General features: G+C 35.7%; 2 protein-coding genes and 2 non-coding genes across 4 annotated transcripts; 1 reads left to right on the top strand and 3 right to left on the bottom strand.

Annotated features, from left to right (window-relative positions):
* The first annotated feature begins 22,592 nt into the window (after positions 1 to 22,592).
* LOC126026700 (U6 spliceosomal RNA) lies at positions 22,593 to 22,699 on the top strand. The gene has a single exon (XR_007501928.1). It is a non-coding gene; the product is annotated as a U6 spliceosomal RNA (small nuclear RNA).
* Positions 22,700 to 53,702: 31,003 nt separating this feature from the next.
* ANKRD7 (ankyrin repeat domain 7) lies at positions 53,703 to 78,623 on the bottom strand. Its single transcript, XM_049779054.1, has 6 exons — positions 78,439 to 78,623; positions 73,855 to 73,969; positions 73,528 to 73,692; positions 63,800 to 63,906; positions 63,012 to 63,130; positions 53,703 to 53,992 (listed from the first exon to the last, which is right to left on the bottom strand). The coding sequence occupies exons 1-6, from the start codon at positions 78,621 to 78,623 to the stop codon at positions 53,703 to 53,705; spliced, it is 981 nt and encodes a 326-aa protein (XP_049635011.1).
* A 14,649-nt stretch (positions 78,624 to 93,272) lies between these two features.
* LSM8 (LSM8 homolog, U6 small nuclear RNA associated) lies at positions 93,273 to 99,482 on the bottom strand. The gene is made up of 4 exons (XM_049771044.1): positions 99,364 to 99,482; positions 98,234 to 98,274; positions 96,092 to 96,219; positions 93,273 to 93,963 (listed from the first exon to the last, which is right to left on the bottom strand). Exons 1-4 carry the CDS (start codon positions 99,392 to 99,394, stop codon positions 93,873 to 93,875), a joined length of 291 nt encoding a protein of 96 aa, XP_049627001.1. The 5' UTR covers positions 99,395 to 99,482; the 3' UTR covers positions 93,273 to 93,872.
* LOC126030607 (small nucleolar RNA SNORA5) lies at positions 95,178 to 95,311 on the bottom strand. Its single transcript, XR_007503145.1, has one exon. It is a non-coding gene; the product is annotated as a small nucleolar RNA SNORA5 (small nucleolar RNA).
* Positions 99,483 to 144,179: the final 44,697 nt, after the last annotated feature.

Below are 144,179 nucleotides of genomic sequence, written 5' to 3'. Positions count from 1 at the left end.
TTTTGAAAGACAGAAACAGGTGAATAAAAAGTCTTTGAGATCTAGAATTCAGGATGCATATTAACTTTTTACACTTAAGGAGACTCCAACACTGTAACAAAGAGCAGGAGTATCAAAGTAACCATCAAGAGTTCCAAGCTCTCTCCTCCAAAGCACCTTAGCAATAGAATTGGGGAGAGGGCAATTGAGTGGGGAGTTAGAAATTGTGTATAATTTAAAAAGATAGAGGCATGCATTTTTCCCATTTTGAGGGTCCTTTGTATCTTATAATTCTTTTCCTTTACTTTATGACATTCTCAATACATACATACATTCTCTTGGGAATTTACCCACGGCTCCACTTGGGATGTGTGTTTGGCATTCTCCTTATTCTAGAGTAGCTAGTATATTCTTCTGTGTGTGTAACTCTCTTTCCCCTAATGATTTCCAAATAAAGGCATTTTACCTCACTATGTATTTCATTTTTGGAATTCTGTTCTGCAGGGATAGGCAACAGATTCAAGAAAGAAAATGCATCCTCACTCCAGCCTGAGCCTGAATCCCAGAAATATCCTCTGGTGTTGTGGATTAATTCCCACTCCTTGAAAGTCTAATAGGAGAGAACTGGGTAAAGAAAAGCAGGGTATTCTTCATTTCTTATATGTCATCTGTACCATCAACTTATATTCATATTTACTTTCTGTTTTTAATTTAAGACCTTAGAATAAATCTACACTCATGATATATGGTTTAGGAAGTATCCTATGCACTTTCTTCTCAATTATGTGTACATATTATATCCATTTAGTTTTTGGTTCACAGCATATGTGCTATAATTTGTTTTTAAATTCAAGTGTATATTATTCATTTAAAATGTATATATATATGAGAAGTCAATTACTCAGTATATTTACTTCTAGTGAAATTTTTATTGTGTACATACAAATTTTACATTTCTGTCCAAAGAGTAACTTTTATGTCATACTTTATCCTACTAAATATAACCTTTATTGTGAACAAAAGAAAATGTGTCAACTTTATTTTTTAATGGAGGATTTTATGATGTTTAGAAGTAAAAGGGAAAGAAAGAGAAGAATGTCTGCCATAAAAGCTTGCAGGAGGGAAGAAACTTGAGGACACTGGTGGTGGGGAATGTACACTTGTGATGGATGGATGCATGTTAGACATTATACGACTTAAGCTCAGTCACAAACAACTTTGTAACTGCATTTTATAGTTATTCAAATAAAATTTTATTAAAAAAAGAAAGTGTAGAAAGTAAAAAATTAAGAAAAAGGAGGATTTTATTCTGCCATTAAAAACCCATTAAACTTGCCATCTGTGACAATGTGAATGAACATTAAAGATCTACCTGTGGGAAACAAAATAAATCAAAGTAAATATAATATGTTTTCACTTATCTTAAATATTTAAAAATTTAGCTCACAAATATAGAATACAAGTTGGTGATTGTCAAGTATGGGGATAGAGAGAAAGAGAAATGGATAAGTGTGGTTAAAAGTACAAACTTCTAGTAATAAAATGAATATAAAGTATGTTTAATTTATTTAATAGTGTATTCCATAATTAAAAGTTGCTGAGAAGGGCTGGAGCGATAGCACAGCCATAGGGCATTTGCCTTGCATGTGGCTGACCCAGGATGAACCTGGGTTCGATCTCTGGCATCCCATGTGGTTCCCTGAGATGGGTCAGAGATTATTACAACACTGATGAGCACCAACAGCAGAAATTCTTTAATTATAAAATTAAAACACTGGCACATTCTCAAATATGGAGAATCCTGAAAATGTAAATCTAAATGAATGAAATTAGACTCAAAAGATGATATGCTCTAAGATTTTATTTATATAAAATTCCCAGGAAAATAAATCTATAGAAATAGAAAATTAATTAAAAGTCATTAGGAGTTAAGGGAAGGTAAGAACTGGCAGTGATGCCCATCATGTAGGGCTTTGCTGGGATGATTTGATATCTAAAATTAGTGAAGATAATTATATAATAACTAAATTAAAGTCAATGAATTGTATTTTAACATAAATTAAATCGATACAATTAAATTTTAATACAATAGAGTTTTAATACAATGTATTATATTTACTACACTCACCACTCTTTGTGGTTAGCACCATATCATGAGTCGGTCCTCTAGCCCTCATCTCTATTGTCTCTGGGTATTATTACAATAATGTCTCCTATTTTTCTTAAATCCCACAGATGAGTAAGACTATTCTGTGTCTATCACTCTCCCTCTGACTTATTTCACTCAGCATAATAGTTTCCATGTCCATCCATGTATAGGAAAATTTTATAACTTCATTTTCCTGACAGCTGCATAAGTCTCATTTTTGATAGATTCTTAGAAGTGGAACTTTTGATCATATGGTATTTATATTTTTAATACTTTTAACAATCTTCATTCTTTTTATACAAAGAAAATGGGCAAGTATATACATCATTACCATTGAATGAGAGTTTGTTTTCCTCTACGAACACTTGATATTTCTGGCCTTTTTTACATAACTAAGTTTAGGAGTTATATCATATAAGGTCTTTTTTTTTTTTTTTTGGTTTTTGGGCCACACCCGTTTGACGCTCAGGGGTTACTCCTGGCTATGTGCTCAGAAATCGCCCCTGGCTTGGGGGGACCATATGGGACGCCGGGGGATCGAACCGCGGTCCTTCCTTGGCTAGCGCTTGCAAGGCAGACACCTTACCTCCAGCGCCACCTACCCGGCCCCAAAAGTTATATCATATAAGGTCTTATAATAAGTAATTTTATAGCTATGTTTTATGATGCATGTTAACAACACATTAACAGTAATTTCACAATGTATGCAAAAATGAGTTTTTATGTTGCATACTTGAGGCTATTATTTCAATTTTAATCATTATAAAGAGGAAACATAAAGAAATATATTTATTTATGAAGACATTCATTTGGAGCTATATTCTATCTTTATCAAAATTCTGTTGGAAAACTTAGCAACTTTTTATTTCTATATATTTGCCAAAGCTTCAGAGATAACTTGTGCAAATTCCCCAGTATTGAAAGAGATATTTTTTTCTACTAGAGACTCTGATTTTGAAGATGTGAGGCTTTATTTCCAGAATGGTTTCACATCCTATAGTACCTTATATAATCAAATGTGGCACACCCTGGCAAATCACAATCATATGCTATTACAAATTTACAAAATTTTACAAATTTTACAAATTTACAAAATTTATTTTATTTTATTTATTTATTACAAATTTATTACAAAACTATTTATTACAAATTTACAAAAATTAGGCAGAATATTTTTATTTCTAAATATGTGCTGTTCCATATAAAATTTTTCTTAAGAATTTTGAAAATTAGGAAGTAGTTTTGATAGGGTAATGGGGGGCAGAAGGGAAAAATGATCAATATACTTTTATTTTAATATTTTATTTAAAAAGCATGCATTAATGAGGACGAGGGTGGGCAGATATCTGACTTCTGGTTTCCTCTTTGATTCTGGAGGCCAGCACTTGCCAGCTATGGGCTTTGGGGCGGCCCATGCCAGAGGCCTTCTCCCTAGCCTGAAGAGTGTTGGGAGGCTTGGCAGGCCCCAGCCATCCCCTTTTTTCTCCCCTGGACTCCAGGCTTTCCCTGGGTGCCGATCCAGGTGGACTCTATAGGGGTCATCAGGTTTCCCCCTACCTCTCCCTACACTAATGAAATGTGCTTTGAGAGGAGGGTGGGCCATTGCAGCACTGGTTTATGTTGGGACAGTCACTGGAAATTTTTTCTCCTTGGTCTCCATTTCAAAAGCCACGCAGGGGCTAGTGCCCCCACGCATACAATATATTTTGATAGTATTATATGCATATAGTTTATATATACATAATATCCATTTTGTATTGTGACCTTGATACTGCCCTACAAGCTCGTTTCTAATCTTGTGCTGCCTCAGTCTCAACCATTATTTCCCCCCATTTACCCATGTAGGTGCAGCTCATGATATGAAGCTCACCACATAGAGTGATGAGTGCAGTTAGAGAAATAATTACACTGAAAACTATCATAACAATGTGAATGAATGAGAGAAATAGAAAGCCTGTCTCGAGTACAGGTGTGGGTGGGGTGGGAAAGAGGGAGATCTGGGAAATTGGTGATAGGAATCTTGCACTGGTGAAGGGGGGGTGTTCTTTACATGACTGTAATCATACAACTACAATCATATTTGTAATCATGGTGTTTAAATAAAGATAATTATTTTTAAAAAGCATGCATAAATAGTTGACATAATTACCTGTAATACATTTTATTTCCATATCTGTGAGAACAAATTATCTTTTAAAGAATAGAAAAGAATGGGGAGGGGCTGGGCAGATACCTGGCTTCTGGTTCCTTAATTCTGGAGGCCAGCTCTTCTCAGGTATGGGGTTAAGGGACACCCCATACCGAAGGCCTACTCCCTAGATTGGGGGGTGCTGGGAGGCTTGGCAGGCTGCCAGCTGTTCCCCTATTTTTCCTCTTTATTCCAGGCCTTCCCTGGTTGCAGGCTCAGGTGGACTCTATAGTGGTCCTCAGTCTTTCCCTCTTTCTCTCCCTACACTAAGGGGGAGACGCATGGGGTGGAGGGTGAGCCGATGCAGCACTGGTGTATGTCGTGACATTCACTGGTATTTTTTTTTCTCATTGGTCTCCATTTTAAAAACCATGGGAGGGCTAGCCCCCCACCCCCCGCGTAACATATATATTCAAAATAAAAATGGAAGAATGGAGTCTCAGGCTGGGAAGAGACCAGTTCACGTGGGGTACCATATATATTCAAAATAAAAATGAGAGAATGGACTCTCAGGCTGGGAAGAGGCCAGTATTCTTTTCCTACTTGTTTACTCTCAGGGGCCTCTTGGCCTCTTCCTTTCTTCATTGTGTAACTCTTGTTGCTACCATACTAGGTTTCTGATTAGTTCCCACAAACGGTGACAATTGAATCCACTGTCTTAAGTTAGATAGTTTATTTTCCCCACTTTTTATCCCTTTGTTATCTGTTAAATAAGGAAGTTTGTAGAAGTGTCCCTCCATTTTACGTTTATATAAGATCCAAGTCAATTGGATTGTTGGACTTGTTCTAGCATCTCCATAGACACCAATCTCGCCATGTGATACTGTTCTTCCTTTGCATAGGCACATTAAAATGGTAAATTATATACAAACATGCTCTCATCTTATAGAGATGGGAACACACAATTTTGTAATGCAGTAGGACCTTACACCCTGAACATTGTCATAAAGACCTGGCTCATGTCTTGAAAGAATGGCATTGCCCATTTACCCCTGAACCAGGGATGCCATCTACAAAACAACCATGGTTGTGTACTACATCACCTAAATGCAATCCTCTACCAGGGAAGACCCTACCACTGCTCTGGTATAGACCTATTCAACAGAAACTTCCCTTTAACACCCAGAGAACTTAACAACAATAACAACCTGCTTTAAAGACTGAGCTCTCTGCATCACCCTTTAATTGTGAGTGAAACTAAAGGGTGCTCCACATCATCCTGACTCTTATATAGGATATGGACATATTCCGAGATCCTTGGCTACAGAAACCTGACACCAACAACAGTGACTGTGTGAAAAATAAAAGTGTATTGGCATACAGACAATGACTTGGGTTGGGCAATCTAATATGCCTGAAGCCTAGAGTTGATCTAATGCCAGAAAACTTCAGGGGTAAGGTCTTCTTGTATTTAGGCCAAGGCTTTTTCTTTCCATATCCCCTATATTTTGCTGGGCCTATACAAACAATTTCCACACTAACACAAGTCTTTGCTGTGCTCCTTTGACTCATTCTTAATGAATTATTGTATTATGATCAATTGTGTCAACAATACTACAGCTTTTAATGTTAAGGGAGTTGCATAATTTGTTGGCTTTGGATTGCTTTGTGTAAGAAATATTTTAATGTACTACAATCTGGGGGCTCGAGGGACAAAGTAAATGTACATGTTTAAATAAATTTTAAAAAAAAGAATAGAAAAGAAAAAATGAGAAGAAAGAAAATTTTTTAAAAAATGTACAGCAACAAGCAAATTTGTGAAATTATTTTATCTGATGAGATCATTAATACATTAGATCTCTAAGATAGAGAATTCTCCACTTGCCTTTAAACCTTCTTTTAAGTAGTGTCCATTTGGGAATTTCTCTGCAGCTGGGACTTATTAAGAGAGTCTTAGATTCTTTCATCTTTTTTTTTCTTTCATCTTTTTCTATATTTGCCATATTTTACCTCTGACTTATCATTCTCTTTAAAATGCTCCTTTTCTAAGAGAATTTATCCTTGTTGCGGTCATATCTGAATATTTGAATCTGATTGTTGCCTTCAGACCCAGGGCTATTTCAAGGCTGGTAACTTGGCAACTTTTTAAAATAACATTTTAGCTTTATTATTAAAAAAAATCATTTCTAATTATTTGTATCAGAAAATGAGACTCTTAGTAACAGGGCCCTAGGTAAGCAAACACAAAGAATCTCAAGATCTTGGAAATCACTATTGTCCTATTTAAAGGTCTTTATCAGTTTCTATTGAAAATAGCCAGAGAGGACATTCTAAAGATGGCAAACTTTATCTAGATCTAGGAATACAAATGAACAATGCATGTGCATATATGTTACTCTGACATTAAATAGAAATATGTCAGTAATTCCAGAGTTTCATGTGGTGATGAAATGCTTCATGGATAAAGGATACCTGACCAGGTTCTGTAAAGACTTTAACAACCTCCTGCACTTGGGTCACCTTTAAAATAATAGTGTTTTTGTTCTATTAATTACTTGATGTTTCAAATTTTCTTTTTTAGGCTACTTCTGATTTAATTTGTTTTGATTACCCCTATAGATATTAAATAGTTTTTGTTCTATGTCTCTTATAGCATGTAGGCAAATGTATCTAGTTCTATTATGTTTATATTACCATACTATTTGGTCTATATTTAACATATAAGTATATAAGTTAACATAACGTCTATATTTAACATATAAATTAAATATGTTGATATTTTTAGAGTTCCCAAACAAAGTTTCTTTTTCTTTTATGTTCCCTTGACTCAAGAGCACCAACATTACCTATTAGGAGTAAAAGAACTGCTGTTTGCAATTAGTCTACCACCTACAAGAATCAATTTCTTTTTTTTTTTTTTTTTTTTTTTTTTTTGGTGTTTGGGCCACACCCGGCGGTGCTCAGGGGTTACTCCTGGCTGTCTGCTCAGAAATAGCTCCTGGCAGGCACGGGGGACCATATGGGACACCGGGATTCGAACCAACCACCTTTGGTCCTGGATCGGCTGCTTGCAAGGCAAACACCGCTGTGCTATCTCTCCGGGCCCAAGTTTCTTTTGATTGGGATCTTCGCTCAAGGAATAATCTTTTGACTTGTAGAGAACCATTGACTTCTTGACCAATAGATCATTTCATCAACTGAAATTCTTTCAATATGACCTATCTGAAACTTGATCAGCAGTGTAGAGCTATACTGAGAGAACAAAACAGTTATTTATTCCTACTGTAACTAAAAAAAAACTATGGCAGAGGGGGTTAGATGTAAGAAAAGAGAGACTTCTTTGGCCTCTGCTCAGGCATAAGTATGCTCCTGTCCCTTTAAGGGTAAGATGTCCATTATGAAATGCCCCAGAGAGCAATTGGGACTGGAGTAAATATAAGGCCAGAGTAAAAGTGTTGAGTGCTGCCACCTGCCAGATTGCTCCTGCCTATCAGGTGGTTGCTACCTGATTGCCTGAAAAACTGCTTGCCAGATTCCCTGATCCTGCTGCTTCTACTCTTTCTCTTTCTCTCTCTGACTTCTTGCTCTGGTTCTAACATTGGCCTTATCTCTCTCTTCTCTCCTTCTCCCTCTGCCTGTCCTTCTTCCTCTCTCTCTTCTTCTCCCTCTCCACTCTCTCCCTCTCCCTTCCCTTTTCCTCCCTTTCCCTCATCCTCTCCCTTTCTCTCTCTCCATTCCTTCTCCCTCTCCTCTCTCTCCCTCCACCAAAAGGCTTACCTTAAGGCCCCTGGCATCCCTACTTTACCTCTCCCTTATTTAAACCCAGTTTCTAACCCTCTCTCATTAGGGGTTTAATTGATCCCAACAGGGACTGGAAAATAAAATGATAAATGACATTGACAGTTCACAGAACACAAACATATACAAACAGTTTTCTCTGAGTTCCAAATCTTTATCTTTAGATAAGTGTTTTCCAAATGTAGTGGGAGTAGGAACCCTTTAATAAACTGCCTCTGAACAAGAATGTCTCAATTATGTGAATGTTTCAAGTGAAGAATGGATAGCATATCTTCTAACCTAAGTTTTATGTTATAGGTGCAGAAAATGATAAAATTTTAAGATGGTAAGATCAATTGAAATCAAAAGTTCTTTAGTGATACTATACACTGTTCACTAAAGCATTATTTACAAAAGCAAAAATCTAGAAACAATTCAAATGTCCAATAATTGATGACTGGGTAAGAAATTACAGTACATATACACAATGAAATATTACTGAGCTTTGAGGAAAGATAAAACCTTGCATTTCTTTTCAATTTGACTAGATTTGTAAAGCATGCTAAATAAAGTGAATAAAAAGGATCAAAACAAAAACTGGATGATTTTTCTCATTTTTGGAGAATAAAGCAAAAAAGCAAACAACTAAATTGTCAATGGAAATAAACCCTGAAATATTGTCAATTTAATGGAGACTGCCAATATATGTATGTGTATTCATGTAGAAAGTGCACACTGTTAAGAGGAAAATTTGAAACGATTGTGGAGGAATACAGCGTGAGTTAGTATTGTACAGTAGCACTGTAAGCATAAACAATATTGCTCTGATACCTTCACTTAGAAACTTAATTGTTAATAAAAGAGTGGTACTACACATACCAAAGAAGAAGAATATCATTGGCAATTTTTCAAGAAACAGTATATGATACATTGCTAGACTCTTCAGTTATTTTATTTAACTTCCAACAACAAAGAAATTGACATTTTACTCTTATTTCAGAGATGAGAAAATTGAGTATTATATCACTGAGAATATATAACTTCCCAAAGAGGTGAAATATGTCATCAAACACAAATATGTGATCAAACACAATGTTATAAAAAATTGTTGATCATTGTGTCTTTATACTACAGCATCTTTAAGAATATTTTTTCATTATGTTTAAATAACTAATTTACAAAGCACTTAGTTCCATAACAGTATATAATATATGATTATTAAATGTCAGCATCTTATACTATTGCATAGTTTGATATTATTTATTTAATATCACCACTGCCACACACGTTTTAGGATGGAAATTCAATTATCTTTAGAAGTTCTACTGAACATTTTAGCTTCCAAGAGTAGCGTAATTTCAGAAAACATTTAGAAAAGAATATAATAACCAACATTAAATTTCAATGACAGTTTATTTTGGAAAAAAAAGTAAGATTTTTTATTTCTAAATGCACAGCAGCTTCTGTTCTTGAAGTATATATCTTTGTCCTTAGGAGAACATACAGAGGGGGACTAATTATCTAGGAACACCCACTGTCACAATCTGCTGCTTATGCATTTTTCTTTTTTACCACTGTGTTGTTCTTTCATTCCACTGCTTTCATAAATGCCTCTCACTCACTGTCCTCTCAACAGATCCATGCATGCTGCTTTCTCATAGCCCTTAAAATCATCTTCCCAGAAAAGCTCTGGATGATTTATAATTTAATTCTACTCAAATTTATATTCCATTCTCTGGTCTCTATTGATAATTTAGTCTTAAGACAACCAGGAAGTCATGTGTCCCTCCTTCCCACATATTATATGAATAATGGCATTTTGGTGATCACTTCTCTGACCTAGCTTCTCAATATAAAGCTCTCCAAATGCCAGGGCTCATGCTCAGATGCTCTCATATTTTAAATTTAGGAAGCATTCCTATAAATGAAATGGCCTATTCATTTTCCTGTTAAATTTTAGCATTGAACATTTTACTACTCTTTAAATATAAATGTAACAAATCTATCCTTCAACATTTAGACATCTTTCCAGTTTCATGTTATTTATATACTGTTATAGCTACAGTATAAATTCATATTATTGTTTTATTTAAAAACAAAATATACCTCAGTTAACTACATTATCATTCAATTTCTCTAACATTATTTACATTGTCTCAGGGAAAATCTTTCCTACTCTAATTCACAAATCAAATTTATATAGTCTGGATATAATGTGATCTCCAAATAAATTTTTCCAATTCTTTAATTCTCTTATTCTTTTCAGAATATTTTAAATATCAACATAAATATGAAAGTTTATAGCCTCACTATTTTAATTTCTTCAGAATTAGAAATGACTTAAAAAATTTCACTGGATTACTGAACAATCAAACTGCGGTACATCCATACAAGAGAATTCAATCCATCAAAAATGAATAGAATAGCAATATCCATGAAAACTTACAGCCAAAAAGGTATTTTGATGAATTAAACAAGTTGCACATTTACATGCTATGACTGCCTTTTTAGATTATCTTGATGGTGAAAAAAGTGGCACTGGTCTTTCACTGGGAAACAATCAACCAAGCAAACAACTTCCTTAGAAAGTCTGAAGGTGGTTGGTTCGAATTCCGGTGTCCCATATGGTCCCCGTGCCTGCCAGGAGCTATTTCTGAGCAGACAGCCAGGACTAAAACCCCTGAGCACTGCCGTGTGTGGCCCAAAAACAAACAAACAAAAAAAAAAGTCTGAAGTTAACATATTAATATCAAATGACACAGATTTTAGACTTAAAAATTTTATAAGACAGATAGACATTTTGTAATAATCAAGGGATATGTACAACAGGAGGAAATCACACTCCTAAACATGAATGCACCCAATAAGAGAAAAGCATAATATTTAAAATAATAGTAGACAAACCTGAAAGAAAACATCAACAACAACACAAGAGATCTCCACACTGCTTCTATCACCTTGATAGGTGAACCAGGCTGAAATTTAACAAAAAAAAAATACTAGCTCTGGAAGGAGAAATAGAAGAAAGTGCCATAGTTAATATATAGAGAGTTCTACATCCCCAGAAAACTAGATACATATTCTTCTCCAATGTATATGGCTAATGTTCATATGCATTGGGGCCCTTAAAGCATAACTCTATATAAAGACAGACCCTCGGGTAAGTGGAATAGGCTTGAGCACTCAGTGAAAGTTCCCCAGATATACAATCATCTAATTTTTGATAAAGGAGCAAGAAATCCTAAAAGGAGCAAGGATCTGATCTCCTGAAGCTCTCCTCAGAGGGCTAGGAAACCCCCCAACCCCCCAAAAAAAACCTGTCTCCTGGAGACCCCAGAAGATATCAGATCCTTCACAACATGACATGAAGCTCACGACGAAGAGTGATTAGTGCAGTTAGAGAAATAACTACATAGAGAACTACGTGCTCAGAAATAGCTCCTGGCTTGGGGGACCATTTGGGAGGCCGGGGGATCAAACTGCGTTCTGTCCTGAGTCAGCAGCGTGCAAGGCAAATGCCCTATTGCTGCGCCATTGCTCCGGCCCTATTTTCAGTTTTTGAAACTTACCTGGTACAGTATGGGGCGGGGTGTTCAATTCAGTGATCGTGGAAGACCAGGTGGCATTGAAAATCAAACCTACTACTTCCGTATGCAAAACACACACTTTAGCTTTCTATGCCATCTTCCTGGCTAACGGAAGGATATTTTTAAAGAGAGAAAAATTTTTGGAGGGAGGGAGGGAGGGGTATTGGTAAGTAGCCGCTGTTTAGGAAAACGTGGTACTGGTGATTAAATCCAAATTTTCTGCATGGAAAACATGTACTCCAGCCCTTTGAGGTATGTCCCTGCTCCAAGTACAACTATTAAATAGAAACACATACAAATATAGCCCTTTTTTATTTTATGTGAACAGCTTCCATTTAGGTTTATCATATTATATATTAAAAACAAAAATTCAAAAAAAAAAGAGTATGCCTTCATTTAAATAGAGCCAGAGAGTGATATTTTAGTTTTTCCATACCAAGAAAAGTAGTAAAATTGAAAATGTCAGCATTTTGAAATAGTTTTAAATGCAAAATTCCTTTAAAAGTACTATTTTAAAAGATATACCCAAACAGAATCTTACCGTATTTTAGGACAGTAAACTTTATATTCAATACGTTTAATTTGCTAATTAAAGCTATTTGTCTGAAGAAATTTCTAAAGGCATACTATAAAAAGTGTTCAGCTATTTCCTCAACGGCTTCATCCTAAAAGATAAGCAAGCTCACATTTAAACCTTCTTTATGACTTTGTTAAGTACATCTATTACATTGCCTTTTTTTTTTTTTTTGCTATAAAATTTCTTCTGATAGAGTGGCAAAAATTAAATCTGTGTTTTGCATACCAAATATTCAGTGTTTCCCAGCTGTGTTGGCATTTCAAGGCAGTCTATTTCACTTTGGAGTCAATGTAATGAGCTATAATTGATGGCAGATATGATGATGATGAAACATGAAGTGAACATCACTTGTAATTCATTCAAGTCTTGTGCAAGCACTTCTGTATCAGAGTATTATAAGCTTTTTTGGGGAGCATTTTAAGTTTTTATGAGTAAACTTAATAATAATAAAACCTCCTTTTTAATTTTTTTTTGCTGGTCCATAAAGATCAAAGTGTCTTTCATCTTATAAAGGCTAAAACACATATTCCTTTTCCAGAGCTTGAGTCTTCACTACTTTTATAAAAGATTATTCTTAAACATAATTATGATAGTGTAAACAGTTATAAAAATAAAGCTTATAAATTATGTATAAAATTAGAAAGAAAACTTTCTTTACTCTCTGAAGCCTCTGTAATTTGACTGTGAACTTTAAGAATAATATGTCACATGTACATTTTTAGTAAAGTTGAAAGAGTACGTAGCACTAAGTTTGACTATATCCAGATGAATAACTAGTTCATATAGGAAATAAATGTCAGTATCTTTTATAAAATATTTTTAAAATTATCTTAAGGAAACAGTCATTTTTCTAAACATGAAGTCTTTGAAAGGGATTATTTAAGATCCTTGAGTCTGACTATTCTAATTCACTTTTTTTTTTTCTGGAACCATTGTGAGAATACTTAGAGCTATTTGATTAGGAACTTTAAGGCATGATAGATTGAAGTTACATGAAAATCTCTGCTCCCTAATAGGTACTAATCAATACACAGCATTTTATGTCTGAGTATCTTTAAATAATAGAAAGCAGTAACTATTAAATTTTATTATTTAAAAAGTGTATTTATTTATTTATACAGTGCAGTTCTGGGAGGTCTGGGGTCATTCTCTATGTTGCTTAGCTTAGCAGTCTGGGTCAGACATTTCTAGTTCAGTGCTCCAATTGTTGAGATAAGTCTAGGGTAGGTGGTTCTAAGGTCATGTAGGCAAGTGATTTAGGTTCTTTCATATAAGGCATACACTCTAGTTTTGCGTTATATATCTTGTCTCTAATTTTTGTTTACTTTTGTATATTATGACACATAATAAATTATAATTTTATGCCAGCTAGTCTTTATAAGGTAAATTATTTTAGTGTTACATACCCATGTACTATCACTAAATCAACAAATATACTATTTTCACCACCTCATTACCTCCATTTTTCCCACTATTCCCAGTGTTAACTCATTGAAGGTAATATATTTAATTTCTGTTACCATATATTAATTTTTTCTGATTTGAAATTCAGATAAATTAATTACATAATATTTAATTCTATATACTTAACTTTTAATTTTCCTCATGCCTTATGAATAATTACTGTTACACTGAAAATTTTAGTTTTTCTTCTTATCCTCAAGCTTGTATTACATCTGAAATTAAATATTGAATATATTGAACTATGGTTCAATATTAGTATTTTATCAAATTAATTACAATGTGGAACTATTTCTTATTTTATTTTTGTTCTTTGATCTATATAAATTTATCTTTATACTGCTTCTATATTGATGTTATATATATATATCTGATAGCTTAGAGCTTCCAAATTTATTTTTAAAATAGTTCCTCCCTTTTCTTAGCCCTATTTACAAATAAATTATTAAAGAACTTATATTAAATATTATGTATAGCTGTGATTTTGTCTGTTAGTTTTTGCTACATATATTTTGCAGCCCACTTATAGGAAAAATATAATTTAGCATTTTCAGCTCTTCCTTTTAAATTCAGTTTTTCATACATTTATTAAAATTTATAAAAATTTAACATTATTTTGAAATTCTAGAAAGCTATCATTTATCATAAAAGTTCTGGGGAATTAAATATTATTCTCTCAAGATATTCACATTCTAGGAAAGTTAAGACATACATATAGCCATATAAATGAGTTTCTTTGATATTGACCAAATACTGGCACAAAAATCTAAATATCTTGCAAGAACTAATGTCTACAAATATTAGGAAAAATTCTTCTAATTTTTCAAAGTAGTAAAAACAAGCCAAGTCAAGCCAAGACCCCACCCCCCAAAAAAAACCCTACTGAACACATGTAGAGATTTCTTAGAAAAGTAATAATAAAGCTATTATGTGACCTACTATGTGGCAATCCCACTTCTTGATATCTCCCCCTCAAATCACAAAAGCATTTATTCAAAAGGTCATATGATATGCATCCTTATTCATTGCAGCAGTTAGTATAATACCTTGGATACAAAATCAACCCAAAAATACAATAGAGATAGTAGATAAGGAAGAGTGGTAAATATACAAAATGAAATACTCTACAACTGAAAGGAATCATAAAATCATGCAATTTAATGTAACCTGAATGGAATTGGAGGATATAAACACTATATGCAGTAAGTTAGAAGAAAGATCTTACTTTATTGAGGTGTATAAAATAATAGACAAGGGATACAGTATTTATTATTTTATCAATTGCTAAATACGTGATTAATTCAATAAAGACTTGACAAAATGTATTGTCTATAAATGATAACTGATTCATTCTCTTTGTTAATTTATAGTGATGTTTTGCAGTTGAAAAAAATCTTTAAATTAGAAGGTATCAGAAATGTTCTTTTTTTTTCAAATTTTTATTTTAAGCATAATGAGTTATGAAACTATTGATGTAAGGTCTCATGCATAAAATATCCCAGTACCATATATTCATCACAGTGTAAACTTTTTTCCACTACTTTCCCAGTATCTATCCCCATGCCTTCCTTGCCCTGTTGTAAGATTCCTACTGAAGAATAGTTCTTAGTTTATGTTGCTTTGGACATTTGTTATTGTCTTTTTGTTGATGGGCTTTGTTTTTTGTTTTTGATTTTTGGTTTTGGTTTTTGGGCCACAACCAGTGATGCTCAGGGGTTACTCCTGGGTATGCACTCAGAAATCGCTCCTGACTTGGAGAGAAACCATATGGGACTCCAGGGAATTGAACCACAGTCTATCCTAGGCTAATGCAGGCAAGGCAAAACGCCTTACGACTTGCTCCTTCGCTCCAGCCCCTGTCTTATTGTTTTTATATGCTGATTATGAGATAGATCATTCTGTGTTTGTCTTTCTGAACAATTTTAGTCATCACTCTCTCCAAATCTATTTATGTCACAGCAAATTTTATAATTTCATCATTTCTTAATATCAAATACTATTTCATTTTGTAAATTTGCCATAATTTTTAATCTAGTCATCTGCTCTGGGACACAAGTTGTTTCCAAGTTATACTGTTATAATGTTATATTTCAAGTTTTAATTTTATAATGAATATATGAGTGCAAATGTATTTTATGATAAAAGTTTTGGGCCTTTAGGCAATGCCAAGAAGTAAAATTATTGGATTGATAAAAATTCAATGCTTATATATATTTTATTTAAATATTTTATTTAAAAAATTTCTATATATAGTGATTCAGAGCCATTCTTACTCCAGTGTTAACCTCCCTCCAACAATGATCCCAGAGTGCACCCTATACTGTCATGCTCATACATGTCATAATATACATTATATATAATATAATCATTTATTTATTTAAACACCATGGATACAAATATGTTCATAGTTGGGTTTCAGTCATAAAATATAAACCCTCTTCATTAGTGCAACCTTCCTGCCACCAATGAAACTCATTTCTCTCACCCTTGTGCCTGTATTCAAGACAGGCTTTCTATTTCTCTCACTCACTATTATTGTCATGATAACAGTTAGTGTAGTTATTCCTCTAATTTCACTCACCACCTTTTTGCTAAGTTTTTTATTGTGAGATGCTCCTTCCAGCATTTATCTCTATTGTTCTCTGCATTATTACAATACTGTCTTTTATTTTTCTTAAATACCTCAGATAGTGAGACTATTCTGTCTATCTCTCTTCTGACTTATTTCACTCAGCATAATCGTCTCCATGTTTATCCATGTATAGACAAATTTCATAACTTTGTTTTTCTGAACTGCTATGTGAGTATTCCATTATGTATATGTACCAGTCTCCTTAGCCATTTATTCACCTGTGCTCTTTTCAGATTCTGGTTATTGTAAATAGACAGAAATGAATATAGGAGTGCAGAGGGCATTTTATATTGTGCTTTTGTGATCCTAGGGTATGTTCCTAGGAGTGGTATTGCTTGATTATATGAGAATTCAATTTCTATTTTTTAAAGAATTATCCATATTATTTTCCAGAAAGGCCATACCAGCAGATATTTACACCATCAATGAATAAGGGTTTCTTTCTCCCCACACCCCTGCACACACTGATTGTTCTTGTTTTTTGTGTATGTGTGTGTGTGTGATGTGTGCCAGTCTCTGTGATATGAGATGATACCTAATTGTTCTTTTAATTTGCATCTCTATGATGTGATGTGGAGCATTTTTTCATGTGCCTTTGGGCCATCTCTATTTTTTTCTTTGAAAAAGTGTCTGTTCATTTATTTTCCCCATTTATTGATGGGATTAGATGGTTTTCCTTGTTCAGTTTGTCAGTACCTTATATATCTTAGACGTTAGCCCTTTATCAGATGGGTATTGGGTAAATAGATTTGTCCATTCTATAGGTAGCCTTTGTGTCCTCATCACTGTTTCCTTTGGAGTGTAGAAGATTCTCAGTTTATTGTAGTTTCATTTGTTTATCTCTGTGTCCACTTGCTTGGGCAGCAGTCTTTCCTCCTTGAAGGTGTCTTTAGTCTCAAAGTCACAGAGTATTTTGCCTATATTTCCCTCTATGTATCTTATCATTTTAGGTGTGATATTAAAATTGTTAATTCATTTTGATCTGATCTTTGTGTATGGTGAAGGGAGGTCTGAATTTACTATTTTGTATGTAATTGCATGTAATTTACAAACAACACAGTTGAACAGGCTTCCCTTGCTCCAATTTGCTTTGTTGCCCCTTTATAAAAGAATAATTTGATTGTATATCTGGGGAACATTTTTTAAATACTCAAGTCTATTCTATTGATCTTTTTTAATAACTATTAAAACTTTATTCCAGTACCATGCTGTTTTAATGACTATTGCTTTGCAATGCAATTTAAAGTTGGGGAAAGTGATGCCTCTTACCTTGTTCATAAGAGTTACTTTCACTATTCCTGGGCGTTTATTGTTCCAAATGAATTTAAGGGGTGTTTGATCCACTTCTTTGAAGAGTCATGGGTATCATTACAGAGATTAAATTAATATGCACAATGCTTTGACAGAATATTGCCATTTTATTGATGTTAATTATTCCAATCAATGAGCAGTATATGTTTCTCCATTTTCTGTGTCCTCTTTTATTTCTTGAAGCAGTGTTTTGTAGTTTTCTTTGACCTTCATCTCTTTAGTTAAGTTGCCTCAAAAGTATTTGAGTTTCTGTGGACATATTATGAATGGGATATTTTTAAATGTCTATTTCTTTTCCATCATTATTTGTTTATAATAAGTCCATTGGTTTTGCATGTTAATTTTGTAGCCTGCCACTTTGCTACACTTTGCTATATGTATATATTGTTTCTAAAGGCTTTTTGGTAGAATATGTAGGGGTTCAGAACTATAGTATCATGTCATCTGCAAACAGTGAGAGCTTGACTTCTTCCTTTTTATTTGGATGCCCTTTATACATTTTCTTGGCTAATTTTGATGTCAAGTACTTCCAGTAGTATGTTAAATATAAAGGGTATAAGAGGGCAGCCTAGGATTTTGCCAAATTTTAGAAAAACACTTTCAGTTTATTTTAATTGAGTATAATATTTACCTTGGACATGTCATAAATTATCTTGGCTATATTGAGAAAAGCTTCTTCCAATCTCATCTCATCTTGTTGAAAGTTTTGAACATAAATGGGCATTGGACCTTATCAAATCCTTTTTCCTCATATTGATGTAATCATATAGTTTTTCTTTTTTCTTCTTTTGATATGATGTATTACATTGATTGACTTGCATATGTTAAACCAGTTTTGCATGTCTCTGATGAACCCTACTTGGTGATGGTGTATGACATTCTTGACAAGCCATAGGATCCAATTTACTAGAATTTTGTTGAGGATCTTTGCATCTGTGTTCATTGGGGATATTGTTCTGTAGTTATCTTCTTTTGTGGCATCTCTGTCTGCATTTGGTTACAGGGTGATGTTAGCTTAGTGAAAACTATTTGGGAAAGATTCTTGTTCTTCAATTTCCTGGAGGAGCCTGAAAAGGATTGGTAGTAGATTCTCTTGAAAGGTTTGAAATAATTTGTTAGTAAATCCATCTGGGTTTGGAGTTTTGTTTTTGAGAAAAAAGTATAAATATTTTAATTTCCTCAATAGTGATGGGGGTGTTCAGATATGCTACATCCTCCTTATTCAACTGTGGAAGGTTATAAGAGTTCAAGAATTTATCCATTTTTTCCAGGTTCTTTTGTTTAGTGACATAGAGTTTCTCAAAGTAGACTCTGATTATGCTTTGAATTTCTGTAATAGTTCTAGTAAAGGGAATATCCCTTTTCATTTCTAATTCAGTTTATTAAGTTTTTCTCTATTTCTTTGTGAATTTTGCTAGTGGTTTATCTTGTTTATTTTCTCAAAAAAAAAACTAACTCTTACTTTCATAGAGCTTTCAGCTTTTCAGTTTTTTTCCAATTCAATAATTTCTGCTCTAAGCTTTTTATTCCCTTCTGTCTTTATTTTTGGTTCATTTTTGTGATCATTTTCTAATTTGTAAGCTGTGTCAGTAAGTTATTTGTATAGGCCCTTATTTCATAAGTGCTTGGAAAGCTATATATTTTCCTCTTAGTATTGATTTTGCTTCATCTCACAAATTCTGATAATTTGTGTCTGCATTCTCATTTGTTCCAAGAATATTAGATTTCCTCTTTTATTTTGTTTCTGGCCCACTGATTTTTCAGTAATGAGCTGTTTAATTTCCAGGAGTTTCAGTTCTTCCACTGTGTATGTCTGTTTTTAAATTCTAATTTCAGTGCATTATGATCTGAGAAATTATTTAAATATAATTTATATCTTCTTAATTTTATGGAGTTATATTTTTATTTTATTTTTGTTCTTTTATTTTTTATTTTATTGTTAATTAAATTATCTTTATTTAAACACCGTGATTACAAATATGATTGTAGTTGTATCATTACAGTCATGTAAAGAACACCCCCCTTCACCAGTGCAAGATTCCCACCACCAATTTCCCAGATCTCCCTCCTCCCCACCCCACCCACACCTGTACTCTAGACAGACTTTCTATTTCCCTCACTCATTCACATTATTATAATAATTCTCAGTGTAGTTATTTATCTAACTGCACTCATCATTCTATGTGGTAAATTTTATGTCATGAGCTGTACCTACCAGCCTTATCTCTCTTGTCTTTGAGATACTGCTAAAAATGTCTTTCATTTTTCTTAAAACCCATAGATGAGTGAAACAATTCTTCATCTTTCTCTCTCTTTCTCTGACTTATTTTACTCAGCATAATAGATTCCATGTACATCCATTTATAGGAAAATTTCATGATTTCATCTCTCCTGATGGCTGCATAGTATTCCATTGTGTATATGTACCACAGTTTCTTTAGCCACTTCTTTAGCCACTTCAGTTTCCAGATTTTGGAGGAATCTCCATATTGCTTTCCATAAAGGTTGACTAGACAGCATTCCCACCAGCAGTGAAAAAGAGTTCCTTTCTCTCTGCATACATGCCAGCACTGCTTGTTTTCCTTCTTTGTTATGTGTGTCAATCTCAGTGGTGTGAGGTGGTACTTCATAGTTGTTTTGATTTGCATCTCCCTGATAATTAGTGATGTTGAGCATCTTTGCATGTGCCTTTTGGCCATTTGCATTTATTCTTTTAAAAACTGTTCATTTCTTCTCCCCATATTTGATGGGGTTAGATGTTTTTTTCTTGTATTCTGTAAATACTTTGTATATATTTTGAATATTATATATTATATAATATATATTTTATATATATTTGGATATTAATCATTTATCTGATGGGTATTAGGTGAATAATTTCTCCCACTCAGTGAGTGACTTTTGTATTCTGGGCACTATCATTGTTTAAACACCTTGATTACAAATATTATTGTAGTTGTGTTTCAGTCATGTAAAGAACACCCCCCTTCACCAGTGCAACATTCCCATCACCGATGTCCTAAATCTCCCTCCTCCCCACACCAACCCCACCTGTACTCTATTTAGGCTTTCTACTGCCCTCATTCATTCACATTGTAAGGATAGTTCTCAATGTAGTAATTTATCTAAGAGCATTCATCACTCTTTGTGGTGAGCTTCATGGTGTGAGTGGACCTTCCAGCCCTCATCTCTTTTGTCTCTGAGAATTATTGCAGAAATGTCTTTCATTTTTATTAAAACCCATATATGAGTGAGACTATTCTGTATCTATCTCTCTCCCTTTGACTTATTTTACTCTGCATAATAGATTCCATATACATTCATGTATAAAAAATTTCATGACTTCATCTCTTCTGATGGCTGCATAATATTCCATTGTGTATATGTACCACAGTTTCTTTAGCCATTCATCTGTTGAAGGGCATCTTGATTGTTTCCAGAGTCTGGCTATTGTAAATAGTGCTGCACTGAATAAAGGTGTGAGGAAGGGGTTTTTGTACTGTATTTTTGTGTTCCTAGGGAGTGGTATAGCTGGATCATATGGGAGCTCAATTTCCAGATTTTGGAGGAATTTCCATATCACTTTCCATAAAGGTTGGACTAGACAGCATTCCCACCAGCAGTGAAAAAGAGTTCCTTTCTAATACATGCCAGCACTGCTTGTGCTCATTCTTTGTGGTATGCATCAATCTCTGTAGCATGAGATAGTATGACATAGTTGTTTTAATTTGCATCTCCCTGATGATTAGTGATGTGGAGCATTTTTTCATGTGCCTTTTGGCCATTTGTATTTCTTCTTTGGCAAAGTGTCTGTTATTTCATCTCCCCATTTTTTGATGGGATTAGATATTTTTTTCTTGTAAATTCCATCAGTCTTGTATATTTTAGATATTAGTCCCTTATCTGATGGGTATTAGGTTAATAGTTTCTCCCATTTAGTGAGTGGCTTGTGTTGCTGGCACTATTTCCTTTGAAGTGCAGAAGCTTCTCAGCTTAATATAGTCCTATCTGTTTATCTCTGATTCCACTTGTATGGCGAGTGCTCTTTCCTCTTTAAAGATGCCTTTAGTCTCAATGTCATGGTGTGTTTTACCTACATGTTGTTTTATATACCTTAGGTTTCAGGTCTAATATTAAGGTCTTTAATCCATTTGGATTTTACCTTTGTACATGGTGTTAGCAGAGGGGCTGAATTCACTTTTTTGCAGCTGGCTAACTAGCCAGTTGTGTCAGCACCACTTGTTGAAGAGGCTTTTCTTGCTCTATTTAGGATTTCTTGATCCTTTAGCAAAAATTAAGTGAGTGTATATCTGGGGAACTTTCTCTGAGTACTCAAGCCTATTCCACTTATCTGAGGATTTATCTTTATTCAAATGTCATGCTGTATTAATAAGTATTGCTTTGTAATACAGTTTAAAATTGGGGAACATAATGCCTTCCATATTCCCTTTCCAAAGATTGCTTTAGCTATTGAAGGGTGTTTATTGTTCCAAGTGAATTTCAGAAGTGTTTGATCCACTTCTTTGAAGAATGTCATGGGTACCTTTAGAGAAATTGCATTAAATCTGTACAATACTTTGGGAAGTATTGCCATTTTAATGATATTAATCCTGCCAATCCATGAGCAGGATATCTGTTTTTAATTCCACCTGTCCTCTCTTATTTCTTGGAGTAGGGTTTTATAGTTTTGTTTTGTTTTGTTTTGTTTTTGTATGGCTCCTTCACATCTTTAGTCAAGTTGACTCCAAGATATTTGAGTTTGTGTGACACTAATGTGAATGCGGTTGTTTTCTTAATGTGAGTCTATTGTTTCTAGAAGCTTTTGGTAGAATCTTTAGGGTTTTCTAAATAGAGTATCATGTCATCTGCAAACAGTGAGAGCTTGATTTCTTCCTTTCCTATCTAGATTACCTTGTCTTTGTCTTGCCTAATTGCTATAGCAAGTACATTCAGTTCTATATTGAATAGGATTGATAAGATAGAACAGCCTTGTGCTCGCTTCAGCAGCACATATACTAAAAGTAGAACGATACAGAGAAGATTAACATGGCCCCTGCACAAGGATGACTCACAAATTCGTGAAGCGTTCCATATTTAAAAGAGAGAGAGAGAGAACAGCTTTGTCTTATACCAGAATTTAGAGGAAAGGCGTTTTTTTTTTCTTCATTGAGGATAATATTTGTCATTGGCTTGTGGTAGATGACCACAAAGTAACTATATTAAGAAAGGTTCTTTTTATTCCCATTTTGCTGAGAGTTAGTATCAAGAATGGGTGTTGGACCTTATAAAATGCTTTCTCTGCATCTATTGATATGATCATGTGATTTTTATTTTTCTTGTTGTTGATGTTGTGTATTATGTTGATAGATTTATGGATATTAAACCATCCTTGCATTCCTGGGATGAAACCTACTTGATCATAGTGAATGATCTTGTTGAATCATTGGATCCTGTTTGCCCAGATTTTGTTGAGTATCTTTGCATCTGGGTTCATCAGGGATATTGGTGTGTAATTTTCTTTTTTGGCAGCATTTCTGTATGTTTTTGGTATCAAGGTGATGTTGGCTTCATAAAAGCTGTTTGGAAGTGTTCCCTTTTTTTTTTTTTTTCCAATTTCATGAAAGAGCCTGGCAAGGATTAGTAGTAGTTCCTCTTGAAAGGTTTGAAAAATTTATTAGTGAATTTATCTGGGCCTAGGCTTTTGTTTTTGGGAAGACATTTGATTACTGTTTTAATTTTCTCAATAGTGATGGGGGTGTTTAGATATGCTACATCCTCCTTATTCAACCATGGAAGGCTGTAGAATTCCAAAACTTTATCTATTTCTTCCAGGTTCTCATGTTTAGTGGTATAGAGTTTCTCTAAGTAGTCTCTGATTACCCTTTGAATTTCTGCAATATCTGTAATGATCTCTTCCTTTTCATTTCTAAAACGGGTTATCAGGTTTCTCTCTCTTTCTTTTTGAGTTTTCCCAGTCTATCAATCTTGTTTATTTTTTCAAAGAACCAACTTGTGCTTTTGTTGATCTTTCAGATTGTTTTTTGGGTTTCCACTTTATTGATTTGTGCTCTAAGCTTTGTTATTTCCTTTTGTCTCCCTATTTTTGGTCCCTTTTGTTGATCATGTTCTAGTTTTTTAAGCTGTATCAGTAAGCTATTAAGTATGTCCCTTTTCCCTTCCTGATGTGGCTTTGCAAAACTACAAAGTTTTTCTCTCAGTACTGCTTGTGCTGTGTCCCATAGATTCTGATAGTTTGTGTCTTGTCATTTGTTTCCAGGAAATTTTGATTTCCTCGTTGATTTCATCTTGGACCCCTCGTTGTTTAGTAGTAGGCTGTTCAATTTTCAGTTGTTAAAGGTTTTTTCTGTGTCCCTTTGTAGTTCAAATTTAATTTCAAAGCCTTGTGGTCAGTGACAGTAGCCTGCAAAATTTCTATCTTCTTGATTTTATGGAGGTAAGTTTTATGTACCAGCATATGGTCTTTCCTGGAGAATGACCTACATTGGAGAAGATTGTGTATCCCAGTTTCTGGAAATATATTGTCATATATATATGTGTGTGTGTGTGTGTGTGTGTGTGTGTGTGTGTGTGTGTGTGTGTGTGTATACATATACATCTACCAGGCCTCTTTCTTCCATTTCTATTTTCAGGGCTAGTATATTTTTGTTGGGTTCCAGTCTGGTTGACCTATCAAGTGTTGACAGGGCCTTGTTGAGGTCTTCCACAATTATTGTGTTATTATTGATGTTTTCTTTCAAATTTGTCAATAATTGTATTAGATAATTTGCTGGTATCTCATTGGGTGCCCATATGTTTATAGTGTGATTTCTTTCTGTTGCACATATCCCTTCATTAGTATAAAGTGTCCATCTTTGTCCCTTACTGCTTTTTTGAGTCTAAAATTTGTGTTGTCTGATATTAATATGGCCACCCCAGATTTTTAAGGGTTTTTTTTTTTTTTGCTTGGATGATTTTCCTCCAGCCTTGGATTTGAGTCTATGTTTGTACTGACTATTCAGGTGTGTTTCTTGTAGGCAGCAGAAGATTGAATTCATCTTTTTGATACATTTAGCTACTCCATTTCTCTTAACTGGTACATTTAGTCCATTGACATTGAGGGAGATAATTGTCATGGGATTTAATGTCATCTTTGTGTATAAGTTTGGTTTGTCTGTTGGTATGTCTTGTCTTAAAGTAGACCTTTCAGTTTTTCCTTTAAGGCTGGTTTTGTATCTGTGAAGTTTCTGAAGCTATGTATTTTTCCTTCAAACCTGAATGTGAGTAGGGCTGGGTGCAGTATTCTAGGTGATGCATCCATTTCATTCAGTCTTGTCACAATATCCCACCATGGTCTTCTGGCCTTGAGAGTTTCTTGTGACATGTCTGCTATAAATCTTAAGGATGTTCCTTTGAATGCAATTTCCCTTTTTGATCTTGTTGCTTTCAGTATTCTATCTCTATCTGTTGGATTAGTCATAGTGACTAAGATGTGTCTTGGGGTGTTTTTCTTCAGGACTCTTTTAACTGGTACTCTTCAGGCATGCAGGATTTAATTGCATGCAGTCTTTAGCTCTGGGAGTTTCTCTGTGATGATGTCTTTGACTGTTGATTCTTCGTGGAGATCTCCTTCCTGGGCCTCTGGTACTCCAGTGATTCTTATGTTGTTTCTGTTGTTTATCAAAGACTTTTATTTTTATCTGTTCACATTCTTTGAGTACTTTTTCCATTGTATGATTGTTTGCCAATGTCTTTTCCAATCTCTTGCTGTATAGAGTTGTTCTGCATTTTATCTTCCAGTTCACTAATTCTGTCCTCGGCTGCTATTATCCTCTTGGAGAGGCTTTCCATTGAGGTTTTCCGTTCAGCTACAGTGTTTTACAGATCTATTATTTCAGTTTGTAGTTTTCTGATTTCTGTCTTTGTGTTCTGTTTATTTAATGTCCGTGAGGATCCTCCATATTTCTATTCTAAATTCCTTATCTGAGAGATTAAACAGATATTTGGTACTTTTTGCGTCATCAGAGCTATCATCTTCATTCTCTGTGCATGGCGTTTCCCTGAAAGGTTTCCCCCATATTCACGGCTATAGTGTGATTTTTTTTCCTGCCTGTTATGGTGGGGTTTATTAATTAGAAAGAGGGCCCGGAGAGATAGCACAGCGGTGTTTGCCTTGTGAGTAGCCGAACCAGGACCATAGGTGGTTGGTTCGAATCCCGGTGTCCCATATGGTCCCCCGTGCCTGCCAGGAGCTATTTCTGAGCAGACAGCCAGGAGAAACCCCTGAGTGCCACCGGGTGTGGCCCAAAAAAACCCAAAAAAACAAACAAACAAAAAAAGAGCTAATGGCCATGAAACAAAGTGGAGTGGCCATACTCTTCTAGAGCCTTTAGGAGACAGTTTTTACTGGGCCATTACTGGGCCTCTCAGGAGCACTTCAGGAGATGGAAGAAAAGAGAAACACACAAAGCCAACAGGTCCCCTCAGACTGTCCCAGTTGAGCATCTCACAGCTGGGACAGACCCTCCCACATTTAGAGATAAAGGAGTTACCTCACTGATGGGCACTTCTGATAGCCAGTTTTCATTCACTCAGTCTTTCTTTGCCTTTCAGCCTGGGCGCCTCTCTAGGAGACAGTTTTTGCTGGGCCCTTCCTGGCCCTTTCAGTAGCTCTTCAGGAGATGGAAGAGAAGAGTAAACCACATATCTATATAATTTAAATATGAAAATCTAGAACAGTGTTTCTCAACCTATTTATGACTGTGTTCCTTCTGACCTTCTTTCATGTGAGGTCATCATGAAACATAATGGGAAGTCACAGGGGATATATAGACCCTCACTGAAAAACACTGTTCTAGAGTGCTAATATTCTAGAGGTGATTTTGCACTCCTAAGTAACATTTGACGCGATCCAGAAATATTTTGGGAAAGGGTATAATTGCTAGCATATGGTTGGGGCCAAGGATGCTACTAGACATAGTAATGTGCTCATAATAATTTACATAACAAAGAACAATCCATCTTAAAGTGTCAACAGGGCACTGTTGAGGAATATCCCAGAGAAAGAAAATAAGTTAAATCCCAAGCCATATACTTAAAAATTTAGACAAAATTAAATCATTGGTAAATTTAGACAAAATTAAATCATATGCTAACACAGATTTCAACACACAGCTTCAAACTTTGTTGGTAGAAGGCTTTAATAAACCTGCACAATAGCCTTTCAAGATGCAGCTTCCTAGATTAACATAACAAGCTATCAAGTGATGTTAATTGTAGAATTGTAGCTCCCTTCCTTCTGATGAAAATAAAACTGTATTTTTCTTAGCTTCTTTTATTTTTCTTTTTGGTTTGAGGCTATATGCAGTAGTACTTAGGGCTTACTCCCAACTATGTGTTCAGAAATCACTCTGGAAGTCTCGGGGGACCATATGGGATACTAGGAATCAAATCTTGAGTTGGTCATGTACAAGGCAAATGCTTAAGCACTGTACTATCTCTCATGTCTTATTTCCCTTATAATTTTTGTTTACTTTTTGCCCATACCCAATATTTCTTAGGGAATACTCCTGGTTCTATGCTCAGGAATCACTCATAGTAGAGAAAAAGGAACCAAATGAGATACTGGTAACTTAACATGGGTTTGCTGAATGCAAAACAAATACCGTACCTGTTGTTCTATCACTCTGGCACTCTTCATTTTATTTTTAATCAGGCAACTGTGATTTAATTTCCTCAATAATAGATTTTTTCAATAAAATTTTCCTATATCACACCCATCACCAGTGTCACAAACCTATTAATGCTTCAATGTTTCCTTCCCCTTAACAAACTGGTTTCTCTACGTAAATCTGTTACCACTGGCAATGTATGTACTATATTTTTTTATATTTTGGAAGTTACCAGATTAACAAACAAACAAAAATAAATACTAATTTTCCATATCATTATATCTAATTTATAATATAGCATTTTGGGGATGTATCTCAGGAGTAGAATACATGTTTTACATAATACAGCATTCAACACAATACTACTCAGACCATTTTCATTCCACTATCACCTCATTATAATATATTACAATATATTACACATATAGTCTATATTTGTCCATATCCCTCTTGACTGAATTCATTTCATAAGATACCCTCTAGTTCCATCCACATAGGCAAAGAATTACATTATTTCATATTATCTTATAGCTGAATAATTTTCAGTCGGTATATATACACATTGTTACTTTTTAACACTCATCTGTAAAACTACATCTTATGAAAACAATATCATAATTCATAGGAAAATGAGGGTTATTATTGATTACCATAAATTTTTCTCTCAAAGAATGCAAAAAACATGGCTGCTTCAAAAAACTTGTAGAATTTGAATGCAAATACATCTGGTTGTGGGTGAACATGGGGACAAAGCAATGGAGATGTTCCACTTAGAGATACAACCAAAGTCACCCAGTGACCTGAATTCCCCAAGAAGAAGTCTTTTTTAAATCCATCTTTTTGCTGATTCCATACAGGTTACCAATGGTCACAATGATTATACCAATTAATATAATAAACACAAAAATTAGTAAGGAAGAACAAAGAAACCTGGACAGTACTCAAGAAGAAAATGGAAAAAACTTTCCCTGTGTTTACAAACCATCCCAGTATTAAATATAGATCTCAAATGCTAGGAGAAAATAATGAGGTGATAGTGGAATAAAAGTGGTCTGAATAGTATTGAGTTGAATGTTGTATTACACAAAAAACATGTACTCTACCACTGAGCTAAATCCCCAATATGCTATATTATGAATCAGGAATAATGGTATGGAAAATTGGCATTTATGTTTTGTTTGTTTATCAATCTGGTAACTCCCAAATGGCCACATGTAAATCACAGGTATCTGATCCTTTCCAGAATCTCTGTGTATCAACAGCGTTAACACTCTAGCATTTTCTCTTCTAAAGACAGTATTTTTGTCAGAATAGAGAATAATTCCATCCCTTCAGGTTTTGTTTTCAGTAGTCTACTTAAACAGGAGAGACAGAAAAACAATAGTTATAATGCATTTTAATTATTATTTAATAAATTACCTTTGTATATATTTTCCATAGCTTCAATATATAAACTACTATTTTGGTATGCGAGCTACAGAAGATAATAAATGCAGACAGATGTAGTCACATCAATTTTCAAATACCAGGATCCAATTATCAATCTGCTAGGTTCTGGAAGTTCAGTCCTGACTTGTCGTAGAATCCCAATCATGTGTGCACCTGTGTTAGCAAATTAGAATTGATTTCACATTCCTGTAATAGTTTAACTGAGTTGCAGAGTAGAGCCTGCAATTCTACTATCTTTTAGCTATATCACTAAAAAAATTATTGCCATGCTATATTCAAGTTGACAAAATTAGCTCTATCTTACAGACCTCTATGACTAAACAGTAAGAAATAAAATTAATGTTAATGGTGTTAAGAAGTAAAATCTGTGTTACATTCAACAGATTTTAAGAAGGTCTCCTAATGCATGAGATGTGAAATATTCTGGTGACAGGTGAAACTTTTGCTCACTAGTCACCATAGCAAGCCAGGCTTGATTTTTAAAGCTCAGTATAGGACAATCATATGGCAAAGTACTATACCTGCACCATAAACCGATTCCAGCACCACCACCACCATCAAAGTATCATTTCAGTAATTATTCCAAATAATGAAACATTAGCTAAATTGCTGCCAACTATTATTCATAGAAAACCTATACTTCCCTGCCAACTCAGGATATAATTGAGATGCCCCAATTTCACTGTCATTTTTCTAAGCAAACTAGGATTTACAGGTGCCCATTTTATCAAAATCTCTGAATATCACTGATGCAAATATGTCAGGACTTTCTTGAGAGGTTATATATCCTGTATGTACATTAGGAGATAGATAGTTTCACTTGTAAAACATATGCCTAACTTGTGTAAGGACCTGATGGTATGCTGTAGGGTGTTGACTGAATCATCATCATCATCATGAATTCAGCCCCCACCACCACATTGAGTGGCCCTGATGTCTTTTCTAATCATACCAGTCCAAGTAGCTCTCAAAGCTAGACCCTAAGCACTAAGCATTAAGGAGCAAGCATCATCAGGAAATGACCCTACTCCCTCTGGGTTTGGCTATTATTTATAAAATAAAAATAAATCCTCATTACTTAAGTTAGTAGTTTAACTACAAAATAATTTAAGAAAAATTGTAACTAATAAAATGTTTTAAATAATGTACCTTTAGTTAAATTTTACTCAAAATAAATATTTGTTAAAACAGAATGCCTTACAAACAAAGCTGCAGAAGCCCAGAGGATAGCTCACTGGCTTAAAATTGTGACTTGCAAGCATAAAGTGACAAGTTCAATCCCCAAAGCTGCATTTTCTGTCAACGTTATTACTAGCTAGCCCCTCTGACTATCAAATGATCCTTAGAATCACTCTGGCTAGTAATACAACTAAATGAGCAAGAACCATAGCCAGGCATATATGCAAACTCCATGTACCAGGTCAACCCAACAATAACAAAGGGAAGGATCATACAAATTATTTTAAATGGTGCTTTAAAAGTTTAAGAATGCAAGTTATCGCCCAATGTAGCATCCAAATTAAAAAAGATATAAATTATTTTATCTATGGTAGCAGAATAATTGAACTTTAATGATGAACTATAGTGGTGTGAGAAGCTTGTTACCCTGAAAGTTCATAAATATTCATTCCTTATAAATGAATAAAAAATAAAATTTACAAGACTATTTTGTAAGTCTATTTTTGCCAGAGTTTTATTATTAACCTTTTACCACTTCCCTTCCCAGATTCATTTTCAGCTTTTTGTGCCCACTATATTCCAAATTGCTATACTCAGAAGACAGTATTTTGTCAACTAACTTCCACTTGTATTCAACCAATTGGAGCCAAAATCAAAACAGAGCATTCAAAGTGAAAAGTTGCTGTACTATCCAACTACTACTTCTGTGTTTCTTGTCAGTGTTTTGTATTCCTCTACTAGAGTACTGACTATGGACTCCAGCTCTCAGTCATCTATTTATCATCAGTCTACACTTCTAAATTTACTTTGTTTTCTTAATCCAGCCATAATAACAAAATACTTTATTTTTATCTTTTATTGATGTTTCTTTTTTTTCTTTTTAATTTTTATTTTTACTGAAGTGGATTACAAATCTTTCACAGTAATATTTTAGGTAAATAGTGGCATTGAATCAGGGGCATTCCCACCACCAATGTTGTCCTCCCTCCACCCCTGTTCACAGCATGCATCCCATATTCCCCTCATTTACCCCCCAGGTTGCTAGTATAAGTGATTCCCTCTGTGTTTAGCTTAAGTCTGATAATTTTTTTTTATTTCTACTTAATGTTCATACAACTGTCTGGTCTTGGAACCCTCCATTATTTCCCCCTCAATTTGTGAGGTGAAACAAGATGGTTCAAATTATGTGGTTCTGTTTGAAGGAAAGAAAAATAAATAAATAAAATGGGGCAAAAATCAAACAAGCAAAAAATGGTAAGAGTCCTTCTAGAGGCTATAAATATCAATTTAAGAGAAGAAAGGGAAAAATTAGAAACATAACAATACTAAAAAATTTTTTTTAAAAAATCAATCAAAAAACTCGAAAAGCACCACAATAAAGACAACAAGCATACAATAACCACAGTCCTGGAAAAAAAATCAAAGCACAAAAAAAGAAAACCTACAGTAAAAAAAAACAAGCAACAAACAACAACAATAACAAGAATTTAAAAAAAAGTTAATTTGTGCTTTTTTTTCCTTTTTTTTTCTTGCATAGGCACAGTAAATATTGGGGAAATTAGAAAGTGAATTCCCTTGGCCTAAGAGATACAGGGTTTCTCCGCCCTTGCAGTATACTGTCATGGGAATAACTACAGGCTGCATACATGTTCTTTTACTCTCCCCTTGGATTTTTGGTGGTATCTGGAAACTTTTCACTCCATCGTGGATGAGAAAATCCTGCCTCTGTAGCTAGAAATCTTGGTATTTGCACAGGTCAAAGAATTGAGCCTAGATTGAGTCTTTCTTTGTAGTTCTAGGAATTCTGTTCCATCATTGTTGTTTCAGTCAGTCTTCTGTAGTTGGTGGTCTTGGTTTTTGCCCCAATCCTAGGATAAAACATAGGATAGAGTCTTCCTTATGTTTCCAGAAGATCTGCTCAGTTGCAGTGTCTCAGTCAGACTTCTGGAGTTAGAGATCTTGGTTGTTGTACAAATCATAGGCAAGGGCCTAGACTAGAGTCTCTTTTTATCTGTCCCAGGATAAGTTCTGCCCAGTCATAGTTATCAAAGTCAGTCTTCTGTAGATATTGAAGTTGGCTTTTGTACCAAAGAATGACATGTCTTCTGAATTCATCTTATCATTAGGAGGTGAGGTAATACAACCTGCTGTTAGACCAAGTTGTTGCCATTTCCTCATTTTGAGGATGTCATATCAAAACTGGCTCATATTGGTGTCAGAGTAGTATTAAGAATGTCCCAGAGAAAGGGGCCGGCAAGGTGGCGCTAGAGGTAAGGTGTCTGCCTTGCAAGCGCTAGCCAAGGAAGGACCGTGGTTCGATCCCCCGGCGTCCCATATGGTCCCCCCAATCGGGAGTTTTTGAGCGCTTAGCCAGGAGTAACCCCTGAGCATCAAACGGGTTTGGCTCGAAAATTCAAATAAATAAATAAATAAATAGATAAATAAATAAATAAATAAAAAGAATGTCCCAGAGAAAGTTTGGTTCCTGACGCTGTTGCAGAGAACTGTGTCAGTTCTATGTCTGAGATCTAGGGTTCAGGGTTGGATGACCGGTCACTCTCTACTCACATGACGTCTAAATTAGGACCACATGACATATGTTCAAGGTGGGAGGTGCCCCTGTATTGTAAAGTTCCTATTCCTAGTAGATAAAATCTTGTTTCTATACGATTCTCTGGTTTATGGCCTCTATTAGGACCTAAAGCATGTGACCATCCAGATCACTGAAACAATCAACTGAGAACCACAGACCTATATTACAGGGCCTCCTACTCATCGAATATGTTTGAGCAAATTAACATTTCTTTTCTCTCTCCTTTCTTCTCTCTTCTCACTACTTTCTCCCCTTTCTTCTTCTACCTCTTCTTCTTCATCATCATCTTGATTTATTAATTTTTAACCTTATTTTTACATATTTACCCATTTTCTGTTCTCTTATCTTTTACTCTTCCTTCCTCTTTTTCTTAAGCTATACCTAAGCCAATTATTTATCTTTATTCAAGCAGTTCTTAAGAGCTCTGACCCAACATATTAGGGTCAGACCTCTAACAACAGCTTAAGAACAGATCACTATTGTTAAGTTTTATGTGGGCATGAGTACCTAGAAAGAGGACCCCTCTATGAGAGCCAAACCTAAATTGTAAACAATCCATGCCTATAATTTAGACAGCCTCTCTTATATTCTATCCCTCCTTCCCACCTTCAGAAATCCTAATATCCTTTCACCCCACATTTCCAATCCGATATCCAATCCAATAACGCTCTTTACCCTCAGTTCTTAACTAACCTATTATGTATCAAGACAGACCTTCTGCCCCAATAAGCCATCACCCAGCTCCCATGCGAATGAACAACAACTCAGCCCCACATCTTGTCCCCCAGCAACCAACACCCCTGCTGACTCATGCTCTGTGGCCCTCCTTCTCAAACCCCCCCCCCCAAATGTGTACTGTTGTTTGATACCGAATTCAGCTCCAGAAGGTTACCTAGTGCAAGAACTCTACCCGAGCCCTTTCTGCTGCAAATCGTTTCTCAATCTCAACAAAACCAGGGTGTGTGATGAAAATGTGCTCTGGATTCCACCCCCCACAAGAAAATATCAAAAGACAATGAGGAAGCCTATATTTCCTTTATAAGTTTAAGACCTATATAATACTACATCTTAATTTGTTTATCCCCAAATGTAAGGTAGTCTCTTGCATCGGTTTGTTCCCTTAATATTTTTTAAACTTATTTTTATTTATTTTTCTTTATATATATATGAGTATATTCATATATACATATACATATTGTCTTGTTTCTGTTTTCTCTTCCTTAACTCCACCTTCTTGGGTTTTGCTTGATACAAAACTCTACAAGAAAAAAATCTTGCCAAGGATAATAGCTCAGGTCAAAACCAGGGCACAGAGATGATGGAGCCTGACACTCTCACCCCTAAATGCACCAGCAATATAATATACCACCATTTCTTTTGCAAAGGTTTACTAAAAAGATGGAAATTCTACATAATAACAAAATTCTACATTCATTAGTGTTGTATATAGTCTGTTTTGATTTTATTTCTGGGGCTGTAATTTGTCACATTGTGTATTCCACACATTACATGCATTTTTAATCATTCCACTCTTATTATAATTTAGTCTTCTTAAGTCATGATAACAAATTAAATTATTTATAAACAGTATTTATAAGGACTAATCTTGGCACTACCTCATGCCATTCACAACAAAAAACAATACTTAGAATGTTAGTTTCATATTAATAAAATTAATAGGCAATGAGAATACAAAACTTCCTTATTATCTCTTGCAATGTAGAATGTTCTCTAGTGTCAATAAAATTTAAAATAACCTTAGTTCTCAATAATTTTATTAAAAGTCATTCCCACTGCTGATTTTTCTGTCATAGCCCTATGTTATTTTCAATATATAGTAGGACTAAAAATTTATTAGACAGAATACCAACAGATTATGCTTAGTTCATCAGTATTGTCAAGTATAGAGAAATATTATCTGAGGACAGTATTTGTTCTATAAAGAATATCTAAGCATATTTCCCCTTTGTTTAAATTTGCTCTGTGAAAACTATTTTCTACTGATAAGTCATGAGCAAAGGCTTTGCAATGTGCATTCTTATCCAAAGCAGACAACACGGGAGTCATTTTTTCCATAAATTAAAAGCAACAGACCATGCCATGGTCCTCTTCTTTATTCCTCTCCCTCCTGAATGTATGTGAGGTAGAGTAAGGTAATGCTTTTCTCTATACAGAGGAAGTAGATATTAAAGTGATTTGGTGACAGTTTGTAGATTAATTGTTTCAGCACAGAACACAAAGGTCATGTTCAGTAAATTTGGAAGTTTTAATTTGATTTTGCCATTTAATTATAAATATAGTGCTTGTAAAAGTAAATCAACAGGAAAAAAGAATCACAGTATAGGGAATCCATATATTATTTAATTTTTAACTCTATTTTTCCCAATGCAGAATTTATTATAGGTTTAGTACACCATGACAGTTAAACAACTCCTTTGGTATTAAATCCAAAGTTAAAATAACATATTTTTTTAAAAACATAGACATATTACTAATTTCTAAAAACTCTTTAATAACTTATAAAGAATTATGAATAAAAGGAGAAAAGTTGCTTAAAGATGATTCTATGACACCAAAAACTTATCATTTTTATTCTGCATATTAAATTCATAATAAATTCTGAAACTGTTCAAATAAAATATTTTTTATTTTACTGTTCCATTGCCACCTCAATCAGGTCTTGTTGATTTGTTTTTAACTGATATTTAAATAGTATTCAGTGTCTTGGGCTAACATTTATTTCTGTAACTAAAATACGCATCTACAAATTAATTTTACTTACTTTAGTTTTGGCTTTGAAACCACACCCAGAGATTCTCAGGATTTATTCCTTACTCTGTGTTCAGGAATGAGTCCTGGGAGTCCTTGGGGGATTGTATGTGTTATGTAGTATTTAAAACAGGATCTACCACATGCAATGCAAACACTTTAAACTTGATAATATTTCTTCAACTTGTGCAAATTTCTTTCTTTTATGAGGCCACATCTGGCACTAATCAGGAGTACTTCTGTCTCTACATTCAGAAAGTATGCCTGGCAGGCTGAGAGGATTATATTGGGTGCCAGGTATTGAACCCAGGTCAACCACATGCAAGGCAAACATTCTATCTACTGTACTATCATTCTGGCCCCATACAAATATATTTTACATACAGTAATTATTTCCATAGAAAATATAAGTAGGGACCTCAATGTTTTTTTCAATCACTATATATTAAATTTATAGAAAATTAATTATTCTTAATTAGTGATTTAGCATCAGCGAATATTTTAAATTATAAACATGAAAACTTAACAGTTTCCATGTTTGCACCCAGCCAGCTCTATGGACTCACTCTGTTCTCAAAAGAGACATAAACCAAGCCATGAAAAATCATGGGTACAATGATCTAAAATGTCTGAAAGCTGACAATTTTGTGATAGAGGACAAGCCAATTCCCCAACCACACTGGATAAGTCATCCCTGCTGCATCCTTCACTCATAATCACCTTTGTGATTATGAGGCCTATGGCCCTGCTTCAGCACTTCTCTATAACTCCCTACAGAGACACCATTCTGATCAAAACTCAAGTATGTCAGTATTTGGCTTTTTTGGAGAAAGTGCAGGCCTCCTCTCCCCCACTTCGTGTACTTTCAGAAGACCTGGCAGTTGAAAATATGCTTCACAAAGGCCAACGTATCAGCAATGGTGCTTGGAATTCTTGGACAACTTCATTCTTTTTTAATATTATCATTCCATAGGAACATACCAATTTAAAAACCACTGTGTAGCTGTATTCACTTAATGTTCAGAAACAAATGAAGTTACAGAATGATCATTAGCAATGTGATCTTACTAAACCTTCTAATAATGACTTAATAACACCATTGAAGATACAATAATTTTCACAAATTTGCTTGTTGATATAATTCTTTTTATTTCTTTTCTCTTATTTTTCTTTCTTCTTTTTCATAATTTTGCTCTCACCTATCAGGAAACATGTATTACGATCAACTATGTCAAGTATGTGATAAATGCTCTTTAAATAAATTAATATTTTTAAATAAGTAAAAACTGAAATATATTTTAACCAAAGTTTAAAATATAGATGTATAATTTAACAATTTATTTTAAAAATGGATTTATTAGGTATTATATATTGTTGCAAGTCAGCCCCCGAAGAGGTTGACTGATGGAGGGATGGAGGATGAGGTCTTTCCCCTCCAGCTCGGAGCACGCTTCTGCCACCCTGTTCAGCCGATGGTTCTGAGGTGAAGCGGCAGGTAAACAGCTCGCAGACAGTCAGGCTTGTGGAAATATTAGCTTTATTCGGTAGACAAGACTGAAGTCCAAAACCTCAGCATCAGTTCCAGCCAAAAGCCCCTCACCTTCCACAGACCTTGTTTTTATCCCCCAGAATCAGGTACCACCCAATGGTGAGATCAGATACCACCCAATGGTGGAAGCAGAATCAGGTACCACGCTAGGGTGGGGGCAGAATGCCCTTGTCACACCCTAGGGTAGGGCACAATCATAGATCAGGATAGGGTCAGTAACATAATAATCCCATAAAATGTTTACATACACAACAATATATTATATAAACATATTCTATATTTTCATGCCTAACAATCTGGAAACAAAATTTAAAGCACTACAATTCAAATTTTTTCTGGATATATTTCAACAAATAATTAAACATCTACTAGTAGAGATAATACAATAGAATATTAATGTAAGAGGATTCTTACTTTACGTTTTTTAACCAAGCATTCAGATTTTTAATTGGTTCTTCACATTCCTTATTCTCAGCACACTTTGGATGCCAAAGCACTTATGGTTCTCATTTCTCCTGAGTTTTTTTTTTAATGATAATTTTTATTTTGACAAAAGTTGATTACAAATCATTCACATAAAATTTTAGGTATATAGTGACATTGAATCAGGTGCATTCCCACCACCAATGTTGTCCTCTCTCTCTACCCATTCCCAGCATGCATCCCATATCCTCCTCCTTTGCTCCCCGGGCTGTTAGTATAAGTGGTCCCCTCTTGTCTAGCTTGTTGTAAATTGGGTATTAATCCTGTTGTCATTGGCTTTTATGTTCACTTTCTCTAGAAAAAATAAGTCCTCTTTTTAACAGCTTTTGGTTTCTCAAACACCCAGCTAAATATATATAGTAAAATTTTATGAACAGGAATCCAATAACAGTACAGAACATTTTTATCTTGATCCCTAACTTTTAAATTAGAAAATGGAATAATTTTCTTTCTTGTTTTTGTACCTTTTATTTTCTTTCTTCCTTTTTTATTTCTTTTTCTTTTTTTTTGGGGAGGGGGTTGTTTCAAGAAATCCTGGCTTCTTTACAAATGCTTAAGTTTATAAACAGAATTTCTATTTAAAGTTTTATCTCCTAATAAACATGGAAAAGTGAATAAGATTCCTATTGTAGAATACATTATATATACATATATATGTGTGTATATGTGTGTGCATGAGCATGTTATTTCATTAAAGTCACTATCGTAACACATCATACTGTAGATAAAACTGATTCTCTCGGGCCAGAACAGTAGCGCAGCAGTAGGGCATTTGCCTTGCATGCAGCTGACCCAGTATGGACCTCAGTTCAGTCCCCGACATCCCATATGGTCCCCAAGCTAGGAGCGATTTCTGAGCACATAGCCAGGAGTAACCCTCAAGGTGAGAGGACAGTGTGGAAAGGATTGCTGTAGCCTATAAAGACTTAATATTAAAAAATGATTAATTTGTCTCACCCACAGTAGTTAATCAAACTTAAAATATGCAGAAATAAGTAAGCTTTGGATCCCTTGGGATTTAGTATCTAAGATATAAAAGAGTAGTCAACATTCATTGAATTAGAAGACTTGTAGTTGTAAATGATATAAATTGTATTAAAAATAAATTTCATACCTTGAAACTTATATTAACATTTTCTATAGCTAAATAAAATTTGAAATAAAATATGTAATTATATTATAGGAAACAAAATTATAAATGTTATCCTTACATTTATTCCAAAAAGCTGAAAATTTCCCATGTTAAGTTCAGAAAGAATGTATTTGTCAACTAATAAGTGCTTATATTCAAAACTCTGATGTGTTACATAAGTTAAATTTCCAATTAAGAATGTACAGTAAAAATTATATTTCTTGAATGAATCCATTCTATTTGTGAAACTCACATGCCACCTATTGTTTATAAACATAAATACATCATATATTTTAGAATTTTATATATTTACTAAGAACTTGCATGTCTTGTGAGAAATATAAGTACCTCAGACATAAGTAGGGAGTCTGGTTCCTCAAAATATAAAATAATTATAGACTTAAATGACATAAATACATAACATAAAGCTCTCTAAAATTTATATTTAGTTAGAAATAAGCTATCCTTTTTTATCCTATCTTAGATGTGCATTTTTCTCAACAATTTTATGTTTATATGACTAAACTATTACAGTGAAATTTAAATTTAAAGTGAAATTTATATTCAATTCTATGAATTAAAAATATCATTTATTGGGGCCAAAGCGATGGCACAGTGGTAGGGATTTGCCTTGCACCTGGCTGACCCAGGATAGACCTCGGTTCAACTCCCTGGCATCCCATATAGTCCCCCAAGCCAGGAGCGATTTCTGAGTGCATAGCCAGGAGTAACCCCTGAGTGTCACTGGGTGTGGCCCAACATCAAAAATATGTATCATGTATCACTTAATCTCATTTTACCCTCACAAAACTGATATTTACAATGATGAGATCAAAATTAAATATTCTTATAATCTCAAAGATACCTTGTATAAACACCCACTTCAGTTTAACATGAACCCATCTCGTTAGCTCCTTGAAATCACTAATCAGTTCCACTTAAATACGTTTACATTTTTCATGGTTTATGAATGGAATCACACTGTTTGTAAACTTGTAGAGACTGTCTCAACTATACTTCGGTAATTCACCTATATTTCAGTTTCAATAATATAGAATAACTCAGATATATGGGTATAATATATCCATGGTCCACGGTTTGAATATCAGAGTTTCTTTAACCATCCATTCCTTGAAGATAATCCAGGTTGTCTTCAGTTTGGCCTATTACTAAGGCTCCTATGAATATTTTTGTACGTAAGTTTTTGCATGAGAGTAAGTTTTTATTTCTCTGTGATAAATGCCGGGAGTAAAAGTGTTGGTTTGCATGGTTCTGATATAGTTATTATCTTGACTCTAATTTTTCCTAAAATAATAATATTCTTTTACCATTTCATTTGTAATGCATAATTAATCTAATTTCTTTATATCCTAACCAGCATTTGAGATTGATTTTATTTTTAATTTTAGCCATTCTTCTTAGATTGTTGTGTTATCTTGTAGTTTTAATTTGTGTTTCCTTAATGATAATGAAATTTTTTTCATATGACTGTTTACCATCTGTGTATTCATTTTGGTAGAATGTATCTTGCATGTTTTGTCATTTTTCTAACTAGATTGCTCTTTATTTCAATCTTGACTTTTAAAAGTTCTGTATACACTTTAGATACTAGTATTTTGTCAGAAATGCAAATATTCAATATGTATTTTATTTTTTATACTCGAGCTTAAAATGATCTTACAAGGGTGAGTGAGAGAGAAACTGGAGACATTGGTGGTGGAAAATGTGCACTGTACTGCAAATCAAAGTGTCTAAAAGGAAAAAAAGAGGAGTAGGGAGAAAGAAAGGAAGAACAAGAGAAAGAGAGAAGAAATATGTATACTCCAGAGACAGGAATGGGAAAGGGCATTGGGGAAGGGGAGAGGGAAACTGGAAACATAGGTTGTGGAAATGTGCACTAATGAAAATCACTGTACATTATATGAATGTAACTCAATCATGAACAAGTATCTGTTGGAAAATTGTATTATAAACAACATTGTAACCATGGTGTTTAAACTAAAATGAATAAATAATTAAAACAGGGTCTTTATATAAGTTCAAGACCCATACTGAGTTTATTTGCACATAGTTTGAAAATTAGGCCAAAGTACTTTGTTTCCTACATATATCTAATTGATCCAGCAACATCTTTTGAAAAGAATCTTTCCTTTTTTTAAATCGCTTTATCTGGGGACAGGAGTGATAACACAGATGTAGGGCACTTGCCTTGCACGCATCCAACCCGGGACAGGCCCGGGTTTGATCCCTAGAATCCCATATGGCCCCCAGAGACTGCCAGGAGCGATTTCTGAGCCTAGAGCCAGGATTAACCCCTGAAAGCTTCTGGGTATGGCCCAAAAAAATAAAAATAAAAACAAATAAATTGCTTTATCTTATTTATTTATTTTTACATCTTTATCAAAATATATTTACATCTAAGTGAGACTACTTTTGTGTTCTCTTTTCTATTCCTTTGAACTCTCCACCAGTAACAGTCTTGGCTATTGTCATCATATAATAAGTATTTAATTACAGATAAAATGTTCTTAAATCAAGTATGATTCTTTCCATGCTATATTTTTTAAATTATTGTAGCTTTTAATGCCCTTTATTTTCTAAATAAAATTTAGAATTGTGTTATCTAGAAAAATATTGCTGAAATATTGAAATTATATTAAATCTGTATTCTATTCAGAAAAATAATTTTAGTATATTGTTTATAACCAAAAACATCTCCTTTTTATAGTATATACATATTTTATATATGAACTTTTAAATTTTAAAATCTATATGTTCATTAATTATATATAGTTTTAAATAAATTTTGTACTTTGTCTTGTTTCTAAAAATTTGTGATATCATTGTTTCTATTAGAAACCTATTTTCAGTAGGTTTTTTTGGGATTTTTGTGTGTAGATAGTCATATCATCTACAAATGAACAATTTTATTTTTTCCTTTTTAATCTACATTTTTTCTTGCTTTTTAAAAGATGACTAGATTTTTTAGTACTGTGTTGAATAAGTAAAGCTATATTAATTTAGATTTTTGATTTGTGGGAAATTTGTATTTATATAAAATTAAGAAACAGTTGTGATTTGTACCTTTATTTTTTAATGGGGCCATATTTAGTGGTGCTCGAGACTTATTCACTCAGGAAACACTCTTAGATATCATGGGGGACCATATCAAATTCCAGAGATCACATGCAAAGTAAGTGGTCTAGCCACTGTACATCTCTCTGGATATCTTTTATACTTCTTAAATAATTAACAGTTTGTCTTCTGAATAATTTATACATTTCATCTGTGCAGTTAAATAAATGTATTAAAAGAGTCATAGAGATAGTACAATGAGGAAGGAACAGCCATTGTGCATTCTATCTTCAACAACCCAGATGGTCTTTTGAGCATTTCTATGAGTGATATTCTCTGAGTACAATGAAGTAAGCCCTCTCACAAGAAAAACAAGTAAAACAATATATATTGGAACAGAACTGTCAAAGACAGAACCTGTAATGATGGTTCTTCATTAATTGTTAAATATGGCTTATGTAGAAGTATGTTGTTCTTTAATTTCCATATATTTAATGTCTTTCCAAAAATATATTTTATTTCATACTAGTTTGTTGTTATAGAACATACTTGCAATGATTTTTTTGGAATATGCAATGTTTTAATCTTTGCAAACCTGTTCAGATTTGATTTATGATCCAGAATATTATCTTTTTTTTTTTTTTTTTGGTTTTTGGGCCACACCCGGTGACGCTCAGGGGTTACTCCTGGCTATGCGCTCAGAAGTCACTCCTGGCTTGGGGGACCATATGGGACGCCGGGGGTCGAACCACAATCCGTCCTAGGCTAGCACTGGCAAGGCAGACACCTTACTTCTAGCGCCACCACACCGCCCCCCAGATATTATCTTAATAAATGTTCTATATACACTTAAAATGTGTCCTATCCTATCTTGTGTTCCAGAAGCATTTGTTTTATGTAATTATAAATAGTTGAAACTATTTATATAGCTTTACTGATAGATTTTTTACTTGTTATTTGAATTACTAAATACTGGAATTCAAAATTATTAAGTGTTGAATTATTGTTAAAACTATAGTTAACTATTCTTGTCCTTTATATGCATTTGCTTTATGTATTGTGAAGATATGTTAATACATGTTATACTCACTTAGGGTTAGATATTTCTTCTTTAAATAAATTTTGTGATTTATTCAGCATCCTTCTTAATACTAGTAATAGTTCTTGCCCTACATCTTACTTCATCTAATATTAATACAGCTTTTCTATTTTCAATTTATTAATGCTTACATGGCTTACTTTTTCAAATATTAAATTCTTCTTTGACTTATTCTAAAACTAGTATCTTATACAGTAAAAATTAATTATTTTACTTATTTAATACTGAAATTACATGCTCTTTTATTTGGATAAATGTTTTATATTTAGTTAATATTTATATATTTAAATGTAAATATGTCATGTATACATGTTCTTTGTCTTCTATTTATCTTCTCTTTTTCATTATTTTCATACGTTCTTTGGGAATAATTGTATATTTTTAGTTATTCTAGTTCATCTCTACTCTTGACATATTGGTTATATCATTTTTAGGGTCCTGTTTGCTCTTACATTTAACACATACCAAATCATACTTTATGCCTAATGATATAGTATTTCTATGTAGCATCAAAATATTGGTTTGTATTATCTCTTCCTTGTTATTATGCATACTACTCCTCTACATTTATGCATTTCATATTTCTAAAACAAATAAACATTATATAATCTTCTAATTCCATTACCAGCCTTTTTTCCTGCACTTCTATCTGTTGATACTATGATAGTCCTTTGCTAAAGAACTTTCCATAACAATTTTTCCATAATTTTAAGAGCTTTTTTAAGACCTTTCTGGTCTTCTGTATTATATGGCTTCTGAAATAAAATCTGTTGTTATTTTTCTTTGCTTCTTTCTAAGTGTCGCTCCCATCTCACTACCTAGCCAAGTTGCATTCTGTTATATAGACTACATTCAAAATATATGGAAGAGTGGAGTGATAATAAACATATTAAAGTGCAGAATTCACATGTGGGTGACTCTAGATTGATTTTAGACATGATATGATCCTTAATATTGCTGGGTATCACTAAGGAAGTTCCAAAGTACATAAATATAAATAAATAGATAATTTGGGGTCAGCAAAATAGCTCAAAGTGTTGGAGCACAAGTTGTGTTTGCATATGCCTTGACAAGTGACTCTTGAACATATTTAAGATAGCCATCATCCCCCATGTTCCCCTGAGCCTGTCAAGAAGAATTCATGAGTGCAGAGTCAGGAGTAAGCCCCGAGTACTGCTGAGTGTGACCCCTTCTTTCCCAACTGCAAAGAGAAAGAAGAAAGGGAGAGTAATAATTTACCACATTGAACCCTTATAAAGATTCAGTGGGAGAAAATGTTTCCACATGATTTATTCGGGTTGTCATTATAGTCATAATCCACTTAACATAAAGCATAAGGTCACAATAAAATTTTAGAAATATTTTAAATTGAATACTAAAAATGATTTTAAGAGCTAAAGATGACCAATGACTGGTAAATAATTATATTTGATCATATTAAATAGAGTTCAAAAGCATGATCATCTAGTTCATATGTTTGTATTTACCATACTTCAAAACAAAACATTCTTGAGCCAAACTGCTAGAGCAAAGAGCAGAACACATGCTTTCCATGCAGAAAGCCAGATTTTATCCTTGGAACCAATATGGTCTACTAAGCACACCCAGAGTAATTTCCAAACACAGAGCTCTGAGTAGCTATGGAAGACTGCAAGGTATGACCTAAGGTATGCCTTAAACCCTCTTCCCATCCAACATCGCCCCCAAAAAAACTTAAAATTTTGTGTATTGGTTAAATTTACATTCACTAAAACTACTTACTAGATATATGCATATGTCACATTGATTCAATATTACAATTTCAACATTGAAGTTAGCCAAAATAATTCGTCTCTATTAATTATAATGAAAATTATGAAGAAATGTTTGGTTTGAATTTCAGAAATATTGCAAATGCATTAATAATCCTCAACTGGTAGTTTTGCTTTATTTGAATTTTAAGTCAATGTGTAATAATTTTCTACTGCTTCTCTAACAAATTTTTTTCAAACTTTGTGACTTAAAGAAATAGCTCTCAGTTCACTCATGTAAGAAATCCAGAAGCAAGATGCCTAATACTTAATAGGCCTCATGATTTTAGCCTTTTATCTTCAAAACAAAATTCCTTTCTCTTCAAATTCCTCTTTTATTAATTTAATCACCATGCTTACAAAAATTTTCATACTGGGATTTCAGTCATAGAATGTACACCACCCTTCACCAGTATGATCTTCCCACAACCAATGTCCCCCATTTCCCTCCCCCAACCCTAATCCCCTGCCTGTCTCTCAGATAGGCATTCTCTCTCCCTCACATTCTCTCATTATCATTTTTATGGTAGTTCTCATTGGGTGTAATACTCTAGCTGCACTCACCACTCTTTGTGGCAAGTTTCATGTCATAAGCTGGTCCTCCTGTTATTCAGCACTCTTGTCCCTGAATATTATTATCTTTCATTATTATTGTCTTTTACTTTTCTAATATCCTGTAGATGAGTGAGACTATTATATGTCTATTCCTCTCCCTCTGGGTCATTCCACTCAGCCTAATAATCTTTATGTCCATCCATGTTTAGGCAAATTTTATGGCTTCATTTTTCCTAATAGCTGCATAGTAGTCTGTTTTGTAAATGTACCACATTTGGCCACTCATCTGTTGTTGGGCACCTAGGTTGTTTCTTGATTCTGGCTATTGTATATAGAGCTGTGGTAAACATAGGGGCACAGTGGGCACTTGTGTATTGTGTTTTTGTGTTTCTCCAATTCTGTAGGTGACCATTGTACTTTAGTCACTGTTTCCTTTGAGGTGCAGAAACTTCTCAATTTAATTTAGAACTATTTGTTTATATCTGCTTCCATTTGTTTGGACAGTAGGTTTCCTTTTTAAAGATGCCTTTAGCCTCAATGTCATGGAATTTTTTGCCTATGATTTCTTCTAGATACTTTATAGTTTAAGGTATAATATCAAGATCATTAATCCATTTTGATTTGTCCTTGGTGCATGGTGTTAGAGGTCTGAGTTTACTTTTTTTACATGTGGTTGACCAGTTTTCCCACACCACTTATTAAAGAGGCTTTCTTTGTTCCATTTTGCATTTTTGCCTCTTTACCAAAGATTAATTGATTGGGATTGATTAAATAATTGGGGAGAAACATTCTCTGAATACTCAAATCAATAAAATTGATTTGAAATGAGTCTGATGAAATGAAATGAGTCTGTCCCTGTTCCAATACCATGCAAACTATTGCTCTGTAATACAATTTAAAGTTGGGAAAAGTGATGTCGCCCATATTCTTTTTCCAAAGCTTTATCTTAGTAATTTATGGGCATTTGTTCATCCAAATGAATTCCAGGAGTGTTTTATCCACTTATTTGTCATGGGTATCTTTCTCTCATATCCTAGATCTCTGACTGCTGTGACTAAGCTCTAGGCCTAACTATGAATGTCAGGCCCAAAGAAGATAACCTCTCCTTTGCCATTTAAAGTTACATAATAACAGGGATATATATTTATAAGTACCACCCTTGCCCAAGTAAATGAACCACTGCCAGATATTACAATTCTTTCTGAAACACAAAGCATGGAGACAAATATATTAACAATAAATTTCTTTTAAAAAGTAATTTCTTAAAGGAAGAAAAGACCTTTTCCATCTGTAACCTCTTCAGTTAGGTAAAAATAAACTTACTAAATTTTATTTATTTTGTATTTTCATAATTAATGCATGCCTGATGTGTAATAAGAATTAAGTAAGTATTTAAACATCTGTTGAAGAGCACACTTAACTTTCCTTTGTGAATAGCCAACTTCTGCAATAGAATGCATCAAATTTGCTTTATTCTACAGCACATTCATTGACTTCATTGCTCAGGGCAATTAGTGCTCTAATTTCCACTTGAAGGTTCCTGATTGTTTGAATATTCCATTACATCCAAGATAAATAATAGTAATAAAAGAAAATTAAGTCCATTCACTGTTTTCCTATAATTAATCTTTAAAATGCAAAATAAGCAAATAAGTCAATAAACATGCAAGTCTAGTGGTCTCATTTATAAATTGGACATCAGTAACCAGGAAGTAGATGTATAAAGCGCATGCTTTAAGTCTCGCATACTTAAGTCTTGCAAGACTTAAAATTTTGCGGACAAAAATCACACACATAATGCATCTAGACAGCTAATACATGATGCAAAATAAGGAAATATTAATGACATCTGAATTCATTTTTAATTATTTCCATTTGAACACAATTTCAAAGTCCCCTTTCATCTTCAGTTTTGTGTACTTGTCTATTTGTCATCCAAGTTTTCTATTTTTCCTTTTTCATTATGCAGGTATTCTCTTAATTCTGAGATTATCAAAGTCTCTCTCCTCCTTTCTCCCTCCCTGTCTTTTTCTCACCTAAACATATACATACACAGATACATATAATAAACATATATGATAAATAAAAAGGGAAGGAGGAATGAGGAGAGAGATATGAGTGAGAATTTCAGATAGCAGAATACCTAAGAATATACATATGAGAAATAGAAGAAGGAAAGAAGAGGAGTGTAAATAAATAAAATCTCCTCTTCTCTTACTTATCTCATTATTATTATTATTGATATTATCATCAAATTATCTCTTGTTATAATTTTAATTTTAATTAATTTAATTTTAATCTAATTTTGATTTCTCTTACCTATCTATCATTATTATTATTGATATTATTATCAAATTATCTCCTGTGTAATTTTTGTCCAATCTACTACCCATCTTATATCCCAAACTAGTATTAAGTCACTTAAACAATAGTTGGTTATTTTTACATTAATTGATCTTTCATCCTTGTCTATATTAACATTATACTTTAACAGTCTAAAGGTAAAACAAAATCAAGATTAAATATTTTATTTCAATTCATTCTGAAATGGTTCACACTAAAGGAAAATAGTTGTTGCCGCAAAATATCTAATCAGTTTTGATCTGCAAATATAAATATATATATTTATCTGCAAATATAAATATAAATATAAATATAAATATCTGCAAGTATAAATATATGTGTTATCTATATAATTCTACTTTATAAAGCAATACTTCGATTTAACACTAGATGGCAAACATTCACAAGAGAATCACAATCTAAACTGTTACAGAATTGGAGACTTTTACAAAAGGAAATAAGTACCAAATAAAATATTATATAGCAATTTATACTTTGGACTGAAGAAATAGCTCAATAGACAAGTACTCATGCTTTGATTCAGAAACCTCAAATTCAATTATGGCACCACATGTCTTCTACATATTTCCAGAAGTAACTCTGAGCACAAATCCAAGGATTAAATAAAATGAACACATAGCTTTATCAGGGAAAAAAAAAAAAAGCCTTACAAAACCCTATGACTTAATAATAATGAATCAGAAACAAAGCTAAAAATTCAAAGTTAAAATATAGGTAGAAGAACTAAATTAGCTACAGGGAATAAACAAAATATTCATGAGTATTTTTGATCAAAATAAAATAACTAAAATTTACTATAGTCAACCTTGTGAATGAAAGAAGTCTAGATTAATAAATATTGTAATTACTTTTACGTAATAATTATGCCTAGAAAGATATAGTAATGATCATTGTAAGAGGATATATTCAGAAATTTAATAGGCAATAGAATGATATTATTGGGAAAGTGGTTAATTACAAGGAATCACCAATTTAAATAATTAACAAAATTAAAATACTCTCAAATATTATATCAAGAAAAATTTAAAAACTAGTAATAGATCAATGATTTGATATTTCAAACATTCATACAAATTAATAAACAAGCAGGTTATGTCAAACTAAAAATATCTGCACAACAAAAGAAACAATCACAATTGTCCTAACTAAAAGAAACTGCATTTGTAAAAAAAAAATATATATATATATATATGAAAATGAGTTAATATTTAAAACATATAGGCTACATGAATCTCAATAGTGCAAGAAAAGCTAACAATCTTATTAAAACCATATGCAGAAGGTCAGTGGTTCTAATCCCGGCATCCCATATGGTCTCTTGAGCCTGCCAGGAGCGATTTCTGAGCATAGAGCCAGGAGTAACCCCTGAGCACTGCCGGGTGTGACCCAAAAACAAACAAACAAAAAAAAACAAAACAAAAAATAAAACTGTGCACAGAGGAAATAAGAATGCACTTATTTCCTAAAGACATACTAATATCTATAAGAAACACAAAAAAATGATTCTTGGAAATAGCCTCTGCTATGTCAGATCATCAGCATGCTCCATAGATGTAAACTTTTCTCAGAAGACATGCAAGCCACTCTGCTATAATTTATAGGTGTATAAATTTTTCATTGCTGAAAACTCTGATGTGCCCTCAGGAGGGAACAGGCTGAGTCCCATACCTGCCTGAGCTCAAGCAGCTGCACATACACCCATAGCTACTAAACCAGTGGCCCAACTTCACTGTTTCACCACCAATATCTGCAGAGACACCAGGCAAAAACTCCAAGTATGCAAGTTTAAGAGTTGAAAACTCTGTGTCTATTCATAATAGGAGGAAGACAGGCTCCCTCCACCCTTCCATGCTTCTGGAAAACATAGTAGTCACACCCATCTTCCACACTGCCACCATGTAAATTCATTAACCCAACTTCACTATTCCTGAAATTCCTGGGGACAAGGTCGCATATGAGTCACAAGATGTCTTGAAATTCCTTAACACTGACACCTCAGAAGGAACATGCCAAATAAGAGGTTAAAGTAGCATAGAAGCCATCTAAGTTCAACAAAAAAATAAAAACTCAAAGTGCTCAACTAGAGCTTCTTTATGATCCAGCAATAAGTATATACCCTAGAAACACAAAAACACAGTACAAAAATTCCCTCTGCACTCCTATGTTCATCACAGCACTATTTCCAATATCCAGAATCTGGAAGCAAACCTAGTGTCTGACAACAGATGAGTGGCTAAAGAAACTATGGTACATCTATACAATAGAATCCTATGCAGCCATTAGGAAAATTAAGTCATGAATTTTGCTTGGATAGACATGGAGATTATTATATTGACTGAAATGAATCAGAGAGAGGAATAGACATAGAATAATCTCACTAATCTGTGGGATATAAGTGAAATAAAAGACAGTGTGAGGATGATACCGAGAAACAATAGAGATGAAAATCAGAAGGACCTTTCCATGGTGGGAAGCTTGCCACAAAGAGCTGAGAGTGCAATCGAGTAGAAAAGTTTCTACTATGAAAGGGTTATGCCTGATACCCCCTCATTAACAGTAGTGCAAACCATGATGTTATAAAAGAAAAGAGAGGGGCCAGAGAGATAGCACAGCAGTAGGGCGTTTGGCTTGCAAGAGGCCAACCCAGGACCGAAGTTGGTTCGAATCCAGTATCCCATATGGTCACCCATGCTTGCCAGGAGAAATTTCTGAGCACAGAACAGAAGTAACCCCTGAGTGCTACTGGGTGTACCACCCCCCTGAAAAAAAAAAAAGAGAGACAAAGAAATGAATGAAGTAAAGTACCTGTCCCAAAATTATGCAGAAAGAAGGTATCAAGGAGGGTGAACTATTGACATTGGTGATGAGATATGTGGACTGGTGAATGTTGTTGTACATTGTATGACTGTAACGCAATCATAAACAACTTTATCTATGGGGGAAAATATCCTATAGTATGAACAACCTTGTAACCATGGTATTTAAATAAAAAAAAAAACCCTTATGATCAACCTTGTAAACACTGTAAAATAATAAAATAAAAGAGACTGTAGAAGTAGACAGGAGTAAGGGAAGTGGTAAGTAAAAAGGAAATATACAAATAACCTCAACATAACTCCAGTGGGATGGAGTCAATGGTATGGAGTCAGGTTGATAAGTGACAACTAGAAGACAGAAGAACATAAGATTACTTCTATTTGGAGGAGCAGAGGGATGAGATAATTCAGAAGGGAACAATTGGAAGCAGAATAGTCAGACCAGAGGCTGAAAAGACAGGGCTTGTGGGTGTGTGCATGATGAGGAAGGCTGACTCTGTGGATGGCAGTGCCTGGGGATTATGGATTGGGGCTTTAAAGGGAGATGTAGGGAGAGATTCAAGTTTTACTGGCATATAGTGAAGGTTGGCAGGTGAAGGAAGAGAAAACCATGAAGGGCTAATATCAGAATCAGCCAACTGGGATAGGAGCAATAGTACAATCAGAAGGGTACTTGCCTCTTAATTGGCCAACCCAGGTGTCATACCCAGCATCCCATATGGTCTTCCAGCACTGCCAAGAGTGATTCCTGAGTCAAGAGCTAGGAGTAACCCCTGAGCATTGCAGAGTGTATCCCCCAAAATAAAACAAAAACACAACCGGTATTGGCATAGGTATGGCGAAAAAGGAACTCTCATCCAGAGCTGGTAGGGATATCTACTGCTTCAATAGAGAAAACAATACAGATATCTCTCCAAAAAATGAACAATTAAACAATTTTATTTCTTAGCATCTTCTCCAAGGGCCCAAAAATCTCTTTTTGGAAAAGACATATGTGCTTCCATGTTCACTGCAAAATAATTACAATAGCCAAAATATGGAACCAATACAAGTATCCAAGAACTGATGCATGAATGAAAAAAAAAAAAAACTGTGAGAGAGGGCAGTCAGTTAGATAGTACAGCAAGTAAGGTGATGGATGGAAGGAAGGAAGGATGGAAGGAAGGAAGGAAGGAAGGAAGGAAGGAAGGAAGGAAGGAGGAAGGAAGGAAGGAAGGAAGGAAGGAAGGAAGGAAGGAAGGAAGGAAGGAAGGAAGGAAGGGAAGAAAGATGAAAGAAAGAAGATACAAAGAAATAAAGAAGAAAGGAAGAAGAAAGAAAAAGAAAGAGAAAGGAAGAAGAAAGAAAAAGAAAAAAGAGAAAGAAAGAAAGAAAGACAGAAAGAAAGAAAGAAAGAAAGAAAGAAAGAAAGAAAGAAAGAAAGAAAGAAAGAAAGAAAGAAAGAAAGAAAGAAAGAAAGAAAGAAAGAAAGAAAGAAAGAAAGAAAGAAAGAAAGAAAGAAAGCAGAAAGAAGATTACTGTAGTACTAAATGTTTTCTTTATTACATTTGCACAATTTTTTCACATGCGGATAAGTTCATAAAGTCTGAGATTATTGCCCATGCTTCTATTATTGTCCAAGTTTCATAGTGATAACTCAGGAATATAATATTATAAAGAGTTGAAGAAGTCTGAGTAGAGGGTATCTGAGAAGAAATAAATGGCACAGAAGTCAATCATTAATAAGATGAAAGCACCTTGAAAATTGTGAAAGACTTGTTTTTATAAGGAAATAAAAACAAGTTGGATCAATAGCTTGGAGTAAGCTACATCCAATGGGTTGTAAATGCAACACCCATGTTTTATGGTGCCAGTAGAGATTGCAATTTCAGCGATGAAAAGGAAGAATACAATAAAGAGTTCATGACAGAGATGAGATAGAAGCATCAATACCCCAAAGGCAGATGTTTGAAAATTAAGCAAGGGTGCCCTTTAATTTATTTGGCAAAGACCACATATAATTTAGCGAGTCTCATTTTTTTCAAAGTGGGTAACCTTATATCATAGACCTTATGACCATATGTCCTTATGGAATAAGGACATTGAAAGGAAAAATTTAAGTCATAAAGAATACTTCTCAAAGAAGTACACATTAATGATAAAAGACATCTACTTACATGGCTGCTTAGAAGGTTATTTAAATAATTCACGACCTAAAATTAGATACATGCTAATTTGTAGTTTCTCTGACAAGCTTCTTAAAGAAATAGTGTAATCTATTTTAGATATAACTAGGAACATTAAAAATTATTCACAATTTATCATATTCTTTTTTAATATATTTTTAAACACCTTGGTTATCAGGTTGTTTGTAATATTTATTTTTTCACATAAGGTTGTTCATAATTGAGTCAAAATCTATTTAATGTATAACAGCCTTCACCAGTGTGCATTTTATGTCACCAAGGTTAAGAGTTTCCCATTCACCCACCTTAATGACCTCTTCCCTCCCACATATCCTTTCCCTCCTGCCACTTGCTTTGGGGACAAGCATTTTACTTCTCTCTTTTGCTCTCTCTCTCTCCCTCTCTCTGCCTCTCTCTCTCTCTTCCTATTCTCTCCTCTCTATAGAATAACAGCCCTGGATGGGGCTGGATGGAGGGTGAGGCCTTTCTCTGCTGGCCCAGGCCACAAGTCTGCAACCCTCTTCTGCCAATGGGTCTGAGGGTTCAGAGTGGCTTCGAGGAAGACTCACATCAGTCAGGTTTCAGGAGACATCAGCTTTATTCAGGGCCCTAGTCAACAGGTGTGGCTCCTATCAAAACCTTTTATGCTAGATTCAGCCCTGCATACAAATCCTCTTCCTGACCCTGAGGTAAATCTTTTGTTACCTACAAAAGACTCCTCCCAGAAATGGGCAGGTCTTACTACCAGGTAAGGTTACAGGAAGATGGGGGTGGAGTGACATATTCCCCTCTCTGAATATAAATGAAGGGTAATAACCTTTTGTATTCCTGATTTCCACCTTTAGCCAAAGGCTAGAACCTAATGTTCCCATAGCAACAGAGTTTAAAGTGTACACATTAAAATATTAGCCTTTTCCATAAACATAACTTTTCTGCAAAATATAACTGTAACTTAAATTTTCTTAATGCTTATTTACCCAGCACTATCCTGGAACTTCCTTGTTCTGATTATTTTTAATGCTATTTAACCAAGCATTTTTTTCCTGGGACTTTATTGTTCCTATTAACTTTTCCTGAAACACAAGTACAAGAACATTTACACAGAAAACACATTTTGAAAACAGGCTACTATATTAATGCACACAATAAAACATTATGCAATTGGGAACATTAATTATGGAAAACTATAAAGCACATTTAAATCGGCAAGAAAATGACTGAGATCAAGAGATACACCTGAGACAAAGTTAGATGCAGGTGGTTTAAAATCAAATTTTCAGTTGGGCTTCGCTGTTTTTCTCCCTTTTTTAACTTTTATACCACCACCAAATTGTCCAAACGTGAATACGCTGTGGACATTTATCCCATCACCAAATTGTCCAGACATGAAATGTCTGTAGGCTCTCCCAGGCCGTTCACCACGTGGCTTTAGTTCCCTGGAATCCCAGGCCCCCGAGCTGCACATGCCTGTGGCCACCTCTGGCCTGGTCGGGAGCTTTCGGAGGCTCTCTCATAGCGAGCGCGCTCCCCCACCACTGCTGCAGCCTCAGAAGCATGGCCTGCTTGTCAGCTATCAGGGAGGGAGCAGTCCGGTGCTTTTCGCTGAGAGAAATGCCCACTGTGCCTCTGCCAATGTTCCAGCAGCTCTTTGCCCCTCTGGGCAGTATTTGGAATGGCTTTGGATATTCAAAGCAATTAAGGTCATCTGAGTTTAAAGTCCGAAATTCCCACAGTCAAAATCTATGTCCAGGCTGAAGGTCATACTCAGAAATCAGTCTGCCCTTTATAAAATCTTTTTTCTTGTTCTTTTCCAATCAGGGCTCTCCATAAGCCTCTGCAAATTAGGAGGCCTTGGTCCTTGGACAAACAGTTTTTGCAGCAAAATCTCAGTCCTGGGCCTCGAATGGGGGTGACCCAAACTCTCACCTCCTCTCTTTCACTGGGCCTTCTGCCCCCAGAAGGGGATCCGGCCATCTTTGAAAATGGCTCCACGTGGCCCAGAGTTTTGTGTTCATTCCAGCTAAAAAAGAGCCAAAATCAAACACCAGAACAGAAATCTCACCATGCTGTTTTCTTGGGTTCAGGTTTTAAATCCATGTCCAAGCGCCATTCTGTTGAATAACAACAGCCTCGGATCTCTGCCAGCCCAGGCCACGCGTCTGCAACCCCCTTAAGTCGGCGGGTCTGCAGGTTCAGGATAGCAGCGAGGAAACGATCCTCAGACAGGTTTCAGGAGACATCAGCTTTATTCAGGCCGTGGACAACACATGTGGCTCCTAAGGTTAAATCTTTTACACTGGGTTCACATTCAGCCCTGACATCTCATCCTCTTTCAGCCATCTCCTCTCCTGCTGCTTCTTCCTTCCTGAATCTCTCCCGATCTCCCAATCAAATCCCCTTCCTTCCTGAATCTCTCTCAATCCAACCCCTAAATCCTCTTCCTGACCAAGGCAAACCTTTTGATCCCTCCCAAAGACTACTCCCAGAAATGGGCAGGTCTTACTAGCAGGTAAGGTTACAAAGAAAGAATAGGGGATGGGTAACACTCTCTTCCTCCTCTCCTTTCTCTCCTCTCTTCTCCTCTCTTCCTCCTCTCTCCTTATCCTTTCATCTCTTTCTCCCTTATCTTTTGTGACACTGTGGTTTGTACTACTGCAAATGAAGGGATGTCATAAATGTCCTTTTCATGTTAGACCCTCTCCTATCTAACTACTCTCTCTGCACTTTTTGGCAAGCTACTTACCATGCAATGGTCCTCCTGATTTTCATCTCTATTGTCTCTGGATATCATCCCTATACTGTCTTATTTTCCTTAAAGCCCAGTGATAAGATTATTCTGTTTATTGTACTGCCTCTGATTCACTTCACTCAGCATGGCCATGTCCACCCATATAAGAAAAATTCACTGACTTCATTTTTCTAAAGACTTCATAGTTCTCCGTTGTGTAGAAATACCACAGTTTCTTTAGCCAATTATCTGTTGTCAGGCACTTGGGTTGCTTCCAGATTCTGGCTATTGTAAATAGTATTATAAATGAATATAGAAGTGCAGAGGTCCTTTTTTGTAATGTTTTTCTGTGATCCTAGGAGTGGTATTGCTGGATCACAAGGAAGCTCAATTGCCAGTTTTGTATTTTTTTTTTTAAAGAATCTCCATATTGTTTCCCAAAAAATATTGGACTAGACAGCATTCCCACCAACAGTGAATGAGAATTTCTTTCTCCCCACATCCACACGAGCACACTGGTTGTTTTTATTCTTTGTGATCTGTGTCATTCTCTGTGGTATGAGATAATACCTCATTGTTGTTTTCATTTGCATCTCCTTAATTGTGATGTGGCTCATTTTTTATGTGCCTTTTGTCCATCTCTATTACTTATTTGAGCAAATGTCTGTTCATTGCTCTCCCCATTTTTAGATGGGCTTAGTTTTTTTTGTTGTTGTTGTTAAATTCTGTCAGTACCTTACAGGTCTTAGACATTAGCCCTTTATCAGATGGGTATTGAATGAATAATTTCTCTCATTCCATGGGTGGCCTTTCTCTCCTAGTCACTGTTTCCTTTGAGGTACAGAAGATTTTCAGTTTAATGTAGTCCCATTTGTTTAGCTCTGCTTCCACTTGCGTGGACAGTGGTGTTTACTCCTTAAAGGTGCCTTTAGTCCTAATTTTTCAGGTAATTGTCCTGAAGCCAGTCCACACTTTATATGTTATGTTACAGCAAGAAAACAGTAAAAAGTGTGTACTATACAGAACATATTTAAAAGAAAAATTATGGGGGCCGGAGAAAGAGCACAGCGGCGTTTGCCTTGCAAGCAGCCGATTCAGGACCTAAGGTGGTTGGTTCAAATCTCGGCGTCCCATATGGTCCCCTGTGCCTGCCAGGAGCTATTTCTGAGCAGACAGCCAGGAGTAACCCCTGAGCACCGCCAGGTATGGCCCAAAAACAAACCAAAAAAAGTGGGCGATAAAAGAAAAATTTTTATTTATTTTGAAAAAATATAGGGAAAATTAAAATTTACCCAAAATGTAGCCAATGTCCTGTTTGGTAAGAAAATTTTAAGTAATATGTATTTGTATAAAAGTACAGATTTTATGAATTCATAATGCTGTTGTATTTCTAAAAAATCAAAGTCATCACTTTATGTGATTGTAAATAAGTTTCCAAATACAGTTTTATATCATATTAATATATAACATCCTATATTAATATATTATTATCATATTATATAATACAGTAATATAATATACAATACAGTATTATATATTGTGTATATTATATGTAATATTTTATATTACATTAATATTGTATACTAAAATAATAATTTACTCTATTTTACAACTTATTTTAAATTTTCACTTTATTTAGATGTTTAAATGCATGCCTAATACTGTTACGAAATGTTACAGTTTCTTATATTAACACCCCATTTAATTTTTCACCAAGACGTTTTTCTCTACCTATATGCTGAACACATTATCAATTCAATTAAAAATTTATGAAAGATGTTTGTCTTTTGAATTTTTTATATCTTCTAAGATGAAAATTGTCCTCCATTTAATGAAGTTTCTTCAAATAGTTAAAATGTTGATAGTTCTTTCAATGTGTCCTTTCAATGTAGACTTTTCACACTCAAATTAGCAGAAAATATAATTGTAGAAATAACATTAAACATCTAGAAAAAGTGATATATATAATTATTTCATGTACATTAAGATATTTTCATTCCAAGACATTTTCTAAAGTTTTCTCAACTCTAACAAAACAATTGATAATACTGCATTTTTAGTTATTTAAATAAGTTTTCCTTTAAATATGACAGAAATACAACTTTTAATATTTAAACTTTTCAGTATCTTTCCATACTTTTCTAAACTAACATTTATATTATACCTTAAAACACACAAAGTCTAATAATCCTCTATAAATGTATTACTTGACTAACAGGATTGGTATGGTATTAATTGCTTATATTCAAGATACACGTGAAATATAGAAGAGATGCTTCTGTAGTCAATATTGCTTTATTTCCTTAAAGAGTGTTGGAGCAGAAATAATAACACAGGGGTAGGATGTTAGCTTTGCACACAATTGATCAAGGTTAGATCCATGGCATCCCATATGGTCCCCTTGCTTTCTGGAAGTGATTTCTGAGCACAGAGCAAGGAGTTACCCTTGAGCACTGCCAGATGTGCCCTCTCCCAAACAAAAGAAAGAAAAGGAGAGGAGAGGAGAGGAGAGGAGAGGAGAGGAGAGGAGAGGAGAGGAGAGGAGAGGAGAGGAGAGGAGAGGAGAGGAGAGGAGAGGAGGGGAGGGGAGGGGAGGGGAGGGGAGGGGAGAGGAGAGAAAAGGGGAGGGGAAAGGAGAGGAGAGGAGAGGGGAGGGGAAAGGAGAGGAGAGAAGAGGGGAGGGGAAAGGAGAGGAGAGGGGAGGGGAAAGGAGAGGAGAGGGGAGGGGAGGGGAGGGGAGGGGAAAGGAGAGGAGAGGGGAGGGGAAAGGAGAGGAGAGGGGAGAGGGGAGGGGAGGGGAAAGGAGAGGAGAGGAGAGGGGAGGGGAGAGGGGAGGGGAGGGAAGGAGAGGGGAGAAGAGGGGAGGAAAGGGGAGAGGAGGGAAGGGGAGGGGAGGAGAGGGGAGGGGAGGGAAAAGGAGAGGAGAGGAGAGGGAAGGGGAGAGGGGAGGGGAGGAAGGGGAGGGGAGGGGAGGAGGGAGAGGGAGGGGAGGGAGGGGAAGGGGAGGAGAGGAGAGGGGAAGGGAGGGGAGGGGAGAGGGGAGGAGAGGAGAGGAGAGGAGAGGAGAGGGAGAGGAGAGGGGAGGAGAGGAGAGGAGAGGAGAGGAGAGGGGAGGGGAGGAGAGGAGAGGGGAGGGGAGGGGGGAGAGGAGGGGAGAGGAGGGGAGAGGAGGGGAGGGGAGAGGGGAGGAGAGGGGAGGGGAGGAGAGGAGAGGGGAGGGGAGGGGAGGGAGAGAGGAGGGGAGAGGAGGGGAGGGGAGGGGGAGGGGAGAGGAGGGGAGAGGAGAGGGGAGGGGAGGGGAGGGGAGAGGAGGGGAGGGGAGGGGAGGAGGGGAGGGGAGAGGAGGGGAGGGGAGGGGAGAGGGAGGGGAGGGGAGGGGAGGAGGGGAGGGGAGGGGAGGGGAGGGGAGGGAGAGAGGAGGGGAGAGGTGAGGAGAGGGAGAGGAGAGGAGAGGAGAGGAGAGGAGAGGAGAGGAGAGGAGAGGAGAGGAGAGGAGAGGAGAGAAATGAGTGTGACTCAAAAAATTCTTTTCTTCTTATAGCAGAAATATAAAAGGTGGAAACAAAAAGGCAAAGGAGAAAAGGTGAGAGAAAAGGTAAAGAAAAAAGAAGGAAAGGGAAGGGAAGGAAGAGAAGTCAGGAGGAAGGAAAGTAGTCGGTATAAAGGGGGGAAAGTCATTGTTAGAGAGGAAGTTATAAAAAATTATATCAATAGTGAATTAAAAAACTGAACATTTCTAGGCCAAAGAAATAGTGCAGGAGATAAAGCATTTGTCTTGCATGCAGCCTGTCTAGGTTAAATCCACCACAATGTATAAGGATGGTCCCCCTTAGCACAAAACCAAGAATGATCTCTGATTACCCTTTTCTTTGAGGGGTTATGGTAAAAAAATTAATTCTTAAATGCAGGAGATTAAGCTATAGAAATGGAACTGAAGGAAATTATTAACCTTAAATCATCTGTAATCATTCATTAGATCAAGAATTACTTAAAATTATACTTAGAGCATGAAAAGAATCTGAATAGCTGTGATATTTATAAGAATTTTCGCTTTATTTTATTACTTGGAAATGCTCAGGCATAACTTCTGGCTATGCATTTAGGAATAATTCCTGGTAGTGATTTGCTTAGGGGACCATTGGAAAGTAGAGATGAAACTCAGATCAGCCACATGAAAGGCAAGTGCCCTACCCACTGTTCTATCTCTTCAGCCCCCCTTTATAAGACTTTCTATAGAAAAGATTTTAAATTTACATCAGTCTCCCACTCTGTCCTAGTTGCTTTTTATACACTAGATGAGAGGTAAGGCAAGAAGAATATGGCTGCTATTAAATAAAGAGAATAATTGCATGAATTTTAATTTAATCTAAAAGTTGTCAGTTTAGAAATTTGATAAAATAGAATAAAAACTGTTTTGTAGAGCTGTGATTTAAAATTTATCACAGTAAATTTTATTAGCTGAGGGGCCGGGCGGTGGCGCTAAAGGTAAGGTGCCTGCCTTGCCTGCACTAGCCTTGGACGGACTGCGGTTCGATCCCCGGTGTCCCATATGGTCCCCCAAGCCAGGAGCAACTTCTGAGCTCATAGCCAGGAGTAACCCCTGAGCGTTACCGGGTGTGGCCCAAAAACCAAAAAAAAAAAAAAAAAAAAATTTTATTAGCTGAATATTTTTAATTCTTAAAAAGTACTTAATTTTAAGTAATTTATAATAATTAGGTGTATATTTACTGTTGTAATATGTACTTTCGATTTTGAAAATAAAATAGAAACATACTAATAGCTTATATCTATTAAAATATCTAAGAATTTGTAAAAGTTTTGTTTATAAAATTTAAGATAATAAGAATAAAAACATATTATTCAGCATATTTTAAATTTATAGTCAATACAGTGTCAGACAACACAGTTTCAGAATATTTTAATTAAAATATTTTCTCTTTTGTGGGGTGACTATTAGTCACAAACAAATGTGTTGATTGTTTATTCCTTACTCTTCATTCAGGGATCATCCCTGGCAGAGTAGGAGCCTATGTGGTGCTAGTTACTGATATCCAAAGAAAGTACCCTAGCCCCTACCCTATCACTCTGGCTCCATCTCAATTATTCTTAAGAATATTCCTTTAAAATATTTGAAATTTCACATTAAGAGAAAACTTCATATTCAGATTTAAAAATTGAGAGATCTTTGTTGTCAAAAACTAAGTAACAAACAATAAGCAAAACTCTTTGTATCTTACCTTAATCCACTTGTTCTATATCAAGCTCAGTTTCCTACGAATATAATTGCCAAGAGGTCTCCTATTGTCATCTTTTTCCCTTTTATATTTAGCACCAAATTGATGAAAGCTATGCATAAAAATAAATATATATTCATTCTAGCATTTATTAATTAAATTCATCAGACTATGATCAAATAAAAACCTTGGCTGTGAACTAGAGCCTTCCTCCACTTCTGACTCCAAGTATCTATTTTTAAGTCAACTTCATCAATTTCCCTTTTATTTTACATCCTCCCATTATCTGACACTTATTTTTCTTCTATCAAAAATAAGCCACCATCAAGTTTACAAAATGGGTTAGGTTATATGTGATATATTAGTTCGCTAGGACTGTTATAACAAAAATCAATTTGGTCACATGAACACTAGGAATGTATTTTCTTACAATCCTAGATATTTGAAAACCAAGATTAAGGTGGCAGCATGGTTGTTTTCCCCTGAGAACTATATAAGGGATCCTGTTCCATGCCCTTCTGCTTGTCTACAAAATGACTATCTCTTTGTGCTGCTTCTTCAGATAAAACATCCCACTAAGTACGCCTGGTAGCTTTCTAAAGCTTCTCTTATACTAGACCAAACCTTAATGCACAGTCATTTTTCATAACATCTCTTTCCAAGCACAACTGTCCCAGTTGTCTTACTTCAGGAGAAAGGTCTTTCATGGAGGAACTAAAATTCAGTTCATAAGAAATGGTTTTTAACTACAAATTGACAAAGTCAAAAACTCATTCAACGACTGAAGAAAATCTATAGAATAAACTTTTTCCCTGTTTTTATGTATGCTATCTCAGCAGACCTACATTCACATCTCAGATACCCTACTTGCTCTTTAACTTTCTAGGGAAAGTTAACTACCAGGATGATATTTCTGGAATGCTTTTGGAACGAGAAGCAAATTTATCTCCCTTTTAGTTGGATCATACTAGCCTCTATCCAACTTTCTCCATCTCTGCAGGCTGACATTGACATCTAAAACTCACTGCTTGGTCATTCAACTTTCCAAGCAAACATCTACACCTGATGCCCATAACTACATTTGTCACTGTTTATATCCTGAACAGTGCAGCAGCATATGTTCTATTCAACATGCTTCACACTACTGAAGACCGGCAGAGAATTTAAAAGATCAATACACAGACTAATTTCTTACAACTCCCAGTAGGATTATCTATAAAGATTCACTTTCAATTTAATAGAAGCTCAACAAACACAACAGATAAATTACTAAAGTGATAAGAATCTCCTATTTCCTATGTGCTAACTTTTTTAGTGATGAAGAAAACTAACTCCCTATTTAAAATGAATATTTAGGGACATTTTCCAAGTAATGAATTATTACAGTACTACACTATATAGTACCATATAGTAAAGGAACTAAACAGTGTATTATAGTTCTGTACAGTATAATATATTACTGTACTATCAGTATACTATAGTATCATAGTAATTTAGCTACTTGATTTATTTTATACATAGTTTGCTTAAACCAAGGTAAAATAATATATGCCCAATGTTAGAAAAATACATAAGGGGCCGGGAAGGTGGCACTAGAGGTAAGGTTCATGCCTTACAAGCGCTAGCCAAGGAACGGACCGAGGTTCGATCCCCCGGCGTCCCATATGGTCCCCCCAAGCCAGGGGCGATTTCTGAGCACATAGCCAGGAGTAACCCCTGAGCGTCAAACGGGTGTGGCCCAAAAACAAAACAAAACAAAAAAAAAAAAAAAAGAAAAATACATAAAATTATGCCTATATTTATTATGAGTTCCTTTTTTCTAAACGTCAACATTTTAAAAGTATACATCTAAATGTGTATATAAGTTATTTCTCCCTTTCCTTCACTTTTTTCTTTCACACACCTTTATTTCCTTGTCTCTATCCTTTGCTCTAGCCTCTCTTCCCCCACTGTGATTTTTAAATGTATTTAATGATTAAAATATATTATTAAAATTTGAGAAAATAAATGGAAGAAATTGTTTTATAATTTTACATTATTTTAAAATAAACTTAAAAAGAAAAATCCTATATTGTGTTTCACTTTCTTAGCTGTAAAGTAAGTGTAGGTTCATTACATATTTTTATTGACTTATAAAATAAGAAATATGTGTTTGTAAATAATCTTTTTTCTTTTGGGTACAATAAGAATATACTTAAGAATTCTAAAAACACATCAAACTAAAGACAGGTAATTTTTAAAAACAGTATATAAAATAGTAAAATAAATTAAGTATAAAAAATCAAAGAGACATGTGGATTAATTATCTTTCCAGATGGTATGCTCCATATATTTTTATAATGCAATCTTTAAATGTTATAAAGCATAGTTGTTAGGGGCCTGAGAGATAGCATAGTAGGTAGGTTGTTTGCTTGCATGTGGCAGACCTGGGTTTAATTCCCAGAATCCCATATGGTCCCCTCCAAAATGCTGCCAACTGTGGCCCCCAAAACGACAAAATAAATGTCATAGTCTTTCTATTATCAGTAATGGCAAGAATGCCTTCAAGTTTCATTCCCAGTGAATGTTAATGTAAAATCCAGTTTGTGCATTTAGTACATCTAGGACTCTACAAAGAGAGAAAATCAAGGTTCTTTAGATCCAGGAGCCACTCCTGCTGCAGATCATATTCCTGTTTGGCACTTTAGGACTTATGTTTCTTACCTTAAAACCATATACACCAATTATTAAAAAGAAATATTGTACCACTTACATATATCTACTAAAAGAAGCATATCCCTCCGCTGCTATATCATCAATATATTGGCAAGAGAGCATCTTATCTTGCTGAAGGTTGAATAAAGTTGTTGGTTCATTAGTTATTGCTATCATAAGAGCAGTTCTAGAACAAGAGAAAGATAAACATCTGTGAATCTCAAATATGGCTGTGCTATTTTTTGTAAGTCAGTTCATATTATTTTTAAATATTTGATCTCTCATAAATATATAAGCAGTAAAAAGTCCTATCCAAGAAATCAGGGAAACTGAAGACAGAGTTCTGGTACTTTGGATTCTTTAAGGGATGTCTCAAAACTCTAAGCAGGAGCACCTAGGTCTCTAGAACTGCTATTCTCATTTAACAATGGCATCTGATACAGATTAGATCCTATAAAGGTTCTAATTATATATAAGTGACAATCTACCATTATAGCTCATATAGCTATATGATTTTATAGATTAAAAAACAAATAGAAAGCCTGTCTAGAGTACAGGTGCAGGTTGGGTGGGGAGCAGGGAGACTTGGGACATTGGCGATGGGAATGTTGCACTGGTGATGGGTGGTGTTCTTTACATGATTGAAACCCAAACAACACAATCATGTATGTAATCAAGATGTTTAAATAAAAAATATATTAAAAAAACAAACTGTTGGAATCTAAATCAAATGTGCTCAAAATCATGTGATGTATTCACACATACAGTGAAGAATCTCATTAGTTAGCTGTAGTTATATACACTTGTTCAGCAATAATTATACCTTTGATTATATACCTTTGATTAATAATTATACCTTTGATTCTTATCTGAAGCATTCACATTTGCTCCTTTGTGCAGAAGAAACTCTACCATTGTTTCATTATTTTTTAGAACTGCAAGTAAAAAAGGGGTATACCCATCCTGAAAAACATTATTTCAAAATTATTAAAGTATTAGACCAGCAATATGTTCACTTTAGATATAACTTCAATTTTAAAAGTGTGCTTACAAGATACCTCTGCATATGGAATTTAATTTTTAAGTTATATTTCAGGAAGCAATATTTAAGCCTATGAAACAATTAAAAATAAAATCAAATTAAAAGGGCTAGATCGATAGTACATATTACATAGTTTGACCTGGGTTTAATCCCTGGCACACCATATGGCCCTTGAGTACCAAAGGAGTGATCTCTGAGTAAAGAACTAGAAATAAGCCCTAAACACAGCAAGGTGTAACCCAAATTTAAAAAACAACTAATTAATTAAAATATATACAATAAAATTTAGTTAAATAAATGTAAAAGAAAATTTTAGGTGTAATTCAAATAAAGCAAAAGCAGTTTTGATGATGAGAGCCTAGCATTCGAAATAAATAGCTCAAGCACCATCAAGATCATTTAAATGGCAGAGTATATGCCAGTAAGTGCATGACCCTGAGTGCAATTTCTGGCACTCAGGTTCCCACAGAACTACTGGATGTGACCTGATGATTCCCAACTACTGCCAGGAACCTAAGCTTTGTAAATAATTTTATATTTGATAGCTTTTATAACTGCGTTTTGATAGCTTCCTTTGAATTTCCAATATCATTTATTTGGCTCTATCATTATACAAAATCTCTGTACAATGAAAGTTATGACACCTAAAACCTTCCTTTTGAATCTTTATGTATAACTCAAGAGGTACTCTTAGTATAGTATGATTTTTTTAATAATTTTTTATTTTTAATTATGAGAACAAAGATGCAAAGAAAGAGGACAAGGTAAAGTTACAGTGAAAGGACAATCACCCATAACATAATTCTCAGAAGAAGTCCCCTTGCTTATATCTTAACTTTGAACTTTCAGCCAAAGAACATTAAGATAAATAAAACATGGGCCCGGAGAGATAGCACAGCGGCATTTGCCTTGCAAGCAGCCAATCCAGGACCAAAGGTGGTTGGTTTGAATCCTGGTGTCCCATATGTCCCCTGTGCCTGCCAGGAGCTATTTCTGAGCAGACAGCCAGGAGTAACCCCTGAGCATTGCCGGGTGTGGCCCAAAACCAAAACAAAACAAAAAAAAAGATAAATGAAACAGAATCCATGTACAATTACTTTGTCCCTCAAGTCCCCAGATTGTAACACATTATAATATTTCTTAACAGCACACAAGGCAATCTAAAGCCATAAAACTTACATAACTCCTTAAACATTAGAGGCAAAGTATTTTTCACATTTCCATATACATGCATATTAGCTTAAGTTTTTTATTTTATTTTTTTTTTTTTGAGCAGGGTGCTTTTGGAATTTGTTCAGACCAACTCTTTTTTTTTTTCCTTGAGTTCTTTTTTTTTTTTTTTTTTTTACACCACCCATCACCAGTGCAACATTCCCATCACCAATGTCCCAAGTCTCCCTCCTCCCCACCCGACCCCCGCCTGTACTCTAAACAGGTTCTCAATTTCCCTCATACATTCTCATTATTAGGACAGTTCAAAATGTAGTTATTTATCCAACTAAACTCATCACTCTTTGTGATGAGCTTCCTGAGGTGAGCTGGAACTTCCAGCTCTTTTCTCTTTTGTGTCTGAAAGTTATTATTGCAAGAATGTCTTTCATTTTTCTTAAAACCCATAAATGTGTGAGACCATTCTGTGTTTTTCTCTCTCTCTCTGACTTATTTCACTCAGCATAATAGATTCCGTGTACATCCATGTATAGGAAAATTTCATGACTTCATCTCTCCTGACAGCTGCATAATATTCCATTGTGTATATGTACCACAGTTTCTTTAGCCATTCGTCTGTTGAAGGGCATCTTGGTTGTTTCCAGAGTCTTGCTATGGTAAATAGTGCTGCAATGAATATAGGTGTAAGGAAGGGGTTTTTGTATTGTATTTTTGTGTTCCTAGGGTATATTCCTAGGAGTGGTATAGCTGGATCGTATGGGAGCTCGATTTCCAGTTTTTGGAGGAATCTCCATATCGCTTTCCATAAAGGTTGAACTAGACGGCATTCCCACCAGCAGTGGATAAGAGTTCCTTTCTCCCCACATCCCCGCCAACACTGTTTATTCTCATTCTTTGTGATGTGTGCCATTCTCTGTGGTGTGAAGTGGTATCTCATCGTTGTTTTGATTTGCATCTCCCTGATGATTAGTGATGTGGAGCACTTTTTCATGTGTCTTTTGGCCATGTGTATTTCTTCTTTGTCAAAGTGTCTGTTCATTTCTTCTCCCCATTTTTTGATGGGATTAGATGTTTTTTTCTTGTAAAGTTCTGTCAGTGCCTTGTATATTTTGGAGATTAGCCCCTTATCTGATGGGTATTGGGTGAATAGTTTCTCCCACTCAGTGGGTGGCTCTTGTATCTTGGGCACTATTTCCTTTGAGGTGCAGAAGCTTCTCAGCTTAATATATTCCCATCTGTTAATTTCTGCTTTCACTTGCTTGGAGAGTGCAGTTTCTTCCTTGAAGATGCCTTTAGCCTCAATGTCCTGGAGTGTTTTACCTACGTATTGTTCTATATATCTTATGGTTTTGGGGCTGATATCGAGGTCTTTAATCCATTTGGATTTTACCTTCGTACATGATGATAGCTGGGGGTCTAAGTTCAATTTTTTGCAAGTGGCTAGCCAGTTTTGCCAACACCACTTGTTGAAGAGGCTTTCTTTGTTCCATTTAGGATTTTTTGCTCCTTTATCAAAAATTAGATGATTGTATGTCTGGGGAACATTCTCTGAGTATTCAAGCTTATTCCACTGATCTGAGGGCCTGTCTTTATTCCAATACCATGCTGTTTTGATAACTATTGCTTTGTAGTAAAGTTTAAAGTTGGGGAAAGTAATTCCTCCCATATTCTTTTTCCCAATGATTGCTTTAGCTATTCGAGGGTGTTTATTGTTCCAAATAAATTTCAAAAGTGCCTGGTCCACTTCTTTGAAGAATGTCATGGGTATCTTTAGGGGGATCGCATTAAATCTGTACAGTGCTTTGGGGAGTATTGCCATTTTAATGATGTTAATCCTGCCAATCCATGAGCAGGGTATATGCTTCCATTTCCGCGTGTCCTCTCTTATTTCTTGGAGCAGAGTTTTATAGTTTTCCTTGTATAGGTCCTTCACATTTTTAGTCAAGTTGATTCCAAGATATTTGAGTTTGTGTGACACAATAGTGAATGGAGTTGTTTTCTTAATGTCCATTTCTTCCTTATTAGTATTGGTGTATAGGAAGGCCATTGATTTTTGTGTGTTAATTTTGTAGCCTGCCACCTTGCTATATGAGTCTATTGTTTCTAGAAGCTTTTTGATAGAGTCTTTGGGGTTTTCTAAGTAGAGTATCATGTCATCTGCAAACAGTGAGAGCTTGACTTCTTCCTTTCCTATTTGGATTCCCTTGATATCCTTTTCTTGCCTAATCGCTATAGCAAGTACTTCAAGTGCTATGTTGAATAGAAGTGGTGAGAGAGGACAGCCTTGTCTTGTGCCAGAATTTAGAGGAAAGGCTTTCAGTTTTTCTCCATTGAGGACAATATTTGCCTCTGGCTTGTGGTAGATGGCCTTAACTATATTGAGAAAGGTTCCCTCCATTCCCATCTTGCTGAGAGTTTTGATCAAGAATGGGTGTTGGACCTTGTCAAATGCTTTCTCTGCATCGATTGATATGATCATGTGATTTTTATTTTTCTTGCTGTTGATGTTGTGTATTATGTTGATAGATTTACGGATGTTAAACCAGCCTTGCATTCCTGGAATGAAACCTACTTGATCGTAGTGGATGATCTTCTTAATGAGGCATTGAATCCTATTTGCCAGGATTTTGTTGAAGATCTTTGCATCTGCATTCATCAGCGATATTGGTCTGTAATTTTCTTTTTTCGTAGCATCTCTGTCTGGTTTAGGTATCAAGGTAATGTTGGCTTCATAAAAGCTATTTGGAAGTTTTCCTGTTTTTTCAATTTCATGAAAGAGTCTTGCCAGGATTGGTAGTAGTTCCTCTTGAAAGGTTTGAAAGAATTCATTAGTAAATCCATCTGGGCCTGGGCTTTTGTTTTTGGGCAGACATTTGATTACTTTCTTAATTTCCTCAATAGTAATGGGTGTGTTTAGATATGCTACATCCTCTTCATTCAATCGTGGAAGATTATAAGATTCCAAAAATTTATCCATTTCTTCCAGGTTTTCATTTTTAGTGGCATAGAGTTTCTCAAAGTAGTTTCTGATTACCCTTTGAATCTCTACCATATCAGTAGTGATCTCTCCTTTTTCATTCCTAATACGAGTTATCAAGTTTCTCTCTCTTTCTTTCTTTGTTAGTTTTGCCAGTGGTCTATCAATCTTGTTTATTTTTTCAAAGAACCAACTTCTTATTTCGTTGATCTTTTGGATGGTTTTTCTGGTTTCCACTTCATTGATTTCTGCTCTCAGCTTTGTTATTTCCTTCTGCCTCCCTATTTTTGGATCCTTTTGTTGAGCACTTTCTAATTCTATGAGCTGCGTCATTAAGCTATTCAGGTATGCCCCTTCTTCTTTCCTGATGTGTGCTTGCAAAGCTATAAATTTTCCTCTCAGTACTGCTTTTGCTGTGTCCCATAGGTTCTGATAAATTGTGTCTCCATTGTCATTTGTTTTCAGGAAGGTTTTGATTTCCTCTTTGATTTCATCTCGGACCCACTGATTATTCAGTATGAGGCTATTTAACTTCCAGGTGTTAAAATTTTTCTTCTGTGTTCCTTTGTAGTTTATATATAATTTCAGGGCTTTGTGGTCAGCAAAGGCAGCCTGCAAAATTTCTATCCTCTTGATATTATGGAGATATGTTTTGTGTGCTAACATGTAGTCTATCCTAGAGAATGTCCCATGTACATTAGAGAAAAATGTGTATCCAGGCTTCTGGGGGTGGAGTGTCCTGTATATATCTACTAGGCCTCTTACTTCCATTTCTCTCCTCAGGTCTAGTATATTCTTTTATTTTTATTTATTTTTTTTTTATTTTTGGGCCACACCCAGTAACGCTCAGGGGTTACTCCTGGCTATGTGCTCAGAAGTTGCTCCTGGCTTGGGGGACCATATGGGACACCGGGGGATCGAACCGCGGTCCGTCCAAGGTTAGCGCAGGCAAGGCAGGCAAGGCAGGCACCTTACCTTTAGCGCCACCGCCCGGCCCCAGGTCTAGTATATTCTTGTTGGGTTTCAGTCTGGTTGACCTGTCTAGTGTTGACAATGCCGTGTTGAGGTCTCCCACAATTATTGTGTTGTTATTGATGTTATTTTTCAGATCTGTCAACAGTTGTATTAAATATTTTGCTGGCCCCTCATTCGGTGCATATATGTTTAGGAGGGTGATTTCTTCCTGCTGTACATATCCCTTGATTAATACAAAATGTCCATCTTTGTCCCTTACTACTTTCCTAAGTATAAAGTTTGCATCATCTGATATTAATATGGCCACTCCTGCTTTTTTTTGGGTGTTGTTTGCTTGGATGATTTTCCTCCAGCCTTTTATTTTGAGTCTATGTTTGTTCTGACTATTCAGGTGCGTTTCTTGTAGGCAGCAGAAGGTTGGATTGAGTTTTTTGATCCATTTAGCCACTCTGTGTCTCTTAACTGGTGCATTTAGTCCATTGACATTGAGAGAAAGAATTGTCCTGGGAGTTAGTGCCATCTTTATATTAAAGTTTGGTGTGTTTGTTGGTAAGCCTTGTCTTAAAGTATGCCGTTCAGTTTTTCTTTTAAGAATGGTTTTGAGTCTGTGAAGTTTTTGAGCTGTTGTTTGTCTGTGAAACTATGTATTGTTCCTTCAAACCTAAAAGTGAGTTTTGCTGGGTACAGTATTCTAGGCGAAGCATTTATTTCATTGAGTTTTGTCACTATGTCCCACCACTGCCTTCTGGCCTTGAGTGTTTCTGGTGACAGGTCTGCAGTAAATCTCAAGGATGTTCCCTTAAATGTAATTTCTCTTTTCGATCTTGCTGCTTTCAGAATTCTGTCTCTATCTATGGGATTCGTCATTGTGACTAGAATGTGTCTTGGGGTGTTTTTTCTGGGGTCTCTTTTAGTTGGCACTCTTCGGGCATGCAGGATTTGATCACATGTATTCATTATCTCTGGTAGTTTCTCTTTAATGATGTTCTTGACTGTTGATTCTTCCCGGAGATTTTCTTCCTGAGTCTCTGGGACTCCAATGATTCTTAAGTTGTTTCTGTTGAGCTTATCATAGACTTCTATTTTCATCTGTTCCCATTCTTTGAGTAATTTTTCCATTGTTTGATCATTTGCTTTGAGGCTTTTTTCCAATTTCTTCTGCTGTATGTAATTGTTATGTATCTCATCTTCCAGTGTACTGATTCTATCCTCAGCTGCTGTTAACCTGTGGGAAATCTCAAACATGTTTTTCTTCAATTCATCTACTGAGTTTCTCAGACCTGTTATTTGATCTGAAATTTCCGTTTGGAGTTTTCTCATTTCTATCTTCATATTCTCCTGATTCTTTTTAGTTTTCTCTTCTATACTTTGTTTGAGTTCTTTGAACATGTTCCATATTGCAACTCTAAACTCCTTATCTGAGAGACTGACTAGGTGGTTGATCATGTTCAAGTCATCAGAGTTGCCATCTTCATTCTCTATGTCTGGCACTGGCCCATGTTGTTTCCCCATTGTCACACTAGTACTGCGTGTTTTTCTACGTGTTGTGATTGTATTCATTGGCTAAATGCTGTGCACCGTCGCGAAGGGGAGCGGAGCAACCGTGCTCCTCTGGCTTCTCCCTTTCTGGGCGTGTCGACTCACCTCCACGGAAGGCTCACAGGAAGGCAGGCTGGCAGATGGGCTGCACCCAGGATGAAATCAGGCCAAAAATGCAGGACAGCAGAGTAGAGAGGCAGCAGGGTGCTGGCATCTGAGATCCAGCGAAGTTCAGTGGCTCCTCCCTTTCTGGGCGTGTCGACTCACCTCCACGAAAGGCTCACGGGAAGGCAGACTCCCCGGAAAGCTCACAGGAAAGCAGGCTGGCTGATGAGCCGCACCAAGGGTGAAATCAGGCCGAAAATGCAGGACAGCAGAGTAGAGAGGCAGAAGGGTGCTGGCATCTGAGATCCAGCAGAGTTCGGTGGCTCCTCCCTTTCTGGGCGTGTCGGCTCACCTCCAAGGAAGGCTCACGGGAAGGCAGACTCCCCGGAAAGCTCACAGGAAAGCAGGCTGGCTGATGAGCCGCACCAAGGGTGAAATCAGACCGAAAATGCAGGACAGCAGAGTAGAGAGGCAGAAGGGTGCTGGCATCTGAGATCCAGCGAAGTTCAGTGGCTCCTCCCTTTCTGGGCGTGTCGACTCACCTCCACGGAAGGCTCACGGGAAGGCAGACTCCCCGGAAAGTTCACAGGAAGGCAGGCTGGCTGATGAGCCGCACCAAGGGTGAAATCAGGCCGAAAATGCAGGACAGCAGAGTAGAGAGGCAGAAGGGTGCTGGCATCTGAGATCCAGTGAAGTTCAGTCTATATTAGCTTAAGTTAACCTCAAATTTTAAGTGTTTTTTTTAAGGATTAGAGTTAAAGGAGCACAGTAAAAACGGTGTTAGAGTGGCAATTGTTGTTTGCATAGGCCCACCAAAATATGAGAGGCATGGAAAGGAATAACCTTGGCCTAAATACAAAGAGACCCTACTCCTGAAATTTCCTGGCATAAGTCCAACTCTAGGCTCCAGGCAAGCTAGATCATCCAATCCAAGACATTGACTGTAGTGCCAACACACTTTTCACACAGTCTCTGTTGTTGGTATCATGTTTCTGTATTAAAGATCCTGGAATCTGCATATCCTACATTGAAGTCAGGATGTGGAGCTTCCTCTCGTTTCACCTGACCATTAAAGGGCAATGCAGGGAGCCCTGTCCTATAAGCAGGTCGTTGTTGTTGTTAAGTCTTCTCAGTGTTAAGGGAAGTCTCTTTTGAGCAGGTTGATGTCTGAGCAGTGGTAGGGTCTTCCGTGGTAGAGGATTGCTTACAGATGATGTTATAGACATGGGTGTTTTATGAATGGCTTCCCTGGTTCAGGGGTGAATGGAAAATGCCCTTTCTTCTGAGATCTGTGCCAGGTCGTTATGTCAATGTTCAGGGTGTAAGGTCCCTTTGCACTACAAGATTTGTGTGTTCCAATCTCTATTAGATAGGATCTTATTTGTATGTATAGTATTTTCCCATTTTAATGTGCCTATGCAAAAAAGGAGCAATGCCATGTGGCATTACTGGCGCATATGGGGGCCATAAGAACAAGTCCAACAATCCCCATGACATGGTTCAATCATAAGCATTAACCTGGGGGACTCTTTCGCCAAAATTCCTTGTTGAACAGCTCATAAAGAGAAGATAAAAAAAAAAAGTGGTTAGAATCGTCACTGTGTAAGAGAATATTTAGTAAGACTTAGCAGTCAGAGAAAAAACACAAAATATTCTAAAGAAATACGTGTCCTTTTTATGTCTTCTGAAACAGTTTGGGGTTGTTACACACAATGCACGGCTTTGGTCTGTGATTAGGATTGTGCTGTACTGAAGTTAAAAAGAGTAATGTGGGTTAGTGATGTTTGAGAGGGGTGAGAGAGTTAAGGAGTAAAAATGAGCTTTGTAGGAGTGTGGGAAAGGGCAGAATACAAAATGGACATTCTGGATATGCAAACATAACATAAAGATAAGGAATACTCTTAATACATGCAGTGCGCCCCCACAGGGTTTTCCATATGCAGAGTGGTTAGAAATTGCCAGTGACAAACAGTGCAACCGAGCAAATCTCAGCACACCCCAAGATAGGACCAACCATTTCTGGCCACCTGGGCTGCCACCCCAGAAGGCCTGGAGGCTGGGGGCAGAAGAGGGGAAGGCTGAGAGCCTATCAAGGCTCCCAGCGCACCCAAGTTAGGGAGAAGGCCTTTCACATGGGGTCTCCCCAAACCCCATGCCAGCTAGAGATAGCCTCCAGCTCAAGAGAGGATAGAAAGAGAGCCGGAAGCCAGGATCCACCTGCCCTAAACCCTGTGCCCTTTCCAACCTAGAGCTGGGAAGGGCGGGGAAAGCTTGGGACCCCATCCAGGAGGGACTCCCCAACACCCACCTTGTCTGGCCGCCTGAGCTGCCACCCCAGAAGGCCTGGAGGCCAGGGGCAGAAGAGGGGAAGGCTGGGGCCTATCAAGACTCCCAATGCACCCAAGTTAGGGAGAAGGCCTTTCACATGGGGTCTCCCCAAACCACATGCCAGCTAGAGCTAGCCTCCAGCTCAAGAGAGGATAGAAAGAAAAAAGAGAACCGGAAGCCAGGATCTGCCCGCCCTACACCCTGTGCCCTTCCCACCCTAGAGCTGTATGTATAGTATAGTATGATTTTTAACTTGATTGAATTTAAATAATCATTAATAAGTGTTTTAATGTGTAAAAATTAAATTTTAGCTTTATTATTTTTCATCAAAGTCTATTTAGAGGACAATCAACTACTCCCATTTGATTAGAGTAAATAGGAATTGTAACAGTTCCTATTGCTCTGTTAAATATGATGCTGCTCTGCAGGTTTGAAAGGAAAAAGTTACCTCATTTTGAGCTTCAAGATTTGCTTTATAGTTTAGCAATTTTTCAACTAATGAGATATTTTTACTACAGGCAGCATAATGAAGAGGAGTGTTGCCATTTGAGTCCACCAGATTTGGATCAGCACCATACTGCAAAAAGATAGTAGCACAAATCTCCCTTTTGCACTGTCAAAACAAGAATAGAGAAATAACCAAATAAAGAACAAATAAGCAATCAAGATTATACTTACTAATGTTTAATATTTCATTTTAAAATATCAAATTCAACTAAAGTAAACTGGAAAAGGAAATTGAAACATTTTAATCAAAAACTTAAAAATAACACACCTCAGTCAGTGGGGATATTGTTTCATGATCCCAGAGATTTATTTTGAGTTTTTTCTTACTTAAGTGTAGTACAATATTTGTACATCCATTAGCACAGGCCAGGTGCAAAGGTGTTCTACATCAATATAACAAAACAAAAAGGTACAGCTTAGTTTGAGAAGTTATTTGTGATGTCCTAAGAACATGTCAGATCATATTTTAAGGTATCTTCTTTGTAAACTTAAATTTACAAAATATTATAGTTGCATTCATAAATTTAAAAGAGTGGGGAAATAAATTTAAAAGATATTAAATTCATTATATAAAACTAATTTCACCTTAAGGAAACTTTAATTATATAAAATTTTGTAAAAATAGTGTTTCCCTTTGGGGAAAATGACAAATTAAACAGAAAATAAACTTTTTTGTTTGTTTGTTTGTTTGGTCACACCAGCAGCACTCAGGAGTTACTCTTGGCTTTGTGCTTGGGGGACACCATGTTGGAAGCTGGGATTCAAACTGGAGTTCGTCCTGTGTTGGCCGCCTTACCACTGTGCTATTGCTACAGTCCCAAACTTGATCAATTATTTGATAATTTATATCACAGTTAACAGAATAAAATATATTGTCTATGTTTTGAACCCCTTTTCCACAGCATGCTATCCATAACTGTGTGGGTTTTCCCCCGATATTAAAGTTAGTATATGCCAATTTCCACAAAGGAAATATTTCCTTTTAAATTATAGATCACAACTTACTTTATGTTATTCTAATAAGTTCCACTTCTCTAAGAGCTTTCTTCCACATAACTTTCAATTAACAAGTATATATTCGTTAAACATAATAAGTATTAATTAGCTCTATTTAAACACTGTATATCATGGTACTGATTGGCCATAAATAAGCATGTTTGTTTCTTAAGTGATATCACTATATTCTTGTTTTTATACAATTTTATAATACTGAGTCTAATAGATGGCCAGGCCCCCATAAAGAGATTTAAGATGCTATTTCCCTTCTTAATTTCTAGATAGTCATAAATACTTTAATACCTAATATTCCTATAGATAGTAAGAGTAGCAAAATAAGTACAGTGGAAACTATAAAATATATTAACTTTCAAATCTAGTCTAACAAAATGCCTACACAATGACACAAGTTGTCTTTATGGCAGTATAACAATAAAAAATAAAAATAGTTTTACATAATTTGGGAATACCAAAATTTGAATCAAGTTTGCCTGCATTTATTCCTTGAAGAAAAAAATATCTACAATACAAATTTCTAGCAACACAAAAAGCAAAAACAAATATTATTCTCTATCTAAAATAGAAAACTATAATCAGAAATAGGATGATAACTTGGATAGCATAACAGTATCTACCAGATATTAACAACCCATTATTTTTAATCCATGTTAATATAATATTTAGAAAAGATAATCTAAATTTAAGGAACCGATACTTCCCAGTCACACAAAGGGAATTGTATAGCAAAAATTATTCATTGAATATCAGAGTCTACATAAAATATTCCTCTGAATTACTACAATACTTTGCTGTAATTCCTTACTAAGAAAACTTCTGATGTATTTGCTTTTTCAGGAATCATAATATAAAGAATATTACAGATAGACTTACCAAAAAAGAATTTTACTTATAGACTTATCATTATCTATAATTTGACTTAAGAATAAGGTACTTATATAATGGGAAGCTTTTTTCAGTACACAACAATACACAGAGTAAATATTATCCTGACCTAAGAAAACAACTTCCAGTAGCACATAAAATCATAAATATTTGATCTGTTGTGTTCATCCACTATTATACATTTATCAAGAATTTAGTCCTAAGGAACTAAAATATTTTTACTTAAGTTTTGGATTTGCCTCTCCCCTCAAAATTCAGTTCAGTTCGTTTTCCATTAGTTAAAAATAAAAAAAAAATCTTTCGGAGAGAATATAAATATAATTTAGTTAATCCCCAATTAGATCTCCCAAAAGTGGCTAGATAATTTCTTTCAATTGAAACCTAAACCCCACTATAAAAAAATAGAGCTTTTCTAAAAATTTTAGAACTCAAATGAGGTCCTCCAAATATAAAACATCAGTCATAAATATAACATAAAATAGTTATGGAAGCTTCAACTTTGTTCCTTTTGGGGGGGGAGATGTGAGTGGGTGAGAGAAAGCTGATGATAGCAAGGGTACATAGGCTGTACTAGTTTTCTCCTGGCTCTATGCTCAGGGGTCACTCCTGGTGGTGTGAACCTGGGTCACCTATGTGCACAGAAAATGCCTTAGACACTTATACTATATCTCTGGCCCAAAATTCCAGCTTTTAAGAATGTATTTTAGCAATACCGACCTAGGGTCTTTTCAACAAAATTTGGATACACTACTAATTTATCTTGAATAAGTATAAAATGTTACAAAAGTGAGCTGGGAAGATAACTGAAAAGGTTGGAAGCTCCAAATTCAATTCATTACTTTGTCAATTGTGCAAGATTTTGCCAATTGTAGCCCTAGTGTAAGGCCAGGAAGAATTGCATTGCCAACCCTGAGCATTGAATTCTCCAGCCCACATAGGCCAATCTAAGCATCACTGTGAACTGCGTCTGAAAACCTCACCCCAAGACTGCTTTAAAGGTCCCAAAGCTCCCAAAGCTCCCAAGTTATAAAGTTTACAGAAGCATTAAAATGCATTTATATAATAAACATATACATAACATATGCTATATATTACCTTACCCATTATATATTGTACATGTTTAAAAATAAACCATGCTTATTTAAAATAAAAAGTTCTTTAAAACTTAAATTGAGTATGTAGCAAATAAGGTGTTTATGACCATTTATCATATTTATCATGTAATGTAAATGCTTTGTGATCAGTAGAAATGCTTTCACCTAATATAAAAAACATACGTCTTTTACAAATATTTCACAATTTTAAGTAAAATTACTATTGTATTTCTCTCAAAAATCTAAATTTTTCACATTATTATAGTACCTATCTATTTTTTAGATTATATTGCTTGGCTAGTTTTAAATTTAGAGTAATTATCTTATAAGGAATCTAAATCCCTAAATGTCCTAAAAGCTGGTTTGTATGGGTTCTGGAAATTTGATAATTTTTTCTTTCACTTAAGTTACACTTTCTCTTTTTTACTCATTTATAATTAGAGAATTATTAGCATACATTGTGGCCAGTAAAGACTTGTTATATTCCAAGAGTTGTTACTTTAACTTTTACAAAAGAAATAATTCAGTTATCAAATCTATGAATACTATTTCTTCTGAAATAGAAGGGTACAGGATGACAAACATAAATTAGGTGTCATCATGTGAATGTCCTTTTTATTAGCTTTGTTGACCCATTGATAACTTACAATGTTGTGTAATTTTCAATTGAAGTACATTAGTTTCATGCCATAATATGATTTGTTTGTGTACATTATAAAAGTATTACCATATTAAGTCAATTACTATCATTTCTGAGCAATGTTCAAAACTAGTATTTTATTGGTTAGTCTCATTCTGTACATCACCTTGGCTTATTTATTTTGTTGCTAAAAGTCTGAAGATTTTGATGACTTTTGCCCATTTTGTTTACTCTAGTATGTCCCCTCCTCAAGAACAAATAAGAACCTGCTTTCTGCTCTATGGTATTTAAGTTTTGTTCTTATTTTTTGTTTTCACATAAAAGTAAATAATATGCTAGACTCTCCTGTGCAATCTGTTTCACTCAACATACTCTAGGAAAACTGGCCCAAATTTGTTGGGGGAAAATGGCTGAGTAGTATACCTTTCAGTATCTTTTTCATTCACTTCATCGATGGACATTTGGACTGTTTCCATGTATTCACTAATACTGAAAATACTCCAATGAACATGGGATTTATTTGTCACTGCAAGTTAGCATTTTTATTTTTCTTAATATACAGAATTACTTGTTCTTGTGCTATTTTTAATTTTGTCAGATAGCGCCCTAATGTCTTCACTGGGAAACTACATCAGTTTACATTCCCAGCAACGCTGTAGATGGGAATCCCTTTTCTCTACATTTCTACTAGTACTTTTCTTAATTTTTATTTATTTTCATTACAGCAATAGAGTTGTAATATCAATATAGTTTTGATATGCATTTCACTGATTTGTGATGTTGGCAATCTTTCATATTTCTGTTCACAGTTGATAAAATTTTTCAGAAGCAATCCACCTTGAAAAGCTGTTAGCTTGTCTCAGAGTTGGTTAAGCTTAACCACTATCCAAGTGGTGACTTCTATATTTTTCGTGTCATGTACATGGTGAATCTTACTAAGAAAGAAAAAATATCTACAACAGACACACTAAAAAAAGCCACAAGAGCCAGATGTAGAAAGGGTTGAGTGGGATGAAGATGTAAATGAAGATGAAGGCAGAAAAGAAGTGGAAGGGAGAGCAAATAGTCCAGGGATGCATTTTGTAAAACAAGGTGGAAGCCCAACGGTTGGTTCCCCAGGTCAGTTGTCTCTGGGACACTGAAATGAGAATCTCAAGTTAGAGGACAAGGGGGACTCCAGCTGCCTTTCCTTCCCACCATGGGCTTTTTCAACTGTCACCTGAATTCACTGTCTCGCATATTCACGTCGTATTTCTTGAACTTGACATACTTCATCACCTTCAGAAAGTCACCCACTGAGACAGCTCTGGCTAGTTTCTTGAATTCCTTGCTGGGAAGCAGATCCGAGTGTTGTGAGGAGAGTGTGTCCTCCTTCCTTCTCCAAAAAGTGAATAGTTTCTTCATGACTGCGTAGCTTGCTCATCTGTGGCCGGCTTAGCCTGGCCTGGCCGTTTCAACGCCTGGGCCAGGCACGCGGACCCCTGACCCTCCGGCCAGGCTCCAGGATGGTGTTACCGGAAGTGCGAACCCGAAAATAGGCAGGACTCCAAGGGCTTTCAGTTGCTGGCTACAGCCAATCTCTGGCAGCCTGCAACTAACTGGACCCAGACTGGTTGTGGTCCAGATGACATCAGTGAAATTTTGCATCTGATTTCTATGTTTTCAAATCTTCCTATTGATAAGAACTCAAATAGAAATCTACCAACTTTCTTACAAATAACCCCAGTCCTTCAAAGATAGAGAGGCAATGGCATGAGCATTTGCAAATGGAGATGAACTTTCCTCTGATCTATATTTTTACACACTTCAATGTATCTTTATTATTATTATTATTATTATTATTATTATTTATTTCTCTATCATCCTTAGCTTAAGCTGATAATTCATTTACCCTTATCTATAGTTTCTATTTATTTAGGTAGTACCACTATGATAGACATTAAAGTTTCTCCACCTCAATCTCTATTACCTTCTTCTTCTTTTTTTTTTTTTTTTTTTTTTTTTTGGTTTTTGGGCCACACCCGGCAATGCTCAGGGGTTACTCCTGGCTGTCTGCTCAGAAATAGCTCCTGGCAGGCACGGGGAACCATATGGGACACCGGGATTCGAACCAACCACCTTTGGTCCTGGATCGGCTGCTTGCAAGGCAAACACCGCTGTGCTATCTCTCCGGGCCCATCTATTACCTTCTTCTAATAGCACCTCATTTAATTTAGAATGGCAGTGTCCCAGTGGAAGAGAAAAAACTTCTCATTTCACTCTTTGCAGTTAGGAGTGATGATTTGAAAAGGCTCTGTCACTGACATTCCAGCAGGGCTCTGCTGGCATGAGTTGGAAGACAGTCCTTGCACTTCACTCACCTACTTCTTCATTATTTTTTCTTTATTTTAGAAAACAAATATGAAACGTGGGATGCTAAATTATGAGAGCAAGAAAATGACTATGCAAAGAAATAGTGGATTTACTAATTTGAGGAGCTGCCACAGGCCTAAACTGCCTTCTGAAATTTTTCTTCTTTTGCTATGGTAAGAAAATAATCCCTAAAGGGCCGAGCAGAGGTGCAAGCAGTAGGGTGCTTGCCTTGCACATGCTAACCTAGAACAGACCCCCTGGTGTCCCCTTGGTCCCCCAAGCCAGAAGCAATTTTTGAGTGCTTATCCAGAAATAACCCCTGAGCATCACTGGGTAAGATTCAAAAAAAAGGCAGACAAAAAAAAAGAAAGAAAGAAAGAAAAAAAAAAAAAAGAAAGTAATCCCTAACCATGTAAATCAAAGTCAACCAAGGTGTTTGTAGTCAAATTCATTTTCTAGCAGATATTTACTAAAGATATTCATCCTGTACTACAAACAATAACTTTCTTCTGTATTACCAGAGTTTCCAAATTGCTTTTCATTCATTTGTTGTATGTTAATTCTCTCAACTACCCATGGGAGAAATCTGAGTATTTGAGAAATCCGAATTTAGGGGAGAGATAGGTTATTTATTCATTTAGTAGCACACACCCTGATTTGAACTCAATCTCTTGTTGGAGCATACTACCAGCCCTTCACTGCTTGATTCTGCTTGGCATCATCCAGGCAGATGCTCTCCAGATTATTGGCAGTTCTGTCTGCCTTATTTTGAACACTCTTCTTTACCATAAAGGGTATTCAACAAGAGGATCTTTACCTTCTTGCAAATCAAATTTCTATAAAGTTTAAACTAACTCAAAGTAAGTGCCAACACTTTACAAGGCATTTTTCCCTGATGTAATACAGATAATTATGATTTGCAATTGAACAATACCATTACAAATTCCTTAAAACATTACCCTTGGGGCCATAGCAGTAGCACAGTGTAGGGGCGTTTGCCTTGCACAAGGCTGACCTATGACAGACCGAAACCCTGGCATCCCATATGGTCCCCCAAGCCAGGAGCAATTTCTGAGCGCATAGCCAGGAGTAACCCCTGAATGTCACCAGGTGTGGTCCAAAAAATAAAAAGACAATCCTTATAATTTAAGCTTACTCTTGACATTTTTATGTTTGTCTTGAAGTATTACTGAGCCAAATTAAATTGATACCAAATTATTGATACATTCAGGTAACTTAGATATTTATATTATTACTTGCAAAATACATGTTCACAGAAAGAATTAGTAGCAAATTATATTCATTATTGCTAATCAAAAATCACAGTTTATATACACTGATGATGGATATGTGGGAGGCTTTCCAAGTGGTATTCTGGCTCCAAGGACCATTTTGGCAATTATTAGTAAACTTATTTTATGCAGTGTTGCTCAGGCACCAGGCAAGTACTCAAATGGAGCTGGAGCTCACACTCTGGGGCCATGTGGTGGTTTGGGTTGAACATGAATTTGCTAAGCCTTGTATTTTCTATCTTCCTAGCCCTGAAAACTGCTGCTTTCTAAGAACAATAGAAGACTGTACATTAAAGATGCATATCTTAGTTGATTTAATTAAAATTCTAGTTGCCTCAAAGTAGATTCTATTAGAATAAAAAAAAAACTCATTGTACTTTACCAACTAATTTAAATTCTACAGAATGATGAACTTCAAGTTAACACATAGTTTAACTGTGGAAATTCAGTGCTCTGTCAACATGTAGATTCCATATAATCTACCTTAATTACTGAGTCTCCCCACATATTAAGTTTAAACAAGCATGTCCCAGAATAGTAGGCACAAATTAACTCCTGCCAGGCAGGATATTTCCAATTATTTAGAACTTGTCTTTTTTTTTTTTTTTGAGCCTGTCCTTTTTCTGAAGTAAACTACTATTCATAGAGACCTGTCTACTCCTTAATAGTTGAGAAATTTATTACATACCTTATTCTCATTTTTGAGTATAAACCCAATTGAATTTTTTCTTAAATATACATATATATTACATATATATATACACACACACATTCTTACTATGCCTAAATGTTCAGTACAAATTCGTCAATTTCCGTGATGCCTCTCTTCCATGCTCTTCCACATTTGTATACAAAGACCACTTGCAATCTCTGCTATACATTGGGTATATTTATACATTGCCTTCAATATAATTTTACTTAGTACATCATGCATATTATCTTTCATTAAGGTTACTATGCAGTAAATACCCAGAAATAAATGATTTCTAATGAATCATGAAGGCTTATTATTTTTGTTTAGTTTTGAAATCTCTTCCAGATAATTGAAGGCTGAATTTAGGGATCACTTCTGGCAGAGTTTAGGGGATGATATGGGTGTCAGGAATTAAATTGGGTGCATTTTGGTCACATACAAGGCAAGGGTCTGGTATGTCTATTATGCTAATTGCCCAACTATTTTTTCTTTTTGAATTTAGAATTTTGTTTTCTCTAAACTAGAATATTTCCTTAATGTACAAAATGCATATTTACATTAATATTCAGTCTTTGTGTCAGACTTCAGGCAAGATAATTTTACTTTGTATTTCCACATTAAGAATCTAATCCTCCCATCAAAAAATAGGAGAAGAAATAAACAATTTTTCAAAAAGGAAATACAAATGGCCAAAAGGCACATTAAAAAAATGCTCCACATCACTGATCATCAGGGAGATGCAAATCAACACAACAATGAGGTACCATCTCATACCACAGAGAATGCCACACATTACGAAGAATAAGAACAATCAGTAAAGGGATGTGGAGGGAAAGGAATTCTCATTCATTGCTGGTGGGAATGATGTCTAGTCCTATCTTTATGGAAAAAAAATCTGGAAATTCCTCAAAAAACTGGAAATTGATCTCCCATATGATTCAGCTATACCACTCCTAAGAATATACCCTAAGAACACAACAGATGAATGGCTAAAGAAACTGTGGTACATATATGCAATGAAATATTATGCAGCATTCGGAGAGATAAAGTCATGAAATTTTTCTATATATAGGTGGTCATGGAAACTATTATGCTGAGTGAAATAAGTCAAAGGAAGAGAGATAAACACAGAATAGTCTCACTCATCTATGGGTTTTAAGAAAAATAAAATACATTATTGTAATAATGTCCAGAGAGTTGAGGGCCAGAAGGACCAGCTCACAATATGAAGCTCACACAGCATGGTGAGTACAGTTAGAGAAATAACTACACTGACAACTATGGAGACAATGTCTATGAGTGAGAGAAGTAGAATGCCTGTCTGTAATACAGGTGGGGGAAGAGGGTGGGATATTGGGGAACATTGGTGATGGAAATGTTGCACTGGTGAAGGGGGGTTGTTCTTTTTATGACTGAAACCTAACTACAATCATGTTTGTAATCATGGTAGTAAATATATTATTTTTAAAAAATCTAATCTTTTCTTGACTCCTATTTATTAGTATTTTAATTACTTTCCCCTCTTTTCATGCTGACTCAAAACTTTACAGCATTTTTTGCCCAAAGGTACTATACTTTAAAGAAATATTAGTTTAAACTATGAATGTTAGTCTATTTAGAACTTTACCAGTTTCTTCTCTTTTATTAAAGAATATTTTCAGGGTTGTTTTTTTATTTGGTTTTGGGTACACTTTGCAATGCTCAGGGTTACTTCTGGTTCTGTGTCCAGGAATTATTCCTGGTAGTGTTCAAGAAAACATCTGGGATGTTGGTGATCAAAATTGGGTTCGCAGAGTACAAGGCAAATATCCTACCAACTGTACTTTCTGCTATGGCCCCCCTCAGGGATGTTCTTAATTACTTCTGAATGCTTTTATTGAGTTACAATAGGTAACATTGAGTAGGTGTTCTGGGCAGTGTTTAAAAATTTACAAGTTTTCAAAACAACACAAGCATCTGTGTCCCGTTTTGTTGAAGAAGTCAAGATATTTGAACATAATTTGCTAAATCTATAAACTGAAACCTGATTCTCTTCATTTATGTTTCACTCTTCTCTGTCCTAAGGCCATTTTTTAAAAATCTCTAAAACTTCTCACTCTTTTTTGTCTGAACAGTCTATGATTTACTTTTTTTACTTTTACAATACAGATCAGCCAAGTAAGATTGATGAATGTAAATGCTTTTTAAAGTAAAACATTAACTTTTATAATAAATTAAAATAAAACAAAACTGCAATACCTTTTGACAATTACGATGACCATTTTTAGAATATTTATTTTTAAATGTTATAATAACCAGGGTATGAAGATAGTACAATAGTTGTGGCACCTGAATAGAGCTCTGATACTGGAACAACATGGTCCCCTGAGCATTGCTGGGATGCAATCCTTGAGGCCCTTGAGCAGTAATGGTTTGTCCATTGAGGCTCCCAATTTGCCAGCATGGCTGACATATTGCCATCTCATCTTCTAGCTCTTGCATTAAAACATAGCTAGTTGGTCAGAAATCACTGACCAAAATTGGAGGGCTGCCAAACTCCTGAGTACTACTAGGAAGTCCCCAATACAGTGGCCCCCAGAAATAACTCACATTACCGTACTCATGCAACTTATACCAATGTGTTTTCCACTATTAAAATGTAATTTATTATATTCTATGATATTGTAAAATGAGATATGTTGTGCATATATTAAAGAGAAACATTATTGTCTTGCCTTTTCCTCTTCAAAACACACAAACAGAAATATGCACATACATGTTTTCTTACATTATACAACGTTGTGGTTTCTAAAGGTCCCTATGTATCACATCTCCCTTTTACGCATATTTCTTCTCATTTAACATATTTCAAGTGCAATAACATTTTAGCATTTGAGAGTTTGGGCTGTGGGGTGGGACTTCCTGAGTCAGAAGGCCCTCAGGCCCTTTCCAGCAATTTTCAGCTATGTACTAAGTATAACAATATAAAATGAAAAACAACTTAATAAGTATCTTAGCTAACTGAAGAGTTTACAGAATGAAAAATAACCTTTTTTAAGTAATTACCTTTTAAAAGAAATTACTTTCTAATATGTTAAGTTTAAGGCAGATCTCCCAGGTAAACTCTTAGAAATATGTGTTTCCAGGGCCAGAGAGATAGCATGGAGGTAAAGCATTTGCCTTGCATGCAGAAGGACGGTGGTTTGAATCCCGGCATCCCATATGGTTTTCTGTTACTTCCCATTTAAGGAAAGCATGCACCAGATGTGGTTTTTCCCTTCCCTGGTGCAGTGCCTTCCTCTAAAACAATTATTTGCCAAAAGGCCTGCTTAGCGAAGTCAATCATTTGACCCTTTGCATGGATCATTGGCGGTAATTCCAACATGGCTGTAACGTTACATTTGTCTCTTTATATGGCCACTATAGAAATCCAGCCTCAGCTCTCCTACAGACAAAGAAAGGTCAGTACCAAAAGCCTGCCAAAAGTTCCCTGCTGGCTAGTTCGTATAACCTGGCGCCAATAGCTGCATTCCAGAGCCTGTGCTTAAAATGTCATCGGCTGAAAAACAAATTTGTCTTTCATCTCTTGGATGTGAGTCCCCATACAATGCATTTGTATGGTCTCATTTATTTCATATTTCATATTCATCCACTCGTGCTCCTGCTTCTCTCCCCGTGAAAGGTTCCCCGACTCCACGAAGGTTCTGCTTAGCAACGCTAACCTGTCTGCAGCAGTTCCCTGAGCCTTCCAGGACCAATTTCTGAGCATGGAGCCAGGAGTAACCCATGAGTACTGCCAGGTGTGACCCAAAAAAACCCCAAAACAAACAAACAAAAAAAGAAATATGTGTTTCCAGGAATGGAAACTGTGTTGATCATATGCAAGGCATTTACATAAATAAAAACCATTTTAATTTTCCTTTAGTTCCATAGGATATGATATTTATCCTAGTTTCAGAAATATTATACCTGGGAAGTAATTTTTAAAGTAAAATAACTTGAAAACAGAGGCATTCTCAAATAATGGCATTATAAGGTGTAATAAACATAACCAAAGTTTTTAATAAAAAAAGTTTTAAATTTTTGTCATAAAATATATTGGAAAAAATTTTCAAAAAAAGTGTTGGAAAGCTTTATTAAAGTTTTCTGCTCAGCTTTAACCAAAGAATGATCATAGAGAGCCAATGATGTGCTATAAACTAGTGATAGAAAACTAAGGAAGTCCTAGTTTAACATTATCATAAATCTTATACTCTCCTCAATACTAAAACGTGAAATAACATTTACATAAATGATATTTATTTTCAAACATATTCTTTAATTTCCTTATATCACAGAGTAATAAAATAACTGGATAATTAACTCATAACTTATGTCTATAAATCTTTGAATCAAGATCATTTTGTTTTTTTGTTTTTTTGGTTTTGGGACATACCCAGCAGTACTGAGGGGTTACTCCTGGCTCTGTATTCAGAAATTGCTCCTAGCAGGCTCAGAAAATCATATGAGATGCCAGGGATTGAACCCAGGTCCATCCCAGGTCGGTAGCATGCAAGACAAATGCCCTACTGCTGTGCTATCACTCCCGTCCCTGAATCAAGATCATTTGGATAAGGCATGATAAACAGTAAACATTTTATACAGCCTTTACAACATCAAGAATTTCTGGTCAAAACTTCTGTATGGTCAAAACTTGAATCATAGTCTCTAGTATGTATTACAACATAACCAATATCTCTAACAAAATTAGAAAAAATAGAATTTTCAATTTGCAGTCATATAGCATAGGATGCAATGTCCACTAAGAGGCAGTGTTGTTTCATGAAGTTCAACTAGCCCAACCAAAACTAAGAAATGAAGAATATATCAAGCATTTGACCAAATTTAAGAATCTTGTAATTTAAAAATCTGTAGCTGAGGCTAGAGAGATCTTTTGACAGGCTAGGGGGCATTCATTACATGTGGGAAGTAAGGATTCAATCCCTGGCACTTTGTTTTTATCTGGAGCACTAGGAGGAGGCCCCTACATATCCCCTCCCAGGCTCTCAAGCACAAAGCCAGGTGTAGCCTCTGAGCACACCCAGTTGTGTCTTGTCACATGGACACTCACCAACACTCCCTTCAATCATCTGCCTCAAATTGTAGCTGAATGAATAATAGCATAGTGCTATTTAAATGGGTCTAGTTTAAGATGATTCTTTTTTTGTTGTTCTTACATATAAATAAAGAAATCATTCATCCAGTTTGTCCATAAATTAAGAATTGAGAACATCCTGTTAGCATAAAATATTTAAAACAATAGAATAACATTTTAAAATGAGTAAATCTGTAAAATGTAGCTTGTGAACTATGAAACTTCAGAATGGAGAAGTCAAGTTTGTGACTCAAGTTTTCATTTTCAGATCGCAAAAGTGTAAACTCAACAGATTTAGCATCCATATACTTTTTCTAAAGCAAAGTAAACTTACATGCAACTTCACATAAAGTGAATTTCTCCTATTTTATACATGGTACCCTCTTATGGAGGTATGTTATTTAGCCAATAAAACTGAGAACCTAAACTCCCCAGAGCTACATTTAAAACCTGTCTTCATTGATCTTTGAGTAGCAGCTATTTACTACTATACTTAACTAAGTTTTAAAAGTACCATTTCTACTTGTTTTAATTAAACAAATAAAGTTTTAATTTCATTTGTTGCAGTTCTAGAAGATAGATACTATTATTATTATTGTTGTTGTTGTTGTTGTTGTTATCTTTTTTTTTTGGTTTTTTTTTGGGGGGGCCACACCCGTTTGACCCTCAGGGGTTATTCCTGGCTATGCACTCAGAAATCGCCCCTGGCTTGGGGGGACCATATGGGACGCCGGGGGATCGAACCGGGGTCCGTCCTACGCTAGCGCTTGCAAGGCAGACACCTTACCTCTAGCGCCACCTTCCCGGCCCCTGTTGTTGTTATCTTAAAGGTATTTGAGACCAATACAAATACACTGTGATCTTTTGCTAATACCACACTTTCCTTACTTGCCATGTTGTTAGTGGGGAGCCACAGAGCAGGGTGGTAGTCATAAGAGTCACTACCATCCAGTGTCACTTACCAAGACCTTTCTGGTAAAATGCCTACAGAGGTGAATTCTCATAAAAGACTGAGCACCTGCCTGGGTTTTGCAGAAGAGAAAAGAGTGAAGAAATGTTTTTATTTAAGAAATAGGAAATAAAAAAAAAAAAGATATCCCCATGAAACAAAACACATACCTCAAGACAAGATGTAAATGGCACCAGCTGCCAATAAGTTGTGCCTATAAAAATAAAGTAAAAATGTTGTATATCCACAATAGAGGAATGAGAGTTGAAAAAGGAAGCCTTAATTTCTCCTTTGCATACTGCTGCTTGTGACTACCTTTTAACTGATATTAGTCTATATTTTACATATTCCTGGACACTCTGTGAAATTGGGTGGTACACTTTTTCTCAAGACCACAAATTCTACCCCAGTTTGGGGGCTCACAGAAGCCCAAGAGATAATGGACAGTACCCAAGGAGATGATTGAATAAATAACCTTCAAAACCCTAAATACATATAGGACATTAGTCTCATTTTAACAGCACAGATGGGCTCTAAATTAACAAGACATCACTGGGAAATAAATGGGAATTTTCTTATATTTTGCTTGGTTAACACAAAGTTTTCTTATAAAAATCCTACAAAACAAGCCATATTTAACTTAGTCTTCCTCTTCTATTTCCTTTCCAATTAGCTTCTACTTTCTGAGTGTGATCATTTATATAATTCAGTATATTCATTCCTGAAAGTACTGAAGAACCTGAGAACCATGGATGCAGAAAAACATCCACCTTCACATCTCCTGCATCAGGGAAACTACAGAATAAGATATTCCACTTGCTCACACAAAGCTAATTCTATAGGTCTCTTTACATGCTGTTTAATTTGGAAGTCTAAGTCCATTTCTAGCATATTTTTAAGAGGAAGGATTCATACTTTGGGTGGTCTATTATCTATTATCTATTATCATGATGTTTTGTTCCTTTGATGTAACTCCTCTTCTAAGGGGGTCCAGCCTTTGGACTCCTTGGGCCATGGCAGAGTAATTGCTTTTCAAATATATTTTGGTTTGTTACTTCCAAAGAGTGTGGATGTGGGAAGAGGAAGGAGGGGTGAGGAGTAATCACTTTGCATAATTCAGGTTTCCTAAACACCAAAGAGAATAGGGAATCTCAGTATTTGAAGACCTCATGTGTGGCTGGTTCTCTAATAACATTTTGTTTAGTTATTTAATTTTAACATTGATGAGAAAAACAATGCTGGCTGAGGCTAAATAAAACCACATTAAAAACAGCTTCAAATCCCAGCATCCCATATGGTCCCCTGTGCCTGCCAAGGGCGATTTCTGAGCATAAAGCCAAGAGTAACCCTTGATTGCTGTCGGGTGTGACCCAAAAACCAAACAAAAAACAAAAAACAAAACAAAAAAAAACCTACTTTTGTCACAGGTTTATTATTTAAATTTATGGCTGGTTCCTAAGAACTTGTCTTGGATCATAAGTGATGACTTTCTCAAATTATGAAAATGGCTCACAACACAGCTTTGAATATTTACTAATAAAATCTAATTTTTGTTTCGTTCTGTTTTGTTTTTAGAACACACCCAGCAGTGCTCAGGAGCTACTCCTGACTCTGTGCTCAGAAATTATTCCTGCCAGGCTTGAGGGACCATAGGGGATGCTAGGGATGGAACCTGGGTTCGTCCCGGGTCAGCAGCATGCAAGGCAAACGCCCCATCACTGTGCTGTCACTCTGGCCCCGTAATTATTTTTTGTAATAGATTTTTCTGACAAATCCTGGAAAGCACGCATTTAAAACGCCTCTAAAACTCTGTTGAGTCTCAATTTTCCTCAATTTTCCTTCATGTAAAATGGTCAGTGTTGCTAACATCTAGCACTGTATGGCACATATGCCAGACAACACTTGTCTCCTGGGGGTTTTGAAAATGAATGCCCACAAAATAATATACTGCCAGTTGATATCCCTATAAATCTGGTTTTTACACAAAAATGTCTTACCTTTACTCTTTACATTCTAACATTTTTAATTAACTTTAAAAATAATTTTTAATCTTTATCTTTATGGGGTACTATGATTTATAATTCTGTTAATGACACTTTTCTGCATACTGTTTCAAAACCAAACCCAGGGGATGGAGCGATAGTAGAGATAGGGTGTTTGCCTTCTATGCAGCCTAACCATGGTCCCCCGAGCCTGCCAGAGCAACCCTTGAGCGCCACCGGGTATGGCCTCAAACAAACAAAAAAGAAAAAAGGCAAAAACAAAAAACAAAAACTAACCCAGACCAGAGTGGAACATTCTAATGATCCCTCCCACTGACTCAGAGGTCTCAAACTCATGGCCCGCTGGCCGTTTGCGGCCCTCCGTACAACATTTTGTGTGCCGCGGCCGGCCTTAAAATATCACAGTATTTGCGATTATTCGCTTACTGAATAATTTCAATAAAAATCGCATTAAACATTTGCATACCCCGAGCAGTTCCGTTCTGGGTATGCAAATGTTTAATGCTATTTTTTTTTCTTACTAATGCGATTTTTTTATTGAGAATATTCGGTAAGCAAAATCCCTTATGTGGCCCTGCCTCACCTCAACTTTGCCTCCTGCGGCCCCCAGGTAAATTGAGTTTGAGACCCCTGCTCTAACCCCATCCACTTCCCACCAGGTAAGAACAGGTCTGTAGACCCACACTTCTGTTGTTTTCATTGCCATTTGTAGCTTCCTTACTATATTTCTTTATATCCCAAATACTAAAGATCATTCTCTGTCCCTCTCCTGATTTCACTTGATACTATATTACAGTTCCATTCACATAGCCAGGTTTTATCTTTTCTTATATTTGAATATATTTCTTATATTCTTATATTTCTTTTCTTGTATTATGCAACTATACAATTGCTCTATCTACTCATCTATTCTTGGGCACTAAATTAACTGATTTCAGTTACAGTAAATAGTGCTACAATGCACAGAGGAGCATCTTTTTAAGTCTTTTGGGCAATTTGGGTAGACAGCAAGAGGAAATTGCTAGGTTGTATGGCAGTTCAATTCTTAGTTTTTGAGATGTGTCCGTATAAGTTGGCAAAAATGAACCAATTGACAGTTACACTAGCAGTGGATAAGGAAGGAGTCCTTTTTCCCACACTGACACCAGTACTATTTTTGTTTGCCAATTTCATTCATAAGGGTGGTATCCCATTTTTTGATTTGCATTCCCTGACAGGTGAACATTTTCTTATATCTATTGGTCGCATTTTTACTTTTAAGGAAATTCTATCCATCTCACTTTTTTAAGGGGGTTGTTCTTATGTTGCTAAATTCTACAAAACTTTCTGTATCTTGGATATTAGCCCACTGTCTGGTGAGTGAGCAGTGGCAAATATTTTCTCCCATTCTGTGACATGTCTTAAATCTTGTTACATATCTGAGTAAAATGCTGACATAGACTACCATTTTCAATTAAATATCACTTAATATATTTATATTTAAAATCATGTTAACTTCAAAGTACTTTATAAAGACTGCTAAACAGAATGTTTGATAGTTTATCTTTAATTACTTATACACCATTTGTAATATTAAAACACAAACTACCTGGGGCCGGAAAGATAGCATGGAGGTAAGGCGTTTGCCTTTCATGCAGGAGGTCATCGGTTCAAATCCTGGCGCCCCATATGGTCCCCTGTGCCTGCCAGGAGCAATTTCTGAGCCTGAAGCCAGGAATAACCCCTGAGCACTGCCGGGTGTGACCCAAAAACCACAAAAAAATAACAACCAGCAAACTACTATCAATTACTATCAACAAATTACTACTATCAAAGTACTTTATCCTAAAAGCAATGTTTTAAACTATTTTAGCTAACACCTATTCAATTAAAAATTAAATTTGTAGTGAATTGCCCTTTGCATGTGTGTGCACACAGGTAAAACTAAAACCTCAAGAAAACTTTTATTATTAAGCAGCATTTAGCATGACTCACAAAGCACAGAGGGAGGTAATTACAGGTTAAAATTTAGTTGAGTCTCTTAACAAGAAAATTACAGAAATGTCTCATTAAAGAGCATAAAAAATTAACACTGAATATTAACCATGCCATCACTCACAGTGACCATTTCCTTATAAAGCTTATTCATAAAGAAATCCAATTTGAATTAATGAGCATTAAAAATGCTTATTAACGGTAATAAAGAATTGTGGTATATACATCAGGGCTTCAAGTTTTTCTAAGAGATCTTTTACCTGAGGAATTTTTCTTAGTATCTGGTTATGTAGATGAGTAGAATATGTATACAAGGTACATTTACTGATAGTGAATCAAGAAACTTATTTTAAAGCAGAAACACTTATCATGACTCCCATATTGTTACATGATCCCAGGTCTTGTCCTTTTGTTTAAATTAGGGCAGATACCAACTGATATATTTTCACTCAATTCCCCTATAAACCTCACAATTTGCTAAGACATCAGTCCTGGTCAAACTAGGGACCATACTGGCTCTGGGATTTTACTTGGATTGGCCATTATACAAAACAAATGGCCTAGCCACTGTGCTTTGTGGCCTGTTTTCTAAGTGAAACTCACCTCTAAATTGTTAGATCCAGTTCAGAGTCCCACAAATTAAGTTATATATTCTTTAACAACTTGCTTTAAGCTAAAGGTTAGCAAGCTGTGGCCTACAGATCAAATTAATCTTACCATTAAACATGACTTTTAATTTATATTATCACTTATAGATGTCTGCATGCTACATCAGAGATGACCTAATTCAACCACAAGGCATCACATTTTAAAGTATTTACTTCCCACAAACTTGTAAAAAGTCTTTTCAACCCCTTTTCATTCATTATGGCCGTGACCAGACCATATATAGAACCCAGGACTGAAGGTCTTGTTTCAAAATTATCCCCTGTATGGTCTTCTCTAACCCTATTTTTCTAGTTTAATATCAGAATAAATATATTTGGACCATCTTTTGGATCAATTTTAGTGAACAAGCTAACTTGGCAACCTAAAATTTAAACAAGCTAACTTGGCAACCTAAAATTTAAAACTTGGCATTTTTTTTGTCTCTTTTGGAAATATACTTGAGCAGAGCTGCACATCAATTTGAGAGCCTGTATGTAAACAAAGTACGTTATATACTTTATTTAAAATAATGAATCAAGCATATTTTTTTATTGGTTTTTGGGCCAGACCCTCCTGTACTGAGGGGTTACTCCTGGTTTTACACTCAGATATTTCACCTGGCAGGCTCAGGGGACCAAATAGCCTATGTTAAAGGGTTATTTCTGGTTCTGTGTTCCCTTGCAGGCTTAGAGAACATAAAGGATATCAAGGATCAATTCAGGGTTGACTATGTGCAAGGCAAAACACCCTACTCACTGTACACACTGTACTATCGCTCTGGCCCTTTATGTTTTTACTGCTTTTGCAATCAGGTTTATGGAGTCACTGAATGATGTATGTTGGCAATCACAAACACAATCTCAATATAAACAGGTTTATTTATTCACATTAATAAATAACCAAAACCTATCAATTCTAGAAATTTTCCCACTAATTCCAAAATTAAAAGGGTAAAATGCAATTTTAGGATTATAGTCAAATCCTTCAGATGAACAACTTTATTAGCATTTCTTTTACTGTACAAAAAATGCATCTTATTCCATTTCAAAACTAACAAGCAGCGATCCTAAGTATCAATAAATGGAGATGTTTTAAAACAATGCTTCAACATTTTTTTAAAATTATGGCTACTTTCTGATCTTGCTTTCTACTCATAATTCTGTGGGGTTTTTTTTACCTGTGGCCAAGGAATATTCTAGGGAGTAGGTGTAAAAAATACTGGCTTATATAACTAAGGAAGACTAATTTACCTTGTCAATGTCCTGTGATGAGAGAAAGAAACACCTGTATCCTCCACTATTGACGGCATTTGTATGCTTTGTATATCAGGCTAAGTTTACAACTAGATTTTCATAAATATTAAAATATCAGATTATTTTTCTGACCATTTTGAAAATAATTTTCACACTATTTAATATAAAAATAAAACCAAGCTACCAAACCTATGACTTAGGCAAGAAATGTTTTTCTCAATAGAACATAGAAATATTTTAATTTACATATCATATTACAATGAATTGATACAAAGTCAAAATTCATTATAATACTCATAAAAATCTGCACACCATCCTCATGATGATCAGTTTTTGTACAAAGATTTACAGAAGTCCATGTGTGGTTTATTTTCCTCAATGTGCTACAGAGTTCAAAGGTTCTGCTCGAATATTCCCCAAATCAAGGGCTGAATCTGTTTCTTCATCAATTTCTCCAATGACAGCTCTGTAATTATTTGAGGGGAAAAGTTAAAACATTAATCCTGATTAAAAGTAAACACAATGTAAGATAATTTAAAAATATTTTTTATGAGTGAACTGTACTAAAAAAAAAACCTGAAATAAATAAAATAAAATAAAACAAAGATGGGGCCAGAGATAGTAGTTACCAACGCACTTAAAACTGGCAAAACTACAGCAACCTGCAATGTCACTCACATCCCAATAGTGATCCCTGAGTGATAAGCTATAGTATATAAACTAATCTAAACTTACTTTACATAACTGTGTGTGGCCCCAAATTAAAAAAGCAAAAAGGACATTTTAAGACTAAATTATTTTACAACATTTGAAAGCATCATCATTAATGAAAGACCATTGTGATTGGTTGAGTTTAAAGGAAAGTTATGAGGATAGATGTGGATCAAGAAATAGAGATAGCATAGCGATAGGGCGTTTGTTTGCCTTGCAAGTGGCCGACCCAGGACCAAAGGTGGTTCGAATTCCAGCATCATATGGTCCCCCAATGCCTGCCAGGAGCAATTTCTGAGCACAGAGCCAAGAATAACCCCAGTGCGCTGCTGGGTATGACCCAAAAACAAAAAAAAAGAGAAAGAGAGAGAGAGAGAGAGAGAGAGAGAGAGAGAGAGAGAGAGAGAGAGAGAGAGAGAGAGAGATCCAAATACAGCAAAACTCAAATTTCAACTTAAGAACTTGGAATGGTAGCTGGGGAGACAGGAATCATCAAATCTCTACTAAAAAGGCAAAATATATGATATACTATTTGAGAAATATTAACAAACTAAACTCAGCAATTAGTATGTTCAATGTCTTTCATGATTTCTCATCAATTTAAATCCAAAACGAAAATATAATTCTACACACACACACACACAATCACACAACACACAACCACACCACACCACACCACAGTTTAACAGGTACAAAAGTATCTAAAAACTACTTTTTCATTTACTAGGGTAAATGCCAAAATACTTTCAATTTAATACTAATAATTAATTGAATTAATTTTAACTTGTACCATGTTAAACAATTAAGCAAAGGAGCCTGCAGATTATATACACACACGCACACATACACACACACCAACTGTTACATTCAGGTGACAGGATATATAAAGTATTGTTACATAAGAAACTGATAATTTGCTGGGTTTAAATTTGTGCTTGATGAGTACATACAGAATCTACCTACTTTTATTAATGTCTGTAACCAAATTTATCCCTGAAGCCCAGGTTAGGGAATCAGAGCCCATGAGTCACATATTGCTGTGGCAGCCTTTTGGGCCAGTGTCTGCCATGGGTTGGGCAGGCACTGAATTTGACACAGCTGCAGCACATTTTACCTGTCTCAAACTACATAAAGCCTTTAGTTCTCTAATAATGCAAAGTAACAAAGTCTAGTAGCATCTACTTTCTAAACATAAAACAAAGATCCCAAGCCTACCATAGAAGTTATTATCACTTTAAACTTATAATAGGTAAAATTTAAGACTCTTGAGCAAAAACAGGTTAACATGCATTGTGTAGCAGGAGTAACTCATGCACTGAAGGCTGTGACCCAAAAACTTAAAAAATCAAACACAAAACTAACAAAAAACACAAAGAACTAAAATTAGTGGTTATTTTTATAAAGCATTCTGAAAAACATCTCCAATAAAGTTTTAAACCTGTTTCTAGTACCCATCCAGGCCACCATTAAATATTAGAACTATAGTTAAATCACAGCAAAGATAGATGTATAAAAATAATTATTATTTTTGTTTTGTTTTTGGGGGGGCGTCACACCCTATGGCTCTAAGGGGTTACTCCAAGTTCTGTGCTCAGAAATTGCTCCTGGCAGGCTTGATGGGATGCTGGAGATTGAACTTGGATCTGTCTGTCTTGGATCGGATACATGCAAGACAAATGCCCTACCATAGTGCTATTGCTCCAGCCCCTAAAAGTAATTATTTTCAACAAATTTAGGAAAATAATTCATTAAACAAAGGAACACATAATTCTATTAACTACATATCGATGTTTAAGATATTATCAAGTAAATATTTTTTCGAAATAGCAATACAGCCAAACATGGTGCCTATTTAATTTGCTTAATAAGAAAAGATTACTTACACATTGTCACCTCTTACAATATACAACCCTAATACTACTTGTTCCACTCCTTGTGAAGAACTAAATACTCGTTCATGACTTTCATCCAAAATTAAATTAATAGTCTGGTCAAAACCTTTCAATGTTCCCTGTAAAGAAAAATTAAAAAGAAAATTACAGTTATTTTAGTAAACTTCAATGTGCAAATTTTCCTCAGGGTAATGTTATACTTGTTGGGATAGTCAGAAAAGTACCTACTTTATTTATTTATTTTTGATTTTTGGGCCACACCCTGTGACAATCAGGGGTTACTCCTGGCTATGAGCTCAGAAATCGCTCCTGGCTCGGGGGACCACATGGGACAATAGGGGATCAAACCAAGGTCCGTCCTAGATCAGCTGCGTGCACGGCAAACGCCCTACTGCTGTGCTATCGCTCCAGCCCCATAATATTTAGTTTTATGCTAGGCATACTACAGATTATTTCAACTAGTACCTATCCTTAAGATAAATATATGTATTTCTACTTTTGGACTAGGTCTAGATCAGGAAAATAGACTTATCCTATGAAGGAGCAATGATTACAATTTCTCAGACATTCAAACTAGCCCCCATAAACACCTAAATGAACATTTACTATTTGCCAGTGCTGTATATCACATGTATTTACTTATTTAATCCTCCCAATAACTCAATAAAGTAGGACTGAAATAATAATAGAATTTTTCAAGTGGATTTTCTTTTCTTTCTTTTCTTACTGCAGTGCCAAGGAATCCAGGTCCTCATAATCAATGCAGGTACTCAATAAGTTTAACAGTTTTCTCCTATTTTTTTTTTTTTTTTTGGTTTTTGGGCCACACCCGGTGACACTCAGGGGTTACTCCTGGCTATGCGCTCAGAAGTCGCTCCTGGCTTGGGGGACCATATGGGACGCCGGGGGATCGAACCGAGGTCCGTCTGAGGCTAGCGCAGGCAAGGCAGGCACCTTACTTCTAGCGCCACCGCCCGGCCCCAGTTTTCTCCTATTAAGAATTTGAAAACATCCATAGAAAGTTTTTAATTGTCTATTCCCTTGGGGGGCCACACCCACCAGTGTTCAGGGGTTACTCGTGGCTCTGCACTCAGGAATCCTTTCTGGCAATGCTCAAAGGGCCATATGACATACCAAAGGGATGGAACTCTGTGTAGGCTATATACAAGGATAGAGTCTAATATCTTACTATCTAACCAAACCCTATTCAACTTTCTTAAAAAAAAAAAAACTATACCTTATATTGGTTTTGACCATTTCAAATCTCTTTTAAGTCTGATGCTCTGAAAATCAAAATATATAAAATCACAAGTAATTTTCATTAGCTTAAATATAAGAATTTAAACTTCAGGCTCTCCCATAAAACTGTAACAATTTGATGCTTGCAATAGGCTTCTTGAAGTATCAAGAAGATGCTAAATTATTTCCAAATTAGGCTGGAGTGGTAGCATAGCGGTAGTAGGGCATTTGCCTTGCACGCAGCTGACCCAGTACAGAAGGTGGTTTGATCCCTGGCAACCCATATGGTTCCCGAGCCAGGAGTGATTTCTGAGTGCAGAGCAAGGAGTGGCCCCTGAGAGCCTCCAGGTGTGGCCCCCCAAAAATTTATATTATTCCCAAATGCCTTTATTAAACAACAGGCATAAAAGTTTGTTTCTAAGAATCAAAAACAAAATTCAAACAATTTTAAGATGTTTAATGTCAGCAGGGCTGAGCACTTAAATGTGTAAGAAAATTTAAAATGGGAGGACAGATAGATAGCATAGTGGTGAAGTGCTTGCATTGCAAGTGCCTTGAACACTGCAAGTTTGGAGCCAAAACAAAAGATAAATATGGAAGAATATTTTAATATAAACATTTGCAGAGAACTGGAAGCTTCCTAAGGTTGGAACCTATTCATCTTAGTTCCTAGAAATCTTGCATGCTTATTACTCAATGTTTGCTAATAGAGAATAGAGAGAGGAGAGAGACAGAGACAGAGAGCAACAACTAAAGGGAGAAATCAAGAACTAACAATGGAGTCAAAAAAAAAAATCTGCAGAGCAGGTGTTGCTCTGGTGCTGAGGTACAAAAAGTCACGGACTGCAGGTAAAATTTTCCAAGGGCATAACTGTAAAAATGCTTCGGACTTACCACAATCATTCTCCCATCAGAGGTGATCACAGCAACAGTTCCTGTTTAGCAGCAAGTTAAGGAAAGTAGCTCTGTGTCTGGACTCTCAAAACAGATTGATCTGCTAGAGAAATGGTTTGAACAACGAAACTAGAAAAGGTGACAGAACTGAGCTTTAAATAGGGAGGCCATGCACAAAACAGAGATTTACATGTTTAACTCTAATTCCTTGCAGTCATTACATTTAAAAGGACAAACCTTGGGGCCGGGTAGGTGGCGCTGGAGGTAAGGTGTCTGCCTTGCAAGCGCTAGCCAAGGAAGGACCGTGGTTCGATCCCCCGTGGTTCGATCCCCAGGTGTCCCATATGGTCCCCCCAAGCCAGGGGCGATTTCTGAGCACATAGCCAGGAGTAACCCCTGAGCGTCAAACGGGTGTGGCCCAAAAACCAAAAAAAAAAAAAAAAAAAAAAAAGGACAAACCTTAAAAAAAAAAAACTGACTTTTAAACAAAGATATTCTTCTCTCAGTCTAATAAAGGGTAACGTCTGTGTCCCAAAGTCCCTCAAGTACTGATCCTGTAGCGCAGTGACCAGAGCGCTGCAGTGTGTGGCCAAAACCAAAATAAATAAATAAATAAATAAATAAATAAATAAATAAATAAATAAATAAAAGCAGAAAAATGCTAACACTTATAGGGCTTATTACAGACTTTGCAGAGTCTTGGAGGCGTATGTGCACTGTTTTCATCGTGAACAAAGAGGATGAGCTTTCACGCAAAGACTAGAAACTGCATCGGATGTTGAACAGTCCATGACCTGCACCCCAAGACCAAGGAGCAAAGCCATCAAAGAAGCATCTGGATGTAAGACGCATATGGATGCACAAGACATTTTCTCTGGTTCCCAAACCTGGAATTTCAGAGATTTGGAAATTCGAAATCTCTATTTCTAGAGGAAGAGAAAAGCTGGGCGATTCCCAAGTTGCAACACTTGCAGCCTAGGCGCGCACCGGATTGCCCACGACCCTCCATCCTGCCCCACACGCGCTCAGCCCGCACGCCCCAAAACCCGCCACAGATCTTGCTCTGCGTGCGAAAGCCAATATTACCGCGTCACCAACTATAAACGCCAAGGCGGACAACCAGAGGATACGATTGATGTAGTTCTCTAGAGCAGAAGTCATCGTTCCCGGCCAGACAATAAAAGAACGCAGCAGCAGCGGGGACGACTGAAGCTAAAAAGGCCCGCCAGACCTCAGCAGCGACTTCCGCCCACCGGCAGGCAGCAACTATCGCGAGACTCGTCGCTCTCGGAAAAGGAACCGGGCAACCTTACCCAAGAGGCAAAGCGGGTTTAGGGTAGACGCATGCGCAGAATCTTCTCGCTGTTTCTTATCCCTCCCCTCCTCTCCCCCGTCCGCAAACCCGCGAGAGACAAAAGCCAGCGGGACGCGGAAGAAAAGATCTAGTGCTCTCTCTGAAGGTGGTTTGCAATGGGGGAAGGCGGGAGAGGATCAATTAGGAGCAAGCAGTGTTTTGAGGAAAAGGGACATCAAGGAAAGAGAGGGAAAGCAAAATCAAGTGTTTTCTTGATTTCAGAGAAGCTGAGGGACAAGTATGACTGTGAATTGCACAGTAGATGGCAATTATGCTTTTCCTCCAAAAAAAAAAAAATCCAAAAATTAAACCAAAAGGTGAAGTGATTAAAGACAATTTTGCTCAACATATGATAGGCATCTCTAGAAAGTACAATAATGAAAAAAGCAAATTTGCTTATTCTGCATTTGCCTAAGTGCCAAAACGTATTAACATTATTCATCGTTTCCTTGAGAAACAAATGTATGAAACCTAGCACTGAGGGACTTTGTGAATCACAATGGTTTCAAGCAAATAAAATTTAAAATAATTTTATTTCCACAGGGAAAAAAAATAAAGAAACAATCCAAAACTGGAAAAATGAGTAATTTACTTTTGAAGCCACAAGATCTCTTACAAAGTAAACTATGCCAGGTTCTGGCACTGCCCTCAAGCTCCAGATTTTGTCCCTTTGGGGCCTTCCCTTAGCAAAATAGGGAAACTCGTCAGGGTCTTGTATTTTTTGCTGGATATTATGCTATGACAGTTAGTATAATATGACACTTTTATTCATCCAAGTGGCATCCTAAGATCAAGAACTCTTAGCAAAAAGCATCCATATACAAAGCAGGGGGAGCTGGCCTCCCTCTTCAAAATTGCCTTCTGATTTCACTTATGCATGTGACTTTTTAATTGCTGAATCCTGGGTTTTAAAATAACTTGCAAATTCAGGAATTTTCTTCTGGAGAATGAGGCTTCTGTTTTCATTAGTTTATTCACAAAATAACTTACAGATTATTTCCAAATGGTTACATTTCACTGAAATTTTGTCTGACCTGTTAGAAACTAAACAAAGTCAGGAATTAGTGGTTAATTTAAGCGTTTTTGGTTTTTTGCGGGGAGAATTGGAGGAAGACTATGTTTATACTATAGTACAATAAACTAAATAAGCAATGTGGTTTACAAATGCAAGGCACTGAACTAAAAGGAAACCACAATAATTATTAGTTGAGTAGCACTAGTAGGCTTTGTTTTTAAAGTATGTACCACAATCTAAAATTGAATGATTTGTGATTTATCAAAAAAAGAGTGTTCTGCTTCCAAAATACTTTTTAACATTAAGGAACTAAATTTGCCATAAGTACATTATATTCTAAATCTGACTACATGTGTAACTGCCAGATAAATAAGTTATATTTGCATTTTCATGGAATATCACATAACCTTGGTTTTGAATTTTTAGAAATTTTAAAGTTGTTATGCTTTCAATAATTTCAAAGACTCACAATGTGATCAAAAGAAATGCCATCATTACCATTTGTATATTAAAGATTATTATGAATGAATAAAGCATTTTTAAGACAATGAGTTACACCTGGATGGGAATATTTTTGTAAATATTTGTAATTTATTGAAATTGGTTAGCCTTGTGATCTTGAAAATACATGGATCCACAGTGTTCAACATTTCATAAAGAAAAATGAAAACTACAGTATAGAAAAATGATAAATGAAACATCTGCCAACTGAAACATTAAAGAATTGAATGATGTTTATTTATTTTTTCTTTTAAAAATTAAGCGTTTTAAGAAAAAATTTTAAAAATTAAAGTGTTTCTGTAATGTTTTTTTTTTTCTAAAACAACGGAAACATTAAGCATACTATGAAATCTTCAGCTACACCAAAGTCTCTTAAAATGGTACGCATTTATTTTATTTGGAAGTGGGTGGAGGTTTATTTGGTAAAATTGGTATCATCCAAATGATGCTCTTTATTTAGTTAAGGTACACTTATAGTATATATTTTATTGCAATAGTTCTTTGTCTAAACTAATTTTTTGTGTGTATATATTTGGTTCTTTAAGACTTGCCTGGTAATTATATCTTCCTGCCCATCTAAAGCCTCCCCTACTTGGGAATTTAGTTGCAGGTATCAAGAGTAATAGTCAAGGCTTACCAAAAAGAGGACCAAAATAAAGGATCTGTCAGGGGTCATAGAAATAATACAGAATTTAAAGATTGCCTTGCACACAGAAGATCTGGGTTTGAAACCTGGCACCATATCTGGTCCTCTGAGCTCTGCTAGGAGCAATGCAGGAGTTCAAAGCCAGAAGTAAGCCCTGAGCACAGCCATATGTGGCCTCCAGAACAACTAATCAATAAATAAAGGTCTGATACTTGTTTCTTTGAAAAGATCCACTGTTTTACTTTATAAAAGCTAATGCATATTAGTAAAATGCTGTTGGGCTGAAGAGATAGCTCAATAGGTTAAGTATATGGCTTACATTCAGAAAGCCCGAGTTTGATCTCTAGCATCACATGTTCCCTAAGCACTTCCCATGGCCCTTGAGCACTGAGCTGGGAGTAACTCCTACACACTGCCAGAAATGGCCTCCAAATAAAAAGGAAAAAAAAGGCAAACAAAACAAAAATAAATTGCATTTTTATTTTTTGGGTTTTGTTTTTGTTTTTGTTTTTTGGTTTAGAAGCCACAACTGGCAATGCTTAGGAGTTTTGCCTAGCTCTGTACTCAGGAATAAATTTTGGAAGTACTTGGAAACCATAGTCGATGCTGGGGATTAAAGCTGGGTTAGCCTCATTCAAGGCAAGTGCCCTACCTGCCAACTAGCTTTTAACCCCCATGCCATTTTTACATTCTTTTTAATTTTGGAAAATACCAAATGGTAATAAAGTTAAGATTAGAATGTAATATGGTAATAAAGTTGGTTAGAGTGTGATATATGCCACTTCTTAACAATAATTGCATGAGAGAAAAGTAGGTCTGAGAAGTACACTCAAATTCTGAATAGCTGAGGGGCAAAAAGGGTAGGTACGAGCTTGCACTTTACCCATGACTGACCAGGGTGCTCTCACTGGACCCCAGAGCACTGCAAGCAGGGATCACTATTAAGTTCCACCCACCAAAAAAAAAAAAAAAAAATTCACAAAACCTAACAGACTGAACTAAAGCAGTGGTTCCCTAACTTTGCTTCCTTTTGAAATTATCTAAGGATTATTGAAAACTACGGATGTCCTGTCTCCCACCTCCAGAATCCTGAATTAAATGCTGTAAGAGATTGGATACTAGGATCCTAACTGTTCACCTAATGACTACAACATGAAAGAAAATTTGGAACCCTCTAAATACTTAACAGAGCACCAATATTAACAATATTAACAGAATATAATTGCCAGTTTAAAATAGAACATTTAAGAGGACAAATGTAGGGGCCAGAGCGATAGGACATCGGTAGGGCATTTGCCTTACGGTTGACCCAAGACAGACCTGGGTTTTACCCCTGAGTGTTACTGGGTGTGGTCCAAAAACAAAAACAAAAAAAAAGAAAAGAAAAGAAAAGAAATAAAAAGAGGACACATGTAATTCATAATAACACAATAAAGAAATATATTAACTTACAAAGTTTTGCCTTAAAAAATAAATTGAGGGTAGCCTGAAAAAGGGAGTTTTCAGAGAGTTTATTCTAAGATTGTTTCTACTGTATTGGAAAAAACCGACAGAAGAGTGTCATCAGAAGTTAAAGATTAAGAAGCAGTTTTATAATTTGCACAAAACATAAAGGTGCTGAATATGGGAGACTGGTTCATTGTCTCATTAATTTGTATCCGTATGTAAAGGAATTGCAGAATAAGGACTATTAAAATGAAGCAAATGGTGAAACTAAACCGAAAAAGAACAAGTGCTAACAATGAAAGAATATCATTTGAGAATTGTATTCCTCCAGCCCTGGAATCATGGTGCAGTCTGCCATGTTACTTGTATTTTTTATAATTAAGAGGCTAAATACAGTTATAGAGGCTGTTATAAGTTATAAGAGGCTGTTATATAGAACTGTAATACAGCTCTAGAAATGTTATTCATGTTTCAATGTGCCTTTCATAATCCAACAATTATTTCCCTATTTAAGTCACATGGCAGTCAATTGTACAAAACATCTATAGTATAACAGACTATTAATCTATTAAACTTTAAATATAATTAACGTATCTCTAATTTATTTATCTTCTCCTGCAGTTTTTTATTCTCTTTTAGCAGCAAGAAATTTTTGAGATAGGCATATTTTAGGCCCCTGATTTACCTTAAGGCCTTCTTGAATTTATAAATTTTGTGGCAGTTTGTTAAATAATCAGTGAAGAGTGTGATTGTCTGTAGTGTCAAAACCTGATTCTTTCAGTCTCTTTAAAGCATTAATTATAATGTATGTGTTTTCACTTTCACAAGAAAATTAAGGAATATTATTTAAAATATATGTTGTTGGCTTTTTTTTTTTTTGGCCTGGTGTTTAAAGATTAGTGTCTGTAGGCACTTGGGTATGATACCTATATGAACCTCTAGCCTTGTGAGTGCAGAATTTCTGAGTGCAGAAGCAGGAGTAACCTCTGAGTACCTCCAGGTGTGGCCCCAAATCAAAAATGATAATATAAAAACAGAATTTCCTGTAGCTATGAAAAACCAATTCTTTATAACCATAGGAAAAACAGGGAATTTGTTCCCTATTTTCTCATAATAGCCTACAACATAATTCTCCCAGCTGGTTAAATAATTAGAAATTAATTTTTCCTTTCTACCTCCAAAAAAAGAAACATATTTAATTCTTTAGTTTTAATCCAATCAAACCCAGATCAGGATCTGACCTATGGGAGTATACAAAAAAATGCTTTTCAGAAACCACTAAGCTTATTGTAATTTGTTATGTTGATAATAGAAAAGTGATGGAGATATATTACTGAATTATTATATTCCTGTATTTTCACCAAAGAAAATCACCAAAGCAAACAACAATAAAGGAGATTTTTCTCCACATTTGACTCTATATAGAAGCTACCATATCTTTTGTTAGCACAAATTCCTTTAAAACTTTAAACTCAGAATTTCATCTAGGTAAAATTAAGTAAAATGTGTTTCTTCTATTCAAATTATTATTTACTTCATATATGTGTATGTGTACTTCTGCGTATGTGTTTCTTATTCTTAACACTGTCATTATCAAAGGTGGAGCCTCTACTATCAGATAAATGAGGATTGGTACAGGTTCAACCTTTACCAAAACGTCATTTACTTTATGTCTCCTGTAGAATGTCCATGGTTCTTTCCTCAGTTTTTTACACGTTATTTAGTCTGTTTTGTCTTGCTTACAGTTACTTTGTTGTAAATAAAAGAGCAAGCTTTCAAGCCTAGAAAGTCAAGATCCATTTCACAATAACTTCTTCCTTCTTTCTCTTTTCTTTCTTTCTTTCTTTCTTTCTTTCTTTCTTTCTTTCTTTCTTTCTTTCTTTCTTTCTTTCTTTCTTTCTTTCTTTCTTTCTTTCTTTCTTTCTTTCTTTCTCTTCTTTCTTCTCTTCCTTCCTTCCTTCCTTCCTTCCTTCCTTCCTTCCTTCCTTCCTTCCTTCCTTCCTTCCTTCCTTCCTTCCTTCCTTCCTTCCTTCCTTCCTTCCTTCGATACTTCCTTCCTTCCTTTATTTCTTACTTTCATTCTTTCTTACTTTTTTCTTTTCTTTTTTCTTTCTTTCTTTCTTTATTTATTTATTTATTTTTCTTATTTCCTTTTTCTTTCTCTTTTTTTATTGGTCCTTCAAATTAAAAACAATTTAGGGATGTTAATTATTGTACTTTGTTCAATATCAGAACTCCTTAAAAAGTATTTGGCAATTTATTGCTTTGAATTTTTATGATATATATTTTTATGATATATATAAATCATAAAAATATATATCATATATATATATATATATATAGAGAGAGAGAGAGAGAGAGGCTTGTATATAAAGTTTTTTTTTCCTGGTCTTTTCTTGCAGCTTTAGCTTGGTTTAGAACTACCTACAGATTTTGGATTGGGAGCTAGATGAAATGCACTATTGTGATCACACTAGTTATAGCAAAACAGTTCATAATGGACAAGGCACTAATGTTACAGGAGACTTTCAGGTAAATACTGAGACATATTGAGACATATTGAGACTGAAGCAAGTTTCAGACTACATTGATTGATAAGTATTGTCCACAATGTCCTGGCTAACCCACTTTTTCTGTCTATTAGGAAAATGAAACTAGGCCATTGAACTTCTCTTTTTCTCTACTCTGTCTCTCGATTATATAGACTATTAAATATCCCTTAAAACTTTCATTCCTGCATAAATCAATTTAAGTTGGTTTCTGATTTCAAGCTACCAAATAAGAATTCTTACTATAAAATTCTAAACGTGTGGTATTAGTTTTGCTCATTTAACTTCTGATTTGTATAAAAGTGTTTTTTTTAAACAACTTTAAAATCCTAAAGATTTATTTTGGGGTGAGGTTGGTTTTTCTGTCACACCTGGCAGCGTCCAGGGGTTATTCCTGGCTATATGCTTAGAAATCGCCCCTGGCAGGCTCGGGGACCATATGGGATGCCAGGATTCGAACCACTATCCATCTGCATGTAAGGTGAACACCCTACCTCCATGCTATCTCTTCAGCCCGAGTTTATTTTTTTGTTTTTTTTGGTGGAACTATACCTGGTGATTCTCAGGGGTTACTTTTTGCTCTGTGCTTAGGAATCACTTTTAGCAGTGCTTAAACAATATGAGATTATGGGGATAGAGCCTAGGTCAGCCATATGCAAGCCAAATGCCCCACCTGTTGGTCCAGCCCACAGATTCTAAAATATTATATTTTGTATATTACAAATAGTATAATTTTGTTTTAAGATGTTTGTCTTAAGATGTTGTGGTTTTTTAAATCCTAGATCTGCACTCAGTAATGACTTCTGGTGGGCTTTGTGACCTTATGAGACACCAGGGATAGAAATTGAGCTTGCTGTTGTAAGGCAAATGCTCTAGCCACTGCATTAGAGCCTTTGTACAATGTACTTCAGCCGGTTTTAACAACATTTTAAATATTATTGTAAAACTTTAGGAGGTACAGATTTAACCCCAGTTTGGGGCAGCACCCATATATTTATCATCAAACTAATCAGTTGATTTTATTTTAAAATATCAATAAATATGTTAATATGAGTTCTGTAAGAACTTTTGGAACGCCAGTCTACTGTGACAATTCATATTATTTCTGCCCATGTTATAAATGCAGGACTCTTACTAATTCTTTCCTAGATAATTACTTTTCCTATCTTAACTCATAGTTGTATATTGGTACCCAGTTTCCAGTTCTATCAAAACTTATTTAGCAAATTTTCTAGTGGCATTTACTTGTTTATATGTACATTCTATATACATATAAGTACATATAAAATCTAGGGATTTTTCTATATATGTGTGCCAGACTGGAGATGTTGGAAATCACACCTGTAGGTAGATGTCTTCCAGGAATGACTAATTAGATACTTTTATAAATAACATATAGCCCATCCATTAATCAAATGTGATAATTTTTATGGTATAATGTAGAATTTTCCATGATAAGCTGCAGGGGTGCCGGGCATCTGCAGGTTACTGCAGTTAACTGCAAGTCTGCTTGCTGCTTAGCTGCTGCTTGGCTGCAAGGGCCTAAGGCTGCCAGGGCTTCAGGGCTGTACAGTGCAGGGACCTGAGGTTGCTAGGATTTGGTGTTGCAAGGCTCAAAAGGGCCTGAGGATCCAGGCTGCTGGTGGGACCAAGAGCCCACACATGGATCCCAACATTTAGAAGGAGGGAGGAATGAGAGAGAGAAAGAGAGAGAGAGAGAGAGAGAGAGAGAGAGAGAGAGAGAGAGAGAGAGAGAGAGAGAGAGAGAATTTCACTGGCCAGGGGTGGTTGTGGGAGGTCCAGGTTTAACAGAAAGAAACAGGCAGACAGCATCTCAATGATGCTTTATCTCTGGAACCCAGTGACTAGCAGGCACTGCTCTGGCCACTATTCTGTGCACCTCTCAAAGGTCAAAGTTTTTCCTCTTTATGACAGGGAGCATGGCAAGAGTGTGTCTAAGAGGTGTGTCCAGGTTCAACTGTCATTACAGTGGGGTTACCCCAAGGGGTGTGTCCAAGTCCAACTGCCATACAGTAACAAAATATACCCCTAGTAGTAGCTAGCTGTCTTGATAGTGTTGCACTTATTGGTTGCTTTTTTTTCTTGTGACATGCAAATTCCTTGCTGGTTTCCCCTAAATAAGTGGCATACACTTGTATTCTTATCTCAGGATGTGCTTTAGGGAAATCCAAACTAAGTTACAGAATACTAAAAGAATATATATATATTTTAGTAGAGTCTGAAAATAGAGTCTGGTCTAAGTCCACTCATGTGACTGTCCAATATCAGCAAATCATCTTATGTGATTCAAGAGCCTCTTTAAACATCCACAAGTAAGCAATTATTGTTACTATAAAAGTTGTGTTACTGCCCCAGAGACTGACACACATATCAAATAGATGCATTTTTAGGGTGGTGTATACTGGGAAGTCTTCCCAGAAATGGTGCTCCAAGACCCAGGGCTAATCTCACTGATACTTGAATCTCTGTGTGGGCTTGATAGTTTAGTACTCAGGTCATCATTACATGTACTGTGTTGAGTGGGGGCCACCAGGACTAGTTAGTTCCGGTGTTATTCTCAAGAGTCATATGATGCTGGGATTGAAATGAGAATCTCCAGGATGGAAATCATATACCATTCTCTTTTGAATTATATTTTTATGCTTGTTTGTATTCTTTTAATAGGTATTTAGGAGTAGAATTGTTGAATGATATAGTAGTTGCACTTTAATTTGTTTTGATAATTCTCCATACAGTCCTCAATAAGGGCTGAACCAAGTTACGATTTACCAACAGTGAGGATTAATTCTCCACCACATATACTGAACCAATCCATTATCTGTCTCCTTGTCTCCATTGTTTATTCCCAACATTTGGTTATTGGGTCTTTTATGGCTCCTCATAATTGTCCTTATTTTTTCTATTACCTTGCAGAATTTTAACAGGGATTGCATTCTATATATATGTATATATATACACACACATGTATATATGTATACATAATGCTTTTGGTAGGATGGTCATATGAATGACCACAGTATATTGTTCTAATACGTTTTCTTTCATTTATTTTAAAGAGTGTCATATAGTTTTTTGACATACAAGTATTTCATTTTCTTTGTTGAATTCATTTTTAGGTTCTTGATTCTTTTAGTTTGTTTATTTTGGGCCATGCCATCTGGTCAAGAAAAGCTTAAAAAATGTCTTGAATAGCATTTCAGAACATGTCTCAGAAATTTTGGGGACTCACCATCCATATACCAATAAATAAGTTAATTATAGCACTTTAACTACACAATCAGAACTCTTCTATAGAGCTTTCTAAAAGGATATATAATGTTATGTTTAAAAAAATTTCCAGGGCAGGAAAGAGGCACAGTGGTAAGGTGTCTGTCTTGCCTGCGCTAGCCTAGGACTGACTGCAGTTCTATCCCCCAGTGCCCTATATGGTCCCCAAAGCCAGGAGCATTTTCTGAGCACATAGCCAGGAATAACCCCTGGTGTCACCAGGTGTGGCCAAAAACCAAAAAGACGAAAGAAAGAAAGAAAGAAAGAAAGGAAGGAAGGAAGGAAGGAAGGAAGGAAGGAAGGAAGGAAGGAAGGAAGGAAGGAAGGAAGGAAGGAAGGAAGGAAGGAAGGAAGGAAGGAAGGAAGAAAGAAAGAAAGAAAGAAAGAAAGAAAGAAAGAAAGAAAGAAAGAAAGAAAGAAAGAAAGAAAGAAAGAAACACAGAAAGAAAGAAGAAAGAAGAAAGAAAGAAAGGAAGGAAGAAAGAAAGAAGAAAGAAAGAAAGAAAGAAAGGAAGAAAGAATAAAGAAAGAAAGAAAAGAAAGAAAGAAAGAAAGAAAGAAAGAAAGAAAGAAAGAAGAAGGAAAGAAAGAAGAAAGAAGAAAAAAGAAAGAAAGAAAGAGAGAAAGAAAGAAAAAGAAAGAAAGAAAGAAGAAAGAAAGAAAGAAGAAAGAAAGCGAGAAAAGAAAAGAGAAAAGAAAGAAAAAGAAAGAGAAGAAAGAAAAGAAAAGAAAGAAAGAAAGAAAGAAGAAAGAAAGAAAGAAAGAAAGAAAGAAAGGAAGAAAGAAAGAAAGAAAGAAAGAAAGAAAGAAAGAAAGAAAGAAAGAAAGAAAGAAAGAAAAAGAAAGAAAGAAGAAAGAAAAAGAAAATTCCTGAATGAGTATGTTCATGGAGAATTGACTTTATATAAAATATACTATCTCTTAAGACAAATCCATAAAAACAACTCATACTTTTCTATAGTTTTTTAAAAGTTTTTTTTTAATTTGAACTAGCATTCATCTAAGGGTGAATTAGAGAAGTGCTGTTTTAACAAGGTAAATGATATTTCTGCAATCTTTAGTAATAAACCATTATTATGTGTGCTACATTAGGTCTTACATAAGATACAAAGAAATACTTTATATTTTAGTAACTGTAATAATAATGACACATCATAAAAATGCAGAAGGTAAGCAACTATTTTCTTAAATTTAATTAATGACAGATACTTTTAAAAACAATTTAATAAATTATTTAATAAATTAATAAATTATTATTATTAGGTACATTTTTGTTAAGTATATAGAGGGCTGTCTAATTAATAGTAGTAATAGAATCCTTTAAACTTAAATGTAGACCAGGAGGCAATCCTAAAAAATAATAAAAATAAATTTAGATAAAAAAGTGAGTTTAGGGGCCAGATAGAAAGTACAGTGGGTGAAGTGCTTGTTTTGTTAACAGCTGACTCAGGATTGAATTCCAACAAGCAGTATTGTCCTTGAGCAACATTAAGGGATGTATCCCTGACTGTAGAGAAATAGTAGTAAACTCAGCACTACAGGATGTGGTTCAAATCCCCCAAAATAGTGAGTTCATTAGAAGAAAATCAAAACATTGAAATTATATTTGTTCTTCAGGAAAATGGTAAAGCCTATAATGGAATCTCTATATGATAGTGATCTTAAATGCTCTCAAAGATCTCTCAAACAAATGAAAAAAATATCAAGTGGAGAGGGAAAAAGTCTTAAAGATATGCATCTGCTCATATGCAAAAAAATGCATTTGTTTCCATGTGTATTATATTGTGCATATATATATATATATATATATATATATATGAAAAAGGTTTAAAAATAAATACAGTGGGGCCGGAGAGATAGCAAGGAGGTAAGGCGTTTGCCTTTCATGCAGAAGGTCATCAGTTCGAATCCGGATTCCCATATGGTCCCCCGTGCTTGCGAGGAACAATTTCTGAGCATGGAGCCAGGAGTTTCCCCTGAGCACTGCCAGGTGTGACCCAAATACCACACACACACACAAAAATAAATACAGTAAAAGAAAAATTATGAAAGTACCTAAGAAGTGAGAATGTTCATATAGAGCTATTCATGAAGTCTCTTTTTTTTTTTTTTTTTTGGTTTTTGGGCCACACCCGTTTGACGCTCAGGGGTTACTCCTGGCTATGCGCTCAGAAATCGCCCCTGGCTTGGGGGGACCATATGGGACACGGGGGGGGGGGGATCGAACCGCGGTCCGTCCTATGCTAGCGCTTGCAAGGCAGACACCATACCTCTAGCGCCACCTTCCCGGCCCCTCATGAAGTCTCTTGACAAGGAAATTGCTACTGTGACTTGGAAGCCAGATATCATTACATATCCCAGTAATGTAATAGTTCAAATTCCTTGTTTTCTAAAACCTGGTGATAACTGAATATATTGGGCCCACTGATATATTTGTACTGTTTGCCAAAATTGTGATCTTTATTATAAATATGTAAAATATATTAAACTGCAGTCTCTTTACTCAACTTTATTTTTCATGTTATTTGCTATTGATGTTATTTTTATACCTATGGTATGTGGTAATTTGTAGTAATAAGTGGTAATATGTGAGATAGTTTGTAGATACTCTCCATCTTTTTAAAAAAGATATTTACATGATAAAATAAAGTCTCAGGCTTTTATAAAAATTTTATTTGAGTACCCGCCTGGCTAAAAATTGAAATATCAGACAAATGAAATATTAATCATTCAGACTATTTTCTTTTCTACTTTATCTCCAAGTCTTTTTGAATGAGCCATTTGCTTTTACTGCCTCTACTTTACCAGTGCCAAGTTTCTTCTCCACCCCCCACCATCTGGCTGCCACCCCCATTGTTCTGCTCAAAATTTCCCCAAGGATTCAAGTTTGATAATAGACACATTCATTCTTCTTTACTAGTTTGCAAAGTTGGATGGCATGCTTTATGTTTTCCTTTGGAAATCACTTTCCTTTTTTGATGTCCAGGACTCACTATTTTCTCTTCACTTTCTTCCTGACAAATTATAGTTTCCCTCACTTTTTTTTGTCTAATTTACAAAAGTGTTTTTCTTAAAAAAGTATTTCCAAAACCCAAAGAGATAGTATAGAGGGTAAATTGGGTTCAATCACCAACACCACATGTCTTCCTGCATGCATTGTGAAAAACAAACCCTGAACACAGAACCAGGAGTAAACCCTGAGCACCTCGGAATACAACCTCAAAACAAAAAATAACAAAAATATGAAATTTCACTTCATTCTCTTTTCCTTAGTCTTCTCTTGCTCTGAAATTGTTTTAAAATTTCACAAATGAAGGATATTTAATTTTTTCAAACTAAACATGTATTTGAGATTTATATATTTAAATTTTATTGTTAATTTATTTAACTTTTCTTTTATATGACTTAGATCTAGTTTAAATCACCTTTTAAATGATGGTTTTATAACTTCATTTTTAGATTAGTTTTAGGTTCAGAGGAAAATTGAGGAAGTGTTAAGAATTTCTCTTATATTCCTTACCCACACACGTAATTAATCTTCCATTTTAGCAACATACCAACTAAAGTATATTTCTTACTATTGATGAATTTAGAGTAGCTCATTATTATCAACCCAACTCCATTATTTTCATTGTCATTCAATTTTGGTATTATATGTTCTTAGAGTTTGGGAAAATATATAAATGTATCTACTATTATAAAATCATAGACACTAGGTATATTCCCCTAAAATCCTCTATATTTTATCCATGTATATTTTACCTACCACTGTTTGGTCTTGGAACATTCCATTATTTTCCCCTTCAATTTGAGAATTCTGATGTTATCATCCACGACCGGGTGAAAATTTTCCAGACATCACAAAAGGACCTAGGGGAGAGAATAAGAGCATGTTTGGAGCCTGTAGTTATTTCCATGATAGTATATTTCAAGGGCGGAGAAACCCTGTATCTTTAGGCAAAGGGAATTCCCTTTCTAGTATCTCCAATATTTACTGTGCCTATGCAAAAAAATAAAAGAGAAAAAGAAGCACAAATTAATTTTTTTTGTTATTGTTGGTTTTTTGTTTTGTTTTGTTTTTGTGCTTTGTTTTGGTTTTATCTCGGGATCCTGGTTATTGTTTGTTGTCTTTATTGCTATGGTACTTATTGCTGTGGTGCTTTTGGGGGTTTTTGTTTGTTTGTTTTTTGTAATTGTAGATTTTTTGTATTGTTATGTTTTTCTTCCTTTTTCCCTTTCTTCTTAAATTGATATTTATTGTCTCTAGAAGGACTCCTCCTGTTTTTTTGCTTGTTTGATTTTTGCCCCCCCCTTTTATTTTCCTTCTAACAGAACCACATAACTTGAACCATCTTGTTCTGCCTCAAAAATTGAGGGAGAAATAATGGAGAGTACCAAGACCAAAGAGTTGTATTAACATTGAGTAGAAATAAAAAATGATCAAACTTAAACACCAATCCAAAGTCAAAGACAACAGACGTGATACCCAATCTACAACAAGCTAGACACAGAGGGAACCACTTATACTAGCAGCCTGGGGGCAAAGGAGGGAATATGGGATGCATGCTGGGAACAGGGGTGGAGGGAGGACAACATTGGTGGTGAGAATGCCCCTGATTTAATATCACTATGTACCTAAAATATTACTGTGAAAGATTTGTAATCCACTGTAGTCAAAATAAAAATTAGTTAAAAATTATATGTATGGATTTTAGGGAAATTCTGTTAGTTTAGGTAAAATATACATGGATAAAATATAGAAGATTTTAGGGAAATATACCTAGTGTCTATGATTTTATAATAGTAGATACATTTATATATTTTCCCAAACTCTAAGAACATATAATACCAAAATTGAATGACAATGAAAATAATGGAGTTGGGTTGATAAAAATGAGCTACTCTAAGTTCATCAATAGTAAGAAATATATACTTTGGTTGGTATGCTGCTAAAATGGAAGATTAATATACGTGTGTGGGTAAGGAATATAAAGGAAACTCTTAACACTTCCTCAATTTTCCTCGGAACCTAAAACTAATCTAAAAATGAAGTTATAAAACCATCTATCTAGTATGACTGAGCACTAGTATCTACCCTTTGGATCCAAGAATCCCTGTGGACAGAGAAGCTGAGAGGTTATTTTATATCTAGTAAGAATAAGGCACTAAATCATATTGTTAGGAAATGCTGCTGCTGGAGTCTCTGGCTTTCAATCATATTTTTCACCAGTATCTGTATATAAGCTCCCTAAAGCATTATTATAGGCCTTTTTAATAAAAGGCTGATTACATACCTATTCACTAAACTGTTGTTTCCATTGTTGTTGGTTTCTTTATGGTATAATGGATAGTCGAGACTTTGTGTTGTTCCTCTTCCACTTGTTTTTGAATACTTCTCCCCAGTAAATGCTGACATCTACAGTGCTTGAAGTTTCTACCCTATTAGACCATTGTATTTGTTCTCGGAGTATTATATGTATATATAGTGTATAAGTACCTCAGAAAAGGGCAATCATTTTGTAATTATCCTTCATCTTCTGGCTTACTCCATTTAACATAATATTTTGTAGATCCATCCATGTTGCTGAAAAATCCATGATTGTATCATTTCTAACTGCTGTGTAGTATTCCATTGTGTATAAATACCACATCTTCATGACCCAATCATCTATTGTTGGACATTGAGGTTGGTTCCAAATCTTGGCTATTGTACTGAGTGCTGCCATAAATAGTGGGGTTCATGCATATTTTGGGATGAATGTCCTTCTGACTTGGGGATATATACCCAGGAGAGCAATTGTTGGGTCATATGGCAGCTCAATTTTGAGATTCTTGAGCACTCTCCAGAGTGTTTTCCATAGGGGTTGGACTAGGGGGCATTCCCACCAGCAGTGGATGAGAGTTACTTTCTTACCACATCCCTGCCAACAGAGATTGCTCCCCTTATTTTTGATGTGAGCCATCCTCACTGGTGTAAGGTGATACCTCATTGTTGTCTTGATTTGAATTTCCTTAATGATAAGTGAAGGTGAGCATGTATTCATGTGTCTGTTGGCCATCTTTTGGTCTTCCTTGGAAAAGTGTCTATTCATTTCTTCTCTCTAATTTTCTATGGCTTTATTAGAATTTTTGGAGCTCACCTTTCTGAGTGCTTTGTATATCCTAGTTATCAGCCCTTTATCTGACGTTTGAGTGCAAAAATTTTTTCCCATTCTGTTAACTGTCTTCTAGTATTAAGTAGGGTTTCTTTCACCATGTAGAAACTTTTTAGTTTGATGTAGTCCCATTTATTTAAGTTTGATGCTAATGTTCTTACCATTAGCATTCTAGCCTCAAAGACTTTTTTGATATATAGGTCTTGGAGTGTTCTGCCTATTTTTTCCTCAATAAACTTTATGGAGTCAGGTCTGATTTCAAGGTCTTTAACCCATTTTGAGTTGACTTATGTGTAAGGTTTGAGGTATGGATTCATCTTTAATTTTTTACAGGTGGTTATTCAGTTGTTCAACACCATTTGTTGAAGAGACTGTCTTTGTTCCATTTCAAGTTCTTGGCTCTTTTGTCAAATATTAGTTGACTATATTTGGGTGTTGATCTCTGGATATTCTGTTCTAATCCACTGGTCTGAGACTCTGTTTTTGTTCCAGTATTATGCTGTTTTGATCACTATGCCTTTATAGTAAAGCTTCAGGTTAGGTAGAGAGATGCCACCCAGCTTCTTGTTTTTCAGTATGTATTTGGCTAATCTGGGACTTTTGTGGTTGCAGATGAATTTTATAATTGCTTGTTCTAAGTCCTTAAAAAATGATGTCTGAATTTGGATAGGGATTGCATTGATTCTATATAGAAGTTTAGGTAAGATCATTTTGCAATGTTCATTCTACCTATCCATGAACATGGGATGTTCTTCCATTTCTTTAGGTCCTCTTCAATTTCTTTCTGGAGTGTTTTGAAGTTTTCATGGTGTATGTCCTTCACTTCTCTTGCAAGGTTGATTCCTAGGTACTTGATATTTTTTGATACTATTTTAAATGGGATTGCCGCCTTCATCTCTTTCTCTTCTACTTTATTATTTGTTTAGAGGAAAACTACTATGTCCAGCAATTGCTCATGTTGGTGATAAGGAAACAATATGTATATGGTGCTGGAGCTTGAACCCAGGATACAGTATGTAAAGCTATTGCCTTATCTCTGTTTTTTATCTCCAGTAATAGACCTGTAAACATTTCTATAAAAATAAATAGTAAATATCTTAGTTTGTCACATGGTCTGGAATTAACTATTGAACTCTTCTATTGCAGCATATTTGAATCTATAGGCAGTACATAAATAAATGGATTGACTGTATTCTAGTAAAACTGTACTTCCTTAAACAGTAAATAAGTTGAATAAGAACTTAGTTCATTAAATCCTTTCCTACAGGATCTTGTATCTTTTCAGGTAAAATCATACATCTCTCCAGCAAAGACTTTTTATTTTCCAAGGAACATAGTATTTACTAGTTTTAAAAATCTAGAATTACTTACAAGTTAGGAAAATTATTTCTAACTTTGACTTTTTAAGCTATATTCGGAATGTTATTGCTATCCACTGATTTTTATAAAAGTCAGGTAATTCTATTGCAGGTAGATTTGAAGACTTGTTCCTGGAAGAATACTTTCTTAGAACAGTATAATAGTCTCAATAAAGTATGAGCAAGGACACCTATTGAGTGAGAAGGATGGAAGATGAAGATTGATTATTTTGGAGAACAGAAAAGTCAACTTATAAAAATGTAGCAAAATTTCTGGACCATATAAAATTTTGAATTTTGATAGATCTCCTATGAAAGGGAAATTATTCACCAATAATATGATTACTGAATTTTTTTTATCTAGCAACAAATAGGGAGAAGGCCTGAAGAAGTTGAGTTCCTCCTAAAATGATAATTTTGTTAGGTGAGCTCACTGAGGAAAAGAAGAATGATGGGATCTTGGAGTTGAAGTTATTTGCAGAGGTACTCCATGTTCATAATAATGGAATCTAAGGGGCCAGAGTAATCACACACTGCCAGGCATGATCTCTGAGTATAGAAATAAGAGTAAATTTTGAGCACCACTCTATGTGGTTTCCAAAAAAACAAATAACAAACAAAAATCAAATCAATCTAAGCCTAACAAGATGAGAAATGATGATTGGAAGGAATGTGTGGATAATGGAAAGAGGTAGCCTGGAAGGATCTATGTCATTGAAAATATGTATTTGTATGGAAGTAATTGTATCAGACAATGTGTGTGAAGACTGAATAAGAAAATCAGATGATTTTCCTTGACATTTTTAAAAGATTATATTCTATAAGACCTGTAAAGTATTCCAGGGCTATGACTACAATGTGGGAAATAGGTGATAGATATAAAAAAAAATAACACTGCAAGATAGGAATTAAACTGAGAGGCAATAATTTATTTTTTTGTTTTTGTTGTTGAGGATCCCTGTGGTTGTAGGGCCTCGAGTACTACTACGAGTAATAATTGCCTTGACTATGCTAGTCTAATTAATTAATTAATTAATGTTTGGTGGTTATCAAGGACTATTTAATGCAAGGATCAAACAGGGAGTCTCAAGCACTTCAGACTTTTGAACTATCTCTTGGCTTTGAACAATGGTCGGTTATCTATATTGATTTTTAAATTGCCAAATATTACTAAAAGCAACTGGTGAAAAGACATCTGCCATATCTTCCCAGAATAGAAAACTAGTAAATGAGATGTGACTAGGAGTTTGACAGAAGAGTAGATAAAATATGGGAAATTGTATATTCAGATGAAATTAGCATTAAAAGAATAATTACTTTTGCAGGAGGAAATAGATGAAACACATTGGACATTACAATGAGGAGCAAAGCATGGACTTACTTTAACTCTTGACTGTTATTCCATCAGAGTCTATTGAGGTTTCAAGTATGCCAAATATATAATGGGAATATTTAAAAAAACAGATCATGTTGATCACAGATCAGGGTTCCAGGAAACTCTAAAAGAATGTTTTAAGATAAAGAAAAGTGGAGATAATATACAGAGCTTGTGGGCTAAGAAACCTTTAAGAAGAATGATTAAGTGGTTGTGGTTCATGTGATGTACTATGATATGAGGTTAATTTGATCCTGAGAATCTCATTTATTAAACTTTTAATGTATGTAATAACCCCACACATCAAGCAGTGGTATGGTTTCAGAAGTAGTAATGACTCTGCCAATACTGTTACGATTTAGTACTAATTAGAATAGATCCCTTTACCTGAGTAAAGCACTAAACTTCTCAAAAACTTTATCTGTGACCAGAGCAGTGGTGCAAGTGGTAGGGTGTTTGCCTTGCACACGCTAACCTAGGACGGACTGCGGTTCCATCTGAACTCCTGGCATCTTATGTGGTCCCCCAAGGCAGGAGCAATTTCTGAGCACATAGCCAGGAGTAACCCCTGAGCTTCACTGGGTGTGGCCCAAAAAGCAAAACAAACAAACAAACAAAAAAACCCTTTATCTGTGTAATGAAAATTTGGTTTAAGTATAATCTCCTGAACTGCAGCCATTTTAAGTTAAAGAGAATGAAGAAATAGAGCCATTCCTCCATTAAGTCTCCAATACTAGAAATGAATGTTCATCTTCCAAATTAACAGAGTATCAAGAGCAATTATTAGGAAGGATGAAAAATATCTGAGGATTTATAGATCTGCTGCATTTGGCAGCAAAACATGTTAACGCTCTCAACAAAATAGACAAGTGACAGAACAATTCAACATATTTTAGAGACATTTGGTCATGTTTTCTTGCTAAAGCAAATGCACTTTATAAGTCATAAATATTATTTAATAATAAATTTATATCTCAAATGGTAAGTGGTAGTCATATTGAAAATCAGTGGCCAGCCATTATCTATCATCCTCATTGCATACTTTACTCACCCTTCATCCAATCTGTATTATTAACTACTGTGGTTACTAAAATAGTTGAATAATGCCTTAATGAAATACTTGAAAATGCACTATCATAGTTATTACAGTCAGTTAGTAAGGAGGTTCAGCTGCTAATTAAATGTTTTTTCACATTAGAAATATGTATATATTTAGTCTAATTTCTTATAAAGCATTTAGCTACATTGATGTCCAGTTCATAAATATTGTAGAGTACAAATTTCTCTACTAGATAAAAGTGACTTATTTCAATCTAAACTGTATTTTCAGTAATTTAGAGTAATTTATAGAGAAACTCTTCCCAATTGAGTTAAATATGGTGACATGATACATAGACAGTTTATTGAATAACTACTCTTCAGGTAAAGAGGTTATTAAAGAGAAAAGCAACAAAATTTAAGCTATATTGGGAAATACTGCATATAATCAATGTGTGGTTGATGTGGACATTATATATTCATTACAGCAAATAAAAAATGCCTTGATTGGAACTAAAACATTTTCAAGTGTAAATTAATTTAATTCAGGCATAAAGTTAAAAACTTAAATACTTCAGTAGTTGTAAGCTGTCTAATATGTATGAAAATGCTTCATAAGTTTATCTTGTGATACTGAATGTAATTAAAATTTTTATAGTTGAGAAATAGCTTATTTCATCTTATTTCATATTTCAAAATTGTACATTTTGGGTAAGTTACCACTAGGTGGCAAGGCTATTATTTGAGTAAAGTTCACACTACTACACAATAAAATGGTTATTCTCTAGGCATAAACAATTGAAGGAGCTCAAGATTCAACTTTATTTTAATGTTCCTGCAAAGCAAAAATCAGGGGCTGGAGTGATAGCACAGCAGGTAAGCCTGCTAGGAGTGCTTTTTGAATGCAGAGACAGAATTAATCCCTCAGCACCACCAGGTGTGACCCAAAAAGAAAAAACAAAAAAGCACAGGTCAAATACATACTTATGTATTAGGATTTTTGTAAATGCTTGTAGATGCCAAAGTAAATGTTCAGAATTTTTATCATTAAAGAAGTCTGTAGCTGGATATGTATAAAGAGATCTTGGGGTTTTTTTTTTTTTGTTTTTTTTTTTTTAGCACTGTAATGTGATAAATGCTATTTCAGATTGTATGTGTATCTGTGTGTGCGTTTGGCTGTATTCTCAACAACACTCAGAATATTGGGGGTCACTATATTCACACCCATTGGCACTTAGGGGCCTGTGGAATACTGAAGATCAAAGATAGGGGCTTACCTCAACTTTCCCATTTCCTTTTAATTAAATCTTTTATTAGGACCTAAAGCATATGACCATTGAGGCCACTGAAACAACTGTGCACCACAGGCTTATTATACAGGTCCAACTCACTGAGATGTTATTTATTTATTTATTTATTTAAAGAAAATATATCACATGGTTGACACAACTGATCATAATACAGTTTTTTTCAGGAAGAACAAAGGCAAAGTTATTTAAAAAATAAAAAAATAATGAGATGGGGGCCGGGAAGGTGGTGCTAGAGGTAAGGTGTCTGCCTTACAAGCGCTAGCCAAGGAACGGACCGCGGTTCGATCCCCCGGCGTCCCATATGGTCCCCCCGAGCCAGGGGCGATTTCTGAGCACATAGCCAGGAGTAACCCCTGAGCATCAAACGGGTGTGGCCCAAAAACCAAAAAAATAAATAAAAATAATGAGATGGAAGAGAAAGAGCAAGTAGCAAGTATATTTTTGAAAATCATTGAATCACCAATTAACTCATTAAGGCCTAGCAGAAGGTTTAATAAGCTTTTCTTCCTTTTTTTTTTTTTTTAAGGATGAGAGTTAAAGAAGTACAGCAAAAACAGTGTTAGAGTGGCAATTGTTTTTTGCGTAGGCACAACAAAATATAGGGGACATGGAAAGGAAAAGCCTTGGCCTAAATACAAGGAGACTTTACCCCTGAAGTTTTCTGGCATAAGACCATTTCTAGGCTCCAGGCATACAAGGTTGTCCAACCCAAGTCATTGTCTGTAGTGCCAATATCCCCCTACAACAGTCGCTGTTGTTGGTGTCAGGTTTCTGTAGTTAAAGATCCTGGAATCTGTGCATATCCTACATCGAAGTCAGGATGATGTGGAGCGTCCTCTAGTTTCACCTCACAATTAGAGAGCATGTGGATAGCCCTGTCCTGAAAGCAGGTTGTTGTTGTTATGTCTTCTCAGTGCTAAGGGACCTCTCTTTGGAGTAGGTCGATCCAGGGACAGCTGTAGGGTCTCTATGGTAGAGGACTGTTCCCACGTGATGTTATAAACAACCGTGGTTGTTTCATAATGGCATCCTGGTTCACTGAGTACGTTTTTTGCAAATTACTATTATCCCTTTCCCTTTTTAATCTTCTCATTTTTTTCTTCTTCCACCCTCTTCTTTCTCTGTCTTCATTTCAAACTATGTTACTATAATATCGTAAAGCCCATGCTGTCAGTTTCTTTTTAGGAAAGGAACTTCAATGCGCAAGACACGGCAGAAGGCTCTACATAGGGTAGACACCTCTTATAGTGCACACTGTCATATTGCTTATTAAATTAGATATGAAAAATATGCTTATCCTACAATGTTCCAGCCACAATCTAACCCTGAAAGCTTCATTTAGCAAAGTCAATGATGAAGTGCCAAGAAATTGGAAAACCTTCACACTGAGGCACTGGCCCAAATTTTTTTATTTTTCTTTATTTTTCCTCTCCTTCTTTCTACTTTTTCCTTCCTTTTTCTTTTTTTCTCTCCTAATCTTTATTTTAGCTATTTATCTATCTTTTCTTAATGAAATTATTTATCAAGTGCCCAGACCATCCTATGAGGGTCAGGCATTCAACAACAATTTATGAAAAGATCTCTAATTTCTGTCTATAAGTGGGCATGAGTTTGTATACAGTGGACTCCTCTTTGTCTGCCCAACCTTACTATACTGTTGCCTATACTGTTTATGCCTCCCTCCGCCCTTTCAGAGCTCCTTATATCCTTTCTATACACAATACTTATTCGTTTTTCTTCCTTATTTGACCTTCTTTACCCTCACTTCTTAACTCATTAGGTACTAAGACCAACCGTCTGCCCCAATAAGCCATCACAAAACTCCCAGAGCAAAAGAACATCCTCTCAGTCCCACATCTCAGGCCCTCTCAAGAAACTGCAACCATCACTCCTGCAGACTCATTCTCTGTGGCACTTCTCATACACATGCCCTAAATGTGGACTGTTGCATGCTACCGAATTCAGCCTCAGAAGGAGACCCAGCTTAAGGACACTACCGGATCCCTTATTGCTGCAAACCATTTCTCAAACCCAATAAGACCATGGTGTAGGATGGAAATGGGCCCTGAAACTTACTCCCCCCTAGCAAGAATATCTCAAAAAACTTAATGAGGATGTCTAAATTTCCTTTGTATGTTTAATACATCAATAGTTATGTCTTAGTGTATTTATTTCCAAATGTACAAGTAGCTCCCTCCATCCCCCTTTGTCCTCCTATTTTCTTAAAAAATTTAAATTCTTATTTTCTCTTTTTAAAAATTTCTCTGTATATGATTTATTTATATATATTAATTTCACTTGTTTGAGTTCTGCTTGGTATGAAATTCTAGAAGAAAAGTCTTGTTTGGGATAAATGCTCAGGTCAAAACCAGGACACAGAGACTATACAGCCTGTCATACTTAACATGCACCAGCAATATAATATGGCACTGTTTCCTTTTGCATAGGCATACTAAAAAGGAGGAACTCATGTATAGAAACAAGCTCTTATCTACTAGGGATAAGAACCCATAAATTTTATAATACAGGGGTGCCAGGGCATACCTAAGCTTTTAGGGGGGCTCAGCCCACCAGATGTATCCTCAAATTTTCCTGATGGGTAGAACTAATTTAAGCCCCATGGGATTCCTCAAAAGGCCTGCTATGGAGGCCTTTTTCCCCTGTGTGGATGGTTGAGGAATTTCCAAAGAGATGCCTGGCATTACATTTTCAGCCAGTATTTGACTATCTCTCCTTTGTATATATAAGGCAAAATTATGGCCTCCATCAAATAATTTGGCTCAGAAATTCCAGCACCAAAGTTTATTTGAGAGCCCCTTTTTCTGGATATAGCCAGCCCTAAAAGCAAAGACAATTTTTCTCTCTTTTTCAAATATGTCCTTGCAGCTGCATTTTCTGGTAATCAAGGGTGTAACCAGAATGCAGATCCTGGCTATTGACTATTGACAATCCTTTAGAAATAGAGAAACTCATTTTTGGGGATTTGGCTTCTCCCTTTACTTAACCTCTAAAACAATAGAGTCCAGTTCAGTAAAGATCAAGTTCCTATATATTTCCTGCTTCCTCCTAATCCTGATTTTGCATTTGAAGTAAGCTTGCTAGGCGTCCCCTTGAGTGTAATCTTCTCTCTTGTAATTTAGAATTTTTACAGTCACATCCATAGCTTAGGTACTATGCTTTGTGATTATAATTATTCTTTACCTCTGGCTAATTTTACCCCTATAAATTTCCCTGCTCAAAAAATTAAACTTGTCGCACTCCTGCCAGAAACGTGTTGACCCTACATACTCTGTGTGGTTTCATTTATATTTCATATTTCTCCGTACGCTGGTTCAAGCAACCCACTCTCCCTGAAGTGGATTCACCGAAATTGCACTGGCGCTGTAAGACAGAAGCCGCTTATAGCACAGGGGTGCCTCCCACCCTGAACATTTGTCATGGGGACTTTGAGTTAGACTCCATGTGATTGGACAGTGGCCCTCCAACTCTGAACCGCAGATTCCAACCCTAGAACCAAAAAAGTTCCCTACAACAGCACCAGGAATCAAACACCCTCCAGGGAGCACCTAATACCATCCTGGCACCAACTTGCACCAGATTGTTACAACATCCTTACGATGAAGAAACGGCAACAACTATATCTAAGCACAAGTTGCCCTATCACATCACCTAATGGTAAGATGAAATTAGAAGACACTAAGTCCTTAATATGCACAAATTTCGAGGTCACTAATTCGGATTACTAACTTTGGCAACCACAGAACTTTTCCTGGGTTCAATAAGAAAGACTCTAGCCTAAGCCACAGCCTAGGATTTTAACACAAAACAAGATCTCTAATTGCAGAGGTCTGACTTTGACAACTACGACTGAACAGACATTATGGAACCATAAGGAAAGGCTAGATCCTAAGCTTTGTCCTAAGATCTGTAAAAAAAAAAAAAAAAAAAAAAAACCAGAAAAACCAAGACCACTAATTACAAAAAACTGACAACTGTGATGGAGCAGAACTTCTAGAACCATAAAAAACTCTATCTTAGACTTTATTCTACGACCTGTGCAAACACCAAGATCTCTAATTACAGAGTGTTGCATTAAGCGCTTAGGATGGACTTGGATGGTGATGGTGGCCTTTGTCCTTAGGCTCAGAACCACGTGGCTCCATCCTCCATTAACCATCAGGTCATCATCTTTAGGTGGTCCCGGTGGGTATTGAACTCACTCACAGGCAGGCTTCATGAGAAATAACATCTTTATCCAGCCCTAGCCAACAGAGGTGGCTGCTAACCATTTACGCATACCATTCTTAGCTTGACCTGCATCTTAACTCCTTTCAGCCATCTTTCCTCTGACCCCCATGCTGGCAAAGGCCAAAAGCCCTAATCCCCTGGGCCAAAGCCCTTATCTAACCTTTCCAAGACCCCTCCCAGGAAATGGGCGGGGTCTTGCAGGTAAAGTTACAGGTCATATCCGCCAGACTCCTCCCATAAATGGGAGGGACTTGCAGGTAGTTACCTGTAAACCACGGTGGAGTTACAACAGAGGACTGATTTTGTCAGCCACAACTGAGCAGAACGTTTCTTGGCACAATAAAAAGACTTTGGGGTTCAGTAATGATCATAAATGAAGCCTGAGGTTGTTCCCATGACAGTATGCTTCATGGGTGGAGAAACCCTGTATCTCTTAGGCCAAGGGAATTCCTTTTCAAATTTCCCCAATACTTACTGTGCCTATGCAAAAAAAAAAAGAAAAAAAGGCAGCACAAAACCTCACCACACCAGCTCTCCTTTTTTCTTTTTTGTGTTGTTAAGTAGTTTGTTTATTGTAGCTGTTGTATGTTTTGTCATTGCTTCTTCCTCATTTTTATTATTTTTTCCCTTTTTTTTTCTTCTTTTAAATTGATATTGATAGCTCCTAGATAAATTCCTCCCAGCTTTTTTTCCCCAACAGAACCAAAGAACTTGAATTATCTTATTCTACCTCATAAATTAAGGGTGGAAATAAAAAGAAAGTGAATGGTACCAAGAGCAAACAGTCACATGAACACTGAGTGGAAATAAATAATGATAAGGGCTAAATACAAAACCTAAAGACAATGACAACAGAAACAAGATCTACAACAAGTTATATACAAAGGGGACCAGTTATACTAGCAGTATCAGGGGCAAAGGGGGGGAAGTATGGAATACATGCTGAGAACAGGGGCAAAGGGAGGTTAACACTGGTGGTGGGGAACATATGGCTTACACATGCAAGATATGTTCTCTACCCTATTGAGTTATCTCTTCAGCCACTATAATAGATTTTTTTTATTTCAAAGTATAATGGGACTTTTTAGGGATTATTACTCATAGGCTATTACAATTATATCTATAATGACAATGTTCAGGCAATGGCTTCTTAGAAAATCTAAGGGAAGAGAGGTATAGAGAAGGTTCAACCAAAATCTCTAAAACTAGACTATGAAGATAACTTAAATATTATCAATTAAATAGATAAAATTTATGATTTAAATAAATTTAAAATTTGACATTTTGAAGAAGGTAAGTCATTCAGGTCTAGTCTTACTTCTAAATGAAGTGGTTCTCAATAGAGTTTGAAAGATTGATTTTTGCCTCCTAGAGCACATTGACAATTTTAGGAGACATTTATGTTGTCACATTTGGATAGATGCTACTGCTAGTTTAAGTGGGTACACATAAGAGATACTGTCAAACAGCACAGAATGAAACTATACAACACAAATTTTACCTGTTCTTGGATATTACTAATACCAAGAAAATATTATTCAAAGGTAATTCAAATTGGATAGGGGAATAGTGATAAAAGTCAAACCTTTAGGGAAAAGTTTGGCTTGCTTTTAGATTATTTTTATCTCAATATTATGCGCAGATGGGGTGGTGTGTGGAAGAATGGCTAGAATAGCACTTTGGGTTAAAATATTAGGGCGAGATCACTAAGCAGCATTTGAATATACTCAGCTGGAGTGAGAACAATCTAAGCCTAAATTTACCTTGAGAAATAAAGACTTGAGAGTGTGCTGGACTGGCTAGAATTAGCACTGTAGAACATACAGACCAGGATTTGGATCACAGCTTTGACATTTACTAGCTGAGTGATTCATTTTACTTTCTAAGTTTCCATTTCTTAAAAAAATTGTTGAAAGGATTTTAAGTGTATGTTAAACTTTAAGGATATAAAAGGTGCTCCAAAAGTGATGTTTAATGTTAGAGGTTATTCTTTGAGTTCTAATCATATTTCTACTTTCACCACAGTCTCTACTCCCCCATTCCTTGGAAATTGCCTTGTGAAAATACAGTGCTATTGGAAAAAATACATAGTGTGGGGTGGAAAGAAGAAAAGTGAATAATAAAAACAAACAAAACTTTTGCATGACAACAGTGCGAAAAGTTTTGTAAGCTGAGTCACAATTATCATAATCTCTGAACAATATCCCTATCTATTAGGGAGGAGATAGTTGATATTTCCATGACGAGAGGAGGGTGTGTATGTTTGAGATGGAGGAGCTATCTGATTTAGTCCAACTATTTTTTGCTCCAAACCCACGCAGCTGAATGAAACACAATGCTGCTAATGTTCTCTTCACCAGTCCTTAAGTATGTGACAATGACCTGAAGTGATATTGCATATCCCTAATCCATATTCTCTTATGTATATTTTTGGAACCTCTTACTCCACCATAATAACTTAAGATGCCAATTCCTATTTCACTACAAAATAGAAGTCTTGGTAGAAGTTGCTGGATTATCTCTACCTCATCTTCTTCTTTATCTACCTCCATTAATTCATTATTTTAATATTTCTTGTTACTAAGAAGAATGTACTTGAACTATCTGTATTCTTAGCTAAGGCTAGACACTCAATAATGCACTATTTTACATGCCTTTTCACAAACTAAGTTTATTATTCTAATAATCTTGTCTTAATTCTTTCATCACAATTATTTATTTTATGTGGTAGGAAGTGAGAGACCTACAGGCGCTGTAAGATGACCACAACATGAATCATCTGCAAATTGACTCTCATTGGCCAGATGACAAGCCCTCTTGCTGACATTAAGAAATGGCCACTCCCTAATGGGAGGGATGAGTGCCTATTGGGAGGGCACTGAAATGGGACCCATATTCTGGCCGTCACATCCACCATGCCCACTAAATCTATCATGTCCACTAGGCCTTACCCTGTGACACCTACACCTCTTTGTTTCTGTAACATGAACTTTTCTACGAGTGCATAGATGCAGCATTCCAATGACCTAATGTATATAAAAGCTGCATATGTAAGTGTGCATAAAACACAGTACAAAATGTTCTCTGTGTGCCTATGTTCATTGATGATCTATTTAAAATAGCCAGAATCTGGAAATAATCCAGATGCCTGACAACAGATGAGTGGCTAAAGAAGCTGTGGTCATATACACAAGGGAATACCATGCAGCCATCTGGATAAATGAAGTCATGAAATTTTCCTATACATGGATGGACATGGAAACTATTATGCTGAGTGAAATAAGTCAGAGGGAGAGATATAGACACAGAATAGCCTCACTCATCTGTGAGATTGAAGAGAAATAAGACATTATTTTAATAATACCCAGAGATAATAGAGATGAGGGCTGGAAGGACTGGCCCATGATATGAAGCTTACCACAAAGAGTAGCAAGTGCAGTTAATTGCAGTTAGAGAAGTAACCACACGAACAACAATCATGACAATAGTAGTAGTGAGAGAAATAGAATGCCTGTCTCGAATACAGGCGGGAGGGGGAGAGAGATAGGAGGCATTGCTGATGGGAAGGTGGCACTGGTGAAAGGGGGTGTGTGTACTATTTTATGACTGAAACCCAACTACAAACATGTTTGTAATCATGGTTGTTAAATAAATATATTAATAAAAATAAAATTAAAAGATGTCTTTACCACCTCCTTACCCCTGCACCTCACTAGTTCAATAAATGAACTACCTCCCTGTAGGCTCCCAAAGGGTATGTTTGCAACTCCACAAGTCCATTATTCACCACTCTACCTCAGCCGCCGCTGTTCCTCTCAGACCTAGTCCGGGATGCCTCTGGGTCTGGAGCGCATCTGGGACTGAAGGTGGCCCAGCAACAATTCTCAATTCGATCATTTTATTCAGTGTATCTTGTTGATTTCTTTTAGTAAAAAACATAAACAAGATCAGCTATGTCTCAGCTTCATTTTGCTTATTCTCTTTAGAACAGACATTTAAAGGACGTCATCATTGATTCATTCACTTTTCCTACTTCCATTTTCTCTAGATTTACTCTCATATTTTTTAGCATTTCTGCTCCCCAAAACCATTCTTATCACCAGTGCAGTTTTGGACTTATTTATTTAGGGTCACACCATGTTTATTCATGACCTTTCATGGTGGGGATTAGGGACCACATGGGTGCTAGGGATTTAATACAGATGAGCAATCTGTAAGGCAAATGTTCTACCAACTATACTATCCTTTCAGCCTTATAATTTATATTTTTAACATAGTCACCAGTTCTCTAGACTCACCTTCCTATACTGTGCCAGTAGCATTTGACATGGTCTGTCTCCTAAAAGTATTTATTTAGTTTTCATATAATATTTTTTCTGACTTGCTTTCCTTCCATTTTGTTCACTCTTTCTTAATCTTATTCACTGTATACACAATACTTCAGTTCTTATACCTCTTCACTTTTTTTTTTTTTTTTTGGTTTTTGGGTCACACCGAGCAGTGCTCAGGGGTTACTACTGGCTCTATGCTCAGAAATCGCTCCTGGCAAGCTCAGGGGAGCAGATGAGATCCTGGGATTCGAACCACTGACCTGCTGCATGCAAGGCATATGCCTTACCTCCATGCTATCTCTCTGGCCCCAGATCTCACTTTTCTAACCCTTGATTATTTTATCTAACTTCAAAGCTTCTAGTGTTATACACAGATGGTTATTTTTCTAGCTTAAATCCTTATCCTGAATTCCAGGATGTTGCTAAAACTTTCTTGGTATCTTCAATTGAAAGTTTAATAGGGAATTTTAACTTAGTATGCCTAACATGAAATGTACTATATACAAACTCCCCAAACTCCTCATTTCAGCTAATGGAAACTGCATTCCATCTGTCAGGCCAAAACTCTGGAGTAATACTTTATATCTCTCTTAAATCACATCTCATTCTAGAAGTGTCAGCAAATCTTATTGTCTATCTCTTTTCAATTAGATCCCAAATCTCTCTAATTTGTCTACTTTCTACTACCCATGAGTTACTATTCTGGTACAAGTCATTCTTCTCTCATCTTTTATTTATAATGCTCTCTTTTGGGTGATTTGTTTGGATTCTTTTTTTTTTCTTGTTTTTGTCTTGTTTGTGTAATCTCTTATTTCAGTTTAGTTGGAAAAGATGTGTTTTGGAAGTTTTTGAAAAATTGTTAAAGTTCTTTAAATTTTCTTTTTGGAATGATCATTTACAATACTGTTAATAATATACACACACAGTTTCACTTCACACCCTCCACCTGTCTTACCCCATTAACCATCCCTTATCATAGTAAGCTCAGTTCTGTAGCCAATTTTTAGTCTCTCTTATCCTTAGCTATTTGTTTTTCCTTGACTCTGTTTTATTTTATTATATTCCATATATAAGAAAAATGTTCTGTGCCTGTCTTTCTCCTTCTGATTTCACTCAGCATAATACTTTCCACATTGATCTACAGAGAATACTATTTAAAATGCTTAGATTATGTAATTTCTCTTTTCAAACCAACTGTTGACTTCAAGTCTCAAAACAAAATTGCAATGGCTAAGTATGACTAAAAAAGCCCGAGTGAGCTAGTCTCTATTTTTAAAGTGTGTATTGGGGAAAAATAAGTTTTCTGAACATACAGTTACCAAAAATTATTTATTTCTTAATGCCAGTAACATTCCTTTGGATATATACACCATAGCTTCTTTATCCAGGCATTTGTCAAAGGGTATTTAGGTTGAGTCCATGTCTGACCTTTTGTAAACAATTCTGATAAGAATGTATAGGTGGAACTATTATGTTGAATCAATGTTTTCATATCCTTCTGATACATGCCTAGTCAGATCCTATAGTATTTCCATTTTGATTTATTTATTTAAAATGTTTAAATTTTGACACTGTGCTTTACAATATTAGTAATGGCAGGGTTTCATGAAAAGAGCATTACATCACATAGTCCACTAGAGTGTCAGCTTCCATTCACCATTTTACAATGCCCCTATTGTCTTATGTCCTTTGCAATGTCCTATTTTCTCTTTCCAGGGTGATTTGTTTCTGATTAATACCAGATCTTAGTTTTATTTTTCTTTGGATATTATTTATATGCTATTTAATATCCCACACATGAGAGAGATAAATCTGTATTTATCTCTCTTCTTCTGACTTACCTTTACTCAAATTGATGCTATCCACAAATTACATAGTCACAAATTGCAAGGGTTTCATTTTCTTTATAGCTGAGTAGTATTCTGTTCTGTACATGTACCACATTTTCTTTATCTAGTCATTTGTTCTTAGGCAGTAGGACTGTTTCCATATTTTGCCTATTGCAGATAATGCTACAATGATCATAGGAGTCCAAAAATCTGTTCTAAAGTCAATTTTTGAGCCCATAAGATAAATGGTAAGAAATAAAATTGCTTGATCCCATGGGAGATTAATTTATAATTTTTAGAAGTATCCATTTAAAAAACATACATACCATTATCCGCAGAAGTTATACCAATTTGCATTCCACCAATAGTGTGTCAGACTTAGTTTTGTTTTACACCCTTCCCAACATTTGTTGCTTCCAATATTCTTATATAGACAAATTGTGAGATCATATGTGGTATTAATATGAATTTTTCAACAATAATTGATATTGTACCTTTGTCATGTCTGATGGGCAAGCTATAAACTTCTCTGTAGGAGTAACTATGCATTCTTACAATTTGCTAGCTTTTTGTTATTTGGCAATTTTTTAAAATTTTAATATTAACTCCTTCTTGGATATATGATATGCAATTATCTCTTTCAATTCCTGATTATTCTTATAGGTTTTATTTTGTACTTTTATTCACTGTGTTAAAACTTTGAAATCTAGTGTTATTCACATTTACAATCATTTTTTATTTTATTTTGGCCTTTTTAATGGAGTGGAATATTTTAAAGCTATAATTAGATATTAATATTTACTATTATTACAAATAAGTTATATAATTGAATAACTATGAAACAGTCAGTCATAAATTTATTCATGATTGAGTTTCAGTCATACAATGTACAATACTCTTCATCAGTGCACATTTCAGGTTAACAGTGTCTCCAGTTTCCCTCCTGTCCTCCTCTTGCTCTCCCTGCCTACCTGCCTCTGTGGCAGAAATTTTTCTTTTCTCTCTCGTTACATCTTTCCTTTAACACACTGTGATTTGAAATATTTTTACTGAAGGAGTATCATGCATATCATTTGATCTCCTTTCAACACCCAATTCTTGTCCAGAGTAATCATTTCCAACTATCATTGTCATTATGATTTGTTCTCTGCCCTAATTGCACTCTCTGCTAATTGTGGCAAACTTCCTCCTAGCCCTTGTCAATATTGTCTTTGGATATTATTACCATACTATCTTTTTTCATATATTCCACAAATGAATGTGAATGTTCTATGTTTATCCTCTCCTTTTGATTCATTTTGCTCAGCCTAATACTCAAAATTTTCACCCATATATGTAATAATAATAATAAAAATGTGATAATAAATTTTATAAGCAAATTTCATGACTATTTTTCTCAATAGCTGCATGGCATTTAATTATGTAGACTACTGCAGTTACTTTATCTACTCATCTATTCTCAGAAACATGGATGGGTGGTTTCTAGATTCTCACTACTGTGAGTAGTAAATCCTACACTAAACATAGGAGTGCAAGGGGTTTTCAGCATTGTTTTTGGGTGTCTAGGTCATATTTCTTGGTTATTTCACCTATATTTCTAGGTATATTTCTGAGTTTTATGTCATATTAATTTTTTTGAGTAATATCCATATTGTTTTCAAAAAGGCTGAACTATTGGTGCTATTCCCACCAATAGTGAATGAGATTTTCTTTTGGAGTGAAATTTTATATACATCTCTAAAATTGAAGTCCTAGAGTTGTCATCTATGTTTTCCTCTATGTATTTTGTAAATTTTAGGTCTAGTATTCAATCTTTAATCCATTCTGAGTTCTTTTTTGTGTGTGGTGTTACGTACCTAATTTCTTCCTTCCTTCCTTCCTTCCTTCCTTCCTTCCTTCCTTCCTTCCTTCCTTCCTTCCTTCCTTCCTTCCTTCCTTCCTTCCTTCCTTCCTTCCTTCCTTCCTTCCTTTTCTTTCTCTAATTTTTCTAATTTTTCATCTAATTTCATTCTTCCTTCCTTCCTTTCTTCCTTCCTTCCTTCATTTTCTTTCTCTAATTTTTCTAATTTTCTCTAATTTTTCATCTAATTTTTTCATCTAATTTTCTTAAATGCTTTATTATAGATTGATGCCTACATTTTTTGTGGATTTGTTCTGGGATTTTCATTCTATCCTTTTGTTCCAATGTGTCATTTTTTGTTTCAAAACCATAGTGAAGATTGGTAGCTTGATATTATCAAACTCAGAACTGTTCTGAGGTATGAGTTGTAGTTCTCTTTAGATTTTATAATTTTTGTACTATTCCCTGGAAAAAAAATAGTATAGTTGTTTTGATAAGAATTACACTGATTCAGGCTGGAGAGATAGCATGGAGGTAAGGCATTTGCCTTTCATGCAGGAAGTCATTGGTTAGAATCCCGGCACCCCATATGGTCCCCCGTGCCTGCCAGGAGCGATTTCTGAGCCAGAAGAACTGGCTCAAAATATGAAGCTAACCACAAAGAGTAGTGAGTGTAGTTAGAAAAATAAATACACTAACAACTATCATGACTATCTTAATGAGTGAGAGAAGTAAAATGCCTGTCTCGAATACAGGCAAAGGTTGGGAAAGAGGGAGGGAGGGCATTGGTGGTGGGAATGTTGCACTGGTGAAGGGGGGTGTTATGTTTATGACTGAAACCCAACTACAATCATGTTTGTAATCATGGTGCTTAAAGATTTTATGTAAGAAAAAAGAATTACACTGACTAATGCTATAAATTAAACAGCTATTTTAATAATGTTTATTCTCAATCTCATGAATTACTATTCATTGACTTATGTTTTTCATTGTTAATTTTTAGCTCAGGTATTTAATTATTTTTGATGCTCTTATAAGTGGATTGTTTTTATTAATTAATTAATTCTTACTCACTATATAAAAAAGTGAATCAACTTATTAGAGTAGTTGAATATCTTGACTCTATTATACTCATTAAATATTTTTGTGGCTTATTTTGTTATAGTTATCAGGATTTTTAAATAGATATTAAATCATATGCAGTTACCTGTACTTCCATTTATTTTTCATTTTGGTTTATTTCATGTCATTTTCTTGCATATTTTATTTATCTTCTCTTGAAAGAGCAGTTGGATTTGTGTAAATGGTTGAAGTTATAACCATCTGAGTGTTCCGTTTCAATCTCAGGCTTATTATATAGTGAGGTGTGCTTCAGGGAATAAAGCTGATCTTCCTGAATACAATTTTGCTCTTTGTCAATTGCAAGACCACTTGGATATAGGAGATATTTTATTCAGGTTATTTTTGCAAAGAATTGGATGTTTCCAGTTTAGAAAATAGTTCTTTTGAATGTTAATGCAACTTTTTTTTTCTTTCTTTTTTTTTTTAATTTATTTAAACACCTTAATTACATACATGATTGTGTTTGGGATTCAGTCATGTAAAGAACACCACCCATCACCAGTGCAACATTCCCATCACCAATGTCCCAAGTCTCCCTTCGCCCCACCCGACCCCCGCCTGTACTCTAGACAGGCTCTCCATTTTCCTCATACATTCTCATTATTAGGACAGTTCAAAATGTAGTTATTTTCCTACCTAAACTCATCACTCTTTGTGGTGAGCTTCCTGAGGTGAGCTGGAACTTCCAGCTCTTTTCTCTTTTGTGTCTGAAAATTATTATTACAAGGGTGTTTTCATTTTTCTTAAAACCCATAGATGAGTGAGACCATTCTGCGTTTTTCTCTCTCTCTCTGACTTATTTCACTCAGCATAATAGATTCCATGTACATCCATGTATAGGAAAATTTATTGACTTCATCTCTCCTGACAGCTGCATAATATTCCATTGTGTATATGTACCACAGTTTCTTTAGCCATTCGTCTGTTGAAGGGCATCTTGGTTGTTTCCAGAGTCTTGCTATGGTAAATAGAGCTGCAATGAATATAGGTGTAAGGAAGGGGTTTTTGTACTGTATTTTTGTGTTCCTAGGGTATATTCCTAGGAGTGGTATAGCTGGATCGTATGGGAGCTCGATTTCCAGTTTTTGGAGGAATCTCCATATCGCTTTCCATAAAGGTTGAACTAGACAGCATTCCCACCAGCAGTGGATAAGAGTTCCTTTCTCTCCACATCCCCGCCAACACTGTTTATTCTCATTCTTTGTGATGTGTGCCATTCTCTGGGGTGTGAGGTGGTATCTCATCGTTGTTTTGATTTGCATCTCCCTGATGATTAGTGATGTGGAACATTTTTTCATGTGTCTTTTGGCCATGTGTATTTCTTCTTTGTCAAAGTGTCTGTTCATTTCTTCTCCCCATTTTTTGATGGGGTTAGATGTTTTTTTCTTGTAAAGTTCTGTCAGTGCCTTGTATATTTTGGAGATTAGCCCCTTATCTGATGGGTATTGGGTGAATAGTTTCTCCCACTCAGTGAGTGGCTCTTGTATTCTGGGCACTATTTCCTTTGAGGTGCAGAAGCTTCTCAGCTTAATATATTCCCATCTGTTAATCTCTGCTTTCACTTGCTTGGAGAGTGCAGTTTCCTCCTTGAAGATGCCTGTAATGTCCTGGAGTGTTTTGCCTATGTGCTGTTCTATATATCTTATGGTTTTGGGGCTGATATCGAGGTCTTTAATCCATTTGGATTATACCTTTGTACATGATGTTAGCTGGGGGTCTAAGTTTAATTTTTTGCAAGTGGCTATCCAATTGTGCCAACACCACTTGTTGAAGAGGCTTTCCCTGCTCCATTTAGGATTTCCTGCTCCTTTATCAAAAATTAGGTGGTTGTATCTCTGGGGAACATTTTTTGAGTATTCAAGCCTATTCCACTGATCTGAGGACCTATCCTTATTCCAATACCATGCTGTTTTGATAACTGTTGCTTTGCAGTACAGTTTAAAGTTGGGGAAAGTAATTCCTCCCATATTCTTTTTCCCAATGATTGCTTTAGCTATTCGAGGGTGTTTATTGTTCCAAATGAATTTCAAAAGTGTCTGATCCACTTCTTTGAAGAATGTCATGGGTATCTTTAGAGGGATGGCATTAAATCTGTATAATGCCTTGGGGAGTATTGACATTTTGATGATGTTAATCCTGCCAATCCATGAGCAGGGTATGCGTTTCCATTTCCGTGTGTCCTCTCTTATTTCTTGGAGCAGAGTTTTATAGTTTTCTTTGTATAGGTCCTTCACATATTTAGTCAAGTTGATTCCAAGATACTTGAGTTTGTGTGGCACTATTGTGAATGGGGTTGTTTTCTTAATGTCCATTTCATCCTTATTACTATTGGTATATAGAAAGGCCATTGATTTTTGTGTGTTAATTTTGTAGCCTGCCACCTTGCTATATGAGTCTATTGTTTCTAGAAGCTTTTTGATAGAGTCTTTAGGGTTTTCTAAGTAGAGTATCATGTCATCTGCAAACAGTGAGAGCTTGACTTCTTCCTTTCCTATCTGGATTCCCTTGATATCCTTTTCTTGCCTAATCACTATAGCAAGTACTTCCAGTGCTATGTTGAATAGGAGTGGTGAGAGAGGACAGCCTTGTCTTGTGCCAGAATTTAGAGGGAAGGCTTTTAGTTTTTCTCCATTGAGGATAATATTTGCCACTGGCTTGTGGTAGATGGCCTTCACTATATTGAGAAAGGTTCCCTCCATTCCCATCTTGCTGAGAGTTTTGATCAAGAATGGGTGTTGGACCTTATCAAATGCTTTCTCTGCATCTATTGATATGATCATGTGGTTTTTATTTTTCTTGTTATTGATGTTGTGTATTATGTTGATAGATTTACGGATGTTAAACCAGCCTTGCATTCCTGGGATGAAACCTACTTGATCGTAGTGGATGATCTTCTTAACGAGGCATTGAATCCTATTTGCCAGGATTTTGTTGAGGATCTTTGCATCTGCATTCATCAGTGATATTGGTCTGTAATTTTCTTTTTTGGTAGTGTCTCTGTCTGGTTTAGGTATCAAGGTGATGTTGGCTTCATAAAAGCTATTTGGAAGTGTTTCTGTTTGTTCAATTTCATGAAAGAGTCTTGCCAAGATTGGCAGTAGTTCCTCTTGGAAAGTTTGATAGAATTCATAAGTGAATCCATCTGGACCTGGGCTTTTGTTTTTCGGCAGACATTTGATTACTGTTTTAATTTCATCAATGGTGATGGGGGTGTTTAGATATGCTACATCCTCTTCCTTCAACCGTGGAAGATTATAAGAGTCCAAGAATTTATCCATTTCTTCCAGGTTCTCATTTTTAGTGGCGTAGAGTTTTTCAAAGTAGTTTCTGATTACCCTTTGAATCTCTGTCATATCAGTAGTGATCTCTCCTTTTTCATTCCTGATACGAGTTATCAAGTTTCTCTCTCTCTCTTTTTTTGTTAGGTTTGCCAGTGGTCTATCAATCTTGTTTATTTTTTCAAAGAACCAACTTCTGCTTTCGTTGATCTTTCGGATTGTTTTTTGAGTTTCCACTTCGTTGATTTCTGCTCTCAGCTTTGTTATTTCCTTCTGTCTTCCTATTCTTGGGTCCTTTTGTTAAGCATTTTCTAGTTCTATTAGCTGTGTCATTAAGCTACTCAGGTAAGCTCCTTCTTCCTTCCTGATGTGTGCTTGCAAAGCTATAAATTTTCCTCTCAGTACTGCTTTTGCTGTGTCCCATAAGTTCTGAGAGTTTGTGTCTTGATTGTCTTTTGTTTCCAGGAACCTTTTTATTTCCTCCTTGATTTCATCTCGGACCCACTGGTTATTGAGCATGAGGCTGTTTAACTTCCAGGTGTTAAAGTGTTTCTTCTGAGTCCCTTTGGAGTTCACAAATAATTTCAGAGCCTTGTGGTCAGCGAAGGTAGTCTGCAAAATTTCTATCCTCTTGATCTTATGGAGGTATGTTTTATGTGCCAGCATGTAGTCTATCCTGGAGAATGTCCCATGTACATTGGAGAAGAATGTGTATCCAGGTTTCTGGGGATGGAGTGTCCTATATATATCCACTAGGCCTCTTTCTTCCATTTCTCTCCTCAGGTCTAGTATATTCTTGTTGGGTTTCAGTCTGGTTGACCTGTCCAGTGTTGACAAAGCCGTGTTAAGGTCCCCCACAATTATTGTGTTGTTGTTGATATTATTTTTCAGATTTGTCAACAGTTGTATTAAATATTTTGCTGGCCCCTCATTTGGTGCATATATGTTTAGGAGAGTGAATTCTTCCTGCTCTACGTACCCCTTGATTAATATAAAATGTCCGTCTTTGTCCCTTACAACCTTCCTGAGTATAAAGTTTGCATTATCTGATATTAGTATGGCCACTCCAGCTTTTTTATGGGTGTTGTTTGCTTGGATAATTTTTCTCTAGCCTTTTATTTTGAGTCTATGTTTGTTCTGACTATTCAGGTGCGTTTCTTGTAGGCAGCAGAAGGTTGGATTGAGTTTTTTGATCCATTTAGCCACTCTGTGTCTCTTAACTGGTGCATTTAGTCCATTGACGTTGAGAGAAAGAATTGTCCTGGGATTTAACGCCATCTTTATTTCAAAATTTGGTGTGTCTTTTGGGTAGTCTTGTCTTAGATTAGGTCTTTCAGTTTTTCTCTTAAGACTGGTTTTTTGTCTGTGAAGTTTCTGAGCTGTTTTTTGTCTGTGAAACCATGTATTCTTCCATCAAACCGGAAAGTGAGTTTTGCTGGGTATAGTATTCTGGGTGAAGCATTCATTTCATTCAGTCTTGTCACAATATCCCACCACTGCTTTCTGGCATTGAGTGTTTCTGGTGACAGGTCTGCTGTAAATCTCAGGGAAGCTTGCTTGAACGTGATTTCCCCTTTTGATCTTGCTGTTTTCAGAATTCTGTCTCTATCTGTGGGATTTGTCATTGTGACTAGGATGTGTCTTGGGGTGGTTTTTCTGGGGTCTCTTTTGGTTGGTACTCTTCGGGCATGCAGGATTTGATCACATATATTCTTTAGCTCTGGAAGTTTCTCTTTAATGATGTTCTTGACCATTGATTCTTCCTGGAAATTTTCTTCCTGGGTCTCTGGGACTCCAATGATTCTTAAGTTGTTTCTGTTGATCTTATCATAGACTTCTATTTTCGTCTGTTCCCATTCTTTGACTAATTTTTCCATTGTCTGCTCATTTGCTTTAAGTTTTTTGTCCAATCTCTCCTGCTGTATGGAATTGTTATGTATCTCATCTTCCACAGCACCAAGTCTATTCTCAGCTTCTGATACCCTGTCCCAGAGCTTATCCATTTTGTCATTCACTTCGTTTACTGACTTTTTCAGTCCTGTTAGTTGACATGTTATTTCAGTTTGGAGTTTTGTGATTTCTGCCTTCATATTTTCTTGGTTCTTATTAGTGTTCTTTTCAACTCGATCCATGGTTTCTTGGAGTCTGTTGAGCATCTTCCATATTGCTAGTCTAAAGTCCTTATCTGAGAGGTTGATTAGTTGGTCAGTCATTATCTGGTCCTCAGTATTGTCATCTTCATTCTCTATGTCTGATGCTGGCCTGCGTTGTTTCCCCATTGTCACACTTGTATTGTGGGTTTTTCTATGTGTTGTGGTGGTATTCATTGTCAATATGATGTAGGCAGCACACTCCTCTGGCTCCTCCCTTTCTGGATGGGCTGACTTGCCTCTAAGGGAGGGGAGTCCTCCGTGGATGAAGCCTCACACTGGGTCAAATCTTAGGCCCGAGCATGCAACAGAGAAGACAGTCCAGAGAGAAATGTTTGCTTCTGTGATATAGCGCCATTCTTAGTGTGATTTTTCCTTCTTGTTGCAATGGAGTTCTTTCCTTAGAAAGATTGCACGGCCGCGTAGCGAAGCGGAGCGGCCGTGCTCCTCTGGAGCCTCTTTTTGCCCCACTCGCAAGAGTTTCACGCACGAGGACAGTAGACAGACATAGACAGGTCACACTCACAGTCTTTCACAGCTGAGCCCCACTGGGCCAGTGTACTTTCGCGGATTTTCCCCGCCTGGTGTCACACACAGGGAGCCAGCTTTTGCAAAGGTTAGCCGGTTTTTATGCTCTGAAGTCCCTCCCTGAAAATGGCGTCTGGGCGAGCGAGGTTTCTGGAGCCTCTCCTTGCCCCACTCGCAAGAGTTTCACACAAGAGGACAGTAGACAGACATAGACAGGTCACACTCACAGTCTTTCACAGTTGAGCCCCACTGGGCCGGTGTACTTTCGCGGATTTTCCCCGCCTGGTGTCATACACAGGGAGCCGGCTTTTGCAAAGCTTAGCCGGTTTTTATGCTCTGAAGTCCCTCCCTGAAAATGGCGTCTGGGCGAGCGAGGTTTCTTGAGCCTCTCCTTGCCCCACTCGCCAGAGTTTCACGCAAGAGGTCAGTAGACAGACATAGACAGGTCACACTCACAGTCTTTCACAGTTGAGCCCCACTGGGCCGGTGTACTTTCGCGGATTTTCCCCGCCTGGTGTCACACACAGGGAGCCGGCTTTTGCAAAGCTTAGCCGGTTTTTTCTAATGCAACTTTTTAAAAGGCATTTTAAACCTTATTAATGACTAATAGTGTTTTATTAAGAAAGGTTACTATTGCACTTTTTTCTAATAAGAAAATAACTTTGTACTCAAAGGGTTTAATATGAATTACAAATTAAAAACTGACTTCATTTGCTAAATAAATTGTTCAACCAAATAACACATTGTGCTGCAAATTTTGAAGTTTTAATAAACTGTATATTTTCTTCCATAATACATACAACACTGTCATTTTATTTAATTATTTAAAACATTACTTAAAGAATACTTAAGGAGGTCTTCAACTATTAGCACTGCATGGCCTCCCTAGTTTACAATGTGCAGCCCTGGAGTCCCCTACCCTTGCAAATATGACCTGAGTATCCCCAGGAATTACAGGTCCAAAGCAGCATGACATCCTTAGGCACTTGTGCTGATATACTCTTGGTTGGTCAAAATTGCTGTTGGGGTCTCTGGACCTTCTAAACATCCCTTGAGAGATTCCCCTCAAATTGTTTCTAATTACTTACAGTGATTTGTGCAAGGTAAGTTATATTAGATTCGAATAAATGAAAAGTATCAAGGGTGGGATAAAAGCAGACATATATCCAAACATTAAAAATATTTTCTTCTGTACTGGCCTTTGTCAATCTATATTTAAGATACATTAGAGGGGCCAGAGAGATGGCCAATGGAGCAATATTTTTACATATTAATGACACAGGTTCAGTCTCTTACACCACATATATCTCACTTTCAGGAGTGATCCTTGTACTTATTCAAGAATAACCCATGAACACTGCCTACCCAGAAACCAAAAGTAAATAAGTAATGTAAAAAGAACTAGAAGAATTTTAGCATGACACTAAAGTTTATCCCACATAAAATTTCTGTTCTATTCGATTTTATAGAAAACATAAAATTTAATTCAAAAACCTTGATGCATTGTAGCATGTGGTAGATATTGCATGGCAGTGATTGGTTTCACTTCAAGAAATTTAATGAGCTATAACCAGATGTTCAGTTTAGATAAACAAAGAAAAACACTAAAATAAAACCAATTATATTCATTTTTTTTTCTGGTTTTGGGGCCACATCCTGGGACACTCAGGGGTTACTCCTGGCTATGAGCACATAAATTGCTCCTGGCTTGGGGTCCTTCTGGGATGCCAGGGGATCTAACCAGTCAGTCCTAGGACAGCCATGTGCAAGGCAAATGCTGAACCGCTGCACCACCACTCCAGCCCCTAAAACCACTTCTTTTAGCACCCGTGGACCACCTAACTTGTAAGAACGCTACTTATACACCTGTAGATTTCTTAATTTGTTCATTGTTCACCAAGATGTCAAAAATAACTTCTGGCACTGCCTTGTTTATAAGCAAGTTAAAAGTTCTGAGATACTCTTTAAAGATAATAAAATCATATTTTTAAAATGGTTATAGCTCTTTGATTATAGTTCATTATTTTTGTCATTAATGAGTTTGCAAAGCCCATTGTTTGCTCAAGCTGCTCAAGATTCGAGTTAATATAACTACACCATTAATTTATAAAACAATATTCATCTTTTATTTCAGAGCAAGACTGTATCCAGATCATATCAAAGTGGTATATTATCATTAAAATATCGAATTAAAAATGTTATAAAGGGATAATAATTTTTTCTCTAATCTAGTGGACAATCTTTATATCAGAACTTCATTTTTATAAATTTAAGAATTATTTTAGTTTGAGACTCTAGTTAAAGAATAATTTGAATTTATTTTGTCATCCAAAGAATTAATATAATTACTCAGTCTCAATGATCAAGGCCATCTAATACAAAATTGATAAAACTATAGGATTTTAAAAGTTTCTATTTTACTAGCTTTATTGTATAATTGGTACTTATAAACAACTCAAGAAGCTTGGTATTAGCTCTTTTTTCTTTTTTCTATTTCCTTACCAGGTTTTTCTCTCTTTCTGTCTTTCTAGGCCCAGAAGCTTTCTTCTCAACCTTGTATAGTAGTAATAGTACAATACTACTACTACTACTACTAGTATACTAGTAAGAGTATAGTAGTTGTAGTGGTGGTGGTGATGGTAGTAGTCGTCGTAATAGTAGTAACTGTGGCCTTAGCTAAACCATTTAACCATGTCTAAGTATTGTCAACAGAAAACATTTACTTCATAGAGCTGTGATTAAGTAAGTCATACATCCTCTAGGAGAAAAAAAATCTTTTTAATCTTTTCCTTTGACTCTCCTGGTTTCTCAATTTGGAGTCCTCTTTATTGGGCTGACAAAAAGATAGATTAATGAGAGGGAAAAGAAAGATGCTTATTAGTCTGTATATTATCCTATATATAGATATAGGAACACTCAGAGATGAGTAATCAAAGAAGTGCTATATGAAACCTATACACCAAACCTTATAGGGTAAAAGGAAGAAAAAACAGATAATTTCTGAAAAGATACAAAGGTTTTCCTAAGTAGGAGATAGCTCAAAAAGCTAGAATGCATATTATTATGAACAATACTGGATTTGATCTTTGGACACACATAGTTTCACAACATGAATATCACCTATAAAAACCAGTAGCAGCACTAATAGGGTGGCCCTGAAAACAAAGACAAGCAATGACAAAGGAGTGATTTCTGAGAGCAGAGTCAGGAGTAAACCCTGAGCATCACCGGATGTGGCCAAAAACCAAAATAATAATAATAATAATAATAATAATAATAATAATAATAATAATAATCCCTTAAGAGAATACATGGGAGATAAGCTAGTTTGTGTCAATGTTATGTGTAGGTGTGGTGCCAGATTTCTTGTCTACTAACAGTGATTAGACTTGTTCTTGGGAGGAGATTTATACCTAGTTAGTTCTTTTGGGAGATTCTACTTTTCAAAGAGCAGGCATTTTAGGAAACTCAAAATGCCTTTTGCTCAAATTTATCTTTATGTCAAAGTAGAATGTTAGGGAATAGAATATCCTAATCAGTGTATTAGATTATAAAACACCGAAGGTATTCTTGAAAAATTTTAAGCCCTCTCTGGGTATGTTTTGCTGTTATTGAAAATACTGCTCTAGTGGTATACTGTATAAGAATCTATAACTGTAGGTTTGGATTGAGTTTTGCTTGAATAGTCTTTTGTTTGTTTGTTTGTTGTTTTGGGGGCCACACCCAGTGACACTCAGGGGTTAATCGTGGCTATGCGCTCAGAAATCACTCCTGGTTTGGGGGACCATATGGGACTCTGGCAGATGGAACCACGGTCCGTCCTATGCTAGCACCGGCAAGGCAGACGTGTTACTGCTTGTGCCACAGCTCCAGCCTTGCCTGGATAGTCTTAAATGTGAGAAAGGTCCTAATCCTTCACTCAACATTTAGAACCACTTAAAAACAGATATAAGATGTCATTGGGGCTGAATGAAGATACTGTGAATGAAAGTATGCTGATTAGTCTCTAGGGCTGCCTGTTCAGTGATGCAAACCTGCATGATCTAAGAAATGAAAAAAGTCCACGCATATCTGGTAATGCAGATGCTGGTTTTCCATTTCATAAATGGATGCTGAAAGTTCTCCAGTAAACACTGTAGAAATAGATTTTTTTTTCTTTCCTACAGTTTACAAATCTTCTTCTTTGGCTATTGGGCATGAACCAATATAAGATTTATGTGTAACCTATTTTCTAATAGTGTATAAGATAAAAGTACAATATAGAAGAGAATGCACAAAACAGTTCTGACAGTAAGAATCATGTTTATTCTTTCATCTTAAGATTAAACATAAACACCAATTATTTGCCTCTGCTGCTATACTTCTTCTGGCATTTCTGCTATATATCTGGGTGGCTAACCAGAGCAATAAAGCCTCAGCATGCTTACCAATTACTGGAGGGGGAAGATTCATATAGATGATCAAGTAATCTGATGGCTTATGGAATTAGTTTAGAAATAATACACACAGATAATAGAACACATATTCAGGCATCTGACTGCAATATATTTTTGTCTGTGCATTGTTATATCCTTTCTTGTATCCT

Source organism: Suncus etruscus, chromosome 1 (assembly GCF_024139225.1).
Source record: "Suncus etruscus isolate mSunEtr1 chromosome 1, mSunEtr1.pri.cur, whole genome shotgun sequence".
NCBI lineage: Eukaryota > Metazoa > Chordata > Mammalia > Eulipotyphla > Soricidae > Suncus > Suncus etruscus.
The sequence above is the reverse complement of the archived record's forward strand: the minus strand, read 5'-3'. Positions and strand labels throughout refer to the sequence as shown.

Coding starts and splice junctions, on each gene's coding strand:
- LSM8 (XM_049771044.1), bottom strand. CDS start 99,394: ATGACTTCTGCTCTAGAGAACTACATCAATC. Junction 98,275..99,363: donor TCTAGAGAACTACATCAATC/GTATCCTCTGGT, acceptor GCTGCTAAACAG/GAACTGTTGCTGTGATCACC. Junction 93,964..96,091: donor ATTGTAAGAGGTGACAATGT/GTAAGTAATCTT, acceptor AAATAATTACAG/AGCTGTCATTGGAGAAATTG.
- ANKRD7 (XM_049779054.1), bottom strand. CDS start 78,623: ATGAAGAAACTATTCACTTTTTGGAGAAGGAAGGAGGACACACTCTCC. Junction 73,970..78,438: donor ATGCGAGACAGTGAATTCAG/GTGACAGTTGAA, acceptor ATATTGATGTAG/AACACCTTTGCACCTGGCCT. Junction 63,131..63,799: donor GCTTCAGATAAGAATCAAAG/GTATAATTATTA, acceptor CTCTTGTTCTAG/AACTGCTCTTATGATAGCAA.